The sequence below is a fragment of the Opisthocomus hoazin genome, chromosome 4 (genome assembly GCF_030867145.1).
Source record: "Opisthocomus hoazin isolate bOpiHoa1 chromosome 4, bOpiHoa1.hap1, whole genome shotgun sequence".
Classification (NCBI taxonomy): domain Eukaryota; kingdom Metazoa; phylum Chordata; class Aves; order Opisthocomiformes; family Opisthocomidae; genus Opisthocomus; species Opisthocomus hoazin.
Window position 1 is genome coordinate 71,678,892 of NC_134417.1, and position 107,927 is coordinate 71,786,818.

Genomic DNA, 107,927 nt, shown 5'->3' on the forward strand with positions numbered 1-107,927 from the left:
AAGAGTGTTAGTTGACAAGAGTATAGTTCCCAGGGATCATTTTTAAACTGTTTTGCACCGCTTGGTCCTTAGAGGAACGCCCCAACCGAATCATGATCAGGCAGAAGAGCCCCAGCCGCTGCGGGAGCAGAGCCCTGAGCCTCCTCCATCGCCGCAGCAGCTGTGCGGGGCAGGAGCGACCCGGCACAGCTGGGGCGGCTGCTGCCTCCTGGCAGTGGCTAATATTTACAGTGCTAACAACTCGATGGCAGCTACCCTCAGTCAACAAGCAGTATTAGGGTTTTTTCTGCAGATTTTGCGGCTGTGCTCATATTCCGGGACCAGCTGTTCGCACCAGGCTGTCCCGAAGGAGAGAGGACGAGGGGCCGGGGGCCGGCACACGGCCACACCATCCCCACGAGCTCCGGGCTGCACCAGGCCTGCTCCTCCAGAACGAAACCTGGGCAATGACTACGAGACACTTCAGATCATAACAACCACTGTGTTGGCTCGGGGTAGCCTCAATACCTCCCTGCAACCACATCCAAGAGGAAAAATATAAGGACTAGGGGATACAGCCGGTAGGCTTTTCCGTAGCGTAACCCCTCGGCAGTGTGAAATCTCTGCATTACTGGTGATCTCCAGACTGTCTTGTTCAAACACTTAAGGGATTTCTCTTCTAGGAGTTTGTCTAAACTCCACTGCAACTCACTTGCCACATGGAATTGCATTCCACTCTTTGGCTGAGCATTGTGTGGAAAAAAAAAATACAATAATTTTGTTTGCATTAACCCTCTGATAATTTCACCACATGAGCCTTGCGGTATGAAAGTAGTGACTAACATTTTCTCATTTATCATCCTCATACCAGTCATTGATTTAACTTTCTTTGTCTTAATCTTTTCAGCTGATGAGCTCTTTTCTATTTAATTCCATTACACCTGGAAGCAATTCTCAAAAAGTTTGAAAAAAAATTTAGAAATGCAGGTTATAAAAAATCCAACCTTTCCAATATGTGTCTTTAGAACAATTTTTTCATTGTCCTTGTAATTAATTTGCCAATACTACATGCCACATTTCTAACAAGCTCTTTTTTTCACAAATTCAAAATACAATAACAAGGAGATGACTATCTTTCACCTGTGGCTGAACAAAAGCATTGAAAAATAGCCAAAATCAGAACAACAAAAGTAATGTTTTGTAAAGGAAAAAATGTTATATGAGACTGTATCATTTACCTGCAGCAGGAAAAAAAGCAAAGAAATATCACTTCAAGGTTTTGTAGAAGAGTCTAATTTGAAGGAACTATTTATAGGTGCTGCATATTATGTTAATTTGGCTTCTGACATAGAAAGGCTTCCTTTGAGAGCTTTTATAGTAAAAGAAAGAAAAAAAGCAAGAGAGCAAGGGGCTCTCACAAACAGAGCTGTGATAAAAGCTGCTGTCATTACAGCAGATCATCAGAAAGAGAGAAGGAAATGGTGAGACGCAATTCATCACTTTGAGAAATGCTCACAAACAGGTCCTGGTTAGGTAGGACTCGCTACAATATTTATGAAGGGGGGTATGTTATCAGAAGAATGCAATTTTCCTCTTTGCGGGCTGTTTACAAACTCATCCCGATTTCCACCACTGTATTTGTTATTGGCAAGAATTCATTCAAATACCTCACTCAAAACAGTAAGAAAAAATTCATTTGTATTGGAGAATAAATTTCATTTCCCTGAAATGTGAGGTTTTTTTGCATAAATGGGAGGTGAAGTTTTCAGCTTGTAGACTGTATGCAAACAGGTCATTTTAAGTGAGTTATGTTCATTGTACTGAGGTCATTGATCATACTGTTTTTTCTACTGCACAGCTGTAGAAAAACAAGCATTTTGATGTGGGAAAACAGACCAGAACTGATGAACTATTGACAATGAGCATAAATAATAGATAGCAAACAGAAAGGTTCTGTGCATCATAGAATTTCAGGTTATGTTGTATTTTTGATGCCTTAAAGCGGATAGTGGCACCCTGGCCACCTTCACTGATTGTTTTTCTCATAAAACTCTGATTTTTTCAGGAAGACAAGAAGAAAATCTTTACAAACGAATGTCTGCAAACAGCAAACATGATATGGATGGAGAATAAATGTCATGTCAGAAATTATGTGGTCATGGTCGCTGCTTTGTGGCCAGGTTCTTTCCACTCTCACTGCAGACAGCCATCACGAGTTAACCCTCTGTGTGGTGAAACAGCCCCCTCACAATGTAGAGATCCTCTAGAAATGTGGTGTTGGAGTAGCTTTATTTTAAAAAAGGTATAAAAAAACAGTAGAAATAATTCACCTGGAGCTTATTATGACTTCTTATTTGTATCAAGATGTTTTCCCACTAATCTGTTCTAGCAGCATTGACCAGACACTCAAAATACCAAAGGGAATCTCATGTTCCAGGTACGCATGGTACAGCAGCATTAGCCACTGTACAGCTGCTATTGGCTGGCTGTCGTGGTGTAACCCGGCAGCTAAGCGCTAGGCAGCCGCTCGCTCACCCCTCCCCGTCCCCCCAGCGAGATGGGGAGGAGAAATGGACAAGAGGGGAAACTCGTGCGTTGAGATAAAGACCGTTTAATAAAACAACAAAGGAAATACCACTACTACTACTACTACTGAATATGCAAAGCAAGCTGCGCACAATGCAGTTCTGCTCACTGCCCAATGACCAGTTCGTACCCAGTCCCTGAGCAGCAATCGTGGAATCTGGAACTCGCGGATTTCATGGAATGCCCTAGAAAGACTGAACTCCTGCAAAAGTTCAAACTTCTCGACAAGAGAGGATTTGAACTCATGGAACAGAGGAAGATCCCTGCTCCTTGGCCAACCCCCATTCATACACTGAGCACAACGTCTGTGGTGTGGAATATTTCCACTGGCCAGCTTGGGCTGGCTGCCTGGCCGTTCTCCCTCGCATCTCCTGCACACCTGCTCATTAGCTGAACATGGGAGACTGGAAAGAGTCCTTGATTTCTTAGCAACAACTGAAAACATCAGTGTTATCAACATTCTTCTTGTATTAAATCAAAAACACAGCAGCTGCTGGGAGGAAGATTAACTCTACCCAGCCAAAACCAGGACGCTGGTGTTTGCAGGGAAGGGGAGGGAGGCAGGAGGCGGCAGGCCAGCCGCTTGCCTGCACGGGAGGTCCCTCCAGGAGCTGCTGGTGTTGGCCGAAGAGCACCATGGAGGGTTTGCCTGGTGTGAGCAGGGATGCAGCACTGCCCCAGGGAGTGCAAAAACCACTGGGGTACTGACAAGGTTTTAAAAATGAATTGTCTGCACTCCAAAATCATCAAGTATACCCATTTTGTATGTTGCCCACACAACACAGGCATGTGAGTTAAGAGCTGAGGCTCAGAAGAGCTGATCCCTGTGCCGGTGCTGCTGGCCGCAGAGGCTCTGCCAGTTTGCGTGGGGATTTTCCTGTGGTATGCGCTGTCTGGTGTTGTCTTAACGTCATCCCAGATTTATGAGCTGAATGGACTCACACTATCAGATCTCATCCTGGGCCAGGAAAACTCCTGCATTTAGACCAGATGTAAGGATGTATGTAAATTAGTCTCACCAAGCCTTTTAATTATTTCTCCCAGCACTAGTCTGCAGTCAGGCTGGAGACATGCAAAATGAGGGGCCTCATCATTTTTCAGATCAGGGATGGAAAGTAATTAGTAGCTACCATCACACTCACCTCCTCTGAGCTGGCAGCTGATACCAAGACTACAGAGTCAAAATGAATCCTTCTCGCAGCCTTCCACTACCTGAAGGGGCCTACAAGAAAGCTGGAGAGGGGCTTTTTACATATAGTGATAGGACAAGGGGTATGGCTTTAGACTAAAAGAGAGTAATTTAGATTAGACAGAAGAAAAAAATTCTTTACTCTGAGGGTGGTGAGACACTGGCACAGGTTGCTCAGAGAAGTTGTAGATGCCCTCTCCCTGCGAGTGTTCAAGGCCAGGTTGGATGAGGCTTTGAGCAACCTGGTCTAGTGGAAGGTGTCTCTGCCCATGGCAAGGGGTTGGAACTAGGTGATCTATAAGGTCCCTTCCAACCCAAACCATTCTATGACACATGCTTAATCCAGCATATTTTCCTGTCACCCCATTCCCTCAAGACCACAGGCACAGAGCATCCTGTTCTTTTGCACCCAGCTATTTTCATAACTCTCAGGGACAGAAATAATCTTCTACTCCATAAGTCATCAGAAGGTGCCCAACCAGTGTTACTTGCAGTTGGACAAGAAGAGAAGACAGCAAAAGAGCCCCAGATCCTGTGGTGACACATCCTTGTGTACACAGACGCTGCTCTGTGTATGCTGCTTTGTTCCATGCATTCAGCTCTGTAACTAACTCTGCCAGGTTCTCCCTGTGACAGTCTCTCCCTCCTACACCAATACCGGAGGAAAGACGGATTTTCTCTTTCATTAAGTTTAGGAGAGTTTCCACCCATCAATCTCCATCATGTGCCTTGGAAGCTGGCTCTTAATGCCTAATAAAACCTTTCTATGGCCAGGTATGATTGCAGCTTTCATGTTCCATGTAACAAGATTTTCCTCATTAAGACTTTAATTTAACTCACATTACGGATTTGTTTTATCTACTTAATAATCAAATGTTATCTAAAGAATATCTCAGTAAAATTTGAAATTAATATAAAAAGGCTGCAGGCTTTAATCCTGAGAGTCCAAGGAAGTGGCTCAGATGCCGACTTCAATAAGTATTTGGACTGGAGATCACAAGTCTTAATACATCTCCTCCCATTAAAACAACTTCTCAAGATTTAAAAATTTACCCAAGCCTGGATTATGTGTTGAACAGTAATCCAGATTTTAAAAGGGACCTCCCTTTAATTTTTACCCTAGCATGTTCAGGGCAGGGGCTGGTGCTATTTAAACGAGGTTAATTCTGCTAGGATAATGAATTAATTGATATTCTTCTATGCATCCAGCTTTACCATACTTTGTCACTGAGGCACTCTGAATTTTCAGTTGATGCAACCAGATAGAACCGAATTGGAAAAAGCTGACATTTCCAAATGCGTCCAAGTAGGAAATGATTCAGTGGTTCCAAGGAGCCGAGCCAACTGTGAAAGACCATTTGGAACATGATATACCTGGAACCCTAAGCCACTCCTTTGTTTTATGAGCTTCTAATCTTTCTATTTTAATGTTTGGTGCTTTCCTTTTCCACAGGACGATTCTGATACCACGGTGGTTTCTTTTGCATCTGCTGGGAAGAATTTGCACTGTAACTTACTGGGGAGCTCATCACAAGGGCAGCCGGTGGTCCCTGCCCTCTGCAAACCCCACTGGATCCCAGTCAGCCCAGGACAAGCTAGCAATGTACGGTGAGCCATACCTCTAAAGAAGCTAGTCAGCGACTAAGCTGTTATCATTTTGGTGATTAGAATTTGACCTTGGATTCAAAATATTAATTTGCATTTGTCACAGAAGTGGTCATTGAGGTATCCAAGTCGTGCAGGCTCATTTTACAACAGCCTATTTTGCAGCATATTGAGGTATCGTATGCCCTGGGAGAACAATCTAAAGCTTGTTTTACCTAATAAGGAAACTGCTGAGGCACGTGAATAGCTGTGCTGTTTTCCAATACATTTCATACTGATTAATTTTTCAGTTTTATGAAACAAGCTGCAGTTATCTTTGAGTCAGGTTCAGTGAACCAGTGCTTGACTTTAAAATAGCAAACTACTGATGTCGCTGGGCAGATGTGCGCAGGCACTCAAAAGACCAGGGCTCCCATCAACACTGAGTGACACCACCCTCTTCAGCTTCCCTCTTGTCCCTCTTGCTTGCTTCTGGCTACAGAAATATCGACTTCCTTTGTAACTAAATGATACTTTCATTTGATAGTTATGACATTTTCATTTAAGAACTTATGTAGCTGCCCTGCAGAAGTTCAAGTTTCATAAAAGAAAAAATGAAGTCCAATTTCCCTTTTCTATGTCCCCTTTATACAGTTTTCAGGTTTCTCTGAAGGTAGTTTGTGGTACAGAAACTGAAGTTGTGTTTGGCATGCTGGCTGAAGGAACAGCTGAGCTGTTTGCTCCTCAGACAGCTTTGTGTTGTGACTCTGTCCATGACGCATGTTCCATAAACTATCAATATTAATATTAAATATTTAATCTGCTCTCTGACTTCTGCAGGTCACTCTTGGCTTTGCTGTCATCTTTAAATAATCCCAATCTTCAGTCTGTCATCTGAAAAATGCTAGTGGCTTTTTCTTCTTCAAATTGCCGCTGAACTGCCAAAAGGAATATATCATTCTCCTTTTGCAGCATGATGGTAATTTAGAGTGGCACTGAGATATTAATTAATGGCCTGTGCCTGAAGTATAGAGCTCAGACCTTTTATTTCAATTGTATATAAGCGCTTCTGCTTTTGAACTGTACTTTACACTTAAATATTCAAGTGTCCCTCTTTGATTCAGAGCTTTCCTTGCCAGCAGCCATGGCATCAGCCCTGGCTGTTTGCACAAAGCGGTAAGAAGAGCGACATTTACGCTTACTAGGAATCATGTTTCTTTTTGACACAATGGAGCAATCTGTAGGCTCTTGTGGAGCCTGTTTTTTTGCCCCCTGAGCTCCCTTTTAATAATTATAGCATTAGGGACACTCAATCAGCACATAATCAGACCGACAAATTCAGGAAGGACATTCACACTCACATTCTGCCTTATTTCTGATTTGATCTAAAAAGCCATTGTTATTTTTCAGGAACTTCACAGTGTTACAGTAACAATTTCTATAACGTCATCGTTCCACATCTTGCTGAGCTGGGACTAGTTAGTAGCTGGGTGAGAAAAAAGTCACAAATAAATTCAGCAATGGCTACAGAAGGTGATTCTGAACACTGAGCCAGAAGGGTTTTTACACCCAGCTCCTGAGTACAATTAGGACCTACATTAGTGAGGAAGGTCCTCTTGGACAACACAGATAAGTAAATATCCCAAAGACGTTGTCAGAAAATAATGGAGACTATAATAAATAACATAAACAGTAGACTCAATGTCATCATTGACTCCAGTCAAGCAGCATCTCTTTCCTTTGTCTGATTATTTCTGGTGTTGCTGTGGTTGGTTAGGTGCACGTCAGTGCTGGGCACCGCATTCCTGAGAAAGTAATTCATACTTCCAAGACACATAGCCAAGTCTTGCTCACGTTCAGCCAGTAGGAACAGAATAAACGTGAAGCTCACGTCACTCACCTGTTCCTACCCCGGTGCCGGTACCCAGGAGAGCACGGGTGCTGTTGGCACATCGCTGTCCGGAGGGACGAGGAGTGGTGCTTGTGACATGGCTGCAGGACCCTCACCCAAGGACTTGCACCATCCCTTCCGCTGCTGTTCCCCATGGCACGGCGTACGAGCACAGTAACTCTCTACCTAATGCTTACGTATGCCAGCCAGGTCGGGCAGCCGCGGACACGGATCCTTTCCAAACCAGGACCGAAGGGCATTGAACCTTCACACTGAGACCCCTGGCCTGTGCGGGTAGGAAGGCTCCGGGATCATACCGACAGCACAGCCAGGGCAGGATTCCACGTGTGGGTTTAAACATTCTTAGCATGAAAGGAGCCGTATAAATGTCAGTCATCGTGTTCCCTGTTGGCAGAGGGTTAGGTGACTTGGTTTATCACCAAGGCTATTCCTAGAAAAAGAAAATGTAAGTGCCTTAGAAAGGGAGAAGGCCTCCAACTGCAAGAAATCTTACGGTCTTTATAAGGGTGCCTTAGGTATCTCAATTAAGTACTGATGAAATCCTGAGTGATTAATGGTCAGACAAAATAGCAGTGGGTTTATGTCACTGGTTGTGCAGTATCAGCCCTGGGCACGGCAGGGGCATCAGAGATCTGCGGTGCTGGAGACCGGGGGCACAGGCACTGGCGATCAGAGAATGTTTTCCAGACAGGGCTGCGGGTCTGTGGTATTTTACAAATTGTCAAAAGCTGCATGAGAAAGACTTCAACATCCTAAATAGAGAACTCTGGAACAAATACTACTTTGTTTCCTATGTGTACTAACTGACCCATTACCAGACTTTTTCCTGCCCGAAGGAATGATTTGCGCTCAGCTGTATTGATCTATATTGTCAGAGAAGTTGAGAGAGGGTGCATCTATGCTAGCATTTTACACTCTGAGAACGTGGTTTTAAAATCAGTCACCCTATCAACCCTATTTCTGTTTGCTTCGTGGAATGGTCTCAGGGTGCACAAGCAGGATTGTTTTCAGATTAAATTAAACTGGAAGACATGCTTCTGGACTGTACCTAATGTGCTCCAGCCACTGACGGCATTAGTAACCTCCTCCACCCCCCTTCACCCCCCGCCCTGAATAGTGTGGACATTGGATCCTCAGTGCCAACTGTTTCACTCCACAGATCTACTCCTGTTGCAGGGCACTACTTGCCGGTGTGGGCGTCCATTCAGACACTCCAGCCAGACTCATGCTGATTTATGCCTCTGCTGATCTGGTCAGCAATATGGGGTCTGTGCTGCTTCCGACTCGGTTGGAGCATGTCAGCTGACGCATCTACAGCATTGCAGGTTGTAAACTTCAAAATCTGTAGACTAAACTCAGAGACTGTATGTCAGGGTGCCCATGCATTCCTCCTCATGTACCCCCCCCCAACCTCCAGCTCCTTCCTACATGATTCCCCATAAACTTTCCCTGTCACTTCTTTACACTGGTGGATGCACTCAGCCCTGTTCCTTCCTGAGATACCATTTGAAATCACACAATGTGGCAAAGCGCAGAGATGTTAAAATCCATTGAGTTAGCAGTCGTGAGAGAGGGCATTAGTACACCAGAAGGCATTCTAGATATTGCTCAACAACTATTTCACGTATTTTGGTTACTCCATGTATTGCAGATTTGTTTCTGTCTCCTCTGCATTTTCATGTTCCCCAGAACGAACAGATTCAGGAGAAGATGGCTTCCTGAACTCTGAGGACTGGCCAAAAGCCGATATTCAAAAATTGCGCTATTTCAGACAGAAAAAAAAGCCATCAAGGTAATACATGGACTTGAAAACTCAGCTGTAAGCACCTGTTCATCTCTTCATAGATGAAGTTCAGTTGAGTGCATCTTGCTTCTAAAATTGTCCTGACGCTACTGGGAATGTTGGCTCAGAGTAAAGGAAATGAGCAAACCCAGCAGCTCTGCCAAACTCGGTGCCACGAACGCTGAACAGACTGCGGGCAGAGGAAAGACTTATTACTCACCTCACGGTCACTGGCAGATTTGACTGTCATATTTCATTTTCCATGACATTCTATTCAGACAGAGGAGGGACATATCAGAAAGACTATTCATATTTTGACCTGGGTCTGCACAGAGAGGGGCTGTCGGTGATAGGAGGTCTTAGTTAAGGGGTTTATATTTTTCATGAACAAGGGCAAAGTTTTCAGATGTGAGCAAGCTGTGGTCACTATGATGAGAAGGGAGTTTTGCTGTCAAGTCAGATCTCCATGCTGCTGCCGATTTCTGTGCTGCTAATGCCCCTCGAAATAGTCTCCAGTTAAGGAGATGATAAAAAGACAATGTTGCGAAGACAAAAAGAAGTAATTTGCTAAACAGGAAACATTTTAAAAGTGTGCTTACTGAGTTAGAACAAAAATCCCTGACCTACAGTGCTTTGACCCAAGCTTCTTCTGAGATTGCCAGGGACAGAAAACAAGGCAAGAACCCACCCTTGAATAAGCACACTGTTTGTTAGGTGCTGTACAAGGCACCTAACATATTCTTATTTCCCTTAACAAAATCTGGTTTTAAAAACCAACCAACTAAACAATTGGGAAAATACAGCTCTGAAGCTGTTTATCCAAGTGGAGAGAGGGCCGTTTGCCTCAAGCCTGGGACCCAAATCCAGGTCTGTTTGCAGCATCTGTAAATTCAGACATCGCTAAGAGTTGTTGCCAGCTTCACAGGATTGTGGCGCCTGGTTTTCACTGAACTCTTGGCTTGATGAAAACAAATTTTGTTTCTCCTATTCAAAAACTAAACATTTTTTCCATGACGAAGCTTGCTTCTGAAGTGAGCAGCTAGAGGCTCTCCAATGGAAAGTGGCGCAGCCTCATCAGTGTCAAGGGAAGACCTAACCCTCTGCTTCAGCAGGCTGGAGAATGAGACACGAGAAGATTCCTGATTGAAAAATGTGGCTTCACCAGAAGGCTGGTAAACAAACCCTGTTTGTTCAGGTCTTATTATAGAACAGCACAGCCACATGAAAGATGCAACACAGCTTCGCTTTGTGCATTGATCTATCAGTTGAGAAAGGGTTCAGATGCGGCCAGGTGGAAGAGCACGTTTGTGTTTCCTTTCAAAGTGCACTCTTGCTTTTGTTGTCCCAATTCACTATTCTTAGAGGCACTCAGGGCCCAGAGCCTTTTCAAGTCACTTTTCTTATTTACTGTCATTTGCTGATAATCCCAGCTCCCCCACTCTCATTCACTCTCAGGTACCTCCTGCTGCTGCTATTGTTGCCAGCTACTGCAAAAAGAAAAAAGCAAAAAAGCAAAGCACCCCTCCTCCCGGGCGCATTTTCCTCCACACTTCACCTAGAGAGGCTGCCTTTCACATCATTAAATTGCTTCATCTCCTGCTGCCAGTTACGCCTGCAGAGCTTTTGGTAGGACCCCATCTCTCCTGCTCAACGTGGTACACCTTTCAACATAGCGGTGATTCCTAGCTGGGACCGTAACCGTTTGTCTCTTTCGTCTCTGTTGTCTCAAGGCTTTCAGTAACAACCTTTCCGACAGTTATTTATTGCTGCTAACAGCACACCAGTCACTAGTCAGGTTCATCCTGCAAATGCAAAGCAGCACATTTTGGGAGCAGATATTAGTGTAGCAGCGCAATTTTTCTTGAGTTAATGTGAGTCGTGGGGCTTAACTCTGCCTTGCACACACGTATCCATCCCCCACTGGAACTCAAGAAGCATCAATCTGCAGAAGCACGGATCCTCTTCACAATCACCTCACAGCTGAAATTTACTCCCTTTTTTTTTTTTTTTTTCCAACTAGTCTTTTTACAAACAACAGAATGTCACCTTCTGAGAAAGGTTTTATGTTTTACAACTATCATATTACTTCCCCATCAATAGCTGAAATAATTACAGCTTTTCTAGTACAGAGGGCTATATTACTGTTCTTCAATGTCCAGAATAATTTTTTAATTGTTTCTGACTTACCTGATCAAGTGAGTGTTTTTCGTAGTGTGCGGGTGATTACAGACTGTGTGCCATGCACGTGAGGAAAAGGGGCCATTGACAGAGGCTGAACCGTGCTGGCTTGGAGCAGTCCTGGCAGAGTTTGCTGACGTGCAGGCAGGCTGAAAGTGGGCTGCATGGATTCCTCGCCCTCCCTCATGTACTATTTCTTCACATTGTCTTTATTTTTACCTTTTGTTGTAATAATGACTCACTGTGCTTAAAAGCTGTAACTCTGAATTCTCCAAAAGTTCCCAAACCAAAGAACACTCCTTGATGCAAGGAGTGAGAGAATAAACAAAAGTAGATTCAAAAATAGAACTCTTTCTTTTAGAAAAAGAGAGAAGTAGTGAATAAAGTGTTTCACGTAGAGGCAGTTAAAACTGCAAGTAAGGTGACATTTTCCAGAAGTGTATCATACAAGGGGAAAAAGCTCAAGTGACCATTACATTTTCTGGGAAGGCAACAGGAAAGAAAGATAGCCCTGAGGTGGGTAATTTTTTAAATATTGCTAGGAGACAGGCACTAGATTTTCATCTATTCAGGTTTGCGTAGGGACATGTTGAAGTCTGAGCCAGTGATCAGGCAGCATGAAAGACACTGAAGGGTATGTTACATCTAGGAGAAAGAAACTACCCTTGAAAGGTATCAGCTTGAAAGAGAAACCAATATCAGAGGGGAAAGACTTCCGAGCCACATGTAGCAGATCTGTAACTGGCCTTAACTCGAAATACATCATAGACTGTTATTACAATCACTGTGTCAAAACAAATTGTAATGGGGATCAAATATCAAAATCAAGAGAAAAAGATCAAATCAACAGTCCCGTTTTAACCTGTGAAAAAGCAAAGTTTATTCAGCACTAGCGAAAACAGAACCAGATCTGATTGCAAGAGTTAGAAGGAGCAGAAGATGGTATTACAGGACAGCGGGTAACCAAATCCTAAGTCACTGAAGGACATAGCAAAATTAAGGAATTCCAGGATTTCTTCAGGCCAAAGACTGAAAATCACAGTCATGAGTCAATGTGCACCTGCAGCAATCTGGAAGATCATGCAACATGCATGTGTTTTAAGAACCCACACCTTGGCCAGAGCTGTTATATTTGTAGGGAAAACCATTTTGTAAAAGCTTCCAGAGAAGGATTTAATGTACCTATAAAGAAATAACAAGTCATTCACAGTCTATGCAGTGAAAAAGAATTTTTTCAAAAGCGAAAGAAGTGAGCAGAACATCACCCTGAATACTGGAACCCCTGTTAAGTAAAGGTTTGTGTCAGCTTGATACTAGCTTTTGAGCTAATCTGAGATCTCAAAGAGAAAACCTCGTACTGCTGAGCAGAGACATGCTGGGCACAGACAGAATGGCTGCTGTGGTGGGTTCAAGAGCTCCATGCAAAAGGGCAGTTACATCTTGAAAATTCGTTTTTATGGAATGACTACTGCATCTGTTCTAAGGTGGAAAACAGGTCAATACCCAGGCTCATTAAAAAGTGAAAGAAAAGAGTCCATGAAGACAGAACGCAAACGCACAGACAAAAAGAATGATGGACACAATAAAGGTCTAGAAACGGCAAACAAAAAGTTTAATTCTGAGCAAGCAGACAAAGGACAGAGACAAAATAACAAAAAATACTATTACCATTAGAAATGTAAAGAAAAGAGTCTCATGTTTTATTGACGGTGTTCAATATAGAGTGAAATGAATTTATTTATGCTAACTATATATATATACCGGATCTGGGTTATTATTCCCACTATTTAGAAATAGCACTGTGACAACGCAAGACACGTAATCTCATACTTATCTGTTGGCCTCCACATACCAGCTATGCTAATGATAACTACTACACTACCACATGATTAGCATCATTTCAGATACTTTTCTAAATAGTGTAAGCCACATTCTAAAGCCTTCCTGGAAAAGAGTACTGAAATTGCCAAAAGGGCACTTGAAAAGACTGGTGGGTAGAGAACCACCAGATTGCAGAGCAGCACTCGTGGGACTGGGACTGTGGCTTCTTGTCTGACAGACAGACACTACAGCTGGTCTTTCAAGCAGGGCACTAAAAATCCTTAAAATACAATGAGAAAAGAACAGATCAGACAGAAAATGTACATCACAACAGCCTTTGTAGTCATGGGAAGATGAATTTATATACAGGTGTAACAGGGAGTAACCTCTTGTGAAGCTGTGTTTTACCCCAGCATGGTGATTTCTGGATAACATAAAACACACAGCTAGAAAAAGAAACCGGCTTAGTTCCTTTCAGAGATAAAGAAGGAAAAAGAGGTACACCCCAGTCATGGAGGCTCAAGCAGAAGAGATGAGAAATCAGTCGATAGGACAGGCCAGAGAGTAAGGACTGAGCGGAGCAGCGCAGGGAACGAAGGGAGCATTTCAGGGTCTATCGCCTGCGAGATGCTCTGAATACCCACCCAAGAAGGACTCAGAGACCGACGAGGTTTAAGTTACTAGCCACGGTGTTGTCAGGCACATGCTGATTCTAAGCAGTTGTTCAGGTTGGTTATAAGAAGCCTGACAAGTGGGGGACACAGTTCTTCCCCCTCTTCCTACAGACATTTCAGCCTGGATGCTGATCCCCTTCCACACAGAATTTGTGTTGTGCGTTTCACAGAATTTCCACTGTTGACCTTTCCCGTAGCTCCTGTGATAAATTGCTTGGAGGAACAACCTTTCTACACCTTTTTCTCTCGTTAAGATGTTTAAGTAGACTTATTAAGTATAGCATTTGGACGACACCCAGGCAGCAGAGATGACCTTTCTTCTGTTAACTAAACAGAACTGCAGACAGAGTGCAATTTTCTTTAGACTTGTAAGTGTTTCAGGGGGATGCTAAGAGGATTTCACAGTAGGAAACTGGGGATTGCAGAAAAGGATGCTGCAGGTGAAGGCAAGCCAATTGTTTGCTCTAGTTTCTAAATGGCGTGTCTATCTTTCTCAAATTCTCCTGGTCCTTCTTTGACTTTAGGAATTACTGGTATTTACAACATTATGAGTGATAAGGAATGTCACGTGATGAACAGTCAGTCTTAGCCTGGATTCCTACAGATTTTTATCCTCCCATCATTTCACCACCGACTCAGACATTCCCCGTTGCCTTTCCTCCTCAGCAGCCCCAGTTCCTGCTCTCTTGTTCCTGAAATCCTTGCTTTCACTCACGTCCCCTAGGCACCGGCTGGCGAGAGGCAGCGGGGTGCAGTGGCTTGCTCAGAGCCCACTGATGCTGGTAGGGTGGCCAGTGAGTGCATCCCAGTTCAACCAGCAGCCAGTCAAACCAAGGTACCTGCCCAGTTGATGCTGCTGCCTTTCTTTTAGGGTGACACTCACTTGGCTCTTCCTTCTCTACTCAAACACCAGTTTAAAAAATAAAAACCAACCTTTTAGGAATGCAATGTCTTTGAGACATTACTGCCTCTTCTTAACATGGCTGAAATTCACAACTGGGTTGAAAAGCCATTGGAGAGAGGGCAGGAACAAGCATGAGCTGAAAGTACAGTCATGTATGCATCACTACTTGGGAAGCTGCTAAGAGATTGGGACTTTAAACCTTCTAGTAGATAAAAACTTTCAAAAGTATGGGATTGATTTCCCATTTTGAGAGATCATCTGCAATGTTTTCCTCCATTTGTTTCAAGCAGGACTCAGAAGTCCTGGAAAATGATCTGTTTTGGAGAGTTTCTCAAGGCAAAGGCGTTACACAGCAGGGATACTACCAGTCTTCTGCTGGTGGGGCAGCCTATGAACAGTGGGGATGCAGAAGGCCTTTGTCAGTGCATGCATAGGAATACTGTTTGCAGAGCCAGCTACAGTACGCCATCTTTACCACCAAAGAGGCTACAGTGCGATTCACCCCAACTCAAAGTAGAAGCTTACAAAAGGTGAAATGAACTGAGCCCTCCAAGTGTCCATTTCTCTCTCCTGACTCCAAAGGAGAACTTGGGTACCTACCCTGGCTGCAAACAGCTGCAGCATAAAAATCTAAAGCTAGGTGAAAGGAATCTCACCTTAGAGTCCAGCCAATAACTTCCCTTTCATTCTGCTTCCAAGTAACAATATTCTCAAACAGAAAAACACAGGTAAACATAAAGCAACACGGGAAGATATTTTTAAAGCATAATCTTGCTATAAAATGCATGGTTGCAAAATAAATCTGTCCTCTTGGTGGCAAGGTTGTCAGCATTCTCTTGACAGGATGCTATCATTCAGCTTGTGAATGCTGAAGTTCCAGTGGAGTAAGAGAACGGCACTTCATTAAAATCCATTTCTCAGTACAACCACTGCCAACACCACGAGCTGCCTCTGCAATTAAGAAAATGTAAAATGATCCCCTGCAGAGAAGAGTACAGTAGCAATGAAGGGAACAGAGTCAAGTCCAACCCTAAGCCAGCAAATAATTTTCTTTTTACAGCTTCCCGGAAAGGACTTGGCAGGGAACATGAGCAGACAACGGAGCGCAGTAAATTGGTGAAGGCTTTATCATGAACCTACTGCTCTGTCACGCTGAAATGCATTTCGCTGAACTGTACTCCTCAAAAAAATAGATTTTGTATTTATATGGATGTATGTACATATATATGAATATAACTATATATGAATGCATGTAAGTCCTTCAAAAATGAGTCCTTTGTAAGTAGCTGGAAGCTTCCAGCAGTCACTGCTGCCGTCAAGAGTGACCACTTCTACCTCTTCACCCTCTCGTAGAGGGAGCATTACTGCCTAGTCACTGACCCCCCCCTTACCCTGGCAAACTCTGAAGTTCAGTTCCACGATGTTTTTCTGCTAGATTGTCATTATCACACATTCTGATCTGCCTGAGGCAGCTATTAAGCCCCTTGTCAAGTCACAGCTTACATCTTGACTGTGAATCATATCTTCTTTTAGTCCAAATTACCTCTGCATTTCAATATTCTGAAATAGATACTGTGCAATTAAAGCATTTTAAAAGCATTAATTCACACTTATGGCAATAACTCATTGTTTTGTGTCAGAAAAGCTATTTGTCTGCAGAGACTGTATTATTATAATTGTTTTTAGTGCCCCCTTTAGTGGTATGTCCAATCAACAGCATCAGTCCTTTGTGAAGACAGTATCATAGTCTCAGTGTCAGAAGGGACTCACACAAAACAGAGACGAAAAATTGTCTTCGCCATAGCCCTAAACCAAGTAAGGCCTAGTACAATGAAATGAGAGAGTGGCTGAATTTCTTTCAGCTTTCCAAAGAATGATGTAGAGAGATGTAGTTTAGAAAACTTCAAGCAATGTGGAAGAGAGAAATACACGATGTGTTTTATACACATAAAGGGCCACTTACCAGTTGGTGTAAACCAGCAGCTTAACTTTCACGGCACTAAACTAATTCCCACCGAAAGACCATCTGGTCCACTTCAAGCATCAGAAAAATCTGGCAAACATGGAAACCTTCCCAGTTTACCTCAGAGATGCAAAATCAGCATTTATACTTTGGAACAAGTTTGTTTTCACTGCATACTGTTGTTAAATCCCGCATTCCTACTCTCTAAACAGTTCTTGCTGTCACTTCATCCTTTGTTTTCTCAGACAGTTTCTTGTCTGTCACAACATTAAGCCTCTTTCTAAGCTTTTGAGAACAAAATCTGGTTCTTTCAGCCAGTCACACTTCCCAGAGGGCATGGTGATAAAAAATGAGATGGGTGAACTGTTGGAACAGGGATTATTTGAACTCCATCCGCATTCCCAGACTGAAAGCGATGAACCACTGCCATAGCCCAGCTCTGCGGCAGTGGCTGGGTTCCTTTGAAGATCTGCCCCCTGTATCAGAAGGTGGTTGGAGGCTACCCAAATCTGAGGCTGAATCCTCTTAGCTCCTCTCTCCTGCCGAATAGATCACCTCGGCAGAGGGGCATCTCAAATTGCTGGGTTGCTAGCAAAACTCTGACTACTTCAGGGATTCCCAGAGGTTTCAGGAATGTGGCTGTGTAGGTGTTTCAGACGGATCCTAGAGAATTTTCTCAAAGAATGAACCAAATACTCCTTTGGAGGTATGCAGGACAAATGCAGGCACGGCTGCCCACAGGAGGAAGAGGTAGCTGGTTCCTGGGTCAAGTTCCTTCCACTGTTCTCCAAATTCGAAGTCAAAGGCACCAGGAGAGAAAATGGACAACATAACACATCAGAAGATGTTTTCATCCCATTGCTTATATTGCGAAGAAACAGGTTAATTCGGGATAAAAGATTACATGGTGTGACGGAGTGGGGTAAAATGAATACAGTGGAATCTCGTTGAATGTGACTGTACTTTTCTGAAGTCTGAAATTAATTAATCCTTCACCCCCTTCTCCTCCAGGAACATTACCTCCTTTTTCTGCAGGGCAGAAGACCCAGGAAATCCTTCACCTGGATTTAATGACCGTCCGCTAAGCGACTGAGGACTGTTCCTTTCTGTCCCTTGCTCCCTGCGGCCGCTCCCGGCTTCCCTGGCTTGGCAGGCGTCACTCCGTATTGCTCCTTCCACAGGTTGTTCCCGCTGGTGTCTCGGCAGCCTGGCCCTGGCAGCTGGCTGTCTCCCCACCTGCTGACCCCGTTCTGCCGGGGCTGCAGGCCCGCACAGCAGCTGTCTCGGCGTGGAAGGCTCTGCCGGCAATACGGCTCTTCACTCACCTTCTTCCACCCGGAGCCCTACACCCACAGCCTCAGGACTTGTGATCCAGCCAGGAATTTCCTCAGAAAATAATGCATTTTTGACAGAAAATTGCATTTTCACAGTATTAGAATATTCAGGAAAAGGTCTCATCTAGTACTGGTTCAGGACAAAATCCCTCACTGTTTCCAGCTTTGTTTTTCTGCAATTCCTGTTCTGAAAGGAATGCTGGTATTTCTAGCATTTGTCCAAATTAAAAAAAGAAAAATATCACCATTTCCCATGGACTACATATTTGAATTTTGAACTATTCTTCTTAGAAAAGCTCTTTTTAAGAGTCAAGTCTTCATATTTGTGTAAGTCAGCATAATGCCACTGAGGCATGAGAGCAGAGGATCTGGTCCCATGATCTACATCTCCAAGCCTACTGTGAACTGCAAACCTACCCAGCTGTCACATTTTAAAACCTGATCTCTTAAAGGCTTTTCGAAATTGTCACATCCTTCCCATGAACCATCTCAAGAGGTACTATCTCTTGGTAAACGGCATACCTGAAGCTATTCAGAGCTCAGCGTACTGACACAGTAATTATTTCTCTGTTTCCCATGGAAGAGGGGTGGCCACGGGAAATGACACTGGTTAGCCTGGGTAGTGCTCTAAGGGCATCTGCTATCATCATGAGACCAGTAACTCTCTACCTGTGGTTTCTGAGAGAGAAATACTGAAATAATAGCTTGGCTGCAGCTGACTTTAAAGCATGCCTAATTATCACGTTCAACATGCACCTGTTACAAGTCTCAGAGTTTCTAGTAAATAATGAAGTAATTTAACTCCTTCCTACAAATGAAGGTTTCCAAGTTTCATTGTAGATCTCACAGCTTTGAAACTAAGCATTCCTGGATCAGAAAACCTCCATGTTTACCGTCACCAGAACAAGGGTAATACCCTTTCCCAACCAAAGGAAATACTAAGTAATATTACTTGGGCTCTGAACATTTTTAAGTACAACAGTCACAGCCTCTCAGGGAAATATGAAATACACATTGAAGAAAGATCATCACTGGAGGCATGCTGTTGGCCTGTAATGGGAGCATAACTGAGTAACAGAAAGGTTAAAGCCCCTTGAAAGGTAGGAATCTTAGTATTAGCACAAGGCACCGCCTCCAAAGTGAAGTGCGCGCAGTCACCTCAAAGGAGAATAGACCACCCCAACATGCCTTGGGAAAAAGAGCTTGTGACTGGCTTTTCAGCAAGCCCTTACACAAACCCCATCCCTGAGCAGATTTCCCTCAAACTGTTTCACAGTCGGGGAGCTTGAAAACCACTGCTAGTGTTTTACACCAGATGTTTTGCTATTCCTCAGAGTTGCTGGACTGACATTCCTCCTTGCCATGAACGATCACAGTGAGGAAGGATAGGTCTCATAGTTTAAGCATGCTGGCCCACCTGCATAGCTCATCTTTCTCTTTCATACATATTTTATTTTGTGTAATGAGATTTCACAGCACAGAATAAATTAGAATATACAGGCTATGCTGGAAAAGACAGCAGAAAGATGGGAGACAGGACTAAATTAGCTGCCAGAACTATTTACACAGGGCACCCAAAACCCTGGATAGATTTACTTCTGCTGCTTGAAACGTTCATGCTTTCAAGGTGGAATCAGATCAGTTTAAGGTGCTCTTTCTTCCAAGAAGTTCTTGACATCTCAGAATTGAACTACATTAAAACACTGCAGGAAGGTGTTAATTAACATGTAAAAAGCAGGACCCGCAGACTGTGTAACGGCAGGCACATAGTGTGCCCAGAGATGAAAAACAAGAGCAGATATGTAAATGATACCACTCCTCAGTGAAGCACGTCTCATGTGTCTTCTCAATACCAAGGGCTAAATAGCAGGCTTGTTCCAGTCGCAAGCACAGCAGCCATCCAGGAGTGACTGCCTCAGAAAAGGCTCCTTGTCAGCTCCCTAAGCACCTCACCTACACGCTGTGCTCAGCACACGGCTTAAAGCTGCCCGCTCTTCACCTAACACAAAGCGTGAGCTCGGTTGTTCTCTGGTGGCTCTCCGTCTCCTGCACGTGGGAAACAGGACGCTCTGCCCTCTCACACTGCTGGTCGTTTGAGCAGCGAGTGCTGGGGAGAACGAGCTAGTGCCAGGTCTTGCCATCTGAAAATTAAATGGGCCGTGGTCTTGCTCTAAGTTGAAAAGGGAACTTCACAGACCATAGGAGGGTGACTAAGTTATCTCCAGCTTAGTGCTGTTTAACAGGTCAAGGATTGTTTCAAGCGTTCAAAGGAGTCGCAGGAGTGAAACAAGAACTAACAAAAACATGATGTTATTTACAAGAGATCTTGTGATTCTTCCCCCTTCGGCAGTAGCCTGCACAGATCAGAAGAAAGCAAGACAAAAAGGGAGTCATGCTCAAATATTGAACACATTGAGAAAGATATCCTGAAGTATAATTCTCACTCCAGACAGATTTCACTGCAGGTGTGATCGTTGTATCTTTCCCGCAAACGTTTACAGCTAAGAGTTAAAGATTATGATCAAGGAAGTGGACTACAAACCTGCCATAAACTCAAAGACATCACACATATGCCAACCACAAAAGCCACATTCAGGAGATAATGATGTAATTGGTTTGTAACTAACTATACAAGCAGAAAATACAAACAAACAAACAAACAAACATCCCCCAAAACCTGTTCACACATAAGAGACATTATTCAGGAGGCAATGACATTCATAAAAAATATTAGTCGTGAATATCTTATCTTCACCCTGCAGTTACTGGGAGAATTAATTGATTTCTAAAGAAGGTAGCCATTGCATCAGTTTAGGAAGATCACAATGCAGTGTTCTTCCAGCTGCGGACTGTGGACTACTGCTGACTCATAAAATAGCAGGGCTCTGAGACAACTCAGAAAATCATCTAGACCATACACTCATTCCCACACAGCAAAAAAACCTGTGGGAAAATAATAATCTAAAAAGTAGCTTAATTTTGGTTTCATGGCAAATGAAAAATATCGTGGCCCTCTTTTTTTTTCTGACCTGAGTTTCACATGAGAGTAACACATTTCTATCAGTAACTACTTATGTCTATTTTTTTTTAAAGAAATCTTCTATACCAAGTATGAACACAGTGAAATTGATAACATAATAAACAACAGCAGACACTGCCTATTGATCAAACAGAGCTGAACAGGGAGACCAAAGATTTGAGCTACTCTTTCCATCTGAGAAAAGGTAGTTTGTGCCTCTGCCTTTTTCCTGTTAACCCTAAGATATTATCATCTTTTTAAGATCCAATACTAGCTTATTTAGTATCTGGGCATTGTCCTCTAGATTTCCAACTCCTTTTCAAGCACTATATTATTGTAGTAAGCACAGAAAACAAAAACAATCCTCCTATGATTTAGATTATTATTTACCTGTAAGGATACGAAAATGTTCCAAGGTGTTTATATCTCATGAACTGTTAGATAAATTTTCTATTTTAGAACTTCTAGAGGAATTGCTTCCAGGGTCTATTTTCTTGAGAGACAGACTCTTTTCTTAAGGTTTGCTGGATACAATGTAAAGATTGGAAAGTTAAATCCATCGAGCCCCAGTCAGAGATGATCACTGTAAAACACTCCTTCTGACAAGCATTCCAGATTTTTATTCTCAGCAATATCACCTCACTTTGAACGAAAATGGGAATAACGTTAAATACTCGCTTTTAGTTGGCTGCAAGTGTTGGCTGCAAGATCCACAATTCTGTCGCTGTTCTGTCACCATGCGAATCTCCATCTTAATGGTCTTCCCAGACTTAATTTACACAATAAACTGTGATTTACTGTCTTCAGTACTGAAATTTATTCCTTTCCTTCATGAATTAAAGGTCTATTCTATTAAACAATGCAACTTCATATGTGATAAATTAAGAGGCACACAAATTAGACTGCATACCCAGGATTCTTTTCCAAGATGCAGCAGAGCACTTGGTGTGTGAAGTAGTACACCCATCTGAATCTTTCCTTGCTTGTCATCTGCAGTTTGCTCTACTGAATCTGGAACAGCCACTTAAGGGCAGGCAAAGTGCCATTTTATGAGAGTGGTATAAGCACAGACCGCCAAGAGACTACATATGAAAATCAAAGTTGCTCAGTGACCGCGGCATTCCAAGCTAGGAATGTCCAAGCAGCTGTGAGGGCTGATCTATCCTGCCTATTTTTAATGGGATGTGTCATTTGGCGTAGATTAATTTCAGAAATAAAAGATACTTCTTCAGATACGTTTCTATGACTTTGCTGAATTCAGATTAGTATAAGGCACTAGTAGTGTAACGCTGTAGATATCGCGGTCTTTTGGTGCATTCCACAGGGAGCAGTGCTGGGTGCAGCCGAGCCACCAGGCAACAGCTAATGCACAACCACCATGTGCTCTCTCCCAGACAGTGCTAACAGGGAGGCTGCCATTTATGCTTCTCTTGGTAAATCCAGATTTATACAGAACAGAATACATGAATGTCAACGTCCCATCACACTCCTGTTGAGATCAGTGGATATTCTTCCACCAGCTTCTATAGAGATCAGACTTGTTTAACATTGGTAGAGGGCCAGGGCAAGTAGATCCTGTCCTGTAAATTTAGATCAGAAGACCACTTCTGCAACTTTCAGATTAGGAGATCTATGTCTCCATTAGAATGCATCTGGCTAACAGGATTTAGCCTTTGTACGCAGTTAAGCTCCTTGGGGTTACAACCTCTTGATTCCTAATTCAAAAGAAGTAGGTGTGAATGCTCATATATTGCTTTATCTTACTGTCATGGCAACAAAATCCTCATAGCTGCAATGTCATTGTTAGCCATGTAGCAAAGGACAGCCAGAGGATGTTCACTGCCTCCACCCCTCTCAAAGGTTAACACCACAAAAAAATCCTGTTCCAAAATGCTGAAAATCTATTATTGTAATACCTATTTCAGGACCACTGTAACATAAGTGTACATGCTACCAAAAAAAAAAAAATCAAATAGAACATAGTTTAGAACATGTCTTTTAATTGATGATGAATTTCTACAGTGCTACAGTATTAACAATCTCTAAAACAAATATTCGAATCTATAGCTCAACAAATCTTATAATCTTTGCAAATAAATAAGTTATTGAAAGTATCATATTGTGCTGTTTTCCTGTCTGTGTAAACTGCTAATGATAACGCATTTCAGAAAAAAATAACAATAAAGAGCAGCTGCGGTGCATTTACATTATTAAAAATCTTTAAGAACAATTCTATACATGATAAGCTTAGATAACTATTTCTGTATTTACACTTTTAAAAAGCCATCAACTGAAAGGACATAAAATACATTCAAGACTGAACAGAGAAGCAAGAGAGCTGTGAATAAAAAGACAACGTGTTTAAGCTGATACAACATGACACAGAAAGTACTGTACATTTTAGAACCTGAAAGCCACTACCAGTTGCAGGCCTAAACTTGACAGCAGGTTCCTATGACCGGGCTAGAGTTACCCAACATTCAGGTTCTCCACAGTTTGTCTTGCTACAGCCTGAAGTTCAACTGTCAGACTTACTCACTTTTGTGACCTGAGAGGTCACAAGACAGGTCTTCTGCATCTGGCAGCTCATAAGGAGGAATCACTTACTGACATCTGCAAAGCCTTCGGTCCTGCTGAAGGCACTCAAGACCACCAGAATGGCATCAGGGGCGTACAGTACCAGAAACTGAACCAAGAGTACTACCCACTGTTAAGGTGTGCTGTCACGAAAGCAAGGTTAAGGAGCTCTCCATGGCAAGGATTAACCTGCCACTGTAATAGCCTGGTAAAGCTTAGTAGGCACTAACAATACTACAACTGACTTGAGCAAGGGAACACAGAGCTTTGCATAAAGATGAGGTGTTTGTTTCTTAAACAGTCATTGTAACAAACTTATAATAAAACATTTTAAAATGCTACAGTTAATCATCTATAAAATGTGTATGTTGAGCATGAATTGAAATTGTAAACTAGTAATAAATAATATGGTACATCTGAGCACATTTTAAAATACACATTAAGAAATAAAATTTAATTTTCAGAAAAACTTTCAACCTTTTTTTTGAAAATCACATTTAACCAATCCTTGATAAACAACTGCAGCCAGTTTGCCTGCCTGAAAATTGTGATTTATGAAGCCCTCCTGCCTAGTGCAGGACACTTACTTATATTAATTTTCCTTCCTTTATTTTTTCCAAGGCAAATTAAGTAAGTAAGAGCTGAATTCACAAAAACTATTAATGTAGCGACTACCTTAAATTATATTTTTTAATAGTTGTAATTTGTTTTCATTCTAGTTTATTTAGTAGTCATATAAATATCCACAAAAGTAAGCTACTGTGAAGAGTGCAAGTACCACAGTCAGAGCAGTAGCTAGACCTAGATTTAAAATTCACACACTTATTTCTGGAAAAGAAAAGCTAGGTTCCCTCTGGTCACAGAAAAGGTCTCCATGCACCTCCCTGTTCAGCAGTCATTGCAATCTGTCCATAAACATGAAGCTGGCTAAATGTTATGTTCAATGGGAATTAGGAGAAGCAGCACACTGCACCATTACTCTGTACCTGTTCATTTGGAACTATACTACCAACAGCAGAATGGCACAGCTATCTTGGCTTACCAGTATTTCAAGAAATACAGGCTTATAGATGGTAATAAGATAGCTGAGTGGAGCAGAAAAGCCCTTTCTGTAACCCACCCTTCGTGCGCAGAAATCCTCGCAGCTGACCTCTGAGCTCTTTAGGCAGAAGGCATGGGAGCATGTTGAGCTTCCTCTCTTCTCACATCCCACGTAGTGAGAGGCGAGAGAAATGACGCCTGTCAACTACTATTCACAATGGCCTCAGTGACCCTCTTGGCAGCTGATGAGGAAGATGCAATTTCTCAGCATCATATTCCTTTGTACTGCCCGTGCCCTGAGGCCAGGATCCGGCCTCTAGATGTTCTGGGCAGAGCTGTGAAATGAGGCGATTCACCCAACCCGTCCCAGAACAGTCTTTCCCAGTGGGAACAGTGTGTGGGTTTTGGGGAGAACCTCAAGGAATCCAACTGCTTTCAGCCAGTGTTTATAAAAAGGACGGGGTGCTTATGTTACTACCACTGATAGGAAACGTCATCTGATGAAAAGGAATCTCCTTCCAAATGCCTAGTCCTATGCATTGTCATTAAAAAAGCTTCATAAGGTCACACTCTATATTAATCCATTCCAGAAGGCATATATAGCACAAGTAAGAAAACACCTTTATACGAACAATTTGTTAGAGACTACATCAAAACATTAAAGATGCTGATGTTTGAATACATTTCTAATCTTTCATAAACAGTGAATACATTTCTAATCTTTCATAAACAGAAGAATTTCAATGCTTTAGAAAATTAGGAATATCACAGAGAGGAAGACAAAAAGACAGGTGTCAAAAAGAAGTTGAAAAGAGAGCACCATATGAAAATCATACTTAACTTTTTACATCCATTTAACAGGCTAATTCAATGTTTCATGATGTTATATTGAAGTTTAAGTAAGCTACCTAGGATAAAGCCCTGGCCCATCTGAAGTCAATGGTAAGAGGATTTTACCTGCCATTCTCACTGTCTTTGAGAAGGTATTAACACAAAAGGTATACATTGAGGCTTCAGTGAAAGGCTTCCATCAAAAAAGAAGAGGAAGAGGAAAACATGTTGCTTGTTTTTTTTAAAGTACTTGCCATGTGAACTACTCTACATGGCAATCTCTCTGTTCTAACAAACATCGAATGCAATACTGTAAGTAATTTCTACCTTTATTTTTATTCATTTATCATTTAGCAAGACTCTTCTGTAGCGGTAAAACATTTTTAAAATTATACCATTACCTTGTACACTGCTGCTTTACGAAAGTGCAAACCCAAGATTTTAGCAAACAGTGCTATATTTTTCTCCTGTGACATGTACAAAAGGATATAAAAATAGCTCCTTGATTAGCATATGATAATATGCTTAAGCCACAATGAAAACAAATATAATACAGTCTAACAGTGCAGGTATTCCTTTTATTACAGGAACAGCATCTGTGGGATACACTCAACTGATCAAGGATTTCAAAATCCTTAAAGTATCCAATGCATTTTCAATGAATTGATAGCTATGGTCTTCAGTGAGCTGCCCTGACCGTAAGAAAAGAGACACAGAACTTCATCTTAGCTACTCGTATTTCATCACACTCTTCTGCTTGCTGAGAAATATTTCTAAAAACTGCCATGATGTTCCTCATGGATCAAAAAGCAAGTGAAGTTTATAAAACAGTACTCCAAGAACTCTGGACAAACACAACTGCTAGTCTGAACAAGTGTAACAACTATTGTGATTCAGTATTGTAAATGTAGTTTATATTTTAAACTTTTAATAATTTTAGCTGCATAATAAAACAGAGAAGTAATGTTAAATTATAGCACCTTGCATGAAATTTCTTCTAAAAATACAAAGATTACACCTTTCAAAATTGTAAGAAATACAACTATTCTATCTCAAGTCCACTATGCACCTGTCATTTAAAAGGAAACTAATTTACATGTAATGAAGACATGCATAAATATCACAAATTTAAGGCACAAAATGGAATTTGAAAGTTAGGGGTGTAGTAAAACCTTGCGTTTTCATCAAATCACCTGATATACCAGAAAAAGCTGTGTCGACAATTTTAAAAAAAGCTGTATTATCATAGAATTGTTGAAGCTAAAAATGGAAGCTGCCTATTCAAGTATGTAGTTCAAACTCTAGCCAAAGGAAGATTATTTTCCAATATTGCATTACATCTAACTTAAAACCTTCCAAGAAATTGTATGCATCGATAAGCACTACTGCGTCATTCCATAACATAACTGCTCTTATTGGTATGATCCTTCTCCTAATATTCATTGGATATTCACCTTGTTTCAATTTTCTATAATCAGTTCTAATTACACCTTCATACTTAGAAAGCCTCTTCCATGTATTTGTCACATAACAAATTATACATACTTAATGACCCAATCTTTCCGACTTCTTTATCACTTCAACTAATTTTGTTGGTGTTCTCTGACTTTTAAGCAGATTGACTCAAACCCTCATCCCTGAGGTACCCAAAATGTAAGACCGTACTCCAGAAACGCCCTCAGCAATCACGAGTATTCTGATTTCCACGTGCCTGGTGCAGTTCTTCTGCATATATACTATTCTTTTGACATCAGTGATGCCAGAAGCAACTTTGTTGCCTACATTATCAAGGCTTCTTACTACATTATTATATTTCAATCTTCTCTCTCTCTCACTAAGTATCCAAGTTTCCTCAAATACATTACCTTTCCTCTGAATCTCTAAGGCTGCATCTAATTCTTGTCTACATTTCATCCATCTGTTGGACCTCTCCCACTCAGGTACCATATAGTGTAATATAATCTGTAACTTTTATTAATATACTGTAGATCCCTCTTGCGGATTATTGAAGACATTAAATAGAACTAGGTCAATACAGTATAAACAATTAATGGGGAGGGAGCAATTAAAATTGCACAATTGGACGACTCAAGGCACAATTTATATTTTAAGACACTATTTCAAATATATTTTATCCCACTTAGCTATTTATAAGAAGTTAAATATCTCACTACAGCTACAGTTTCTAAATGCAATACCATAATTTTTCTGCATACGTAATTAAACGTAGAACAGGAAACATGCTGACAATCAGTCCTACTCTGCAAATAAGTTCCATTCCAGCCACTGATCAGAGAAAGGTAGGCACATTAAGTCTACTCCTCAGCACAATCTTTTAACCAGTTAATTTACATCTATATCGTTTTATTTATATCTACTTATCTTTAAAATTACAAATGAAAATACAGAGACATCTAAATTGGCACTGACAGTCAAGAATTCACCTCCTTTCAAAAGTCACTCTGGAATTCTATAATGTGATCCTGTAATTCAAAGAATGTTGAACAACATGCTAACAGTACTTATAATTGGAAAGGTATTATTTAATATAAAGCTCAGATAACATTTAAGCCACCTAGTCTATGAAAAACATCATTACCTAATTTATGCTCTGTTTTCCAGAAGACTCACTTTCAGTACAACTTATCACCTCTCCTTCTGCTCTTGATGATGACTACACAGACTACAACAGAACGTTCAGAATAGAAAGCACAGCAGCCGACTACTTCAATTCGTAAAGCTATTTGTCAACCTACTGAAAATAAGAAACTAATTTGTCTGAAGAAATTAACAATTAAAAATCAAAGCGAAACCAAGGATGAAAAGGTAAGTCTGAAGATATCTTAATTGTAAAATAATACAGTCCATGCTGTTTTATGCACAGTTGTTTATTCTTGTTCCATGTTTTAAACTTGGACTCAGAAAAATCACAGGAAGTTTTGGGTTTTTACCCTTTTTTTTTTTTCCTTTAAAAGCACCATAGTTACACGGCTTGATTCAATCGTCCTTTTCCACAATCACTTCTCCATGAAGCACCCTTCTTCTCTGCCGCAGCATGTGGAAGTAGAGTTGTGGAAATACTAGATCAAAGCATAAAAGAAAGCAAATTAGATTAAAAAAAATCAACAGATCACATAATGGAAAAATACAATTTTGCAGAACTGAGGAAAAATTGTGGCACACCGTGCTGCAGTTGGTTAAGGTAAATGACAGGAAGTCATGAACGTTGCAGTGAATTACAAATCAATAATTACTCAAAAGTCAGACAAGGCTTCCTGAATGTATACTGTTGTGTTCAAGGAACTTCCCTCCAACAGTTCTTTGTATAAACAGGACTTAACGACTTTCCGCAGTGCCTGAAGTCTTCAAAAGGGAAGCATGTTTGAATTAAGACTTTGAGGAGGATACAAATTTACTCTACTTATTCAGGTCTGAAGTGAGGAGCCCCCTCTCTCCTGGCCCTCTGAGATCTGTTATATTACTGTACTGCGGTTACATTTGATCCTTATATTTAATGAACAGAAAATCGGATTTATTCCTGAAGCATTATGTTATATGAACAATTGTAAAACTGTTAGTAAGTTATGATAGCTCAGGACATTTTTTACTCACATAAATCTCTCTCGTTGGCCTTCATGATTTCTTGTGACAAAAAAATTCACAGTGTGCGTGCATACTGTGAAAGTCCATGATTAATGTCAACTTCTTAAAGGAATACCTTTTATGGATGCAGATCATAGGCCCTTTTAACTTCAATTTTCCGGCTTCTCAATGCCTTTCCCTACTTGCCTTATTTCTAGCCTCATTGTCGAGACTATCTAAAATACTCTATTTGCCTAGTTTGGTCTAGCCCCATTCATGGTGCTGTATCTGAATCAGGTGCTTTCTCCTTGTATACACTGCTTAGGTACCAGTGGAAATAACACTGGGAGTGCAAGACAGATCATCTCTCTAATCTTAGCTCTGGTTAGCCAATTGACCTGTGGCTTCTGGTATCCAGAATTACAATGGCAACCAGATTAAACCAGGGACTGAAGTACGTTCAGAGAGTTTGGAGGGTGGATTTCTGTGAAAATGAAATCTTGGAGAACATTGCTTCAAGTTTTTGCTGAGCATGCTCAAATGGTGATTTTCAGAGGTGACACGTAAATGGATATTAACAGCAATAAAAACAAGGCAAATGTCAGGCACAACTTGCAGGACAATTTTTAAGCCGTTGCTTCAAAGTGGCAGAGGCACTTGAAATTCTCAGTGACAGTTACAGACGTTTCTGTGTGTAAACAAAAAAGGTTTTTTACTTTGTCCAAGTCTTAGAAACGTTTTTAGCGTTTTCACTGAAATTGTGAAGACAGCTTATGTTCTGACGCAGATACCAGGATGGAAAATTTCAGTCTAACCTATTAAAGCACAGCAAAGCTTGGAACAATAGAAAGCAGGCTTTTATGGCAGAAAGTGTTCAGCAAATTTAACTACAGGCAGTGTTTCCAGCATTGCTGATAACTGATTATTATGCTGTTAGCGTTACTACAGTTAAGTAATACTTACATGGCACATAGGAGAACATGACAATAATAAGGAAGTAATAGTAGTCAAAGGAGACATTATATTTGTTGGGAAGTCTCAGTGAAAACATTCCTGTTTTCTTCACATAGGGTAAAGCAGCATATATGGTTAGCAGTTCACCTGCAACTCCAGCAGGATACAAAATGATAAAAAAGTTGTATCTGCATTAAAAAAAAACCCTTGTGAGAAACACCCCATGAACTTAAATTTTCCTCTTGCTATTATTAGTGGCACAGCAATGTATTACAGTGGTTTCTGCACCAAAATCAAGGACCACACACTGACTTGGCACAAAATACCAGTTTCAGTTACTTTGGATAGCGTTGCTTAGTTTTACAGAGAATGCATTCTTCAGTCCTTTTATTTAAAAACAGTGAAATATCAGGACGTTTGTATGTCTTTCTAATACTAAAGAGTAAAAAAAATACGCAAATTTGTAGTCTCCAATATGTCTTTTTTTTAAAATTTACCGGTCTTGCTCCCGTTGTCACCGACGGGATTCAGACCAGGACTGGATCCCAAATTCAGATGATCCTACATATCTCTGTCACAGTGCACGCACACTGCGTCAACTCTATGTATTATGGTTTCTTTGAAGATAATGAAAACATTGAGAAACATCAGAAGCCCGTTTTACCCATTGCCACACGGGAAATCCAAATAATACTACATTTACCACTAATGGAAATGGAAATAAAAGTAAAAGAAAATGGAAGTGCCGGAAACGCATCAGATCCATTTTAAATTGGGAAGAAGATGTTCAAATAAAAGGTGAAGGCATTCAGTTTAAAGAAAATGTGGTTTGAATGCCATAGGCCACATAAGTGGTGACAAAATGAAAAATTTAATCAGTAGGGTTTTTGCTGTCCGTATGCGTAGTGTACCATGGAGATGCAGTTTCTCCTGAGGAACAGCTCTTGAGTTCATCATGCAGGGCACAGCAATGAGAGCTGTCACACAGAGAGAAAGGTACAGTGTGCACTCCATGACCAAAAGAGATGAGATCCAAAACAGCAGCAACCAAACACGAAACCCTCCTAGCAGCAAATGGGCTTAAAGGACTCGCAGGTCAGAGAACAGATTAGGGGAGGTAGAAGAAGGAAATGCTGCCATGAAAAGCCGGAGTTGAACTCAACTGATGACATAGAGACAGTTTGTCTCTGTGCAAAGAATAAAAAACCAAAGTAAAAATTATGAACTAAAATTTAGAGCATACCTATTCCGCTAACTATGGACAGGCAAATCTTTTACAGTTATGAAGTAAAGATTAGAAACTTCCAGCTCCCTTGGAGTACTGAATTTATGCCCAGTTGTGCTGTTTGATTATCCATAAATCTTGATGGGGTATTTTGGACTCTATGAAAAGAGAATACATTTTCAAATGTTTTGTGTATTTCACCACATATCTCTGCTCTGAGAATGTCAGTTTTCCCTACGGTCTATTATAAGGAAACAAAAATTCTGTCATTCGAGATACTTTTTGCCATCAGGTCAGCGTATCTGCCAATGTAGTACTTTCTGAATGCATTTCTCTTTCTGAAGCCTACATCAAAAAATATTAATGAAACCAGACCTGATTATGTTTGCCATCTAGTACTTAAACATCACCAAGCCTACCACCTCAGGTATTAGCAAAAAAAGATAACATCAGACATATCAAAGAAGTGCATTAGAAGCATCAGAACAGCATTATCTATAAAATAAAAATAAAGCAAAACAAACAAACATACTCTTTTAAATAAAAGTCACCTGTGCTGAATGAAGGTAAGATATTTTTCTTCTAACAGTGTAAGTCTGTCTGTCTTACATGTATTTTTCAAATAACAACTACAGAGAAATTCTACTCTTCCAGCTAAGTCTCCTGGTAAACATGCAGTCTCTGAAATATATTTGACCTAATCGCCAACTTTAAGCATGCTTCAAAATCAAAGCAGTTTTGATATGGAACACACTTTTTATGTGGGCTAAACTAAGTCAATATTTAGCTTCACTACATGAATATAACCTTACAAAAGCTCTGATAAAGCAGAGCTTCTTGTAAGTAATAATAATATACATAAGATTGACAACAGCTGCCACATTTTCAAAGACCTGCAATCCACAAAGACTATCACAGGTGCTTAATTTTGGGCCTTGTATTCAAAAGCATCTTAAGGAGTCATACTGTAAGTTAAAAGATGACTCCAAAGATAAAGAAAAAAACCATAAAGTACATTAAAGCAGAGTTCAAACTTTAAGACACAGAAAGCAAAGAACAAATCACATCCCAAAATGTCATCTAAAGTATTTTTAACATTTTAAACCAAGTAACAATGATCCCAAGTACAGAAAGCAACCAACTTGCACTCTGCTGACACATAACCAAAGCTCAAACATCTGCTCTCCTGTGTGTTAGCTCAGCATGCGTGAAACTAACATGCACAGAACCATGAGAAACTGAAGTGCAAGACATTTCCACCTGGCCCATTTAATGAAGTATGGCAAATGGTTGAGCAGGTTGAATGTGTAGAAGGAATATCGAGTAATCTCTGTCACAGTCCATACGACCAGAAAAAGAATAACGCTCTCCTCATTCTGGATCTGCAGAAGTATAAAGAACCAACACTTTCTTCATTCTTAAGCTTCTTTTCTGTGCAAACTACAACAGACTTCTGTTTAAGATAGATGGAACAGAACTAACATCTTGTAAAGAAAGAAAATTTTGGCATAAAAGTGATATGCTGAAACCACTACCATGTACAGTTCTTTATCATACATATTTACTAACATATAGACATTTTCCAAACTGAGCAATCTTCATCCATTATGCAAATATCAAAATATAAAACCCTATAATTGAGCGTACTCTTCCTCTTTATTCTCTATCTGCGCTTTCACTATGCCATCTAACTGTTTCCCTCTTTTTATTTGTGGTTGATTTATTTGTTTATTTTCTTACTCCTCAAAACAGCAAGTAGAAAACACTACAGACGATTCGCTCCTTTCGTAATCAGCTTTTACCCGTTCTGCATTTCACTACTCTGTCTCCCAGACTTTCTCTTACTTTTTATCTTGCTTCTTCCTCACCACATAATGCACAGCTCCGTGAAACTTTAGACAAAATGAATTGCTTAGTATAATCTACTAACTGGAACTTTGAGTCACAGACGATCAAATTTGGCAGATGTCAGGGAGCTGTAAGATAGTTAAGGAGCTGGAACATAGATGGATCACTAAAGAGTAGTTGGCAGATCAGGAGCTTTGGGTAAACTCATGCAACAATTCTGTTTTAAGTTCTGAGTCATTAAACTGCCTCATCGGTAGGTAGCACACCTATCTGCTGTTTCAAAACATTGATTCTTTTTCACTCTAAGTGAACAAATAAACAAAAGTCCCCAAATACAGAGAAGGCACATGGGGATCTATTACAAACACTGCCTTCTGAGAAGAAGAATTACACACAAGTAATTTTCTTTTCTTTAAAAGGGGAGGAATTTTGTAATACACTTCCATGCCTGAAGGCTGAAAAGCTCCAGGGATGTCTGTGAAATAAAGTAACACAAGTTTTGTTAAAATTACAAAAAAGGGAAACTATTTTTTTAAATTTACAACACGGTGACAAAGACTCATACACCTCAAAGATGTTGGAAAGGCACAGCTCTGTCAAAAGTCAAGAAGAATTATAAGTGCTGATCATGTCATAAAATAGCACCCTCAATTTGTCAGTCAAGGTGCATTTTCGTGAAAGGATCTCACCAACATCACAAAAGAAAAGGAGATATAAAAGTACTGCCAAACTCACAAACAAATAGCAACAACTGAAGTGCAGACATCAAAACAAATAAGCCAAGGGAAAGACAGAATTAGGCTGTTCTTAGCGTCGTGCAGTTACAGACAAACATTGATAACCCAAACTTGGATTCATGTCACAGCGCTAAATCTGAGCAGAAGAGCTTTAAATGAGTATGCAGAGAATTCCTATCTGTTGCCCTGCAAATCTCCAGTCAAGTAGAGAGATCTGGGTCTGGCTGTTATTACTGACGTGCCTCTCACCACCTAAAGTGACCCTGAAAATTCATGCCTGCTAAGCAATAACAGCATGAAATACAATCAGACATACATTCAGATGTATTTTTTCTCGGACACAGCTTGACCTACTGTACTGAAGACAGGGGAAACAAAAGAAATGACTGGATATGCTAAAGATTTAGTCCAGTGCAGATAATAACCAAATGGCAAAATACAATGCTTTATTCCAGCATTCGTGTAAACATTCAATATAAAAAACTTGTTAATCTTCAATACATTTTCCCCTAAGAGAAAAATGAAAACACTTAGCTTACCAAAAAAACCCCACAAAGCTATGAAAAGCCTACTCCATGTTAAAAAAAAGCGACAGTAAAGGAAAAGATGAAATGCAGAAAACAAGTCCTCTGTGAACCGAGACAAAGGGATCTGACAACTGAGGCAGGTGCTATGACAGCCCATCAGCAGAAAAGCATATGCCATCTGCTGGTGAGACAGTTTAATGGCTCAGCTTTTTCAGTTTAAGGAAATTGAGGAGCACAGACTCGAAGATCTATCACTTAATTCTTACATGCCCTTCACAGAAAGCAGACCTCAGAAACTGAACCGAATGTCCCATCTACTAGCTGTAAACAGTCTGCGTGTTTCATTCTGCTAACGAACCACTAGATTTACAATAACCACCTATGGCGAGGCAAATAAACTACTGTCATTCATACAGGACCTCAAGTGTCACTGTGGCATGCTGAATGACTTGACATATTTTTCATGAAAACACTGCAGTATGCATGCCACCAAATGTTAATATCACCATAACATTAAAATCTTTAGAAGGATCCTAAAATAAATTCCGAAATCACAACCACGTTTATCCAGATAAATTCAATTCAAGAAATATGTTCATTTAGAATAATTCAGTAAGTGCTAACTTAAGCTTTTGAAAGGGAACTGGTAACACTGTGGTAGATGTGCTGGTAAATAATAGCAGTAGTCATTGATCTCAGTTAGGCAGACCACAGGTGGCACGATGCCGACGACAATGCAGATTCACAGCTAAGACCAGACCCAGTCTTCTGGGCAGAAGAACATAAACCCCATCCTGCAACCCCAACTTCCAAAATCACACTCAAGTATGTAAGTATTCTCAGTAGGAGTGTCACTCATTTTTAAATTGGTCTTCCTGGTGAAATGAGAACCGTAATAATAGCTTCTCCTTCAAAACAATCAGAACATGACTTGCTCATGCACATACCTGTTTTATGCTATGTGCAATGAACCACACCATGAAGATTCTTGAACTCACTTGGACCCCAGTCACAAGCACAGATGTGCGAACTATTCCTTAAAGAGAGAAACATGTTATCTCTGTTCCACAATTCGTGTTTTAATTAGTTACAGGAGAAACTAAAACAAAGAACTCACCAACTGCACAGTGGACTACCTGTAAATAAAAATAAGTTAGAGGTTACTGAGGTACAGTACGTTACTGTCTACACTATAAGCATGGCCTTTTGGTATTATTATAAACTTCGGCTTAATTCTGAAGAACTGTTTATTTTGTCTCCAACTAACAAGTCTTTAAAAGAAATACACATTAGAGCCCTGGCAACCCATGCTGTGATGGGTTCAGTATCTGATCTGTACAGACACATGAAAAAAAATTATTTTCCTAATTAGTTGTACACATTACATATTAAGATACTTACAAAACATTTATTTTTCCAATTAGTAACCTTCCCTTCCATTATCTTATTCAAAGAAGAATTTTACAGGAGGGAGTCATATAAGGGATGCTAAATGTGTAGCAATTTTAAAATGTTCTGTATTCATTGTTGATTAATAACATTATTATAATTACACCAATGACAGCTACGAAGCTTCAGATTTATTGTATTTTCTGGTCAGTAATGTTTAGCAAATGGACCGCTTATTTTGACAGATTTGAGTAGAATTACTTATTGTGAAAGTTTAATAGCATAAAAGCCTATATACAGCTGGCCACAACAGTTGTTTGAACTACAGATGTTGTAGGCAGATGGAGAAAAAAAGTTAAAATGTAGATAGGCACTCTTTGTTGTACCTGGGAAAGAACTGTAAGTGCTCAACACACCCAACAGTTTCATTCCATAGATGTACCACAAACTCAGACCACTAGTGCATAGTTGGCAAAAGTCATATTATTTAAAGAACACTTTGCACAACTTGCGCAGACCCTGTTGTAACGGATTACATGGGGCATGTGAATCCAGTTTGGAAATAAGCAGGAGCAGGAAAGGCACAGAAGGATAATGAGTCCAGTACAAGGAGTAAGAGGGAAGCTCTGGAGATGGAGACGAGGTGTCTACTAAGCCAGAGGGTTGATCTGCTGGCTGGAATGCCTTCAGTGATTTTGCCTTTGGAGTTAAAGACTCTCAAATCAAAGCACTTCCCAGGCAGTACTTGATTTAAAGAAATACTAGATTTAAGTTTGAAAAAAATGTGTCCATTAGTTTCAGCTAATCACCTTGCCTCCCAAATAAACTTCATTAAATAATAGAGTTAAAAGGACTTTAAGTACTAACATCATATTTTTATATTAAATTCAGGCTAATAATGCGTTTTTGCCTATAATATGCACCATCCAGTAAAGCAAACTAATGTTTAAAATTTACCTCAAGCAAAGCAAATGTCTGGAAAAATTTAAGCGTCTTTTGAACGCTTCTGAATAAGCCTCTATGTGTTCCTTTCTGTATATAAAACCGCACCATGGCAATACCTAATACCAGCCACCTACAAAAGAAAGAGAATGGATACATTTCAAACTAGAATTCTAAAAATATCCATCTACCGTAAATAATTCAGTAGCATATTTTCTTCACAGATATCTTTGCTTCTTGTCAGTATTCTTAGGAGATTAAAAATATCTTTAGACATAAATATTATATAATGTTACATAAACATTACACTCTTTTATCTCTTTACTTGGAAAAGGATAGAGTGCCTTGTTTACCTTCAGGGGAGTGACCTGAACTGAAGGGACCCCCCAAAACCACAGGCCCATCAGACTTTTCACTAGCAGTAGCTATATATTTTTACTACTAAATCCTCATGCATCTTTACTGTGAATTACTGTTATTTGAAAACACACGATGAGCTTGGCACTGAAGCCACTGTTTTGGGTCGCAGGTTTGTCTAAGTAAAGGACTGGAATCTATGTACATCATTTTTACATTTTTCATGGCCCCTCAACTCGTAATTTTCGGAACTGACTAGTGATCTGAATGCTTCTGTTTGTGATTGTCCAGCGGAAGTTACCATTATGCTTCAGTTTTAAAAAGTGTTGAGAAGCCATCTTTGAAAATCAGACTCTGAAGTGCTGAAAGACGGGTACTCTATGCTCCTGCCTTCCAAAGGGAGGTATATTTAACTATCACATCTGATGGTGTTGGCTAATTTTTTAATAAATTTTTTTAAGGAAACTGAACAATACCACTAATTGATAACCCTTCCAGTGTAAAAGAAAGAAAGTCACAGTATCTTTTAATCAACCTGGATTTTGATATAAAACTTAAATTGAGATCTCAAATGGAGACTGGCAGTAAAATAAACTTCTAAACTGTGGTGGGTTGATCCCCACCATGCAGCTGAGACCCAGCACAATAACCCAAGGCATGTGCAATTCCTTCCACATAATTAATCCATGTTTATATAAGTTTCAAAATAGTGTACCATATGATCTGTGCTTAATGCAGCTATCCCATGTTCTTACAAACATCACAGTAGCAAGATGCCTTGAAACGTCAGGTTTCAATCCACAAAGACTAAGAAAGTATAAAAATTCTTTAATATAGACTTATAGGCATAGCCAGAGCTATGGATGGCTATTTTGAGAGTTAAAAATAAAAATACAAAAATTACAGTAACTTTAGCTTAATTTCTTGCCCGATGATGTTTGGCTTAGTCCTTTCATTGTACATAAAGCCGCAGCAAGCATGCCACATGGCAACATGAACTCTGGCTAAGGAAGGGCCCAAGGGACAAAGAAGATGCGTCTGAGAAATACTCAGAGGCAGATTTGGAGTGCATATAAACATTCACAGAAATATTTATATGAACATTTGGATAAATATTTAACACATCTCCTGTTCTTATACGCTTCCCTAAGCATAAGGCACTGGCTAACACTGGAAACAGGGTACCAGCAGATACCGATCTTTGGTCAGACCTGTTCCGCTGTCACAGCACGAGATTTGCATGGATCGTGACAGCTCTCTGTTCACCTCGGATGGCATGTGCTTCGGTATCAGCCCCTCAACAACTCTTACACACGGCACCTACTGCTGCGCAGTCATTTGGCATGGCCCGTTCCAGCACTTCATGATGGCATTTCAAACTCACTTAGAGTTAGCTAGGCTTCCCCACAAGTAGGAATGATTCCCCTCCTTGATCCCTTCTACTTTAAGCCCATGACTCCGATCTGCCAGAGCTCCAGTATTTGCCCCCACAAGTGTTACTTAGATTTCACCATGGATTTTAAATCTGAGCGCACTAATTTGAGGTTGTCTCCCACCACTGTGGAAAGGAGGAATTACTGGAATATGACTGGTAGTCCTTCACAGTCAAGCCACCCTGTTTTACAGAGAAGTGTTTGACAAGAGGAAGGTGACAGTGAGTTTACATCCAGCTGGCAGCATGAAGGGTGACAGGAACAGCTCTGTCCTAGCCCTAGCCTGAGAAGTCATAACACATCTAACCTAACAAGGCATTTTCTGCACCTCATTCTGTAAGAAAAGGGTTGCAGAGAGAAGTAGTCTTAGACTACACTCAGAAGCAAAGACTGCAAATATCTTTCTTCAAAAAAATTTTATTTGGACATGAATTTTTGTAGCTTGATTTATTTAGTTGTCAGTGTCTTTGACTTTGGATCTCAGGAAAGCCCTTGTACTGAGCACTGCAAATCACCAAGAAATAGAAAACAATTTCCCTAATAAAGGTAGCATTTCCAGTTGTGACTTTCAGTAAGACTGCATATTCATCTGTCATTTTAGTCACTTAAACCTACGTTAAAAAGAAAGATATGCCACAATTTTTTATTTGATTGGTTGTTAATGTGCAATTATGTATTAGTTTGTTAAAACTCTCAAAACACTTTGCTATATTGCACTGTGTGGACAAATGGACAGATACACTGTTCCTGTTACTTATTTACTCTGTGTAGTGCTCTGTTAAGTATTGCTCTATTTCAAATGTTTTTTTCTCTTAAATTGTATCTGTAAAACATTACAAGAATTTGTTCCTATCTCTTATTTCTCTGTTTCCCCATAAAATATGCAACTTTGCATGTCTTAATCCCTTTCGATGTTAATGGAAGATGGGAGAGAAGGCAGTGGGAGATAACGGATCAGCACCTAAGGTCAAAACTAAGACGGTTCGATAATCTTCTACTGACATACACAAGTCAGTGGCAAGAGTCAGCGTTCATTAGCAAATTCACACATGGAGCACGAGGCTGGGAATTCAATGAGGCAACGTTAACCCGCCAGCTAAAAGTACATTGAGTAAAAACACTTTTCAAAAGGTGCTGCTGCAACAGATGAGCTGACTTGAACATGCACTGCAGACTGACAGAAGCCAGTGAGAAGAAAGCCACCACGACCATATCCCTGGCCTTCTGCAGGAGCGCCTCAACTCCTGCTTCAGATGCAGCGTGTTGGTTTTGCTCTGCGGGATTCAGACGGCGGAGAGTTCACCCACTGGTAACCAAGGCAAAACTGTTCTCATGGTGAACGTCGGCCTAGAAGTTCTGGAGCTGTCGTTCTTAGTTTTCTCTTACGCACGTGGAAATCAAAGGGGTTTCGGGTATTTTTTCCCCAAGAGTTAGAAAACGGGACAGATGTTCAAGAAGTGAAAATGTATGCTTCAGCCACTAACATGAACCCGAGTGCTCTTACGACCCTGTTCCAAACAAGCGCCCGCTCCCCGCCCAGCCACGCACGGCAGCGCGGAGCAGGAGCTCAGGGCGGCCCCTCGGGCTCTCTCACCCCCCGCCCGCCCCTGCCCACCCCCCAGCGCCCGCCACCGCCCGGCACCGCGCTCGGCTCCCGCAGTTTCCGCCCCGCAGGGAGACGCTGCGACCCCCGCTCCCTCGGAGCAGGGCTCCGGGACCCGGGCGGGCTACCGCACCCCGGGTCCCGGGGCGTGCGCCCACGGAGCCCGGCGGGACCCGCCGCCCGGCACCGCTGCCCCGAGCCCCCTCGGCGCCCGGCACTGCCGCCCCGAGCCCCCGGCAGCCCCTCGGGCGAGGCGCGGGGGCCGGCCCGCGGGCGGGCGGCGGCGGCTGTGTCGAGGGACGCGGCACCCCCGCCCGGCATTCCTGTCCCGGCTATACTTAACCTCCGCGGCGGGCGCGGGGTGACGCGCCGGCGGCCGGCAGCGCTGCACCGTATTAGGCAATGCCCGGCGGGCAGGGGCTCGCCCGGCTCCCGGCGGCTCCCCGGCGCTCCCGGCTCACCCGGCCGGCTGCCTGCCGCGCCCCCGCCTCGCCCCGGCCGAGCCGCACGCGGCCCCCGCGCCTCCGCGCCCCGCCGAGGCTGCGCGCTGCCGGCCCGCGGCGCGCCCGCGCCCGCTCACCCCGCGGTCATGGCGACGTTGTAGAAGATGAGCCAGGCCGTGGCCAGGGCACCCAGCCTCCGCTTCTTGCCGTTCTCCTTCTCCTCCGCCGCCCCGTTGCCGCCTCCCTCCTCCTCGCTGGACGCCATGGCTCCCGCCGGGCAGGCCGCGAGCGGCGCACAGCCGCGGGGAGGAGGGGCTCCCGCCGCGGCGGGGCTGCGGCCGCGCTGACAGCCGGCCCGCGCGCTGTCCCTCACCCATCTGTCTTCCTCCAGGGCCGCCGCCCGCCGCTCACATGGCGCCGCCCGCTCCTCCCTCCCTCCCTCCGGCAGCGGCTCCCCGGGGCACGCCAGACCCTGTGGGCGGGCCCGGCCGCGGCCCACGGGCGGGGCGGGCGAGGTGGCGGCGGCCCGCCCTGGGGGGGTCCCGGCCGGCAGGGCCCGGCCCTCAGGCGCGGCCCGCGGCCGTCACGCCGCTGCCCCCTCCCGCGCGGGCTGGCAGCGCGGCTATAGCCTTGCCGGTGACTGCCCGGCAGCAGCGGTGGAAAACGCGGGAGTTGTTGGAAACACAGAAGTGCGCGCCTGAGGCCGAACATCTGGGAGCCTGGTCAGAGACCCGCTGCGGGAACGTGCCCAGAGGGTCCCACCTCAGAGGGCAACAGCCACGGCCAGGGTGACCGCGGGGAGGGGACACCTTCCAGTCTGGTGGGTCCTGGTAAATACCACCCTCCATACACAAGGAAAAAAGACTGAGCCCCGCACCTGAGATCATAGGATCAGAGAATGCTTTGGGTTGGAAGGGATGTTGAGAGGTCTTCTAGCCCACCCCCCCTGCAGTGAGCAGGGACATCTTCCACTAGACCAGGTTGCTCAGAGCCCCGTCCAACCTTGCCTTGAATGTTTCCAGGGATGGGGCATCTACCACCTCTCTGGGCAACCTGCTCCAGTGTTTCACCACCCTTATGGTAAAAAATTTCTTCCTTCTATCCAGTCTAAATCCACCCTCCCTTAGTTTAAAGCCATTGCTCCTTGTCCTATCGCAACAAGCCCTGCTGAAAGTATTTTCCCCATCCTTCCTATAGGCCCCCTTCAGGTACTGGAAGGCTGCTGTAAGGTCTCCCTGCAGCCTTCTCTTCTCCAGGCTCAACAGCCCCAACTCCCTCAGCCTTTCCTCATAGGAGAGGTGTTCCAGCCCTTGGATCATCTTTGTGGCCCTCCTCTGGCCCCACTCCAACAAGTCCATATCCTTCCTGTGCTGAGGGCTCCAGATCTGGACACAGGACTCCAGGTGGGGTCTCGACTCTCAGGTGAGTTCTCATGAGATGGGGGGAAATTTCTCCCTAGGGCCTGAAGAGAAGTCAGCTGGTGGACTGCAGGCTGAGACTGGAATATTCACGTTGTCTCAAACCGCAGGCCTGCTCCAGGGAAGCACAGCCAGCACAGGGAGTGTTGCTGGGGCTCACTCTGGACGGGGCAGCTGCCTCAGCCCGAGCTGTACCGGTGTGACACAGTCCTGCGGAGGTACAGGCTGCACCGGCCATCCTGATGCCAGGCTCAGTCTGCGCCAGCCTGGGGACGCCCTCGCTGCTTCGGGCAGCGTGTGTGTAGCCCCGGGCTCCTCGTTTCCACAGCTGAGCACGGTGACCACGGCCACTCAGCCCAAACACCTTGAACACAGGCACAGGCAGACAGAATTCCAAAGGTGAGTCCAGATGTATCTTTGAAATGCCACTTTGTCAATCCTGAAAGCTTTCAAGAGTCCAAGTCTACCTCCTTTGGGACCTGATACCTCATCTCAATGTTTAGAACACCTAGGTGGTCTCAGTTCCCGGGTTTTCAGATGAAGGATTAGTAGATGTGCCACACAAAAACTCCGTCTCTCTCCCTCTCCTCACCAAAGCACACAAGCAGATGTTCAGCTTTCAGCCTGAAAACACATGCCCACTGGCAACAGCCAGTGTACAACGCGTGCCTGCAAAGTGAGTAGCTGGCAAAAGGGCACCAGGTGTGTGCTGGTGAGATTGTAGCAAGCATCCATGTTAAATATGCATGGACACTTTTTGTGTTCAGGTAGTCACAAATATAACCCAATTTGGGAATCCTATAGTTACAAAATATAGATAGAAGCATTTACACACAGGATTGAACAACCTAATCCAGGAGTTTTTGCCAACCTTATGCTTCAGAGGAAAGTGCAAGAAACTATGTAGGGGGCAAATACGGGATAATCTGAGCCTAAATTTCATCTTAATGTTACAGTTATAAATTGGTTTAACTCTGTAGCATTCAAAACTATTTTCTATATATACTGTTTTAATTCTGGGTATTCCTGCTACCTTACTTATACCTTTTTTCCCTCCAAATTTTACTTCTCTCTTCAGACTTTCCTGCCTTCTTGGCTTTGGCAAATTAACCATGGGCTATGTGAAAACTATTTTTTGTCTCATTTAAATTTGCCAGATTATGACTTCATTCACTGATGAAGGGTTTCTGATTTTAAATTATGATACACAGAGGAAGGCACGACCTGATCCCAATTCTTAGTATTAGCTGTGATTTTTTAATACTTTTAGCTATCGTTTGCCATTTGTCTCTTGACATTTTTCCACAGCAGATTTGAGGGAATAAATCCTACTTGCTTTCTAAAGTAAACATTTTCCGTTTTTAAATGCCTCCTTCAATGTTTTCCATGCATTTGCACAGAATCTTTTGAAATTTGATAAGCCATGTTTGATGTATTCTCATCAGAACTCTGTATTATTTTCCTTCCCACTATTTATTTGCTCAACCTTACTGATTTTGGATGAACAAAGTATCTGTAATAATGACCAGGCTTAACTTGAGTTGGTTTAGTCAATTAAGAACTTCTTAATGAAGTACTTGCTCACTGTTTTTGCTCTAATATTGTATTTTTTATTTATGAGCATACGATTTCTCTTGCTATCACACTACCCATTCACCTCACTGATGAGAAATGCCCAAAGAACCTCATAATCCTTTCTGGATTTGAATAAACTAAATATTTTGTGTCATTTGCAGGTTTTGCCGTCCCAGACTTGTCTGTGTTTCCTCACCATTTATGAAGGTATTAAGCACAAAACTTATTATAGAACTTTCATAAACACCCCATTGATTTCTTTTTGCCGTGATGAAGAAAACTTGCTCTTTGTTTCTGTTTCCCATGTTTTGATCCATGGAGATATTTTGCTTCTGAACCTGTAACTACTTCATATCCTTGATAGTTCCTGTGTGACTATTTTTCAGTAGTGTTTTCAAAATGTGTTGGTTGTGTTAGTAATTTTTCTTTTTTATCTGTTTTTGTAATTACATTTTCCAGCAATTGCAATAAATCAGTTGAAATGTAATTTCCTTTTCATAAGTTTTCTATTGCTTTTTTTTTTAATCATGATTTATGTCAATTTACAATGTATACATTTGTGGTTTACTAGTCTGTATTTTCTGAGTCATTACAAGATCCTTTATTTAAATTTGATAAAATGTCAGCTATTTTCAAAGCATTAAGAACACTATCTGTGCTTAATTAGAAATACTGTACTTTTATAGTGGCAAAATTATTTAATCTAAGATTTCAACTTTGGTTAACACTTTTTAGCCCCAAAAAATCTCCCAATGATTCGTAAGACAGATTTTGTCTACATATAGAAGTGTAACCAATGGATCTGAACAAGCTGATGCATTAACTGCGTTCTCTAAATCAGCTTCTGAAATCAATTCTCTCAACTTTGCTGTTATTCAAATACAGCCTGAAATCAAACATCCTAATAAATGTTAAGACAGTCAGACCAAGGTCTTCTGTATTGTAGGTGAGCGCATCGTTATGTTTCATATTCATTCTCAGTCTTCCCAGACAGTTCTCCTTTGCTCACTCTAGTTCCAAACCATCAACATTGCTATACTGTTATTACAAAAATGATTGGTCTTCCTAGCCTTCTTCATGATCGATATTATCCGTGTATATTTATCTTCTAGGTTTCCTACTGCACAAGTAGATATTCAATATCTTCTAAAGCTGAATAGGTTTTATTTCCAATCTATTTCCAGAAATACAAGGCAAAGTTTTTATGAGAACTATCTTCTCATGCAGTGTTCTATAATGATTTTTTTTTTATTAAAAAATGTACCTATCCAATATGGGAACATTGCTATGAAATGAAAAGTTACAGCATTCCGAAACCCATATAATGACTTCCAAGGTCCACTATCACAGGGGAAGGTCATCTACTATGAAATGCTGCAAGAATTACTTAGTATAAGCCCTGCAGAATCATGAATCACCTTTATACTTCAGAACAGTTAAATGCCAGATGATAACTTAAAATCCCGAGGAAGGAGAATTTGTCAAAAAAATTAACAACTTAAAATTCTGTTTGTCCTTCTGTCCTGTCTTTGCTTAATGCTCCCAACACACTCTGCAAGAACAAAGTGTTGAGACAACAGACTTATGTATGGTACTTGCACACTATTTTAGGTTTATGGCATGTAGTAATCAGTGACATATTCAAGGATAAATGCAAGTAAACAGAATTTAGCTACGTCTAAATTGAACAACACTGTTTACATGCTTTTTATGCATTCATCCGGGTGTGTATTATTTACTACTCCAGGAGTAGGACAGAAGATGCTTTGAAAAGGCGTAGTGTAGAATGGATTGGATAAATCCTGTGGGAAGACCAAGAAGATGTCTTTGTATTTGGCACATCTGAAGCACCTGGAGTTTTGCACTGCTACTGCAAGATAAATGACTCATAGTAAGCCTCAGACCATACAGTTCAGTAGCCAGTGAAGGAAAACAGGTGCCAGGAACACGTGGAAGTTTATTTTTCTGTTATAAAAATACAAAAATTCTGATGTGAACATTTAGAAGTCTTTGTATGAAAACTATTGATTCTATATATCTGAAAAGCACTGGTATATGTATTTTATGCTCTGAAAAGCACCAGTTTGAAATGCCCTTGTGTACTGTTCTATTTATATTATAACCCAAACTGCAGTGTTGAAGGACGCATGCCTGTTAAAGGGAGATGACTATCCTGCTCATCTGAGTCTGGTTTATCCAAACTCAGTGTGCTTTTTGCTATAATAGACTAATTGGACTCTGTACAATAATTACTTTTTTATGGGATGTTGTGGACTGTTCTACTGTTTAACTATGCTGACATCTTGTTGCACTGCTAGGCTTGGGCAGATTTATGTATAGACCAGTTCCACAGACTGTAATCTATGCAGTCGGCACCTTTGCACACTATGCACACTGGCTGTATCAAAAAGCTAACTCTACTCTAATGTTCTAATGATATAGATATACCCATAAAATGCTCAAAACTTAAAATTGCTATCATTAACTTCAATGGTACTGTTCACGTGAGTAAAATAATGTACATGTTGAAAATTAACTGCTAGCATAAGTAAGATACTCTTAAATACCCTTCCCTATATTATGCAATAAATACAATGTTTTTCTTAATTAAAGATTTGCTTCCTTGCCAACAGATCAGGCAAATTTTTCACAGAGTTTGACAAAACACACCTCAATAATATTAAAAATACCTTCTAATTTTCAGTGTATTTCAATCGTAACTTGCTTGTGTGACACTACAATCTCTGTAGAGGTGACTGCTTCCATTATTAGTTTCAGAGCACACACAATCTCTGTTTGTTACTTAGTTTTATTTCAAAGACTTGAGTTAAAAGGGGCTCCTTATCAACAGAATAGTGTTCCAATCTAACTCCCATTATGGCCAGTGCAAGTATTTCTATTTTCCTTCTTAGAAAAGTGGTGAAGCACAAAAAGATTAATTTTAACCTCATCATTGGTTGAGAACTGGTCTGAGTTATCAGCAAGAAAAAGTGACCATATTGGGTGTAGTCAGTTTGGCCACACGGAGAACAGGTGTTCGTGCCAAAAAAAGCAGTAGGACAAGCGGTGCCCATGGCAGTGTCGGGAAGCTGACACAGCGTGATGCTCCTGCCAGCATCCCCCAGGCACCCAGCGGTCCCAGCAACTCGCAGATTATCTGCTTCTTACAGGCATATCACAGTGCATCACTATAAGCTTACTAAAGCCAATAGTATCAACACATTTTTCTGTTTGACTGGTGAACTTGATATCCAAAATCATTTAACAAATCTACGATGTAAACATACGAAATACTACTTCAAGTGAGCTGCTTTGCAAGTACTGCTTTGAATACAGAAAGATTGAGGAAGATATAAACTCTTGTTTCTGGCATCTACATGTGCAAATACTAACTAGAAAGTTGCCCATTACAAATTGTCAGGGCAAAATGAATTGTTTTATGAAGTTTATTATTTGAATACCTGCCTAGTTCTAACGTTACATGGATTTGAAGGAACTGCAGCTATTTGCTTCATAAAATCCTACTTGCATAGTTCGTAAATATTAAGGCCAAAAGAACAACTAAATAATTTTAGCCTGACTTCTTGTATAACAGAGGACACCAGACTTAGTGTATTGATATGTTTCATATATTCTCTTTATACAAGAAAATAGCCATGCAATTTGGACACTTGCAAAATATTAGGACAGGTAGAATAAGATTACAGATGGGAAGGAAATTGCTGTAGTACAGTACTTAGAACACTTACATGTGGCCTGTGACTGGGATAAAATTTGTCTTAGTCATAGTATTGTTATGCATTACAGCACCTTGTATGCCATCCAAAACTTCTTGTACTTGCCCTGTCGAAGACAAAAGCTGTGATTAAGTGCGAAGACAAAAGCTGTGATTAAGTGGACTGCTGGCACTATCTCTATTCTGAACCTTCCTCTTTTCCTTTGATTTTCTTTTCTGCCCAGCTTCCTGTTCTGGAAGCAATGTACGCAGTGGGCTATAATGAAAAAACAGTTAAAATAGAGGTCAGTGTGACTGATCCCTGCGACAACCATTGGTCTTCATATCTGTTTCCTTGCTAAAAGTGTACTGGCCTGACTTTTTACTGGAGTTATACACCTTATCTTTACAGTGCAGCAGCTAGCAAACTAACGTGTTAAAATAAATGGGCATGCCAAGTATAATACTCCTCCAGTAAACTGGTACTGCAGTGGACTTTCTCTCCATGGCCATAATGTTTTTGTCTTCCACTAAGAAATATGCTTGTCTAATGCAGATGTGTGTCAGCTGAGTGATTGTAAAAATGTTCGAACTTCTCTATCAGATTCTCATCTACAAGTTGCTGTTTCTAAGTACCCTTTCCTGTTGGAAGACTATAGGGAAATGAATCATTGTATGTCATCAGAATCCAGAACTAACCTTGGTATGGATAAACCCTTGCCATCATTTAAAAAATAAGTAATTATATAAACAAACAACAAAATTAAACAGTTACTTAAGCAAATTTAAAAGTATGTTCCATCTTTAAAATTCAAGAAGTGAGTTGCACTGGGAATTAACTGAATACATGCCTTTATCACTTAGCAGTATCTGAACAACAGTACTATATAGAAAATCAAGTGTGCAAAGTAAGAAGAAGTGTCTATACCAATCATCTGAGACTGTTTACTCTGGACAAAAGTAACACATTTTTAAAAAACACCCTACTTAAAACTTGCTATAAGGCTGTCTGGAGACAAGCCCTGAGTCAGACAGCCGTTGGGTAGGTAAGTTCCTCCATGAAGTCAGCAGAGTCAGGCCGTTGCAGAGGCCATCTTCGGAAGGAGGTCTGAAATAGAACGGATGAATAATCTCCTAGACAAGCCTGTTTGTCTTGACCCAGTGTGGTGAAGTACAGTCTCTAGCTGTGCCTTCCCACATCTTCCCTTGCCTGGGATCTATTTGCAAGGTGAATTAGACGAGTGACACGATCTGACAGGGAACTTTCTGCAGTGAGGTAGTTTTCAGTTGGATCAGCTGATTGTGCAGCCACAAATGGATTGGATCAAATTCCAGACCTAACACGAAAAACGTGGTGGCAGCACACAGCTGTGGGCACAGGGAGTGCAGTGTTGCTACATTCTCTATCAGCTGTAGTTACCCTGAAATTAGACTCCATTTGAGACTGTACCTTTGGACTAAATTCCTTACTTTTAGGGAGCTAACTCAGGCAGCATGTGTTCCATTTCAAATGCAGTAGGAAATAATACAAGCATTTTAAACTGCATCCGGTAAAGGAAGCTTAACACACCTTTTTTAATAGCATGCTCATTATACTACTCACACGTAAGGTGGAAAAGCTGGTTTTCATAGCTATCTGTGTCTGAGAGGGCAAACCCCACACTTCGGGGAGGAGTGCTCTAACCCCCACCCATTGCTGTGCCATGGACGAACGCCAGAGCCACAGGACAGGGAAAAGAGGGAGATGCAATATAATACTGAGTATTTGAAGGACTCTTCTACTTCACACTGTGTTCAGCAGAAAAAAATCATTACAGAAATAAAACATGAGTCATGACTACAGAGCCTTAAGGTGCTCCCTGAGTATGGACTACGCTTGCCAAAATGTTGACTAGGGTGTTGCCTGGGAAGTAAAGTTGTGTTGGAATCCTTTCAGGCTGAAGACAGTGTAAAACCCCAGTTCCCCACATGCCTTGTGTTTGCCCTTACTGCAGAACTACTGCATTAAAGCTCTGCCTCTTTTGAAAGGATCCTTACAACTCATTTTGACACCCACCCGAGGCAACGGATGGAAAAGGAGGGGATAAAACAGGCTCTGAGAACATCTGCCATATGTCTTTTGTGAACATACCGGGGGATGATGAATGGTGAAGAGGTAAAGCATCCTCTGAGAATATCTAGCATATGTCATTGAATTGGGGCAGAATCCATAAAGAACACCCAATTCCTTAAACGTAGTCAGTCCTAAGCTGTAGATCAATGCTGACTCACATCAGCTGCTGTGAAAACAGTTGTTCTGGATAGGGAAAGTAGAACTTGAGATCCTGGAAAAAATTTTAGTAAAATAAGGAAGTGCCTAATGATTGTAAATCCCTGTGGGATGAGGCTTGGTGTGCAGTTTTCATTTGATGTGTCAGAAGTCTCCCTAATGCATGCAATCACATTAATTATTGAGCACGGTTAGTAATATTGATTGCATCTAGTGTTTCTGCTCCGCAAACAGCCGTCGTAGTATGTTTTCCATTTCTTCCTTGCACTCTTGTGACCGGCCCATATTGCTCTTCGGGATGCCTGTGACTCTTCCCTCAAATGCGTGCATGTGCCCTTTTTTGCTTAATCTGTGACCCAATTCGTTGAGAATAATTAAACGGTACTAAAGGCCCTTAAGGACAATGACTCGAGTTTTATGTGACAGCAGGAATAGGCAGAATGTGTCACATCCTACCAGTCAAAGTGTTACCGTGGGACACATCCCATCGAAGCCAACCAGACACGTGCACGAAGAGAGGCAGTGAGACGCGGCTGCGTGGCCAAAGGCCACGGGACATTCCGGCCCTGCGACCAGCCGACAGCTGCTGGCGAGCGACTGATCGCAACGGGACCTAACCGCGGAGCAGCGGACAGGCTCCCGCGCCACGCTGGGAAAGGCGCTGCCATGACCACCGCACCTTCGCCATCAGGCCACCGGCTTCAGCAGCGCAACGGCACCAGCGATGCAGAGGCCCAGCTGGCCCCACGTACGGAGAAGCTCTGAAAATCTTCCATCGGGAGCAAACGTGTCTGGGCACGAAGCCGACTCACCTCTCAACTACAGAGGCGCGAAGGAGCTCAGCAGAATTGAATAAAATAAAGTCCCGCCTCGAGCGGCCCTACGCGGCCCGGGGGGCAGCAGGCGCGGTGCCTGCGGAGGCTGGGCGGCAGGCGAGGCCAGGCCCGCCCCGGCCCGGCGGGACGCCCGCCCGCCCGCCCGCCCGCTCACCTGGCGAGTCCGGCGGGGGCCGGGCACAGCTCGGGCCGCGGGCCCCTGCAGGCAGGGCCTGAGGGGCCTCTCCACCCGCCGGGCCCCGCTCCCCGGGCGCTGGGCCGGAGCCGGGGCCAGGCGGCGGGGCCAGCCCCGGTTTCCCAGCATGCTGCGCGCGGCGGGCTGGCTCCCCGGCCCTGGGCGGAGGCGGTGGCGGAGGTAGCCGGGAGGGAGGCGGAGCTGCTGCCGCCGCCGCTGCTGAGGGCTTCTCACTCCGCCGCCGCGCCGCCGGGAGGGGTGGCCGCGCCGTGCCCCGCCATGCCGCTCTTCGCCACCAACCCCTTCGACCAGGATGTGGGTGAGTGGCTCCCGCGGACCTCCGGCCCGGTCCTCCGCCCCGGCCTCCCCCTGAGGTAACCCCGCGGCCGGCCCTGCCCCCGACCTGCTCCCGCCTCCGGCCGGCCGCCGCCTGACGGCCCGCTTCCCCTCAGCCCTCTGCCGCCGGGCTCTCCGGGTGGTGGGGAGCCGGGGGGAGCGGCGGCGGCCGGGCCGGGCCGGGCCGGGGGAGCGGGCGGCGGGGGCCGCGGCCTGGTCGGTGGCAGGACGGGGGCGGCGGGGGCTGCCGCGGGCCCTGCCTGGCTCCGCGGAGCAGAGCGCGGGGGGCCGGCGGGGAGCGGGCTGGCCTGCTCTGCTTAGCGGGGGTAGCGCTGCGGGACAGTGAAGGGAGCGGTGAGGAATGCTGGTGCCCGAGCGTTGCTGGAAGGGCGAGAAGTCAAAAGCTCCGGCTACAGCTGCTTCACGGGCAGGCAGGAGAGAATTGTCAAAGCATTCTGCATTCAGTGCTGTAAAGTGGATTCCTGTGGGAGCGTTCTTCTTCCCTTGCGAGTGAAACTTGACGTGCTGTGATCAGGTTTCATCCCTGCCGTGCTTGTTACAAGGCCAAACTAGATGGAGAGGGAATGCTTGGCTTTTGCTTAGCAAAAATTATGCTTTTTGCTAATGTGACCAAACAGAAGGTGAAATAACATGTAGGCAGTTCAAAATTTGTTTTGCACGTTTTATTTGTGATTATGTAATCCGGTTTGTCTCCAACCTGCTGCTGACGTCTGTTTTACTTTGAGTGACAAAACCTTTGTCTGGGGAACAGCATCATAGAAAGGGACTTTTCCTCATATTTGGTTAAGTACCCTCCCCACCCGGCCTAGATTATTTTCTTACAGCAGTGTAACACTGTACGTGTTTTGTGGAACAAATTATTTTAGTGGCCTTTTACTTGCTGTAGCTTTCAACTATGAATGCATTGTTTCTTTCTTAATGTTAATCCAACTTTAAAACTCAGGGCTCCAATTTGATTCTTCCAGCTCTTCAAAAACACAGCTCAAAACTGTTTGAAAAATAGGTGTCTTTTCTGGAGGAAGGGTTAGTGCATAAATGAAGGACTATGACACAAATTCTGTGTGTATGTTACTGGGAATTCTTAATCTGTTGCATCTTGATAAAGCCTAGCTCGCTTTTCTTCTCACTTTGAGCAGCTCAGAACAATTTCCCACCGAAGACTGCTCTTCAATTTAAAGTTTTCTTGGTGGCAAAGTTGACAATGACTTATTTTGAAAAGTAGTAAATTATTTTTCCTAATTGTTTTGCTGTCTTCTAGTGTAATTTGGCAGTTGAGATTGCACTGCTTGCCAGTTTTTCATGGAACATTAGGTGATTGAAACATTGATAATATTATTGGTGAGAATGATTTGAACTAATAAGATTAAAAAGTGATAGCTGACGTTCTGGCGAATGTTCACTTTTTTACTTCCGAAGGCCGCTGTCTAGCAGTGAAGATCAGACTGCTAGAGTGGGTTTCCCTAGAGCTAAGTCTGATAGATGTGCTTGTCAGCGCTGCAAGTTTCATAATGCAGGGTAGTAGCACCCAACTGTTACTTTGGTTGGTTATTTGCTGTTTTCTAGGTGAAGAGGATGCCAACACCTTACCTACTGTGCTTGCCTGGTATGATCACCAGTAGATGTTTTTCAAATACGTTGTTCTGAGTACTGTATGAGCACAGGGATATAACCACTCAATCCCAAATTGTTCTTGGAAAAGCGGATAGTTGCAATGGGCTAATTTTCACTGGTAAACACAGCCTCTTTCTGTTAGCGCCTTTCATAGTGTCCTGAGGGAGACCGAAGGAGCAGCAGGCTGTTCAGCTGGTGGCAGCCTGCTTTCAGGAGCCTGCTGCCTATATCCATCACTTAACTGGATTTGTGGCAGGGAGACGGGAATGGTGAAGTCTCCCAGAAAGTGTCCCTGGGCCCTCCTTCTCCAAGGCCCCCTGGGAATGTGCTGTTATCTGGATGAACTTCTTGGCAGGCTTCATGAGATAACGTCAGCTGTGAAGTAAGCTCTCATGTTCTCGGAAAACTTCCAAAAGTTGTCAAGTAGTAGTGTTGTTTTTCAATTCTTTTCTCAGAATGAAAGTTGAGTGCTCTGCTTTCGTTCTTGCCCAGAAATAAAGTTTTCTTTTGAAAATCAAGTTCCTGAAGCAGGAAGGCGGTCAAAAGCTATTCTTAATTTTATATGAATGTAGACATTGGTGTAGTTGATAGTATTGCTGTGATAGCTGTGCATGCTTGTCTGCTGGGCAGCTGATCAGTACTGTGTAAGAGTTGGAAATGATTTTGGAACCATTTAGGATGATGGATTGCAGAGAACACATCTGGAACTAAATTGTTTTCTGTTTTTTTGAGGAGCATAAGAATCTGTAAGTTCAGAAGGAGAAACTTCTCACTTTGGCCAGTCATCAGCATTTGGCTTGTCCTGTTAGCATGCTCCTGCTGTGGCAACTGGTCATCCGTACTACCTTACCATTTAGTGGTAACTTTGTACAGAGATTTTTGAGGGATGCACCTCTTCTTTAGGTGTGCGGGGAAAAAGAATGTTGTTTAAGACTACTGTTAAACTAATAATATTAAAGAATGCTTTAAGCTGCTGTTTTGGTTTTGGCTGCCGCCGGCAACAAAAGCGCCACGCGGCTGCCCCTCCCCCCGCCGGCGTGCGGAGGAGAATGAAAAGAAAGAGGCAGAAACTGGTGGGTCGGGATAGGGGCAGTTTAACAGAACAGCAAACAGAGGGAAACAGGAACAAGAACGATACAAATAAGGAGAAAACACAACAACGAACCGTACGACCCAGAGAGCCGCTCTCCCGAACAGCACTGGCGCCGCGCCCCCCCAAGCCGCGACAGCGTTCCCGCCGCGCCGCCCCCCCCCACCGGAACCCAGCGTGACGGCACATGGCATGGAATACCGGACTTTGTTTGGCCAGGTGGGGTCAGCCCCCACCCCCCGGCTGTGCCCCTTCCTGGAGTCCGGTGAAAATTAACCCTGTCCTGGCCAAACCCAGGACAGCTGCCCAGAGATGTGAGGAGGTAAGCCGTTGTCATCCTCAAAGAGTCCAAATCTGTGGATGAATCGCAAATACTTTTTGTTTTCTGAACCCTCTTTTAACCGTATTTAGGAATGTTTCAACAGGAAGGAATACTAATCAGTGATGACACAAGTCAGTGTGGATTTTCACAATCAAGTCTGGGAACCTTTGACAGTGTGTCCAAGTAAGGAACAGAATATTGGAGTGTAACAAAAGACAAAACCTTCAAGACATTGGACTGCTGAGGTTATAATTAAGAGACTCTAATCCTCCATTTAAGGAGTTAGAATTAATGGTGTTCTTATTAGGTTGATGGGAAGTCCAATTCTGCCATTCTGCCGTTACAAGGTCCTGCATGTCCACCCCAAGCTGATACGAGAACCAGCATTATGCAAACCAGCCTGAGAACGGGCTTGCCGGGCTGTAAAACTGTGTGATGTCAGTAGGTGCTCACTGCTCAGGAAAAATGGGATTCAACCTGTTCAATCTAGCGCTTTGATAAGCCATGGCAGTAAACCTCCCCGTAGGAAAGGCATCACCAGCTGAGCCTACGAACAGCCTCATCTTGTGCACTTACCCAGTGGATATTTCTTGTATTTACCTGAAATCCTGAATCATGAGACAAGTCAGGGATAAATAAGCCTCCTGAAATGTCTCGGTTTTCCATTTTTTTGGCACCCTTGGAAACATTTAACGCCAGGTTGGACAGGGCTCTGAGCAACCTGATCTAGTGGTAGATGTCCCTGCGCATTGTAGGGGGGTTGGACTAGATGGCCTTTAAAGGTCTCTTCCAACCCGAACCATTCTGTGATTCTGAATGTAAAATTACTCTGAGACAAGTGTTCCTGAGAAGTACAGCTTTATCTGTAAGTTTGATGCAGGCAAAATAATCATGAAATGTGCTTTAAGAACCAAAAGACTGTCTGCTAATCTGTTGTGACAGGCTAATTAGTGATATAGCGGTGGTTAGGCTAGGTTTGATGAAGAATTTACTGCTAAAGCAGTTCTGAAGTGTCACTCAGATGTTATCTCAAGAATAAAATCTGTAACTCTGGACATAATGTAGCGCATACTTTATTCTAACTCGATGTCAGGCATTGAATCTGAATCTAATGTAAGAAGAACTGGAAGAACTTTTTGCTCCCTACTGTGAGCTTATTATTTCTGAAGTTTCATAAGCTGCAATAGATGGAGGTTCTGGTATGAGCTGTTATAAAATCACATGTGATATTAAGAGCAGGTGTTTTAAAACAGTGGAGGGGTTTGCATGACTTTTCTTGCTTATGCATAGTAAGGATGGAGGCGCTTCTTGCGTTTGCTGTGGATTTTAGTCTGGTTCTAAATGTAGCTGCTGTGATGGTTTGAGACGCCACGGGAGTAGGAAGAAAGGAAAGGTTGAGGCTTACTGTTCACGGTAATAGGAAATTAAGCAGGTAGTTTAGTAATGTAGTAGAACTGACAACACAATGCGACTTGCAATGATTTTCTCCATGTTTTATTAGGTATAGCAGTTATTGATCATTTTATGCTCACAACTCTTTGGATATTTATTAATATGCATGAATTGCATATGATTGTAGCTAAGTAGGGGACACCTTAAGTACCACAGTGTGTAGTTTGATGCATTAGAATGTAAGACATGCTTTGACCATGATTCCCATGGCACAATTTCTTGTAATAAAATACTCTGGCTATTTAAACTTATTATTCTTTGGATTTGTCCCCTTGGTTAGTCAACATCTTCCAAATGATCCAATTAGATGTTCTCCGAGCTGGGCTTTTGTCTGTTTAGGCCAGGTTTGCCAAGAGGAGGGAGAATTGTGACAGAGGACGTTCTTGACCCCAGATGATTGTGGAGACTGCAGACTGTGAGTTAACTTCTGGCTGCATTGGGAGATGGATTCCAAGGACTGGTTCATCTTGTCATGAGGCTGCATTTCTTTGCCCAAGTTGGCCTACTGCTTTTCTCAGCATTGTTTTAGGCAGAAGGATATTAACTGTGAGTTAACAGGGAGGCTTAGTAGAAAGTGTGTGGGGAAGGGAGCTATAGGCATTCCACTTTTCAGTTATTTATAAATGTTTATGAAAAACAAGAACTTCTCACTAAAGATACCTTTGGTGCCTGTTCTCAGTGAAAAATAGCAACGCTGACAGCATAAAAATGAGCGGAATACCCCTTCTGTATGATAGCCAACAAGAAAATCTTCTTCAGTATCTCATTCTGAAAATGAATTGCCAGACTTTGAGTTCAGCTGGCAATTTGAAGCCAACATGTTATGTTCCATAGGCAAAGGAGGTTTTGTAGACTGTACTTTCCTGTTAATTCTTTTTCTTTCCTCCCAGGGAAGAGCTGTCACTTGAAGTGCTTCCTCTCATTTCAGCTGTGAGAGTGCACATTATAATACCAAAATTCAGAAGATTCAAAGGAGTTCTCCAACATGTGAGATCTGTTCCTCTGGCTGATAAAAATAACATTGTGTACTTGATGTGAGAAGTTAAGTCTCTTGTTGGTTGTTTTGTTTTTTTTTTTTTTTTTCCAGAAATGCCACTTCTACTGTGGCTTGTTTTGTGGGGCTCGGCAAATAGATCCTGGCACCATTTATTAGTGTAACGTGCCTGTGATACACCTTGTTTACAGAGTAATCGTCATCATTCTCATATCTCTCTAATGTGCTCACTGTCCTGCTCTGTTGTAATATTTCTGGGTTAAAGGTAGTTTGAGTTCCGTGGATTTGTTGAAGTTTGCCATAAGACGTCTGAACATCTAAATTATTTTTGCCCGGCTTGTCTTACTGTTGTTTTTGGCATTGTCCTACTGGATCTTGAATCCTTTTGTCTTCATTCTGCTCAGTTTGCTGAGTTCAGCGATGTCTATCTTGGCTAGGCTGCCTCATGTGGTGAGATCCTACACAGTCTTCTGAAGGGATGAGTTGGGATGGCCTCATGTCTTCTCAGTCACTGCTACTTGCTTTGCCTTGGATCAGCTAGCAGTGCTTCCATAGGACACCTTCTACAAGTGCTCTCATAAGGACTTTTGAGGAATACTGTAAATTGGGATACAGTTAATCTGAAGAAGTTGATTAATAGCTTTGTTGAAGCTAATGAAATTCTTGTTTCTTTCTATGGTGGCATTGTCTGTTACAGGTTTAGTTCAATCTTGTCTAAATGGAATCTGGTTGGTTGTATTCTGCTGTGCAGTGCTGAGCATGCCGGTGAAATGCAGAGTGGTTAGTATTAAAGAGGTGTTTCTTGTAGAATGGGTCAGAAAATGCATTTGTTCATTTTATTTGATAGACAAAAAGAACAAAATTAATTACTTTCAACTTCAGTGATGTGGAATGGTACGTAATCAGAATTTCTTGATGAGTGACTGCAAAAAGAAAAATTTGCAATCAGTTTTAGTCTTTCAAGACTATTTAAACTATATTGAAGAGATGAAGTAGTTACGTTCGTGTTTTTACAATGCTTTGGAATTTTAGTATTTGCATTTATATAGGGAGGGGTAAAGTTATTTAACCTTGGAAGAAAACAAGACTTACAGTGGGAGAGGGGGAGAGAAGGCTGAGTGGAATGTTGATTTCTTTTTTAATTCTGTGGTGTTTACATTGATATAATGGATTTTTGTGGATTTTTTTATCATGCTAGGAGGTGTTTGTAACTTTAGTCTGTGAGTGAAGACTTTCTTTAGCTGTTCTTTTAAGACTTTCTGTAGCCATTCCTTTTCTTGTAACTTCAGTTACTAAGGAATTCAGTATTTCGTTTTAGAGATGTGTAGCTGGGGAAATGAGATTATTTCCATGACACCTTAGTTTAGTAGGATATTCTGACAGGTTTTACTCATGTTTAACTACTTCAAATAATGTATATTTTAAGTGTTGGATTTGGGTTTTTTTGATCTGTTTTTGTTATTTCTTGAAGTTCTAGGTTGTTTTAACATCTTTGATGCTTTGTAGCAGAAAAATAGCTCTAAGATTGGATTTTTTGTAAAATAAACCAGTAAAATCTAAAGCTTAAGAAGCTCAAACCTGCCAAGACTTCCCTCTGAAAATGTATTAGCAATGGGCAGTCTTAAAGTTTTCTGCCTTAAGAAATGCATCATGCTATTCACTGCAGTATCCGACCATCGATGAGAGTATTTACTCTTGGAAAATTCTGATAAGGCAGGAAAGTGCTATTGTTAAGATGCAGAACTAAGGCAAAGAAATCAAGTGACTGGCACATGTTTGCATGGAAAATCTGCAGCAATATTTATACTTCTTTTACCAGCACCTAAACAGTCAACCACTAAGTTTGGCAGTGGCTTTTTTCAGCATGTGCTACATTTCTTCTGTCTAATAGTGCTTTATAAATCTGATGATAAATTTATTTTAGGACAGTTATGAAATATTAGGAATTTATTATTTTTTCTTTTGAGAAAGTTTGTTTCGTCTGTCCTAAAATGATCAACTGCAGTTTGTTTTGTATGTAATAGGGAACTTCAAATAGAGTCACAGTGCAAATATTTTTGCTTTGGTTATGATTTCTAAATAATGCACAAAACCAGAGGAGAAAACAGAATTTTATTGATGCTCCAAGCTTTCAGGTTTGTGTAAATCAGAGGGAAAAGGGGCCTCAACAAAATTCATGACCTTTCCAACATACGGAGAGGCTGGTTTATAGAAGTATCCCAAAAGAGTCCATGTACTTTCACCACAACCGAAGTATAACTAATGCAATAAATCATATGTTTAGATATTTCTGGCATGGCTTCTGATCAATAGGTGTAACGCTGTCTCCTGGGGTTTTGGTACAGTATTTCGGTGAGACTAGAGAGTGTTTGCACTGAGGAATGGTGTTTTCTTTAGAAGGCAGATGATGTTCAGGTCTGTATAAATTTTATTCAGAGTTTTAGCTGGAAAAAAAAGATAGAAAATATGTTTAGTAATATGATTTCAGCATTTAGATATTTTATTTGAAAGAGATTATGTTCTAGAACTTATTGGGAAATTTTGAAGATTCAGACACAGCTGAGATTTCTATTGGAGGAGATGCATTTTGCTTCAGAACACTTTCTGAATTATTTGTGTTGTATGTGATTTATGACTATGTGTGTGTGGTTGAAGCACCATTTCTGACGCAGGAGTTATGAAGCCGCAAATTGTTGGTCATCGAAAGGTGTGTTGTAGGGAAGTACAACTAATACTTACCTTTTTTGTTTTCCTAGGCATGTACTACTTTAGATATAATATATATTAGAGACTGAATGTTGGGCAAGATGGAATTCGTCTGGCGTGGTATGATTAGTGTTCTGAGTACAGAAGAAGTATAAAGGGAGAAGCCTAGTGATCCCACACTCTATGCCTTGCAAAATGGCTGGAAAATGTGATATATTAGTTTTCTGTGTCTTGCTTTTGTTTAAGGAATTAAATAAATAATGGAAGTTTTTTTAGAAGGTATACTTAAGTTGTGCAGAATCGTTGTTATTATTGTTATTCAATGAAGCCATAGTTCTAAGTATTCCTTTCCTCTGAAATCATGGCGCTTATCACTTTGTGTGTCTGTCTTTATGGAATTAATTGTAAGAAAATAATTTTAAATAACTTCTAAAAAAAATAAAGGTGAAAATTGAAGACCTGTAGTGGGGGAAAAAAAAAAAGGGAAATAAAGCAGTCGTAAAATTTAAAAGCTACTAGTTACAATCAGAGGCAACATAAGACTTGATAGTCTTGTGCTGGTTAAAGTTACTACATTAATATGTAGGCTTCGCATGTGCTAGGGAAACAACGCCTCAGATTTGAGCAATGCAGCTTTATGGGAGAGAGCTGTTTCACAAAACGTCAGACAAAGCTCCATCATAGAATGCTTTGGGTTGGAAGGGACCTTTAGAGGTCATCTAGCCCAACCCCCCTGCAGTGAACAGGGACATCTTCAACTAGACCAGTTGCTCAGAGCCCCGTCCAACCTTGCCTTGAATGTTTCCAGGGATGGGGCATCTACCACCTCCCTGGGCAACCTGTTCCAGTGTTTCACCACCCTTATGGTAAAATATTTCTGTCTTATATCCAGTTTAAATCTACCCTCTTTGAGTTTAAAACCATTACTCCTTGTCCTGTCACAACAGGCCTTGCTAAAAAGATTTTTCTCTTCTTTCCTATAAGCCGCCTTTAAGTACTGAAAGGCCTCAATAAAGTCTCCCTGGAGCCTTCTCTTCTCCAGGCTGAACAACCCCAACTCTCTCAACCTTTCGTCATAGGAGAGGTGTTCCAGCCCTTGGATCATCTTTGTGGCCCTTCTCTGGGCCTGCTCCAACAGCTCTGTGTCCTTCCTGTGCTGGACGCAGGACTCCAGGTGAGGTCTCACCAGAGCAGAGCAGAGAGGCAGAATCACCTCCCCTGATCTGCTGGCCATGCTGCTTTTGAAGCAGCCCAGGATACGGTTGGTCTTCTGGGCTACGAGCACACATTGTCGGCTCATGTCCAGCTTTTCATCCACCTGTACCCCCAAGTCCTTCTTGGCAGGGCTGTTCTCAATCTCTTCATCCCCGAATCTGTATTGATAGCGGAGGTTGCCCCAACCCAGGTGTAGGACCTTGCACTTGGCCCTGTTGAACCTCGTGAGGTTAGTATTAATTAATATTGCTATAGCAGAATTTTTTTTGGTCAGAGATGGAAGCTGAAGAACATTTCTAGTTGAAGTTATCTTCTGTCTTCTGTGCTAGTGTATCCTAAGAGTTTAAATACAAATGTCTGTTTTCCCCTCTCTGTCAGAGTGCATTTTGGTACTAAGATAGAGTCTGTCAGTGACATGCCAGCTGTACCTGAAGGCTGGTAGGGTGCCAGCTGCTAGTCAGGGTAAGCAAATACTGAAGGCATATAAAGTTTTTTTGGTTGTGAGTGTGTGCCTTGCATTAGAAGAGAGAGCATTCGTGTGTTTTAGTGTAAGTAATTTAGCTGAAGTAGCTTTAAGTCATAATTTAGTCTATAGAACACTGGTGCAACATAGGAATTTTGTCAAAGCATCTTTATTGCTCCTGTTCTCAGAGTGGTGAAAGGTGGTAGTCACTCTCTAATGCTCTGACAGAGATAGTGGCCTTTTTCGTGGACAGTCAATGTCAGACAGTGTACTGCTAATGTTCACACTATGCCATTAACTTTTAACTGCCCTTGTTTGAGACAGGATTTTAACTAAATCTCGAGGCAAATTTTTTGCAAAAAAAAATGTCTTACAATTAATTTTGTTATCCAAGAGCATTAATGGATGCTTGTTACTACAGAAGACAGAAAGTACACAGTGAAACTGGGTTTCAGACTGAAATTTAGTAAGAAACTATCTAGTGCTTGTTGGTGGAGGAAATATCCTGACTAACAAGGGGGAAGGTGTTGTGAGCAAGTGGCAGTTTTTATACAGGACTGTGTTCAACTTTCAAGAAGGAATGTAGTCATGATAGAAAACTTGTAATTGTGCTTGTGGATAAATTTGCAAAATATTGTTACAGAGAATTAAAATGAAGGTTGTAGTTGGTGTGGTTGATGTGGATCAGGGATTTCATCAATCACTATCTTATTTTTTTGTTTTAGCCAAACTGTTTAAATTAGCATGTAAGACACTTTGTTGTTATTTTTAAACCTTAAACATGCATTATTTTACTTTCCGGTTTGTAAAAGACATAACCGATTGCCATGCGATTTCTTTCTGATGACATTGTGAGGAAAGAAGGATCAGTTGTTGCCAAAAGTACAGATGACTGTTTGGTGTGTAGAATAATGGAAAAGGTCAGAGTCTCAGTTCCACTGGGTTTCTCAGCTCAGACTGCTGAAGGATGTGTGACCTGAAGTATGGCATTGGGCACGAGTGAGCGGCATGGGTTTGTGAGGCTGCAGGTGAGCCCTGAGCCTGGCGGGACCTCACAGCTCTGGAGGACACCATGCAGACACACTTTGACTGGAGCTGGTCCAGTTCCAGCAGAACTGGCAATGAACTGAAATGTGGAGTCCTGGAACTAAACTGCCTCCATGCGGGCTGTTTTATGTGTCTCTGGGCTGTGCTTATCAGCTGTGTTCAGCTTTGGGAGTGTCATGTAGGCACACCTTCAGCTCAGGTACAACTCCGCTTAGGCTCTGTGTTTCAGAAAAGCAGTTAGGATGCCTCAGACTCGAGGCTGGCGTTGGACACGGTGCAGCTGCTGTGTTCATGGGCTGTGGCTGCAGAAGACTGTCTTGGCCTGTGATGGCTCTATGCAAGGCATTCAGTTCAGGTGTCTTAAACATGTATGGCACAAGTATTCTGCCTATGGATGACTGACAGCTGGCTGTATTAAAATGGTAAACAACAAGCAGGAAAAGTGTAATGCTATTGGTTTTTCCTAGCCTTTTTTTTCCCCTCCCTCTATCTCATTTGCTTGTGTTTATAAGGTATCCCCAACTAAATAACTGAAATTCTGGAGTACTCATAGAATCATAGAATGGTTTGGGTTGGAAGGGACCTTAAAGATCATCTGGTTCCAACCCCTCTGCCATGAGCAGGGACATCTTCCACTAGACCAGGTTGCTCAGAGCTCCATCCAGCCTAGCCTTGAACACTTCCAGGGAGGAGGCATCCACAGCTTCTCTGGGCAACCTGTTCCAGTGTTTCACCACCCTCATGGTGAGGAATTTATTCCTAATACCTAATCTAAATCTGCCCTCTTTTAGTTTACAGCCATTCCCTCTTGTCCTATCACTATACACCCTTGTGAGAAGTCCCTCTCCATCCTTCCTGTAGGCCCCCTTCAGGTACTGGAAGGCTGCTATAAGGTCACCCCGGAGCCTTCTCTTCTCCAGGTTGAACAGCCCCAACTCCCTCAGGCTGTCCTTGTAGGAGAGGTGTTCCAGCCCTCTGATCATCTTTGTGGCCCTCCTCTGGACCCGCTGCAACAGCTCCATGTCCTCCTTCTGTTGGGGGCTCCAGAGCTATAACGAAACAATGTTAATTGATATAAGCAGGGTGCAGTCTCATTGCTGTGTTCTCATGTTTTGGCATTTTTATTTGGCATGCTGAGTGGATTCTGCCATTACGGTGTTCCTCTCAATCTTTGCTTCACAGTTGACATGTTTCCTTTACGAACAAGATTTAAAAATCAAGACTTTCTCTGATTGTTAGTTATACTAGTCCTAAGCATGATTTGAAACAATGGTAGACTGAAAGAAAAATACAGTGCTTTTTTGATCATCTAGTGTATTTTAGTGCCAGATGTTAGCATGGTACCTGCTCAGAATTTTTCATAGTTTTGTGATTATGACCATTTTTTTATAATCAAGTAAGTTTTCCAATTCAGTTTAGAGAGAAGAGGCAGTGCTGTTTTACTTTATCTGAGAGAATATATAGAATTGTAACTAACTTCCATTTAGGATTTCCCTGTACTGCTTTGCTGTTTTCTGTGCCTCAGGCAGTACAACTGATGTGATATCATTCTAGTTGTATATGGTGGTGTTTAATTTTTCCTCAGAAATGCTTTGAGAGCACGTAATCATAGAGCTTTGCTTTTCGACATTTTTGTTCTGAATTAAGAAACTAATTAGCTGCAACCTGGCTTCAGTTTGTAGGACAGAGAAACTCATTCATAAAAACAAGCTGTCAACTTTGGGATGAATAATTCCTAGTAACTGTTGGAGATTAGGTGTTTTGCTTTGTCTTTTGCTTCTCTGAATTCTTGCAGGTGCTAATATGGATAATGAATCTTTCCTGGCAGAGAAGTTTTTACAGGAAATCTTTGTTTCCTTTCGTAAAACTAAGTAGACATTCGCTGAGGGATGGTACTCACTGCTGAGGCATATTTTGTGTCTTGTAGATAAAGAGGTGAATATTAGATGAAGCAGGGATAGGAAATAAAGTTTGTGTACCATTCTGTGCCCATTCTCCTTCTGTTTGGTGAATAATGGAAACTGCTTGTGCATTCCCTTGTGCTCTCCAGCCCTGATCTGATCTATCAGTGTGTGGATAGTCTTCCATTCAGCTGCAGTGTAAGGCTCAGTTTCCTTTAACACTTCTGTTTATTGTTATCCTCTGTGTACCTAAGCTCTCCTGGGGGAGAAATAGGGAGGGAGTCTCTATTCTCTTTTCTTGAAGTGGAATCTATTTCTTCTTCAGCTGCCCTCTCTATTTCTTTACTCTTCGACACAGACGCTTCATGTCCCGTTCAAAAGATTTGGAAGAAAGAGTCCCAATGGCTTCTATTAGATTAGCTTTTGTTTGGCAGTCTCTATAGCTGAAAAGAGACAGTGAAATACATCATCTAAAGCGGAGATGAGAGTGGGAAGATAAAGTGTAGTGATTATTAATGAATGGTTGGATCCTTCTTGTTGAGTTGTAATACATAGAAAGGAAATGCAAGACACAGCAGTTTGGTGTCTGAGGAAGTGGTAAATGCGGTTGTATCTGACTCTGCAATCAGGGGACTGAAGCTTTAGGTATTCATATTCTATTAAACTTTATAGTTACAAATGGAAAAAAAAAAAATCTGTTGGTACCTATACTACATTTGTTGTATTCTGGGTATATCTTCATTATGTGGGAAAACAACTCCAAAATACATACTTGCTTACGAGTTTAAATTCATGGCCACAAGTGAACATTTGAAAACTAAAAAGAATTAGGTATAACAGTTTTAATATATGAATTTATTAAATATTGGGATTTGTCGTGCATTTAGCAGTATACAAACAGGTAATATTGCAACACCTTTGTTGACAATTTTGTTAAATTATATTTTTTTTTAATTTGTATTTTGATATACTTTATTCATCAGAGAAAGCAACCAGTGAGATGAACACTGCAGAGGACTGGGGCCTCATCTTAGACATCTGTGATAAAGTTGGACAGTCACGCACAGGGTAAGTGACTTTAGAAATTTCCTCCCCAAACTTTTTAAATTTTGTTATTTCAGTCTCATACTCAGATACGAGGAATGAAATTTTTCTTATCTTGTATAGGCTTTTGCAACAGTTCAATTTAACTTAGATTTATTACAAGTAAAAAGAAATTCTATGGATTTTCCACTCAGATGTTTTGCCATTCTTCCTTTGGAGATAATGGCTCATCTGTTAAAATTAGGACTTGCGTGCAGCAGCTTTTCACCAGTGTAAGAGAATAAATAAACTGATGTGTTTTAGCAGTGTCACTCTAAACCCAGGAGACTTCATGAGGGATTTTTCTTACAGAATCATAATCTAGGTTGGAAGTGACCAGCCCCCCAGCTCGAAACAGGTCCAGTTAGATCAGGTTGCTCAGGACGGTGTTGAGTCTTGAATACCTCCAAGGTCAGAATTTCCACAACCTCTATGGGCAGCATGTTTCAGTATTTTAGTATTTAACTACCCTCATAGTAAGTAAGTAAGTAAATAAATAACCCTGCAATCTGATTACACTTTCCCCTGTTCCAGTTTGCCTGTTGCTTCTTGTCCTATGGCTGTGCAGCTCTGAGAGAGAGTCTGGCTGTGTCTGCTGTTGTAGTCTCTGATTAATTAGTTGTAGGAAGCAGTGAGATCCCCTTTTAGTCCACTCTTCTCAAAACTGAAAGCAGTTCTCTGTCTTTCCTTGTATGTGACTCGCCTCTGACCATCCTGGCAGCCCTCCACTGGACTTGGTGCAGCACATCAATATCTTTCTTTCGCTGGGAAGCCCCAAACTGGACAAAGTACTCCATGCGCAATCATACAAGTGCGGAACGGAGGGGAAGGATTGCTTCCCTGTTCCCGCTGGCTACGCTGACCACTTGTTTGACCCAGGATGCGGCTGGTTGTCTTTGCTGCCAGGCTGCACTGCTACCACCTGTCACCCAACAGGACCTGCAGATCCTTTGATGCAAAGCTGCTCTTTAGGTGGTCAGCTTCTGGCCTTTGCTGGTGCAGACCATCCGAAATGCGACACCTTGCCCTTGCGCTTACTGAACTTGGTGAGGTTCCAGTCTGTCCATTGCTCGAGTCTGTCCAGGACCCTCTGAATAGTAGGCCCGCCCTCCAGTATATGGATTGCTCCCCTCCAATTTGCTGTTGTCAGCAAAGTTGCTGAGAGTGCACTGCCTCCCATCATTCAGGCTGTTAGTGAAGACACTTAGCAGTGTTAGTCCCAGCAGAGATCCCTGAGGGACCCCACCAGTTACTGCCCACTAGCTGGAATTTGTACCAGCCAGTTTTCCACCCACCTTATCATCCTTTTACCCAGCCCATATTTCACCACTTGGGTGATAAAGAGACGGCATGAGCTTCAACTGTTTGTTGATACTTTGCTAAAACCAAGGTATAAAGCACCTGCTGCCCTTCCCTTGTCCTCACCACCAGACCACCAGTGTCTTTGTCACAGAAAGCAATGAGGCTCTGTGTTTCTTCTGCTTGTTTGAGAAGCTATTCTCTGACCTTGGGGCTTAAACTCACCTTAATATGGACAGCTAATGCTTCCATTGTTGGTTCTTTACTGAGCTCTCTCAGGCTTTGTGCATGCGTTAAAGTATAATTGGAGTTAGCAAATAAAAAGTACAGTTTAAAGATATTATTTCAGTGTTTCTATGGTGTTTTTACTTAGTGTAGTTTTAGGCTTTGGAAGTGTTTTAAGTACATCTTTTCCAAGCATTCCCTGTAACAATTCAGGTAAGGAATAGCCTCAAAAAGAGAGTTATGCCGTTGCTGCTGCTTAGTGAAAGGCTTCTCTGTGAATGACTTGAATTGCCTTGTAAGACTGTGGCAAACAGTATGAGGTGCCAGACAGCAAATTCCCACCTGAGACTTTTGTTCCAAAGGACAGGTTTGCAGATAACCTTATTCCCTGGGATGAGAAATGGTTTCTAGAGGAGTGCTTATAAATAGCGTGGCATATTGAGTCTTCTGTGCTGTTGTGTGTAACTGTAGGTGACAGCTAGCAAGTTGTTAATAATGTTTCATATTAGTCTGTATGTGTAAAACTGCATTTCTGCTCCTTGTGCATGTTGATGCTGAGCCTGTAACAATATTATTGGAGGCTTCACTATTCTGTTTAATCACTGAAAGCATTTCCATAGACAAGCTTTTGTCTTACAGCAACCTAGACTGAACAGTGCTCAAATGTATGTAGCTGCAAGACACAACTGCTTGGAAGTATAGACAGAGCTAGCGATCTTCTGGTAATGTGCAGCTAAATTTCTCTGGGACAGCTGGAATTTCTGTTACGATTTGTGGGGGTTTTTTGTTTATTTTTGGTGTGACTGTGATTGTGACTTTAACCTTTGTAACACTTACCCTGCTTGCAATATGCTGCCAGCTGACTCGTTGCTTAAATTCAGATTCTGTTAAAACTTGCTGATAGAGGGTTCTTTGTTTTGATGGATTATGTCATGCCATAGCAAGGTAAAGTGAGAGAAAGTTCCACATTAAGAAGCTGAAATCAGATATGGTACACTTTTAAATTCTTCTGCAGTTTAAGTTCCTGTGGCAAGGATACTATTCTTCTTAACTGGGATCTGCTTTAATCTTTTAACCAATTCTGGTCCAACACAAGCTGTCTGTTACTGTTCTGGACAGAAGTTTAGATTACAAAATCTCTGCTTTATGGGTTTTCTGTGTACCAGTCTGTAAGCTGTATTGCATGCCTGCAGCATTTTAGATGTGCATCGTCTTACACCTGAAGCCACAGAAGACTAGAAGGACTATTCTGCATAAAGTGGCACTTTTAGTCCCACAGTGTTACATGGCAAATTGTCTCATTTAGGTCTGCCAACAACTTATTTGCATCCGGAGTAGTTGTTGGAGACCTGTTACGCTTCAAAGGTGCTACATTTTTCTCTTAAGATAAATCAGTTATAGTTCAGTAACAGGATTGCTACTGTTAATTTTTGCGTTGCAATACCTTTGTTGCAGAGAATCGCCAATAGCTAAAAATTTTCTTTCTCCCCTTAATCCAACCAACTAAAACAGGTTTTAGCAAGTTAGAATTCCACTGAATCTCTCTTTGACTATTTTTCTCTATTTTTTGTGAATTTCAAAATCTAATTTATGAGAGTTGCTAGCCAGTTCCTAAGTCTAGTTCTGTTTGCATTTGACTTTGAGATGGCTGTACCATTTGTGTTCACTTAATGAGACATACCAGTCTTTGTCTGAAACTACCACAACTTCATTTTTTCTCCAGAAAAGTTACTTAATAAAAACGGTGTCTGAAAATAAATGAAGTTAGTGACTGGGAGAAGACACCAATGGTTGAGAAAATAGAAGTATTCATTGAAGCACTCTGTTGGGGGTGGGGGTGGGTATTGAAAAAATGTCATTGAGAAATTCTTTGTCTATATTGCTTCTTGCCTAACTTTGTCCTGTGGATTAATCACTGCCTCGGTGAGTCAGTATTCTGGTTAGCTAATTCTTCTTTGGTTGTTTTTGTGCCTGTTCATACAAGAGAGAAGAGCAGAATAGTTTACTTGATAGTTTTCCAAACTAACTTCTATTTTTTCTCTCCCCTCAAGTTACCCAATCTCAGTAGCGTTTTACATAGTTGTATGTAACCATAGCAGGCTGACCAGGAAGCTCTTTGACTAGCTTGTTTCTAAAGGAGCAAGGAGGAAAACTGTGTCACCTGTGTAGTGTTGAGCCTCACAGTCAGTTACCTTAGACTGTAAATGAACAGTAAATTCCTGAACATATATGAAAGGTTTTGTGCAAAGTAATATTTTAGATTCCAATTGCTGTTAAGTGTGTCTTTGTTAAATAAAATATAATCAAATACATAATTTTTTAATCTTGTAAACTAAAACTGAAACTTATAGTGAATGTTTTTTTGAATATAGTAGTATATAGTAACATAGCTTCTATTGTGTCTTGCCCTATTTTCCCCCTACTGATTTGTTAGTCCCACTCACTGTGCTGCGTCTGAAATTTTGGTTGTAGAATCATTGGAGCAGAACTGCAGATCGATATTTGTACAGCATGGTCTGTAGAGATGCCTAATAACTAGAATTCTGTTCTGGCAGGGTGCTTGCCTTCCCTCTGATTTCTGCGTAGTGCTTCGCATAATTTACAAACTAAATTCGTGAATTAATTTGAAGTGAAAACAAGGATTGCAGTTCTGTCTAGAATAGGGATTTGTAGTCTGTGTCACTAAATATTGGTAAGTCTGGAACTTTTTTGTGTAGATGTAATCAAGATTTTTTAAAAAAATTGAGTATGTTAGAACATTAACACTCGATTGTTTCTGTTAAATATATGAGCAAATAGATTTTTTAAGATGTTTTTATGAATTACTGAGAGATTTCTAGGATTGTTTTTTAACTTTTTGAAGTTGTATTTGACACGTGAAAAGTCATTTGGTTTTGTGGCTTTCTTGTTACTTTATTACATTTTAATAATACTTTGGATTCCTTAATAAAAAAAATCTTAGGCTAATGGTCCTGTTCCTGAACTGCTGAGCACTTGATCCTACATCCTACCTTTATAAATACTGGCTTAACAATTGATGGATGTGCACTTTTTTGTGCCTGAGCTCATATCACGTTGATAGTCCTACTCATAAATTAATGGTTAAAAAAAGCAGTTATTTCTGAAAATTTTAGCATATATTCTCTCTAAATTAAAGTGAATGTGTGAGAAGTCTTGGATAATTAATAGGTAACAGGCCATGCCTGCTTTATATCCTTCATTTGTAATAATTAGTTATATGAAGGTATACAGTGAGTGATATGTAGTCTTGCTATGTGACAGCATTTTCTTTAATTAGTGCTACTTAGTATGAAGTGGACATTTCTGTAAAATGTGGACACTGCCAAAGATAGTATAGCCAAGCAGTGGTGTAACTTATACCCAAGTTTCATGTTAGTTCTTGGATATCGGTTCAATAGAAAAATAATTTTGCTTCAAAAAAAAGTTACTCTGAATACTCCAAAAATGCATAAAAGCTCTTAGTTAAAATTTACTTCCTCTGTTCCTCTTTCCCTACTCACCCTCTTTCTGGATTATCTTTTCAAGGCTATTCAACAGATAATGCTTGTACGCCCATGGTAATTCCTACGCCAGCCTCCCTCAGCCTTCCACCACCTTTAAAGACAGAACAAAATAACAGAAAGTCACACAGATTTTAATATGCTAAACTGTGTCTGAAGCTCCCATTTAAATTCTTTCTTAAATTTCCTTTTTACATTATTTTTGTCTACCACAGTATAGGTAAGACTTCAATTCTGTGTTTAATTGTTTTGAAACTTTGATGTAGAATGTCTAACACTTTTTTTAGCACTTGTTGGCTCATTGCATATCTTCTTTATAAATGTTATTCTGTAGATTAACAGAGACTCTGAGGAACGCAGTGGTAATTTAAAAAAAAACATAGCAAAAGGGCATTAGTAATCAGGATGTAAGCAAATGTTCTTAGATATGGATGTGAAATACAGAGGAGTAGGTGCATGGACTACAGAGAATTACAGTTCTCTAGTTGTAAGGGATTTTATGCATTTCTGGAGTATTTACAGTAATTCTCACTAACTACAGAAGGTAATGTAACTTAGTGAGAGGTTTTGATAACTAAAACAGCTAGCATTCCTACAGATAGAAATGGCTACAACCATTAATGGTGCTAATGTATTTTTTTTTTAATGTTGCACTTATAAGCTACTAAATAATTTACTGATGATGCTCGGGAGAGCTTGCTGTCTGTTAATGTTGTCATGCATTGTCATGTGTGCAATAGGAAATGTTCATTCCATTAATTTTTTTTAAATCTGTTCTTCTCTTTTTTAGGCCTAAGGACTGTCTCCGTTCTATTATGAAGAGGGTAAACCATAAAGATCCCCATGTTGCTATGCAAGCATTAACAGTAGGTTCTTTTTAATGTAGTGCTTTTCATTCCCGAAAAGTTATATTGCAAAAAAATGTTTTCTGACTTTTAATCTTTCTTTCTTTAGCTTCTAGGAGCATGTGTGTCAAACTGTGGTAAAATCTTTCATTTGGAAGTCTGTTCAAGAGATTTTGCCAGTGAAGTAAGCAATGTGTTGAATAAGGTAATGTATTGCACAGATTTGTACAATTCAGAGAAAAACTAAATCAGACAGAGAATTGGGGTAATCTGAAAATGGAATGGAATCTGCTTTTGGAAGACTGGAGATTTGGTGATGGGGAGAAGGATATAAGATTACTGGGAAAACTCTGGCTGTGGGAAAGAACTTCTGTTCAGGGGAGGTTCAAACATTCAAGACCAGGTTGGACAGGGCTCTGAGCAACCTGATCTAGTTAGTAGTGTCCCTGCTTCTGTTCAGGGGAGGTTCAAACATTCAAGACCAGGTTGGACAGGGCTCTGAGCAACCTGATCTAGTTAGTAGTGTCCCTGCTCGCTGCGGGGGGGTTAGACTAGAGGGCCTCTAGGGGTCCCATCCAACCCAAAACTTTCTATGATTCTATGAGGTGGTGTGGTATGTGTAAATTTATAAATATACAAATTGATCTTCACATTAAAGAACAGCAATGAAACACTAAATACAGATGTGGTGAAATAGAGATAATACATGGCTTTTATATAACCTTGTTTTATGCTGTTTTGGGCCTAGTATGTATTGTACTAGTACAAACACAGTGCTGGTGTACCGTTCTCCCTTTTTTTCTCCTGTAGTGATACGCTTGACTTCAAAATAAAGTGTCCATATAGTTTATATTGACAGTAACCTGAAATTATTTGAAATTAAGGAATTAAGAACAAATTCCTACATGATTTAACTAGTTTTTACCATGCTTGCAGGGTCATCCAAAAGTTTGTGAAAAGCTGAAAGCTCTTATGGTGGAATGGACTGATGAATTCAAGAACGACCCGCAGCTTAGTTTAATATCTGCTATGATAAAAAATCTTAAAGAGCAAGGAGTTACTTTCCCAGCTATTGGTTCACAGGTATATTAAATTTTGTGGTTGTTCTTAAAGGGTATCACAAATTCTTTTTATCTTCAGTTCTGTATTTTACAGTTTATAGTCTTGAATTCTGTAATGTGTTTGCCAAACAAAATGAAATATCTCGTTTTAATAAAATATTCCTCTCTGATTTACTTCAGATTTTTATGTTGCAGATGAATACAAATCAAAACAGTGAACTTAATGCATTGTCAGCTTTTTGTTGAATTCATTTTTACATCTTCTGCTTTTGTTTAGGCTGCTGAACAGGCAAAAGCAAGTCCAGCTCTAGTTGCCAAAGATCCTGGTGCAGTGGCAAACAAAAAGGAAGAGGAGGATTTAGCTAAAGGTGAGTGCATTTACTTGCTGACCAGATGCATATATTGGTAAATATCAAAGCAGGAGCAAATGTTTTGTTTCATTCCTCTATGTGAATAATATATTTATGGATTGTGGTTATGATTTCTGTTCCTTTCTCTTTGTACCGTTCCTGGAGGGTTAGATATTAAAACTACTCTGGGAGTAGAAAATATGGAAAATTCCTTTTTTTTTAAATTTTTTTTTTCCCTTGCCAAACTGAAACAACACAGTAAAAAATCTGCAAAATGTCATGTTAAGGACATGCTCCACTATGGAAACGTTTGATACAAGTTCTGCACTTGTGTTTTCCCTCTTCCCGGGGCAAGTGAAACACATTCATTTGCAGTTTGAGCATTTGATGGAAGGAGTAAAGTAAGGATTATAGTATATAAGTTGGATTCAGTATTTTGGGTGTAACTTGGTATTACTTTAAACTTTTATTCCTTTGAATACTGCTTCTGCAGTATACTTTAAGGCTTGGATTCCTGTAAGCGCGAGTGGCTGTTAAATGTCTCACTGCAGTCCCAGTAAACAAAACTAGGACAGTTTCTTTTGATTTACTGTTGTACTGAAGTGTATTTAAATATCATTTAATGATCCTATAGGAGACATGTGAAGAGTTGTTACTAGAGTGGTTTTATCTTTACGGTCTAGATAATGTTTTTTGAGGTTGAACTTCAGCAATGTAAAGACATCAAATGCTAGCCCTTATATATAGCATGGCTTTGGGCTTAAAGTTGTAACACTGAGTGAAGTTTTTGCACGAGTAGTTGGTGAATGTTTGCAGTTTCTCATCTTTGACAGAAAATTTTTTTGTTTAGCTATTAGCTCATATAACATTGATTTATTTAAGTCACCGTTAGCCCATCTGTATATGTTAGTAATGTTTTTTTCAACAGTTGACTCACCAAAGTCTACCTTTAAAGGGATTCGGGTGCCAAAGGTTCAGATTCTGTGTGGGTTCTCTAATGTTTGTTCTCTTGTTTTTTGTGTCCTGCTCTGTCCCTTTTTAAACACAATCATTTTTTTTCACAAACTTGGAGTTTTATATGAATGAAACCTTTCTGGTCAGTCAAGTTTAATTGAAAATGATCAAGAAATGTGAAATTATTCAAGGAATGATAGGGAGAGAACAGGAATGGATGGAATTTTGCTTGTCTAAGCAAAAATCTTTTTCTTAATTATGAATTAAGGAGGTGTTTATTTACTGTGAGAGTGACTGAGTGCACTGGAAGAGGTTGCACAGGGAGGTTGTGGAGTCTCCATCCCTGGAGATATTCAGAAGCTGTCTAGACATAGTCCTGGGCGGCCAGCTCTAGGTGGCCCTGCTTGAGCAGGGGATTGAACAAGATGACCTCTAGAGGTGTCTTCCAACCTCAGCCAGTCTGCACGGTTCTCTGATTCTGTGAACTCAGACTGCAGACTCGGGATCTAACAGAGAAACAATGTGTACCTGAACAGCTGTATCTTTTTAATGTTTCAAGTGATCTGGAAAAGTTGAACATTATGTATATGCTAGTAAGAATGTAAATACATCAGTTCAAAATAACAACAATAATATAATACTAAAAAAAGGATGACTTCACTGAGTTATCCCATTTGTGCTTAAGTGCTATTTATTAATCCTCTCCATGTTGAAAGCCTCAGTAAATTTATGGGCAGCATTATGCTTTCTAGTTATAAAACATCTTTTTTGTTTTACCATTATTTTTAAGTGAAAGGCAGAAGTTGATTATGATGCAACAGGAATGGAATTATCCTAAAAGTTTTGAGAGTTAAATGTTCATATAATTCAACAACTTTTATGGGGAATTTTCATGTGAGTAACTGTTCTTTTGTAGCTATTGAACTGTCACTAAAAGAACAAAGGCAACAGCAAACAACACTTTCCAGTCTGTATCCGAGCGCATCAAGCCTTTTAACAAATCACAAACATGAGGGCCGAAAGGTTCGTGCAATCTATGATTTTGAGGCTGCTGAAGACAACGAATTAACTTTTAAAGCTGGAGAACTTATAACTATCCTTGATGACAGGTAATTTATGTCCAGTGCCTACTAGAAGTGTATTAGACTGTAAAAATCAGTTGAGAATAATTATATCGTCTATGTGGAAGCATACATTGGAATACAATTGCAATAAAATATATTTACATATTAAATACTTTATTTAGTTATCGCCTAGATTTTTTGCATTTGAATGTAATTGCAAATGCATATTGTAAATGCCTTGTACAGTGCTGTTCTTAGAAAAACTCCATGTGAGTAGGAGTTTTTTAATGTATGGGGGTTTTAATTATTTTTTTTTCTCTCTAGTGATCCAAATTGGTGGAAAGGTGAAACTCATCAGGGTATAGGATTGTTTCCATCTAATTTTGTGACAGCTGATCTTTCTGCGGAGCCAGAAATGAGTAAGTAACACTACATTTATATATATATTAAGCCTTGCCACAGAACAACGGATATTTCTGTAGTGATGTACTTTCCCTGTTTCCTTTTCCTTATGATAGGATTCAGTTCCAAGTTAATGTGATACTTGAAGTAAAACTGAGGAGCCCTCGCTGTGCTCTCAGAAATAAGTCACATCTTTGTGTCAGACCAAGGTTGCCCAAACTGGCTGAAAAATATGATGTTGTCTGCTGTTGACATTGTCAGTAGCTTTCGTGAGACGCATTTAACAACTCCATTGACAATCTAGATAAATGTAGGCAACAGCATTTTTTTCCAAATTGCCTTTTTGCCTGGTTGCAATGGTACATATCTAATCAAGGAAAAACTGAAGGCCCCTGGCCAGATGAGTCAGAGACAGATTACCACTGTTCAAACAATTCAAGAAACCTAAGGGCTGTAGGTATGTATGTGTGCATAATGGAAGGATTTTTTTTTTCCTGTGTACTGGCTATCTTCTTCTATCTATTGATATCATCTAACCTAGTCTAAATATTTATTAAAATATTAAAGGTTTTAAGATGCTAGAACTGATTTCTGTAAATCTGATAAGTTTGCAAGATGAATCTCCTGTGAGCTCAATATGAGCGTGCCAAAGGTATGAGCAGGTCAGCAGAATTACATGCTGTAGGAGTCATCTGTTCTGTGTTAAGACTAACTGATAAGAGTAGTGTGATAAGAGTAGTATTTGGCCGCTTTTTTTGTTGTGGCTTCCATTGCAGAGGGGTGAGATGCTTTTGCAGGTACTGTTTGATGAAGAAGGAATAGCAAAATCTGGGAACTTTGAGTTCTATACTTTGCTATAGAGAAAAGAAGGCTCCAGTTTGTCATAGATTATTTCACCAGTTTTCTCTTACACCTGACTCGTTAGCCCTGTTTCTTCCAATCACTCCCTCTTAGTCTGTTTTCCTGATGACTTATTAATAAGTATGCTACGTGCAGGGAGACTATGGTAAAGACATTTGCTTGCTAAAACATGCTTCTATTGACCATGTGTGAACTGATGTCTTTTTTATCCGATTTACAGATTTGTTTATGAAAATTGTTTCAGTCTATGGAGATGTTTTTGGCCTTCAAAAGTCAAGAAAATACAATTTTTTTAATTTTCACAGTAGATGTTTCAAATTTAAAGAACTTGGGTAACATGTTAGCTGTATAACATTTAAGTCATGTTTTGTTTATTTTTATTTTATAAAATAAAATCTGTCTGTTTATGTTACAGTGAAAGCTGAGAAGAAAACAGTGCAGTTCAGTGATGAAGTTCAAGTGGAGACAATAGAACCTGAGCCTGAACCAGTTTATATTGATGAAGTAAGCGTGACGCAAGTACTGATTTTCAACTGCTGGTACATTTAAATATGTGATGTTTAACCTTTTCATCCTGTACCTCAAAAACAATTTGAAAGATCAGGAGGACATAATCAAAAGAGAATGGGAAGGGACAGTTGATTTAATTAAAAAAAAAAAAAAGTATCTGCCATATTCTAATTTGCTGGTGTGTCTTGAAGTTCTTAGGGATTTCTGAAACTGCATTTGGAAACTACATTCCATTTAGGGCCTAATTCAGGATTGTACAGCTGTTCACCTCCAGACTAGAAGCTTGGTTGGAGTGAAGCCTTTGCTTTCAAATTTTGCCTTAAATACTTCAGGATACCTCAGAGATGCCCATCTTGAATGCTGGCTTAGATTTATTTCCCGTATAATCACTACAGTCTTCCCCCAGTCTGAAAGATCTCTTTCCTTCTTGGAAAACTGAGCTTTTTGTTACTCTGTAAGTAATATTTAGTGAGATTCGCACAATCTCACCTCAGTGGTTCTGCAGGGTTCCCCGGAAGTCTTAGCCCAGGATGTTTTTCCCTGCTTTTTTTTTTCTCCCCGTCTTTTTTTCTTTTTTTTTTTTTTTTTTCCACCCTTCTTTCTCTCCCAGGGGGCTTAGGACTGTTCTCAGAATGTTTTGCTTTCTCTCTTGTGACCTTCCGTTTCTTCCTTAACTAGGATTCTGCCATTTTTTTTTTTTTTTTTTTTAAATGAAAAATCAGTTACAGCCTTCTAAAGTCCTAGGAGAGTCCTAGGTCACTCCTACCTCAAATACTCTTCCTCCCAAGAGGTATAAGTAAGTTTATAACTTGCTGAAATAGCTTATCTCAGGCCTGCCTTGAGGTGCCTTCCAGCTCCTGTCTTCTGTTATTCCATGTTAGTTTATATTTTGGTGTCTTGTTTTGTTTTTAAAATTATCGTAGTATAGTTTATAAGGAAGTAGTTCATTTGGCGGCTTCTTGCCTTTTCTGGGGTTAAGAAGGAAAAAATACAGTTTAGTTTCCAGTTTCACACGATCTATATAACTCTGGCCTGTTAAAGGCTATTTCATAGAATCATAGGATGGTAAGGATTGGAAGGGACCTTAAAGATCATCTGGTTCCAACCTCCCTGCCATGAGCAGGGACATCTGGCCTTGAACACTGCCAGGGACCGGGCATCCACAGCTTCTCTGTTCAACCTGTTCCAGTGTTTCACCACCCTCATGGTGAAGAATTTCTTCCTAATATCTAACCTAAATCTGCCCTCTTTTAGTTTACAGCCATTCCCCCTTGTCCTATCACTACACATACTTGTGAAAAATCCCTTTCCAGCTATAAAGTGATTTTTAATTATTTTCATATAATGTTTAGTTAAGCAATGTAGTTGACTCCAAGACATAGTTTTCAAAGAGTTTATTCCTGTTAATTTTCCACTCTTTTGTATTTTTATAAGTGTTGCACTGAAACTGGTTAATCAATGATAATTTATTATGAAGTCAACCGTGTGACCCCTCCAAACATCATACTAAAAAAACCCATTTATATATATTGGTAATGACACTGCTTTTGTGTTTATAGGCCTCATGCACTTACAAAATGCAGGATAGTTTTTCAGTGAATTTAGTTTTAAGTACCAATTTCTTTTTAAAGTAGTCTCTCAATGTATTCCGTCAAAACATTTACACTAATCCCACTAGGTGGTAGTGTTGCATACGTAATAAGTAGAATGGAAAACCAGAAACTGCTCAGAAAAAACTGTTAGAAATACTTTTAGGAGTAAAAGAGTATAAAGGAGTATTCTGCACATTCCACTTGTTACTACTGGGAATTTTTATCATTTCGCTTTTCCTTCTTCAAACACCTTCATTCCTGTGAAGTAGTGTGTATAATTTGTATTTTCTTAAAGTTAGTCTAGATGATTTCGAAGTCCCAAGAGATCCAAATGGCAGTTGTAAATAGCTGCTTTCATTTACTATCCTGAAAGTGTTAATTCTCCCCCCCGCATATGTCCTAATTACGCAATTTGTGTTGTAGGATAAAATGGATCAGCTCTTGCAGATGTTACAAAGTGCGGATCCATCTGATGAACAGCCAGACCTCCCAGAATTGCTTCATCTTGAGGGTAAGAAAATGTCTTGGGTTGATTTGTTGCTGTTTTCCTCTCTAGTAATTACCTATTTCAAGACAAATTGAAACTAAGCTGAAACTACTTCAGCTTCGTGTGCAAAACACAGGCATGCCTGAGAAAAGTGCCTGAGCCGTAATTATCTTCGCACTTCCTGTTTCCCACATCTGAGACTGAAATGCAAAATACTACCTTAAAACAACTTAAACTTAAAACACACCCCTCTCTCAAGGTAACTATATTCCCTATTTTTTTTCTTTTCAAGACCCAAGAATACTTAATTCAATCTTATTCATCTTTTTTTTTCATCCATGGAGTAGCACAGCATGAGCTGCAAAAGGAGCATAAGGAAGAGTCCGTGAGAGGAAGCAGAAATATTACTTAGGCTTACAGTAGACCTGCAGGTGTCCCACATGCTTTTCACTTGCATGGGTTTTTCTGTAGGACTTTAATATTAGCAAATATTGAATATGAATAGAAATATGAAGCACCTCAAGGGAAAAAAGGAGTGCTCTGCTATGAAGGTGACGAGGCCGACGGCTCAGATGAAATGCCTTTATACAAACGCACGCAGCATGGGAAACAAACAGGAGGAGCTGGAAGCAATCGTCCTGCTGGAAAGCTATGATCTGATTGCCATCACGGAAACTTGGTGGGATGAATCCCACGACTGGAATGTAGCTCTTGATGGCTACAGGCTGTTCAGAAGGGACAGGCGAGGAAGGAGGGGTGGGGGCATTGCCCTTTACATCAAGAAAACATTACAGAGTGAAGAGCTGTCCCTGAAGAATAGCCACGAGCAGGTCGAAAGCTTATGGGTAAGAATCGGAGAGAGAGGCAACAAAGGGAACCTAGTGGTTGGTGTCTACTACAGGCCGCCAGATCAAGAGGAGCTGAGAGACGAAGCGTTCTTCCTCCAACTCCAGGAGGCCTCACGCTCACAGGCTCTCGTCCTACTGGGGGACTTCAACCACCCCGACATCTGCTGGAAAAGCAACACGGCAAGCTGTAGGCAATCCAGCAGGTTCCTGGAATGCATTGAGGACAACTTCTTAAGCCAGGTAATAAGCACCCCTACCCGAGGGGATGCGATACTAGACCTGGTGGTCACCAATGCGAGTGAGCTTGTTGGGGATGTCAAGATCGGAGGTAGCCTGGGCTGCAGTGACCACGCGCTGGTGGAACTAACGCTACGGAGGGAAATGGGAATAATGAAGAGCATAGTCAGGACCCTAAATTTTAGGAGGGCAAACTTCCAGCTCTTCAAGGAGATAGTCAGAAGGACTCCCTGGGAAACGGTCCTCAGGAACAGAGGAACAGAGCAGAGCTGGCAGGTCTTTAAGGATGTATTCCAGAGAGCGCAAGAGCTCTTGATCCCCAAGTGTAAGAAGTCGGGCAGAGAAGGGAAGAGACCGGCATGGCTGAGACAAGAGATGCTGGTCAAACTAAGGAAGAAGAGGGAACTGCACAGGCAGCGGAAGCAGGGACTGGCTTCCTGGGAAGAGTATAGGGAAGCTGCCTGGTTGTGTAGGGATGGGGTCAGGAAGGCCAAGGCACAGCTGGAGCTGAACTTGGCAAGGGATGCAAAAAATAACAAGAAGGGCTTCTACAGGTATGTCAGCCGGAAAAAGAAGGTCAAAGAAAGCGTACCCCCGCTCATGAGCGAGACCGGCGAACTGGCAACAGCAGATGAGGAGAAAGCTGAGGTACTCAACAACTTTTTTGCCTCAGTCTTCACTGGCAACCTCTCTCCTCACCCCTCCCGAGTCGATGGATGGCATGAAGGAGACCAGTAGGGTAAAATCCCTCCAGCTGTAAGTGAAGATCAGGTTCGGGACCTCCTGCAGAACCTAAATGTACAGAAGTCCATAGGACCTAATGAGATGCATCCCAGAGTCCTGAGGGAACTGGCTGATGTAGTTGCCAAGCCACTCTCCATGATATTTGAAAAGTCATGGCAGTCAGGGGAAGTCCCTAGTGACTGGAAAAAGGGAAACATTGTGCGCCTTTTCAAAAAGGGTAGAAAGGAAGACCCTGGGAATTACCGACCTGTCAGCCTCACCTCTGTGCCTGGGAAGATCATGGAACAGATCCTCCTAGAAGATATGCTAAGGCACATGGAGGCCATGGAGGTGATTCGAGACAGCCAGCATGGCTTCACCAAGAGCAAGTCCTGCCTGACCAACCTAGTGGCTTTCTATGATGGTGTAACAACAAGAGTGGACAAGGGAAAACCTATGGCTGTCATCTATCTGGATTTTTGTAAAGCCTTTGACACGGTCCCCCACAACATCCTTCTCTCTAAATTGGAGAGCCATGGATTTGATGGGTGGACCGTTCGGTGGATAAGGAATAGGTTGGATGGTCGCAGCCAAAGGGTGGTGGTCAACGGCTCGATGTCCAGATGGAGACCAGTGACGAGTGGAGTCCCTCAGGGGTCCGTACTGGGACCGGTGCTGTTCAATATATTTATCAATGACATGGACAGCTACATCGAGTGTACCCTCAGCAAGTTTGCAGATGACACCAAGCTGAGTGGTACGGTTGATACACCAGAAGGACGGGATGCCATCCAGAGGGACCTGGACAAGCTGGAGAGGTGGGCCTGTGTGAACCTCATGAGGTTCAACACGGCCAAGTGCAAGGTCCTACACCTGGGTCGGGGTAATCCCCGCTATCAATACAGGCTGGGGGATGAAAGGATCGAGAGCAGCTCTGCTGAGAGGGACTTGGGGGTACTGATAGACGAAAGGCTGGACATGAGCCGGCAATGTGCGCTGGCAGCCCAGAGGGCCAACCGTGTCCTGGGCTGCATCAGGAGAAGGGTGGCCAGCAGGTCGAGGGAGGTGATTCTGCCCCTCTACTCTGCTCTGGTGAGACCTCACCTGGAGTACTGCGTTCAGCTCTGGAGCCCTCAGCACAAGAAGGACATGGAACTGTTGGAGCGGGTCCAAAGGAGGGCTACAAAAATGATCCGAGGGCTGGAGCACCTCTCCTATGAGGACAGGCTGAGAGAGTTGGGTTTGTTCAGCCCGGAGAAGAGAAGGCTGCGGGGAGACCTGATTGCAGCATTTCAGTACTTAAAGGGAGCCTATAGGAAAGATGGGGACAATCTTTTTAGTAGAGACAGCAGTGACAGGACAAGGGGTAATGGTTTTAAACTAAAACAGGGTAGGTTTAGGCTGGATATAAGGAAGAAATTCTTTACAATGAGGGTGATGAAACACTGGAACGGGTTGCCCAGAGAGGTAGTGGAGGCCCCATCCCTGGAAACATTCAAGAACAGGTTCGACAGGGCTCTGAGCAACCTGATCTAGTTAGTGATGTCCCTGCTCACTGCAGAGGGGTTGGACTAGATGACCTCTAGGGGTCCCTTCCAACCCAAAACTTTCTATGATTCTATGATAAATACCATATAGAGTGCTACAAATCAGACTAGTCCTTTAGACTCAAATTATTCAGACTACCTCTTCAAAGAGGCATTATATAGACCATTCTACCTGGGTTGATAGATGCAGCAAAAATTTTGGAAGGGTGCTTTGGAGAAGGAAGTAAAGAAACTTGCTCGGTATGAGACAGAACATTGGCTTAAACTGATGATTCAGATAGGACCAGACTTTGTTAAGAAAATGGCAGATTCCAGATCTCTGTAGAAGTTAATCAGGAAAAAGTACCTAAGCTGTAAGCTTTTGGATATCTCCCATGTTTCCACACCCATATGGTTCATCATACCTATAAATGAATCCTGTTTTGGGAACTGCACATCAGTGACGTGTCTGCACGTATTCTACTAAAGCTAAAGGAGAGTAAAAAGAAACATGAATGTTTTTATTCGTTCAAGTAGCAAATATAGTTACAGAGGCTGCTATCTAAGAAGCAGATTGTCTATATCTGGTCCAGGACAGAGGCAAAGAAATTAAAGGTATGCTTGCACATATCTCCAGATACGGCTTACTTTAGGATGTCCTTTCAAAATGCATTGTGAGATCATTAGAACAATGCTGAAGTTTATATTAAGCCGTGGGACTAGTCCTAGAATCTGAAAGCTGTAGTGTAGTCAGATGATCCCTCACCAGCTACCTACAAGAGCGCTTGCCAAACATATGGCTGTGTATTATTCTACAGCGCCGTATTCAAGACTGTACTTGCTGTACACTCAGGTAGGTCTTGGGTAGCTACTATTTTTGGCATAGTTTCTGGGAATCTTGTTGTAGATATGTGTTGGATCTTGGGTTCCTGCCAGTGGTGGCAGGTGCTGATCAACATTTGACGAAAACCCACTTCATTTTCGTCTACCATTCAGATGTCCAGTCACAATTTTTTTTAAATTGGGAGCTCAGCCCAGCACTTTCAGAAGCCTGGGGTTTGTGGTTGGCAGCAGTGCGGTCATCGTGTTAGCATGCAGACATCTAAGCAGTCATTGTCATGCTTTTTACCACACTTTGTGTTGTAGATAATCATAGAATCATAGGCTGGAAAAGACCTCTAAGATCATCAAGTCCAACCAGCCACCCAATACCACCATTCCTACTAAACCATATCCTGAAGTGCCACATCTACACGTTTTTTGAACACCTCCAGGGATGGTGACAAAACCACCTCCCTGGGCAGCCTGTTCCAATGCCTGACCACTCTTTCAGTAAAGAATTTTTTCCTAATATCTAATCTAAACCTCCCCTGATGCAACTTGAGGCCATTGCCTCTTGTTCTGTCGCTAGATAGTTGGGAGAAGAGACCAACACCTGCCTCACTACAACCTCCTTTCAGACAGTTGTAGAGAGCAATAAGGCCCCCCTCAGCCTCTCCTCTTCCCCAGACTAAAGGAGACTTATAGGCAGACTAATAGGCAGAACTTACACCAGGTTTTACATCTTTTTCCGGCATTTCTGCCAATGTGTTGCTGTTCCCAGGTTCAAAGAAGCAGGTGGGTGCCTCTCATACAACTCCTCTTTCACCTGGAGTTGCCTTCAAGGAACACATCAATGATGCCCTTTCACCCATCGTGGCCCAGAGGCTTTCAGGACCTTCTGTGTCTGTAACTGGGGAAAAATGGGAGTGAAGACAAGTGTTCCAGAGCTGCTTATAATGCATTTAGGTCATCTTTGATGCCTGAATTTTTTTTTTTTTACCCGTGTTTCAGTTTGAACGTTGAGTGGCTCTTGGGATTAAACACATCTCTTGATGAGTAAATAATTCATTGCTTGGATAAGTGGGCACATTTTGCATTCTGGAGGAGGGTTAGACTGTAGTCTCCCTTTTCAGCTTCCTTGTCTGTTTATTTTACATTTGACAAACTCAAATTTTTTAGAAACTACTTTCTGACTTGCAGTATGGAAATCTTTTTATTATTCTGATATATTTTAATATCCTTCTATTCTAGCAATGTGCCACCAGATGGGACCTCTCATAGATGAAAAGTTGGAAGATATAGACAGGTAAAAAAGTACATGTGTTTTAAATCAAATTAAGATTCATTCTTAGAAGGACCGTTGTTATTACTTAATGATATCTTAAACATTTCTGTGAATACTGGCAAAGAAAATAGGTGTGTTTATTAATAGCTTCTCATCTGAGGGGAGGTCTGAAGGGTTTTTTTCCTAGTCACATAATATTTTATAGTATTGTACCGTTTGACATTATGGCACTTGTCAGGCATCACTTCACAGGCACTAAGAGTATGTTGCTTATCACACATCATGAAAGTTTGCCTGTATTGTCTGTTCTGTACTGAAGTGATCTAAATTGTAGAGTAAGCTGTAAAATATATTTTCTAGGAAACATTCAGAACTTTCAGAGCTCAATGTTAAAGCAATGGAGGCTCTTTCTTTGTATAATAAATTGATGAATGAAGACCCAATGTATTCTATGTATGCAAAACTACAAAACCAACAGTATTATATGCAGTCATCTGGGGTTTCTGGCTCTCAGGTATGTATGTAATCTTTAATAGTCATTGGCATAATCAAGTACATAATAAGCTATGGTTGATTTCATATAAATTATTAGTGATAAACAGTTTTTCACATGAGCTAATTTTTTTACAAAACTTGCTCAAATATTTTTTTACAGTGTACTTCTCTACATTACTAAAAGAAATGTATACTGGTATATAAAATGTGGCAGAGCATGTTGATTGCAAGTAATAATTTATTTCCTATTTCTGTCCTGCTGTTCTCCCAGTTTGCCTCCCGAGTTGGAATCATAGAATCATTAAGGTTGGAAAAGATCTCCAAGATCATCATGTCCAACCTTCAACCCAACACCACCATGCATGCTAAATCATGTCCTGAAGTGCCATATCTACAAGTTTTTCGAACACCTCCAGGGATGGTGACTCCACCACTTCTCTGGGCAGCCTGTTCCAATGCCTGACCACTCTTTCAGTAAAGAAATTTTTCCTAATATCCAATCTAAAACTCTGACACAACTTGCGGCCATTGCCTCTTGTCCTATCACTGGTTACTTGGGAGAAGAGACCAACACCTGCCTCACTACAACCTCCTTTCAGGTAGTTGTAGAGAGCAATAAGGTCTCCCCTCAGCCTCCTCTTCTCCAGACTAAGCCCCAGCTCCCTCCGCTGGTTCTCATAAGACTTCTTCTCTGGACCCTTCACCAGCCTCATTCCCCTGCTCTGGACATGCTCCAGCACCTCAATGTCCTTCTTGTAGTGAGGGGCCCGAAACTGAACACAGTACTTGAGGTGCGGTCTCACAAGTGCCAAGTACAGGGGCACGATCACCTCCCTACTTCTGCTGGCCACACTATTCCTGACACAAGCCAGGATGCTGTTGGCTTCCTTGGTCACCCGGGCACACTGCTGGCTCATGTTCAGCTGGCTGTCGACCAACACCCCAAGATTTTTTTTCTGCTGGGCAGCTTTCCAGCCACTCCTCCCCAAGCCTGTAGCATTGCATGGGGTGGTTGGACCCAAGTGCAGGACCTGGAACTTGGCCTGGTTGAACCTCATACAGTTGGCTTCGGCCCACCCATCCAGCCTGTCCAGATCCCTCTGCAGAGCCTTCCTACCCTCAAACAGATCGACACTCCAGCCCAGCTTGGTGTCATCTGCAAACTTCCTGAGGAGCACTCAACCCCTTCATCCAGATCACTGGTAAAGATGTTAAACACACTGGCACCAAAACTGAGCCCTGGAGAACACCACTCGTGACCGGCTGCCAACCTCTTTTTATGATCTTTGCACCTTAATGCTAGGTTAAAATCATCTTGCTCCCTCAGAGATAATCTCAAATGAAAGAGCAGTGTTTTCTTTCAATACTGTATGTAAAAAAAAAAATGTTGTTTGTATTCAGCTGCAAGGTTTGAATATTCTCCTTTTGCAGGTTCTAACACTTTTAGTTCTTTTCTGTTCAATTCTTTTTGATTAAGGAAAAAGCCCATCCTGTGCTTTGAGTTGCACATAAAATTAGAAATGAAAGCTGCCAGGCCTTTGCACAGTGGGTCAAAGAAAGTGAAGAACCAAAAGAGTACATTTCCTGTTTAAGATTGTGCCCTCCCCACCCTAAAATCAATCTCTGCTTTTAGTTTCCCTGTTATGAAATATCAGTAAAGAGCATTTAGCATTGAAATTACTGAAGTTAAAAATTACAATTCTTTCATGGTAGCATTTCCATGTAATTGACTGGGTGTGGTCTTTTAGCTTATTCATATACTACGGTATTTTAAAAACTTTTTTTAAACATTTAAATGTTTAGTTCCATAGTCTAATGAATACTTGGTGTATTATTTTCCTGTTTATTGGAATACGTAACGTTTAAAACTGTTTTTTCAATAATTTACTTGCTTTTTGAGTGAGTAAAAAACCATTCAAGCCAACTTACTAATACCTTCGCAGTATTATATAAATATTAAAGCAGGTTTGGTTCTTTTAGCTTCCTACAAATACATACTTTCTTTCAGTGTGCTCTAAGAAGAGGATGTATGTTTTTGCAGTGTCATTAAGAGGAACATTGTCTTCCATTCATATATGATAAGCAATCATGTAGAATAATTTTAATGTTTTATAAATGGGCATGTGTCTGGGATTCTTAAAGGGAAAAAAATGTACTTTGGGGTGTCCATGAACTAGTATAAAGTTCTGAAAAGTTAGGAGGTCTCATGACTTTGCTGCCTTCTAAAATTCTTTTGCAATTTTGCTAAGTCTTCTATGAATATGTCATCTGAGATACATGGATCTGAAGATAGGAGGGCTGTAGATCATAGACTTGCATGAACTCAGTTGTTCATGAGACCTGATAATTTCTTCTAGTAATTTGTGTTAAGGCAAATAATTCATGATTGAATGAAAACATAGGGTTTAGAAATTTTGTCTCGAAAATCTTTTCCTCTAGTTAGTTTTAGAGTGTTACTTTATTTTGATTGGAATTTTCTTAAGACGTCTTTTTCTCTTCTGCTCCACTCAAACAATTATACAATGGCAGTCTCAACAGTTACAGAAAATGTTAGGTTAACTAATAACATGAAAAGAATACATGATTTGCTTTCCACTTTCATGTTCTACTTGTGAAAGTTATCTGGGCATCAAAAAGTATTCTGCTTTGGACTGCTATTTGATACGTGATTGAAATCCTTCAGCATTTTCATTCAAAAGTAGAAGCTCTGAAGTAGCACGAGTGATAGTCATTAAAATAAAATTTGGAATACGAGTTTTCCAATGAACTAGTTGACCTTTTTGGTACTGGAGCCTGAGGTTAGAGACGTAAATAGTGTCCTTTGAAAATCTGGTATTTTTTTTATGCTGCAGCATTCGATAGAAGACAGTTGCTTTCTATTAAAGCATCTGTAAAAAAAGGTTTGAGAGACTGTCTTTCAGTTCTGAAGTCAGATATTAAATACCATTTCTGTATTTTATTTTTAATATACCGTTATTTAACTTCCTAGGTTTATCCGGGGCAACCTCAAGGTAATGCATATTTGGTGGCAGGGAGTGCACAGATGGGCCATATTCAAGGCTATAATCTTCCTCCTGAACAGCTCCCTTCTCTCAGCCAAGGCACAGTTACTCCATCTGCCAGCTCAGTGCTGCCTGGTCAGCCTGCACAGACGTCTTACACAAAGTAATTTTAAGTATTTTCCTATTCACGTTTAAATCAATTTCAACATAAAGGACTACAGGTAGCATTTAAAGGAGGTTTATTTTCTTACAGAAGTATAATTTTAAGCCCAACTGAAAGATACCTCAATGCAATTATTTCCAGAATGCTTTTTATTGGTGTCATGTACTTGGTAAAAATTCCTGACAAGCTTCAAACTTCTTTGTTGTTTTTACAGCTTTCTCTAGTTTTTAATTTTATATATAAGAAATACATAATTTATATATATATTTTTTTCTTTTATATAAATGAAAAATTAGAGAAAATTATATGACTTTTTTTATAATATACATTTAATGGTGAAGCTTATCTGCTGTTCTGGGTGGCTTTGCATAACTTCTGAAATAGTGTATATTGTGTTGTTCTTTTTTCAAATATCCTACTGTGGAAGCATGGTGAGATTTCTGCTCGTTTTGGAAAAGAAGTGCATGGGCTATGAACCCTTCCTAAAGCTTGTACAGCTTCCCCATAGAAAGGACCCAGAAGTGGCTTTCTGTTTTGGGTAGATGCCCAAAGATGCTTAGCTTTGGCTAACCTATCTATATTGTGAAAAAGTTTTGAATTGACCTTAGGAAAATATTAGGGCTTTGCATATTTTTTTTTTTTTAATTTTTATTCTCTGTATAAAGTAATTTTATTTTCTGAAGTTGGGAGAGACATCCATCTTGAGTTATTAAAGTATTTGTTAGTCTCTGTCCCCCAAAGTTACTTATGTGGGGTGGTAAAATATATTGATAAAGTGAGTTTCTGCATACTTCACCTGACTTGTTTTGCTGTTTAGAACAGCTGGCTGGGTTTTGATTTCCTTTTTTTTTATTCATGAGCAGAATGGAAAATAGATGGTATGCCATGCTGCACATTAAAATAAAACAAAGTATAGATTCACAGTCTCGTTTTAAATCCATGGGAGGTCCGTTAAGTGTGTTTACATCTGAGGAGTGTGTTTGAGTTTTAACTGGAATTTTCATTTGCTGTAGTTTTAAATACGCAAGGTGTCCAGAGTTAGATTTTTGTGTGTATATATAGAACAACTGAAGAAGCACTAAAGTGGTGTTGTTGGTAAATTGTTTGTTAATTCAACTTTAATTTTTTTTTTCAGTGCAATGGTTGGCTCTGTTGCTGGAAATACTTACTCTAACCAGGCTTCAGTGTATAGTCCACCACCTGCTACTGTTGATGTTGCTGCTTATCAAAATGCTGGAACTAATATGTCCCAGGTGCCAAACTATAACTTACCATCTACACCTCTGCCACAGACAGCAGGCAGTCAACAAGCACCTCCACAACAGCCACAGCCTCCACCACCTCAACAGCCACAGCATAATTACTCACAGAAGGCTCTGCTATAGGATCCAGGACTTCTGATTTCTCATCTTCTTTAACCTCTGCTAAAGGCAGTTGGCAATTCTATGAGTTTCTTCCTTTAATCTCTTAAACTTTGTTTATTCTCAGCTTAATAAGAATCTATCTTGGTGGACAAGTTCAATTTGCACTGACTTTTTGGGATTTTTTTTTCTTTTAATTTTGCAGAGGAACGGATATATTTAGGACATTTAATTCCTTTTAAAATGCCTAAAAGTTGGTACAAGATTATTTATGTCTGGTAAAATTGGCTAATCTGTGAAAACTCAACACTTGCAAACTGTTGTGGCATATATGTTATGTACATATAGTGTGTGATTGCAATAGTGGCCATTTTGTGTAGCTATGGTGATCATGTGAATATATTTAACACAATGTTTAAAAATAATTTACTTTACTATTTTATTTTAGTCATGAACTGACAACCATGTTACGTAGTTTTGTCTAGTTTTATGACAGATGTGATGTCTTTTTCCAGTGCAGAAAAAGCAGAAATTCTGCATATCATGGTTACACTTACAAGCTAAGGTCTATATATGAATTTACAAACTTATCCGAGTCTAGGTTTCACTACTTCTTGAACACAAGTGTATCATGACTATTAGACGGCTTATCTACCAAAGTAAACTAGTTAACTAGTAAGTGATTTGGGGGGATAACAGCAAATTATGATTCTGCTTCAGATATAATTAATAACTTAAAACTACTATTCAGAGGCTGCTAAACATATCATGGGACCATGCAACAGATCAGGATCTTGCATTTTATCACGAGAAGCATGTAATTTATTTTTTCCAAGTTGTTTTTCACATTGAGAACCAGAGCTGTATTCTATGTGTGTTGGTAGAGATTACACCAAAGACAGAGGAATGGAGTTGGAGAAGAAACGGTGGAGTGTAAACTGGAATACACAACATGAATAACACTACTTTATTCAAGTCTTTTTAATTACAATATGGAGAATTATGGACATTTAAATCACTTTGCTGAACAAATCTTCAGGGCTTCATTTTATCTCTTGTGGCCTTGCTTAGCAATTTGTTCTGTTTACTGTTCTTACACAAACACTTCTGCCTTAAACATGTTTGAATTTCCAGTTGTACCACTTGAGTTTATTAGCCCTTCTATGGTATGAATAGTTTATGAGGCATCTTATTTTTATTCACTTTCAGGTTACTTTGAATTCTCTTCTGCAGCAACATGCATTAGCCGTTTTAAACCCTTGCATTTCTCAGCAATTTAGCCAGGTGGCTCTTGGAAGCCTGGCATTTTCTTTCTACAGCTGAGGTGCTGCAAAAGGAACGTGGTGGTGGAAGACAGCATTTTGGATCAGAGTTGCTTGTACAAATACTGGGTTACTTTGCATTTCTGTTCAATCTGTTAATGCATCCTGATTTCCTCTTATTTTTTCCAGCGACTCGAATTCCAATTAGAGCAATGCTAGATGGCTTCAACATCAGATCTGTGTTTTCAGTCTTGTTAGTGTGTTTGTCAAAGATTGTTCGCTTTTGTGTACTATATTTTAGTGTGATGCTTTTGGAATTAAGTGTTGCAATTGTATATTATATTGTAAGCTGACCTGTTACCCCGTACATTCTTGTCTCTGTTCACAGTTACCTAACAAGCCTTTTTGTTTCACTCTTTTAATAGACACTGGTGTTCTGCCTGTTAATGCTTTCAGATGACTACTTTGCACAGCTTCTAACTGGGGTGGTTATAAAACGTGCCCATAGCTGATGTGTTCCAGCTGGGGATGGTCTAGCCAGCTGTCTGTTTTGATACTAGTATTTTCACATATTTTTTTTTTCTCCAGAATTCTTAAGCACCCTCACAAACTGTTATTACTTCAGTACTTGGTGTCATCACAGAAGTCTGTGGAATTTGAAAGGAAATACTAAAAAAAAAAAAAAAAGAATCCAAGATATTGTCCTAGATAATTTTTAATAGATTGATGAAGCGATCTTCTTTAGAAAGGGCATGTAGTATCATTTAGATAGTGTTGTCTGTATGCTTTAGGTACCTTACTCCAAAATCAGAGAAACAATGTGTATAGGAGCATAATTTCTACACAAAAGTGAAAATATCTTTTTACTCCCTAGTTCTTAGGCCCTGATTCAAGGAGGAGCTTGAAGCATGAAAATAGTCCGGCTGACACTGACTGTTTGTATTCTTTGGTTTTCACATGTTGTGTCACGTGTTCTCCAATAAGGGCCTATGGAATTCTTTCTGTACAGCAATGACTCGGCAAAAATACTTTTTGTTACTAATTTGTGGGGGGTTTTAAAATTTTTTAAGTCGTCTTAACACACAGAAATGCTTATTTCTGTTTCTCCTTTGAACACTGAAAACTTAGGTGTATCTTAAGTTTTTTCTGCCTTCCAACTTACTTTGGGCATTTTTCCATCATGAAGAAAATTAAAATCATCTTTCATTTGTGTTCATCATGACCAAAAAACACTTTCTAAAATGCAATGTCACTATAACTTAAGTATAATAAAAGTTTTGGAAAAAAAAGATGGACACTTTTTATTTCCTTTCATACCATGTTAGAGTCTCTGCTTTAAGGTATCTCCTGTAATGTATTGTGAATTTTAGTTGACTTGGAATCAGTTTTCATTGTCCACAATTGGTACAGTAGGTCACTAGATTTTTAAGTTCAGAGTCTTAATGTTTCTATTTCATCCTACATTTTCCATTTCAGATGCAATTTTCAAATTAAATTGAATTTGGAGGTGTATTGCTTCATATTGATTTTTCTCATTTATCAGAAAAGATTATTCTGTCTTCTCACTTGTGTCCCACATGCTAGATACTCTAAGGTGATGCCTCCTCCTACCTTGCTAGATGCTGTCATTGCACTAATTCCTTCACTCATCCTCTCGTATCCTCTCTAACTGATAATTTAGAAATTATATTTCAATTCACCTCCTCTCAGCTGGTTTAGTAGCATGAACCTGGAGATGCCATTGCTGGGGCTTCTTTGTGGTGATTTATTCTGAGATTCCTCATTTATGCATTGTTTTGACCAAGTTCACGTATGTTCTGTCTTATGATGGTATTGAACACTGACTGCGGGTGAGAGGGGGAGAGTACATGTACAGCTGCTGTATGGAAGAACTTTTTGGCAAGTAAAGTGCCAGGAAGTTAATCTAACTGAAAGTCAAGAATCCCTGGAAATGATGCGTTACTCATGCTCCAACAGAAGACCTAATTTGTGAATGTCTTCTTTCTTTACATGCAAATTGTCAATGCAAGGCTAAAATGTTTTCATAATATTTTGTATAAATCTTAGTTATTTAACCCTTTCGTTAAGAAATACAGAAACATTAATTAACTTCAGAAGGGGTATTTTAGTGGCTTGTTTGTCATGAACTGGAGCAAACTCTGGAAAGTGCCTTCTGTGCATTTCACTGCTATAAACTAAGCTTGTTTACCCATGTGTATCATCTCAATTTATGTGGACATAACAAAGATGTCAAGATTTACTGTAGAGCATCCCAGGAAAAATACTGAGGCAGCCTGTTAGAATTTGCTACACTGATGTCGTGGCAGTACGTTCCAGAGTCATCGGTACCCATGCAGGTGCATGTTTGATGTCACCGGCCAAAGTCCATATAGACAGCAGTAAAACAACAGTAAAAAGGAGCAAAATACAAAAATTACTGCATGCTTCTCAACAGGTGTAGAGCACCATATTGCCCTCATGGTACAGTTACTATTCCTGAATTTTGAGGGGTGGAGAACTGAAATCAATTTGAGTAACCAGAACTTCAGAGGATTCCACCAGACTGCAGATGCTTAGATGTAACAAAGGAGATAAATTTACTTTTAATGGCATGTACGTATTATGATGATCAAATCTAGGCTGCTATTATAGTTCTCTGATTTCATCTAGATGGCAGGAACATCAGATTTACACTGGAGAACTGCTTAATACCTCATTCTCCAATTTTTTTAGTCCTTTCTCTAATACTACTTACCTTATTTTTCACTCGAATTTCAAAGATGTCTGTGCAGTCTTTACATGTAAAAGTCTCAACCTTATTCCTTGTCTGCTGGATTTCACAGACAGATTGAAAAAGAACATCTCTAACAGCGGCTACAGTGGCACTTGGAATGGCACAAATGCAGCTTCCTTTGGAGAGATGCATGTATCTGTTTTGAAGAACAAGAGAGCATAATTTTTCCGGTTAAAAATTGGGAGGAGATTTTTTTTAATGAAAAAGGTGAAGTAAAAATTGCTACAAAACCCTCCATTGCTAACAGCAGGCAGAATCATTTTTTACTCTGTTATTCAATCATAGTAAAGCTGACCAACTCCACACTACAGATACTCCTTTTTCATTTTCAGCTGCTATAAAGAATATTAAACATCATGTGTATACTATCCAAGGCCACAGTAAAACATGGCAAGGCCTTGACATTTGAACTTTTTTCTTCAATGTGTAAAAAACACTGTACGTTTTTGAAGCCTTGTTTCTTAAATTAGGGTGTTTGTTCTGAAAAACATTCCATTTGCTACTATGTAAAACTGCAGAGCAAAAATTCACTTTTCATGCTGCCACCTTGGCAAAAGGGTGGTAGGATTTTTTGTTCTTCTATCCTGCATGTGCTTCTGGAAATCCAAATAATTTTTGTCTTTGTCATGAAAAAGAGAAGAGGCCTGCTGCAGTCTGCTTTGGTTTTAATAAAGTGTACACAGTAGCAAAGTGCATTTTTGGTTTTGTTTGTTTTGATGCTCCCTTTGATGTTGGCAGATGTATATATTTAGATATACTGCACTGTTGTACAAGAACTGTTTTAGTAAATAACACTATTTGTAAAAACTGTTAATTGTTTTTGTTATGAATGCAAAATATTAAAGTTGGAGTATTTAGTTCATCATGTTGCAAAGTCAATTTATAAATTTCATAGAAGAATAATCAGAAAAGGACTTGCTTTGCTGGAAGGGCTTGGAGATACGGTAGGTAAGGGCTGTTAGAAGTACTTACCTCAAATTTTCTTATTTCAGGTAGGGTGGAGGTGGGTTTTGGTGGTTCTGGGGGTTTTTTTGGTGGGGTTTTTTGGTATGATGCTTACATGTAGATTATGTTACTTTTACCTTTAAAGTTTTGAATCTGTCATCAACTTCCTTCAGCTAAAATCTAAGTAATACATTGTACATCTTATTTCAAGTGTGATGCATGTCCTCTTGGTAAGAAATACAGCATGAATATTTTAAGGGAGTGGTAAAGAAGAAATGAAAACAACTGTATCTGTACAGTGTAACGCATATATTTGCTTACAGATCAATAAGAAAATACTGCTGGCAGCTTGACAGTTAATTTACACAGCTACTTGACAGTTAATTCTATTTCTGATGACAGTAACACCAAGTAGTGTAAAAGCACTGTTGATTGATCGATGTGGAATAAGTTGAAGATCAGGCTAAAGCCTGGTTTGTGAATCTGCATTACTGCTTAAAAGACTGTCACAGCTGAAACTTGGTAGTCTTGACAGATGCGTGCTGTGTTCTTAGAACAATGTTAGACTTTCTTGCTTAAACCAGTGTAAGTATCTGAGATCACCACGGGGCTTGAGGAGCAGTGAGCAGCAGATTGTCAGCTTGGCCTGTTCTTAGGGTCTCGTCCGAAAAATGTGAGCTGCACACCTGAGGATAAGTGATGATATGGACTGTGGGTTAGTTCTGTGTGAGAATTTCTGTGTTTCAAGAGAATATCGATTCAGTTGATTCAAGTCCTACAGACTGTACAAATGAAATGTGTAATGTCTCTGATTTGGACCAGGGAGGGAGAATCAATACTGAGTTTGCTTTACTGCCCCTCTCTTTTGGACAGGGAGCGTGTTTCTGTTGAGATGCCTACGATGAAAATACAGTTTGAGTTCTATAGTCTTTAATGCTTACAGTAAAATCTGCTGTCATGAATCTGGGCAATAGGTAAAATAAGCATCAGTCTGTTTAAGGGGATCAAAACAACTATCTTCACCTAAACTTTGATGAATATTACGTTTTGATGAATGTAATCTCACTTCATATTACATTGTGAAGCTGGGGACCTTAATGCATTGTCTCACTACTGTAGCTGCTTCTAGAAATCTTATGCTACTCTGTTGCAGGATAAGGAGTTTTATCTCACAATATTTGTGAATTTAAATTATCTGGATTATTTTAAGTCAAAGCTGTTTTGGTTGATACTGATCGTGATCTGTGTTTTAAATGAGATGAGAAATAAGCCATTGTGAAAGAGCTTGTGGAGAAATTTCCACCGATTAAGGCTGATTTGCACTTCTTAAAATTCACATCGATGTTGGGAGTACACAAGCAGCATGCAATAATATAGAAAATCATAGCGGGGAAAAAAAAGGTAAACATGTTTCAGTTGTAGATTGAGAGCATCTTTAGAGTACAATCTCTTAATATATAAGGAAGGTAGTGATTGTAGCACTTTATATTTTGCTTTGACATTGCTTAACTCCGTTAAGAATGAGTTTTGAGTGTTTATGCATGCTCGTTGGATTTCTAAAATCAAAGCAGGTTGGTGTTGATGCCCCATGTTCCCGAGACTGGTGACACCCACTACCTTAGCAGTTGTACTTCGGACCCTCCTCGCAGCGGTGCTGAATCCCGCAGGAGCGTGTTGCGTGCTTGGTAAAGCTCATCACCAGTGTGACTCCAGTCGCTGGCAGAAACTCGTTTGACTGCTCAGTGTCTATTTACCACTTTCTGGCTGTAGGAAGCACATGTATCAAGAAATGGAACCCTTCAGTGTATCCATGCTTGGGCCACTTAATTTTATACAGCATATTCTGTAGCTGTTTTCTAAGCCTGATTTACTAACAAGCAAACAAATCTGCCCTGACTGCTACTGAAGTCACACTGGAATCTATTTTTAGCTGGTTGTGATGGCTTTTCCTTGTTGACTCGTGCATCCTCGGGTATCTGTGGATCATGCTGACGTGTTTACTTGCCCAAACTGTGTGTCAGACTGTCCCAATTTACTGTGCTTCAAAAAGGAGTGTGAACACTTAGATCTCTTGGTTTTATTTTAGACTTGTGAAAACTTGCCCAAATTAGTCTTTTTCTTTGTCCCCCTGGTGACATACTCCTGTAGCTGACGTTGAAGAATTGTGGCAGAATTCATTTAGGCAAACGCCGCAGCAAAAATCATGTGGCCTGACGAATAGAGGTAATATGATGATTTACAGACAAATACGGTGTGTATTAGTCGGCCGAGCCGAGGACAGTGAAGCCGTGGTTCTCCGGAACTGTGTAAGAACACAGGCTCAGCACCAACCACCTCCCTGAAACGTGCTGTCAAAACAGTCAGACAGGTGTTTTTCAGAGAAACCACAGGCGTTGTCTGCAAGACTCTTGTTAGGGCTGTGTTTGTTCAGAGGGCTCTTTTTCCTCCTGGTGTGCTGAGGAAGAACAAATAGTGAAGAATTTTTTGCTTTAACAGAGTCCACAATCTCACTTCGTAACAAATTTCTGGCAGCATCCGTGGAATCGCGATTTATATTATCGGATTGTGTGGATAACGACACTCAAGCAGGATTCAGCATTAGTAATTTTTAAAACTCCTCCTACTCTCTTAATGTAAAGTAGATAATTTTACTTTAGTCATTTATCTTAGTAAGCTTGTTCTCTCTCTAAACAGACATGCTTTCTGCTCTTGAGCACTTCTTATCTTCCGGATAATCAGGGCTTCCTCTAAATGTTGGCTATTCCTCCCAAGGTTGCAGAGTCCCACTGATCACTTCAGGGGGCACCTAGTTGCCTTGGTTGCTCAAACCAGTCCCCAATTTTGCCTCTTCCAAGAACTAGACTCCCTTGAATTTGTGTGTCCATGAGGTTCAAATTGACACCAGATTTCAAGTTTCTTTATTCAGGACAGATAGTAGGTAGCAAGCAATTAATTGCACATTTGTAAACAGCACTGAGCTGAGCAGCGTTCGGTGGGATCCCGTAGGTCAGCAGCAGCAACGCACAGAACTCAAATCCTGGCTCTCCTGTATGTGTGTGTATATACATGTGAGTGTGTGTATATATATTTTCAATCAGTTCCGTATACTATATGTGTTTCCCAATAGTTATCTCCTCCTTTCACATGCTTTCTCATACTTGATCCTTACCGAAAGCATTCCCCCAAATGCGAACAGTTAGTAAATCATAAATTGACTGAATTTGATACATACATATAATTATTTCTATATTTGGACATTTCCACTCTGCAGATTGTCCTTCCACAATAGTACGGGTGTCTTGTGGAGCCATTTTGGAAATGCTGACAGTCCTGCTCTTCCATCTCTGAAGTACGATCTCTTTCCTTCGTCACTGGTTCCATCACACAACTGCTATAATTGGGCTTTTGGGGTATTTTTCAAGTCCCTGTAATGTCGCTTTGGCCTACGGTGTATTCTTCACATACCGCATGCCATCAACTTCAGATCATCATTTTCTGATTTGCTGTATTTTTTTGTTCATCAGCGGTGCAGTTTCACAAGGGAATTGGCCAAATTTCAACCCAAGAGAAGAGCACCTCTCTTCTTGGGGACCGAAGTATAGTACCAAATGGTTTAATGATACAAGCTGACAGTTGCATCCTGTTTGCTGTTTTTATCCATTCCAGGATTCAGAAAGGCAATTACTTTAGTATGTGGGGTGAGTCCATCGGAAACTTTTGAGTGGTTCACCATACCTTGTGTGTTGCGTTTAAGAAGTTGTTATACCTACATATATACATTATACATGTTTATTATTATACAATCCTAGAGGTGGTTGCAGCTTTCATTCCAACAAGACCACACACTCAACAGCTTTTGCAGTCTCGTTTGTCTCTGCTAGAGACCTTTTACATTCTTTGAACTCTAGTTTGTCACTGAGGACTTCATGTGACAGATGGGGGGGAGCATATGAGAACGGTGGTTGTTAATCATGCAAGAGCAGTCTGTTCAACCCTTCATTTATCAAAGTTTGTGCCTAGATTTTTCAGGTTTTGTACCTTCCAAAGTGAAAGCAATGTCCTTCAAGAGCACTGGTTATTTCTGCAACTTCCTGAGAAAACATCTGGAAGTACTTCCCTATTTGCACAGATTTAGAAAGAACACCACGGATTGCTTTGAACATAAAGTATTTTCTTTATTCTACAGTGAATTAATGTGACCACACAAATTCCAAGTAGTTAGAAATGATAACTTTTTGAGCATTACTGAATGGCTGCAATTTTTACCACACAGGTAGATGAAGACTCTAAGTTTTTCCAAGCAGTCAGTCAGTCAGTGCTGCTGGGACTGTTCTCTTTCATACATCCTAGCCTCATCTTTGAAAACAAACTGCTAAAAAAATATTCTGTTATGGAACAGTTCTAAAGTTAACAACCAAAATCTCACAATCAGCTCTTCATTTCTTTCTCCCACTTTACTCAGGAGGAGGCTATTCTAATTATTTTAATGGTACCATTTAGGTAGAGCAAATAGATTAGATTTAAGTTTTTAAAAGTAAATGCTTTCCTTTGGAAGTCTTTGTTTTTAAAGTGTCGTACTGTGCTGAACACAATATTCTGACGGAAATGTCTGTCTACCTAATTAGCCGACGCTATTAAGAAGTGGAATTTGTAATAGACCTTGTAAGAGTTTCCACTTAAGCATAATCCGATATCCTCATATTTCTCTATTATTATTATTTCAGAGAATTTTAATGATTTTTTTTATAGAGTTTACATAAAGACAACTCCCAGCTGAAAGAGAATCAGTCATAAAGTATTGAGTCAGCAATGGGTCCAAGTGCAGCACATTTGTAATCCCGTTGGTAGTGCCCATCCTGGTCATCTAAATCCTCTATTTGACAAGACTCTTTCAACAACCTTTTTTAAATTTTGTTTCCTCTTTCAAAATTTACTTTAGTATTCTGTAGAAAAAGTGAGTCTTCTCACTCTCCCATTTGTATTGGCTCTTTTGCAAATAAATCAATAACTCTATTGCTCACAAAAACATAGCGATCTTGACATTTTTCTCCTATTTTCTGGCTTAGCTCCTACTCCTTCCTATGTTTGCACTTTCATTTTCATCCTAAGAAACCTCAGTTTCACTGATCTCAATTCCCAGCAAGTCTTTCAGGCTGCAGCCAGCTGTGTGAGGCACAGCTCTCCTCAGCATTTGGAAATAATGGGTCACTACTGAAGATCTGCTGCAAAATCCACCTGTGGTCTGCCAGGAACCTTGTTGCCACTGTAGCAGTTTATGCTCACTTGATTTGTTCCTGACTGTTTTTTTACTAAGCTTGATTTTAAAAAATGCTTCACAACACTAATGGGCACTTTGCCCTGCCCCCTCCTCCAAGTTCAGAGGGAATTGTTGTGCTTACACTGAATTGGAGTGTGCCTTGACAGTGATGATGTCCCCATGATCTACCGGAATTTTGTATATTAATGTCAATTTAGCCTCTTATAGCCTCTTGTCTTCCCTGTGTAATGCTGGTGCTGACTATATGGAGTTTATGACCTTGGAACTCCTCCCTCCTTTTTTCCAGAAGACATCTGAGCCGGAGATTTAATAAGTAGCAGCTCTGATCAGAACTACTTTCAGTTCATTTTTTTGATAAAAAGCAGAACAAGTGCCACACATTCCCTTGATATGTTCCAGCAGATCCAGACCCAAACACCCATGCTCACGGGGACCTCCGCATCCTGGGTGTCCTTGGTACGCCAGGGGATGTCCCCAGAGGCGTGACCCCACATCAGTGTTTTGAAGGAACGTTCCCAACGTAGTGTGGCACTGCGCACTCGCTCCTCCTAACCAAGGGACCGGAAGGTCCCCGAGGCTGGCTGGTGGGTGCCTGCGGAGTTAATTTTCTGTATCCTTACTAATAGCAAAGCTGTTGTTATTACAGTTGCAATACCGTTTCACATGTAGGAAGCAGTCATGAAAAATAGTGTTGGCCTCCTGCATAGCCAATTTTAGTTTTTGGACGTTTCACTGCCGTCTTAAGGAATATGACCTCCAGGTTCATTACCACCAGACAGATTTTTATCAGCAGTCCTACTGCATGTTCCACAACAGTAAATCCTGTAGGCTTAAGAATCTTTCTTATCAACAAAGTCTGCAAAAAATCTCTTTTTCTTGATTCCTTCCTAAGCCCTGGGATCCTACCGGATGGCTGTAGCCTTGTCTGCATATTCACGGAATATTTAAGCCCACCTTGTGCACTGGAGTTTACTGGAATATCAAGATCGCCTGTTTTTTTCTGTTTTCATTGGGGGCACAAAGTTTTAAACTGTCCTTTGGGAGAAAAAAAAAAAAAAAAAAAAAAAAAGAAGGACTTGGCCACTGAGGTACAATAGTCTTGGGTTAATTTATTTGAAGAATAAAAATCAGTCCTGCATAAAAGAGAGCAGTGTCAGCAGTGCAGGCCTGAAGAGTTTCCACTTCATTGGAGAAGGTTGGTAAGGGAGGATCTTTAGCTCCTTTGATAGAAGGATGCTGTATTCAAGTATTCATAAAGATGTCACTTCTAAAATACCCTTTGCATGGATAATAACCTTTGCTTTGCTAATTCTTTCATCTTGCATTGATTGTGACTTCCGGTGCAAAACTGTAAAGGATGTTGTGCCATAAAATGGATCTCGACTGCAGATCTAGCTTGTCACAATTACCCAGAAATAGTTATTTTGTCTGAATTTCTCAGCTAAACCAGACTTGGTATCCATAGCTCACTACAGGTATTTGGGCTATTTTATTTTTTTATTTCTAATACTTGTTTACTTCTAATACTGTGTCTTGCAGAACAGAACAGAAGGGGCAGCTGTTGAAGGTATTATCTGTGGTAAAACACGGAATACAGTAAGCAATCTTTTTGGATAATGTTGTACTTTGGAATAGCAAAGAAAAGCAAGAGAGCGTGATGAAATGGATTTCATATCCTTTCTTAGTACTTCACTGCCAAATTTGTCAAGCGTTGGCTTCACTTGAATTGGGTATGACGTGGGATGGGGTTTCAAGGGCTTAGGAGTGGTGGAGAGAACAAAGGAAAAAAGCAAATTAGCACCTGAGGTGGATGATGCAGTCAGGAGAGACAAGGAAGAAGACTGCAAATAAATGAATCTTTAATAATAAAGCTTTGTTTCTAGGACGTTCATGCTTCGTATAGAGAGTATTCATCCACAGAAACCCTCAATTGTCTGTAAACCAAGCAGTGTTTTAAGCCTGTGTAAAAAGTGACCTCTGTGTTATAAAAGGTGTAAAGTAAGCCAGGGCTCTGAGTGAAACCGGAATTATGGCATGTTCTGTAATGTCAAAAGACTTACAGAAGTTTCCTGCTTTGGGTGCAGTAGTTAAGTACCTCACCCAGGAGAATTATTAAAGCAAACAAAAATTCAGGATATATGTAGGCAAGTCTTATTGGACAGTATTCTGAGTCCAAAGGCACGCGATATCCTGAGCACTTCATTGTTCATCATCAATTGCTTGTGTTTGCACTGACTAGTTTGTAGGGAAAATCGGTTTTTATGATTTATGAAGCACTTCAGCTTTCTTTTTCCCCCTATACCTATGCTTGCTGTTTGCCACTTGGGTCTCAGCTTTAAGAGCGTAAAGGAAGCATCGGATGTATATATGGAGCACAGTTTACTATATCCTTTACTATATCCTGCTTCGCTGCCTGTGTGACATTTGCTGATTTGGTTTCCTGTAAAAACTGATCAGCACACTTCTGGTCATAGATAACAGGCAGGAAGACCTGCCAGGGCTCCTAAGAAGAATAGTCTGTGTAAATCCTCCGTGCAGCACAGAGCTGAAGTGAGTATTTTTATTTTTGGAATAAAAAGCAAATGGCATGTGTTGATACTGCAGAAGGAAGCTGTTCTCAGAAAATACAGATATCTGAAGTTTTTCATGATTTCAAACCCATCGCTCTACAGAAAGCTTAGATAAGACAACAATGTCAGTGTGAAATGAAATAATAGAGAACGATGTGGCTGCATCATCGCTGTCTTGATTGCTTGGCAGGCTGCCATGATGGGTCTGCCTGAGCAGTTACACGCTGTACTGGTTGAAATAACAAATGGCACAGTTGCTGTTGTACCATCAGAAACAGACTGTGAGGATCTCTTGTGCTGAACAGAATGCTGCAGATGTCTAATGTCTGGGGTTGCTAGTGGAGGTAATCTAATTTGGGTTTAAATGCAGATAGCACAGCCAACTACTAGACAATAAAAATCAGTATGTTTTATCTAAGGACTCCCACAGTGCTTGAAATGACAGAAGTGCTTAGAAATATTAAGAAGTTTCTTCTGTGAAATGGTGAAGGAAAATTATAGAAAAGATATTGGTTTTGACAAAAAGTGTGTCCAAAAAAGGAAAATCCTACCCTACTGCAAAACTATTCTTAACCTATCAGAGTAATTGTCTCCATCTGAACTTTTCTGATTTAATTGGCATTTAGTCAGTTCTGAGACTTCACATTTAGGATTAAACTAACAGCTAGTTTTCACATTTTCAAAGTAATTTTGATGCCTAACTCCTACTGAAATGAGGCATCAGAATAATCCAGCCACAAATGTGGCTGATCTCTTGCTTCTAGGCAAGGCACTAGGAAAGGCAAATAACTAATCCCAAACCCTGCCTGGTTTGGAATTATTATGCCTTTCCTCGAGGCACTTTTTACCTTTTATTGGATGTTCTTTCCCATGCGTGGTTTGGGGTTTTTGTTTTGTTTTGTTTTTCACTTTACTTACGTAGGAAATGTCTTGTCCATCTATGGAAATATCTACAAAATTTGGAGTCCAGGTCACTCACAACCAACTTGTATCTGTTTGAAGACAAGAGATGAAGCTCTCCTGGTAACAGGACCGGTGCTGTTTGGTCAGGGAGGAGGTACAGGACTGTGTCGTAGGAGAAAAAAGGAGAGTGTATGAGGCTGCTCACCCCTACAGTGCTGCTGATGTCCGCATGTGTGAGGGCTGAGGCCCACTTCTGGTGCAAAAAAGGCGGCAGTAGTCACAGGAAATAGTGTGGTACTCTGAGGGGTTTTGCAGAGCAGAACATTTTTCGGCCAGGGCGCAGACTGGGTGCTGTTTCCTAGCATTTTGGTCTTTTACATGGTTTTCAGAACATTGTTTGAGTTTGGCTCCCTGCTGTTCTGAGGAAAGCTTTCATGATTGTACTTTACCGCTCAGTCTGCAAACAAGTTTTATTATGAGGAACATTAAATCTCACCTACGAGTGGTCATCATCTTACAAGTATTGACTGACCAATGCAGTGCGCTACATCAGCATGCCTTAAACCGGTGAAATGTGGCACGCAGTGATCACGCCGTGTGCCACGAATGTGCAGAAAACCGGTAGCTGAGGTTAAATTCCAGGAGCTCTGGGTTTCTAGTCCTGTTTGCACACCATGAGAGTGCTGTTTCCCTGGATTCAAAATCTCTTGGCATAGCTCCCGGGAATCTGGACTACTTCCCTTTCAGATTTTACAAAGCCAATATTCATAAATATTCTCAAGGAAATCCCTGTTGAGTCTGTTATACAGCGGTACAAGACATTTCACTTAAATCTCAACATTTTAAAATACGTCTTTTAATGGGAAACCAGCTGGACAAGTAACAGTGAAATCGACTGTTTTCCTTACGTGTACAACAGGTACAGCTGGGCTTTGAGGCAGGGTGAGATTTTCTGACTCCTTGTAACGCTTCCCAGTAGGGGAGAAAAAGGTGATTGAGTCTCTCTGTTTTGTCACGCCAGGGCATTTCTGCTGCAAATGCTACCCAGTGAGGAGCTGAAGTGTGGTGGCTTAGGATGCTTCCGGCCTGAGTCAGTCCTCTCGCTACTGGTTCACTGAGCTGTTCTCAGACAGCAGGTTCTTTGGGGCACTGTAGTGCTGTTCATGTATTTAACATGTTGTAACATTTCTTAATAACTTTGGAGCTCTTGCCAAACTTCTCAAAATTCAAAGCAAGGCTGTTGAATTTCCCAGACATGATGACTGTCAGACTTAGACTCACCCCTCACATGTCAACAAAACTTTGTCAGAGAAGAGTGGTTTAAACTTCTCTCTTCCCTTTGTCTTTCTGCCACAAAGACCTAGCACAGGAGACACGGCATCGAGAGAAGGTGGTGTTTATCACTTGGAGCAGAGGAAAAAGTGGGAAGGCTCATTTCTGCAACTCCAGCAGCCCCTTGACACCCAGGTAATGATTAAGTGCCAAGGTGTCTTTTATACCAGTCCCAGCCTCCTGTTTAAGTGTGTGCCTTCTCACAGCAGCACTCAGCACCATGCCAGCCCCTCCTCACCCCCCGGCAGGTCTGCTCCCTCCGTCAGGGCTACTCCCACACACCAGGTAGTACCAGCCCCCCTCCCTCTACCCCTGTCTCACAAGTCATCCTCCTTCATGCATACCTCTTCAGACCACAATCTACAAAACTGTTACACAGCTTTTATTTCATTTGAAACAGGCTGGAGGGTAGAATAGCTTTGCGACTGTCTCAGCCACTTTCTGACTCATAGATTTCACTGTATTCGATACTCAGTATGCACATCACTTACATTTGCTCCTCTGGTAAGTCAAGGGAGGTCATAACTATCTCATTCCAAGAGTAAAGAAGTGAGGGCAGCAATAAAGTGAAACACAGGATCACTAAGTTAGGTACTTAGGACAGGCTTTGTGGAGAACCGTGTGTTCGTCAGGACTGGCGATGTTCCTGGGTGACACTGCAGCGATGGGACACGTGCTGTGCAGATCTGAAACCCACTGTGGGTGGCATCCGTCACCGTACGCGTGCCCAGATCTAATGCACCCCGCTGTGGTCTCATGAGTCATCCGTCTTGTGAATCCAGCGTGACAACCACGTGTCAGACGAACTTGGTGAACCGCATCTGAATGCATAAACAGTTTTGGACTAATCAAAATGACATTATTTGGTGACTAAACAATGTCAGATGAAAACATCATTATCAATATCTCAGTCATTCTCTGGAGAGACAAACCTAGCACATCTACGAGCACAACACAGGGCAGGCTGTAGTGGGGCCCTCTTGCGGTTCTGGTGCTGGCCTGGAGGGAAGCCACTGCAAGGGACGCTCTGTCTGTTCTGGCACAGACAGAACTGAGGCATGGAAATTTTATTGTTCTGCAGGAAATACTACCCAAAGAGAAATCCTGTTGTTGAAATATATGAATGAAATATAACAGTGTTCTGAAAAATAAAGTTTCATTTTTCCCCTTGTTATACCAAAAATGCAACAATATGTACTCAGTAACTCTTTCATTTACGTAGTACTTCATAATATTTCAGTTTTACTGAGTTCATTTTGTGATGAAAAAAGATTTTTAAATTCTGCAAAAATGGTGAAAGAAATTCTACACAGCACAGGCTTAAGGAGTTCATTGAATGAGACAGGAGCTTTGAACATTTAATCATAAATGTAAGTGCAATTCTCAGTGTCTTTATTGAAATTAGGTGTATTTCCTTGCAAAAATCTAATGTTCTGCCCATGGATAAACTCTGTACTATGGGTAACACTTCATAAACTCAAGGTTAGCATATGTTTAAACTTCTGTAGCAATAAACTGACTAATATTGGTGATAGTATCATTTTTTTAAAAAACGTGCCTTTTTAAACTCGTATTGTTGTCTAATTTCATAGTTCTTTTGGAAATTGCACTGAAACCTGTTTCCTTTTTTTCAGATGAAACTCCCCTGTCACATGTGTGCAGTTCTTTGCTACTGTATCCACCATGAATTAATATTCACGAGGGCATAGTCTTCCTGGCATACTGATCATGGATATAGACTTTTTTTTCTAATAAAGAATATTGCAATGTTTCGCAACTACTACCCAACAGAATAGTTGCCAAAAGAATAAAGACTTCTCAGGTATCCTCTTAATACTTGTAGGAATGCCATAGTATTCCTATGCCAGTGAGACAGGATCAAATCTATGGTTAAGGAGTGTGGCCTATGATTTCATCCAAAATTAGATAATTTGAAGTAAAGTTAAAACAAACAAACAGTAAACCCCAAAATAATCCCCTTTGCTGCGAACAAAGCCAACCCACACTCTCTAGCTGACAGTTACCTATCGATCCCATAACCTGCTCAGAAGGAGCTGCTTCTGAATTACTGTCTTCTACTGATTTATTTCTGTCCTAAAGGACGATAGTTCTTGAAGGACCTCTGACAGCTCATGTCTATGGTTCTATTTTGAGTTGATACTGACAATGGTTATGAAGACTGTTGTTTTTGAATGAAAATGGATTTTTTTGTGCTTGTACCATGATATGGCAAATTGAAAGGACTGACAAACCAGCTCTGAACTGTTTATCCTTTTAGCTTTCTCAATCATGTCTCAACTTTTGCCTTTCATTTCTAAAAAAACTATTTCCTAGTAAGAAATCTCTTGATCTTTTATTAAACACTCTTTCATCTGTGAAGTGCCACATTTCTGCTGTGTTGCTTTTTAACCATGATATATAACTAGAACTGAGTGTACAGCTCGAAGGTAGTACCTGTTCTCAGTATGTTATGGCATTGCATTGATTTCAAGGTGTGCTCTGCTCGACTCCCACTGAGTTCCAAATTTTGCTGACCTTTGACTCTGCAATAATATCCACAATAGTTGGATATTATTATGCCTGAAGAAAACTTAGAGACAACTGGTGTACTTATAAAGTTATGAGGGGGACTAAAGATGTGTATTCATTTTGTTATTTGAGAAGTACTCTTATCAGAAGACTAACGGCACATAGATAAATGAGAAAAGGCATTCCAGAGCTTTATAATTTTCTCTGGTGCAGATTAACAGCACTGTGGGTCCTACTGCTCTGGTTGTGTATAGCTCTCTGCCATGCAGAGCACTGTAATTAAAACAAAATTTCCACGGTTATCAAGTAGGAGTGCTTTGTTATTACAGGATGGAAGAGAAAACTGAATAGACTGTGACGAGCAACCAATGTTTACTACAGTGGCATTCCTTTTCTGCCTCCTGGCTGGAGGGGAGTTTTAGCACAGATTTCATGTTTGAAAGCAATTCTGTTCTGGGAGTGAACTGAGGTATACCACCCAAATCAGTGGTGAGCTATTTTCTTCCTGTACAACAGGTACCTGCCATAGCTTGTAGGCAGATGATAAAGAAATGAAGTTAATCCCGTTTGCTTTATGCTGGACAACTGAAAGGTAAAGAAGGTAATTGGAAAAATGTGTTTTTTTAAAAAGAAAACCATGTAGAACTTCACATAAAGGCTTGAGTCGTTGCCTTCAGAAAAACAAAATGGTAATGCAGATTTAGTATTGATTCTATTGCTCTACTTAGCACAATGACGTATGTATCCTCCTCAGCAATGCAGGCCCAGGCTCGTTAGGCAAGACTGGACATCTAGGGTTTTAGCAGAAGTGTACGAGGTCCAAATTGCTCCTCTCTTTCTCTCCGCTGACAGCAAAGGGACGTTAGGATGATTGTACTGCTGTCTTAGGAGTTGTGTGGGTGGGCTGAACACATTCAGGTATTTAGAGGGGATTTTTCCGTGGGACTTAAAGTAATTACAGAACAACAAATCTACTTTCTTGGCAGTGCTTTACGTTCTTTTTTTTTCACCAGTGGTCAAAATTTCTCATTGAGATAATGGTATTGTAAGATCAGTGATGAACTGGATCCTACTTACGCACTGTTTGGTTCACTGTTCCTAATAGCTGTGTCTTTTCTACATGCATGCAGAAGTCAACAGGATGAGCTTAAGCCTTGCAAAGCAAGAGATGAGATGAAAAAGTGCTGACAATCTTCATAATCCTTCTTTCTGCTAGCTCTTGTATGGAGGAAAGGTGACTGATTCAGCCTTAGCTGTATTTGAAATTAGCTCTGGTGACTGTTGGTCGGCATCCATAGGTTTGGGTCTTGGCTCTTTTAGTTCACACAGTGTAGTATTTTTCCTTAATTTGATAGTTACATTTAGTTTCTCTGTCATCGACAATTCTTGGACAAAATTCAAGATTTCTGTCCATTTTCTTTTAAATCCTTTTGACCCCTGAAAGATTCTGGTTTAAGTAAAGCTAATGTCTCTGACTCCTATGTACTAACTGGAATGTATAGAATAGTAAAGTTCTTGAAATGATCTTCATAAATAATGTTTTAGTCCGTGCCTGTTGTGGTTTAACCCCAAGCGGCAACTAAGACCCACGCAGCCGCTCGCTCACTGCCCTGCAGCGGGATGGGGGACAGAGTCAGAACAGTAAAAGTGAGAAAACTCGTGAGTTGAGATAAAGACAGCTTAATACATAAAGCAAAAACCTGCTTCATTCACTGTTTCCCATGGGCAGGCAGGTGTTCAGCTACTTCCCAAGGAAAGCAGGGCCTTGGGAAGACAGACACTGTAATGACAAATGTCCCCCCCTCCTACTCCTCCTTTCCCCAGCTTTCGTTGCTGAGCGTGCCATCACACAGTGTGGGGTATCCGTTTGGTCAGTAGGTCGGCTGTCCTGGCTGTGTCCCCTCCCACCTTCTCGCCCACCCGCAGCCAACTTGCTGGCGGGGCAGCGCAAGAAGCAGAAAAGGCCTTGATGCTGTGCAAGCACTGTTCAGTGGTGACGAAGCCATCCCTGTGTTATCCACAGTTTTGGTCATAAAT

General features: G+C 41.0%; 2 protein-coding genes across 8 annotated transcripts; one reads left to right on the forward strand and one right to left on the reverse strand.

Moving 5' to 3' along the window:
- Positions 1 to 22,929: 22,929 nt before the first annotated feature.
- On the reverse strand, positions 22,930 to 40,896 carry HACD1 (3-hydroxyacyl-CoA dehydratase 1). Of its 4 annotated transcripts, none has more exons than XM_075419454.1 (7): positions 40,553 to 40,774; positions 36,595 to 36,712; positions 35,366 to 35,384; positions 35,196 to 35,278; positions 32,397 to 32,518; positions 29,921 to 30,099; positions 22,930 to 28,455 (listed from the first exon to the last, which is right to left on the reverse strand). In XM_075419454.1, the coding sequence occupies exons 1-7, from the start codon at positions 40,678 to 40,680 to the stop codon at positions 28,373 to 28,375; spliced, it is 732 nt and encodes a 243-aa protein (XP_075275569.1). In that variant the 5' UTR covers positions 40,681 to 40,774; the 3' UTR covers positions 22,930 to 28,372. The 4 variants fall into 4 exon arrangements, with proteins under 4 accessions (XP_075275569.1, XP_075275568.1, XP_075275572.1 ...); XM_075419453.1 differs by having other exon boundaries at positions 35,196 to 35,284; XM_075419457.1 differs by lacking the exon at positions 36,595 to 36,712 and having other exon boundaries at positions 40,553 to 40,896.
- A 9,657-nt stretch (positions 40,897 to 50,553) lies between these two features.
- Positions 50,554 to 93,195, forward strand: STAM (signal transducing adaptor molecule). Of its 4 annotated transcripts, none has more exons than XM_075419458.1 (14): positions 50,554 to 50,722; positions 64,545 to 64,629; positions 70,480 to 70,555; positions 70,644 to 70,739; positions 71,471 to 71,617; positions 71,873 to 71,963; positions 73,816 to 74,008; positions 74,288 to 74,382; positions 75,642 to 75,730; positions 77,752 to 77,839; positions 83,223 to 83,277; positions 83,617 to 83,770; positions 86,741 to 86,916; positions 88,052 to 93,195. In XM_075419458.1, the coding sequence occupies exons 1-14, from the start codon at positions 50,683 to 50,685 to the stop codon at positions 88,299 to 88,301; spliced, it is 1,635 nt and encodes a 544-aa protein (XP_075275573.1). In that variant the 5' UTR covers positions 50,554 to 50,682; the 3' UTR covers positions 88,302 to 93,195. The 4 variants fall into 4 exon arrangements, with proteins under 4 accessions (XP_075275573.1, XP_075275574.1, XP_075275575.1 ...); XM_075419459.1 differs by lacking the exon at positions 50,554 to 50,722 and adding an exon at positions 53,719 to 53,783; XM_075419460.1 differs by lacking the exon at positions 50,554 to 50,722 and having other exon boundaries at positions 64,554 to 64,629; positions 70,487 to 70,555.
- The last annotated feature ends 14,732 nt before the right edge of the window (positions 93,196 to 107,927 follow it).

Excerpts from the sequence above, each read along its gene's own strand:
- HACD1 (XM_075419453.1), bottom strand. The coding sequence starts at position 40,680 with ATGGCGTCCAGCGAGGAGGAGGGAGGCGGCAACGGGGCGGCGGAGGAG. Across the intron at positions 32,519-35,195 it reads TTGCACATAGCATAAAACAG|ATCCAGAATGAGGAGAGCGT; the intron begins GTATGTGCATGA and ends ATACTTCTGCAG. Across the intron at positions 30,100-32,396 it reads TACTTCATTAAATGGGCCAG|ATACAACTTTTTTATCATTT; the intron begins GTGGAAATGTCT and ends TTTTTAATGCAG.
- STAM (XM_075419458.1), top strand. The coding sequence starts at position 50,683 with ATGCCGCTCTTCGCCACCAACCCCTTCGACCAGGATGTGG. Across the intron at positions 64,630-70,479 it reads GTTGGACAGTCACGCACAGG|GCCTAAGGACTGTCTCCGTT; the intron begins GTAAGTGACTTT and ends TCTCTTTTTTAG. Across the intron at positions 71,618-71,872 it reads TCCCAGCTATTGGTTCACAG|GCTGCTGAACAGGCAAAAGC; the intron begins GTATATTAAATT and ends GCTTTTGTTTAG.